This window comes from Pristiophorus japonicus, chromosome 4 (genome assembly GCF_044704955.1).
Source record: "Pristiophorus japonicus isolate sPriJap1 chromosome 4, sPriJap1.hap1, whole genome shotgun sequence".
In the NCBI taxonomy this organism is placed as follows: domain Eukaryota; kingdom Metazoa; phylum Chordata; class Chondrichthyes; family Pristiophoridae; genus Pristiophorus; species Pristiophorus japonicus.
In genome coordinates, this window is record NC_091980.1 from 273,967,561 (window position 1) to 274,111,739 (window position 144,179).

At 52.8% G+C, this 144,179-nt stretch overlaps 1 pseudogene; it reads right to left on the reverse strand.

The window, feature by feature from the left end:
- Positions 1-68,484: 68,484 nt before the first annotated feature.
- Positions 68,485-68,618, reverse strand: LOC139263620 (U2 spliceosomal RNA; annotated as a pseudogene).
- Positions 68,619-144,179: the final 75,561 nt, after the last annotated feature.

Below are 144,179 nucleotides of genomic sequence, written 5' to 3' on the forward strand. Positions count from 1 at the left end.
GCCCGGCCCGGCGGCTACGCATTCCTCCGCGGTCCCCACGCCCCCCACGACAGGCAGATCTTCCACTCCATCCCCAGGAGGCAGCGGCTGGGCAGCCTCGACTACCTCACCCTCCCCGGGGACAGACTCCTCCCGCCTACGGCGCTGCTTGGGGGCGCTGGTTGGGGACGCGGGACACGCGGCGGGCACCGACTCCTCCACGGAGGGATGTTGTTCCCCCTCCGTCTCATCGGAGCCGCGCCTCCTTTTGTTCCTGGGGGCGCGCGGAGGCAGGGAGACCCCCATGTCTGCCGAGGCCTCCCGCTCCGCCCCCCCCTTTTCCTTTCCTTTCCCGCGCCCGGGCCCCTCTGTGGTGTTATTCAAGGGCTCGGGCACGGGCTCGGGGCACCACGCGCTCGCCGGTGACGGGGTGGGCTGAGCGCGGTGGTCAAATTATCTGGCGCACCGAGGGGACCCGCCTCTAGATGTTTTGCCTTCTTCCGCGCCTTCTTTCCGGTCGGACGCTCTCCCTCCCCCCCGCCGGAGGCCCTGAAAACAAAGGCCTCCGACGATGCCCGCGCACCCATGGCTCCCGGCACGCGGACGCAACTAGGGGGAGGGGTGGCGGCGGCGCCAGCCTTGGCCGCCTTCGGTGGTTTGGCGGCCTTGGAGGCGGGGCAGTTCTTACGAACATGCCCCACCTCCCTGCAGGCATGGCACCGCACGCCGTCCGACGTCCAGAAGACGCGGTAGGCAGTCCCCTCGTGCACCACATTAAAATTCCCCTCCGTCGTGTCCTCCCGCGCCAGCCGGACAAAGAGCTGGCGGCGGAAGGAGAACACGTGGCGCAGGCTGTTCTCCCTGAGGCCGAGCGGTATGGGGTTGATCCCTGACCTTACCTCCCCCAGTTGTTGTAGGTGAGGGAGGAGGAGCTCAGCGGAAACAAAGGGCGGGACGTTTGAAATGATGACCCTCTGCGCGGTGGCCTCGAGAGGGTCCACCGGCAGGAACGTCCCGCCCACCGTGAGCCCCTTTTCAAGGGCCAGGGACACCGCCCGCTCCGACCCCAGGAAGAACACGGCCTTCCCAGACATCTTGGAGGCTGCGACAATGGCCGAGGGGCCGACTACCCCAGCCATCGCCCGCACGCACTCCTCGATGGTCATTGTGGGGTGAGTGTAGCTCTTGACCCCGTGTTTCCTGGTTATAAGTGTAAATGGTGGCAGGGCAGCGGGTGGCGCAGGAGGTGCCGTGGATGTGGACACCGCCTGCGCATACGTCCTTGCTGGCCCTGCCACCGGCGTGGATGGGGTCGCCATCACGGGGTCCCTTTAAGGGCCACACCCACCCCAAAGTCACAGGCCTTAATGGTCTTTAATGGCCTCGTATATTAACTGAGCAGAGGAGCCCTTAACGAGGCACCTCTCCCCTCGTTGACAATTGGGGAGAGGCCTTGCTCCCTCTGCTCAGTTGTCTTAATTGGGTTTTTTTTTTAAATTAGGAAGAGAAGGGGCCTCAGAGAGAGAGGGGAGAAACAGAGGGTAACGGAGAAAGAGAGAGGGGGGTGGGAAGGGGGGGGGGCTGCGAGGGCAGGTCTCCCCTCGCAGCTGTGGGTGGGTGCACTCCCCAGATGGCAAAACACAAAAGTCTTTGAGGTGGTCTTCAGGTGGGGGGAGACGATGTCTTCACCTGGGGTAGCTGGAGCCACCAGGCACTCCCAACGATCTTTAATTGGATGATTAAGAAAAACAACAATCCTCAGCCTGGTAGCTCCAGCTCTCCCAGGCTAGGCAAATGTGGGGGGGGTGGGGGGGCCTAGTTGTAAGCACGGCCCCCACGCACACTACCACACACACACACACCCCCCGCGATGTTCCGGCCATCAGTGGTCTTCTTTCCTCCCCCCACCGATACAACAAAGTCTGTTTGGGGAAATGCACCCACACCCACCTGTAGAATGTAGAGTCTCCCTCCTTCCACACTGGTTGTTGTTGGTCCTTTCCCCCTCTCTCCAACTCCTTGCAGAATGGTAATAAAGATGTTGTAATGATTTCTGTTCTCCTCCTCTCCCTCTGGGTAAAAGTTGAAGGTGAAGCCCCTTCCTTCCTTCTCTTCCTGGCTGTTCTCAGGGCTCTCCAGGCAGGAGCTCAAGTTGCTAGCAGCTCCACTCACTGCTCACAGCTCCAACCGAGCAGGACACGCCTCCACCGCTCCACGATTGGTTCCTTGTGCATGAAACTCTTTTGAGTTCACCTGTGAAAACATAAAAACAATAAACGGTGCCACCCGACCTGGGTGACACTCCAGACATTTTCAAGGCCCTTTTTTTCCCCCCTTTTTTTTTGTTTTTTTTTTGTGTTTTTCTTTTTTTTTTTGGTTTTTTTTTTTGGGCACTAAAATCACAATTTTCCCCAGTGCCCCCTATAAAAGGGAAGGGGGACACTAAAAGCACCGGCAATTAAAACAAATTAAACTTAAAAAACGTAAAATCAAATTAAAATTTGGTTGCCGGGCGTGATGATGCACTCCAGTCCCTCCGGTGCCCACCTCTCGCGGAAGGCCGCGAGCGTACCGGTGGACACCGCGTGCTCCATCTCCAAGGACACCCTGGACCGGATGTAAGAGCGGAAGAGAGGCAGGCAGTCAGGTTGAACGACCCCCTCGACCGCCCGCTGCCTGGACCGGCTGATGGCACCCTTGGCCGTGCCCAGGAGCAGTCCTACGAGGAGGCCCTCGGACCTACCCGCTCCCCTCCGCACAGGGTGCCCAAAGATCAGGAGAGTGGGACTGAAGTGCAGCCAGAATTTCAGGAGCAGCCCCTTCAAATAGTGGAACAGGGGCTGCAACCTCGTGCATTCAATAAAAACATGGAACACGGACTCCTCCAGACCGCAGAAATTGCAGGCGGCCTGGGAGTCCGTGAACCGGCTTAAAAATTTATTGCACGGCACTGCTCCATGCACCACCCTCCAGGCCAAGTCCCCGATGAATAGTGGGAGGACCCCTGCGTAGAGTGCCCTCCATCGGGGACCCCCGCCTCCTCCGGACGGCAAGATGGTACGCCATGGCGTGTCCGGACGGCCGGCGAGGATGGCAAAGTTGAGGGTGTGCAGGAGCAGCCCGTACAGGAAACCCCTCCGCGCGGAACTGAAAGGCACGGAGGGGATTTCCCCGAGGCGGCTCAAGTTGTGAGGCGCCGGCCCCCGAGGGAGGTTCCGGGGTTTGGCGCCGATGAGGAATTCCGTCCGGACGGGGGTCAGTTCGGACGGGATCTCCCCCCGTGCTTGAGCCTCCTCGATGCACCTAACGGAGTCAGGGCCCAGAGCTGTTTTTAGCGACTCGATGGCATCGGCCGCGTGGCGGACGTTGGCAGAATTTAGGCGCCGCGCCAGCGTGTCTGGCGCCATCCAGCCCGCTCCTCCGCCATCGAGCAGGTCCCTGACCCTGGTCACCTCACCAGCCACAGCCCTCTCTTCCGACCGCCACATAAAGCCTCGGCCGTGGAGGTACGGATTCCCGAGCAGCGGTTCCTGCAGGACGGCCGCCACTCCAGCCGGCGGAGAGCTGCGCTTGGTGGAGACTTTGTTCCAGACCCTGATGAGTTCCCTGTAAAAGACAGGCAGCTCCCGGAGGGCGGTCCTGGCACCCCCCAAGTTCACAAACAGGAGCTGCGTGTCATAATTGAGGTCGAGCTGCTGGCGGAAGAAATACCTCGCCAGAGCGCACCACCTAGGAGGGGGCTCGACGTAAAGGTATCTCTGCAGGGTCTGAAGACGGAAAGTCGCGAGCTGGGCGCTGACGCACACCAACGACTGACCGCCCTCCTCAAGCGGGAGACTCAAGACCGCGGCAGAGACCCAGTGCTTCCTGTTGTTCCAGAAGAAGTCCACCAGCTTCTTCTGTATCTTGGCGACAAACGCAGGGGGAGGGGTCAAAGTTACCAGCCGGTACCACAGCATTGCGGCCACCAGCTGGTTTATGACTAGCGCTCGACCCCTGTAGGACAGCACTCGGAGCAGTCCTGTCCAGCGCCCTAGGCGAGCGGCGACCTTGGCCTCCAGCTCCTGCCAGTTCGCCGGCCAGGCTCCCTCGTCGGGGCTAAGGTAGACTCCCAGATAGAGGAGATGGGTCGTGCTCCAGGCAAAAGGCCTGAGCTCCTCCGGCAGGGAGTCCACCCGCCACTGACCCACCAGGAGTCCGGAACATTTCTCCCAGTTGATCCTGGCGGAGGACGCGGCCGAGTAAATCTCCTGGCACTCACGCATCCTCCGCAGGTCAGCGGGATCCTCTACCGCGAGGAGCACGTCATCGGCGTAAGCCGAGAGGACGACCTCCACGCCCGGCCCTTGCAGAGCCAGTCCCGTCAACCTCGTCCGCAAGAGGCGCAGGAAAGGCTCCACGCAAACGGCGTATAACTGGCCGGACATGGGGCATCCCTGGCGCACCCCTCTCCTAAAGCGAAGGGGCGCCGTCAAGGACCCGTTAACCTTAATCAGACACTCCGCGGCGGCGTACAAAAGTCGGATCCGGGCGACGAAATGCGTCCCGAACCCGAAAGCGCGCAGAGTTCCGAGCAGATAGTCGTGATCCACCCTGTCGAACGCCTTCTCTTGGTCGAGGGATAGGAAGGCGACCGACAGACCAGCCTCCTGGGAGCAATGGATGAGGTCCCGGACCAGATGGATGTTGTCGTGGATTGTCCGGCCCGGGACCGTGTATGACTGGTCGGGGTGGATCATGTGGTCCAGCACGGCACCAAGGCGAGCAGACATCGCCCTGGCGAAGATTTTGTAGTCCGTGCTGAGGAGGGAGACCGGGCGCCAGTTCTTAAGGAGGCGGAGATCGCCCTTCTTAGGCAGCAGGACGATGACTGCCCTGCGCCAAGAGAGGGGCATCTCCCCGGTCGCCAGACTTTCCCCCAGGACCCGCGCGTAGTCGCCCCCCAGGACGTCCCAGAACGCCCTGTGGAACTCCACGGTCAGCCCGTCCAGCCCCGGGGATTTTCCCCTCGAGAGCCGGGCGAGGGCACCGGTCAGCTCCGCCAGGCTTAGCGGAGCTTCCAGATTTTCGGCGCCCTCCGGGCTGACCTTCGGCAGGTCCTCCCACAAAACTCTACGCGCTTCCTCGCTGGACAGATCCGGAGAGAACAGAGCCCCGTAATATTCACGGACCCTGTTGTTGACGCCCTCCGGATCCGAGACGAGAGAGCCGTCGTCGGCCAGCAGCGTCAAGAGCTGCTTACGGACACTCTGCCTTTTTTCCAGCGAGTAGAAGAAGGGGGAGCCGCGGTCCAGATCCCGCAGGAACCGGATCCGCGACCTCACGAACGCGCCTCGGGACCCGACGAGCTGCAGGTCCTTCAGCGCGGCCTTCTTCGCTTCGTACACCGTCCGCAGGGCCGGGTCCTGGACGACTTGACCGAGACGGGCTTCCAGGTCGAGCACCTCTTTTTCTAGGCGCCCGACTCTGGCCGCCCGCCTCTTGGTCGACCCCCTCGCGTACTCTTGACAGAAGACGCGGACGTGAGCCTTGCCCACGTCCCACCATAGCCTCAAGGAGGGGAAGCCCCCCTGCTTCCTTCTCCAGTCGGACCAGAATCGACGGAACGAGTCCTGGAACCGCACGTCCTCCAGCAGCCGGTTGTTAAAGTGCCAGTACGCGGACCCCGCCCTCGCGCGGAGCGAAGCGAGCTCCGCCCACACCAGGTGGTGGTCCGAACACGGCACCGGCCGCATGGAGGCCGCCGGGACGCAGGAAACGTACGCCCGAGACACGTAAAGGCGGTCGACTCTAGACCATCCAACTCCAGGCCTCACCCAAGTAAAGGCGCTGGAGTCGGGGTGGAGATTTCGCCAGACGTCCACCAAGTCGAAGGACCCGACCAGGTCCCTCAACTTCTCCATCGCCGTCATGCACTGCGGGGCACCGGAGCGGTCCCTCGCCTCGAGGGTGCAGTTAAAATCCCCCCCGAGGACAATGCAGTCGCCGACGTCGACGGAGCCAAGAAGAGCGGACACCTCTTCAAAGAAGCGCGTTTGCTGCGGGCCGGGATGAGGGGCGTACACGTTCACGAGATGGAGCGGCACGTCCCCCAGGCGAACCGTTACGTGCAGCAAGCGGCCTGGCACGGGCTCCTCGACCCCCAAGATCTCCGGCTGAAAATGCGGGCCCAGCAAGATGGCCACCCCACTAGAAATGGCGGTGAGGTGGCTCATGCGGACCTCTCCTTGCCATTCCAGGAGCCACGTGGCTTCGTCTCCCGGAACGGTGTGGGTTTCTTGCAGGAAGCACACCGCATATTTCCCCTCCCGCAGGAGCGAAAAATTGTCAAATCTACGGCGTGCCCCTCTGCCGCCGTTGATGTTGAGGCTGGCTATGGTTATCTTCATGGCAAAAGCATAGTGCAACCTCTACCTTAACCTATTGTGGGGGAGGGAGCGGAGTCTTTTGTTGAACTCCGCTCCCCCCGCAGCCCAGCGAGGAGTCCCTCGAGCTCGCGCAGCTCAAGGTGCTGCTCCTTTGTTAAGGGCCCGCCCGCGGCCAAGGTTTTGACGGCGGCGCGGACGGACCCCTTGATCAGTTCCGGCTCGGACCATTTTTCCAGGGCCAGTCGGGCTTGGTCGCGGCGACCCCGGCTCTGGGCCAAAAAGTCCCGGAGTTCCTTTGCAGGAACGAGGAGGGCCTCAGCGGCGGCCGCGAGCAGATCCACCGCCTCACTGGCGGTGGTCTCTAGGTCTTCACCCGCGTCCCCCACCGAGTCCCCGTCCTCCTCCGGGAGGTGGCCGCCAGCAGCCGGCCCATCGACCGCACAAGGTACGGCAAATGAACCGGCCGCTCCAACCGGCCCTGGCACTGCCCCGATCCCACCCCCAGGATCGTCGGCAGAGGAGTCCCCACTGGGCTCTTTTAAAAATGGTGCTGGGTCGGGAAATGACAGCGGAAGGGGTTCCCCCTCCGCCCCAGGAACCGGAGAACAAGGAGAGACCCGGCCATAGGAAATCCCCAGGCCCTCCAAGTGCTCCAGCTCCAAAGTAAGGGGCGAGGGTGGGTGTTCCTCCCCCTCCCCGCTGCCACCCCCCGGCCCAGCATCTACAGTTTCATTAAAATCAATATATTTTGTTTCTGCCGGGTCGAGCAACTCCCGGGGGAAGTTGGGTAATAGCTGGGCGGGCTCAGGTTCGGCCTTTTCGGCCTCGCCCGCCTCAGTCCCCGGGACGCCCGGCCCGGCGGCTACGCATTCCTCCGCGGTCCCCACGCCCCCCACGACAGGCAGATCTTCCACTCCATCCCCGGGAGGCAGAGGCTGGGCAGCCTCAACTGTCTCACCCTCCCCGGGGAAAGACTCCTCGCGCCTGCAGCGCAATTTGGGGGCGCTGGTGGGGGACGCGGGACACGCGGCGGGCACCGACTCCTCCGCGGAGGGATATTGTTCCCCCTCCGCGTCATTGGGGCGGTGCCTCTTTTTGTTCCTGGGGGCGCGCGGAGTCAGGGAGACCTCCATGTCTGCCGAGGCCTCCCGCTCCGCCCCCCCCTTTTCCTTTTCTTGCCCGCGCCCGGGCCCCTCTGTGGTGTTGTTCAAGGGCTCGGGCACGGGCTCGGGGCACCCCGCGCTCGCCGGTGACGGGGTTGGGCTGAGCGCGGTGGTCAAATTATCCGGCGCACCGAGGGGACCCGCCTCTTGATGTTTTGTCTTCTTCCGCGCCTTCTTTCCGGTCGGACGCTCTCCCTCCCCCCCGCCGGAGGCCCTGAAAACAAAGGCCTCCGACGATGCCCGCGCACCCATGGCTCCCGGCACGCGGACGCAACTAGGGGGAGGGGTGGCGGCAGCGCCAGCCTTGGCCGCCTTCGGTGGTTTGGCGGCCTTGGAGGCGGGGCAGTTCTTGCGAACATGCCCCACCTCCCTGCAGGCATGGCACCGCACGCCGTCCGACGTCCAGAAGACGCGGTAGGCAGTCCCCTCGTGCACCACATTAAAGTGCCCTTCTGTCATGTCCTCCCGCGCCAGCCGGACAAAGAGCTGGCGGCGGAAGGAGAACACGTGGCGCAGGCTGTTCTCCCTGAGGCCGAGCGGTATGGGGTTGATCCCTGACCTTACCTCCCCCAGTTGTTGTAGGTGAGGGAGGAGGAGCCCAGCGGGAACAAAGGGCGGGACGTTCGACACGATGACCCTCTGCGCGGTGGCTTCGAGAGGATCCACCGGCAGGAACGTCCCGCCCACCGTGAGCCCCTTTTCGAGGGCCAGGGACACCGCCCGCTCCGACCCCAGGAAGAAAACAGCCTTCCCAGACATCTTGGAGGCTGCGACAATGGCCGAGGGGCCGACTACCCCAGCCATCGCCCGCACGCACTCCTCGATGCTCATTGTGGGGTGAGTGTAGCTCTTGACCCCGTGTTTTTTTGTTATAAGTGTAAATGGTGGCAGGGCAGCGGGTGGCGCAGGAGGTGCTGTGGAAGCGGTTGCCACCTGCGCATACGTCCTTGCTGGCCCTGCCACCGGCGTGGATGGGGTCGCCATCACGGGGTCCCTTTAAGGGCTACACCCACCCCAAAGTCACAGGCCTTAATGGTCTTTAATGGCCTCGTGTATTTAACTGAGCAGAGGAGCCCTTAACGAGGCACCTCTCCCCTCGTTGACAATTGGGGAGAGGCCTTGCTCCCTCTGCTCAGTTGTCTTAATTGGTTTTTTTTTTTGCAAATTTGGAAGGAAGAGGCCTCAGAGAGAGAGGGGAGAAACAGAGTAGCAGAGAAAGAGAGAGGGGGGTGGGAAGGGGGGGGGGGACTGCGAGGGCAGGTCTCCCCTCGCAGCTGTGGGTGGGTGCACTCCCCAGATGGCAAAACACAAAAGTCTTTGGGGTGGTCTTCAGGTGGGGGGAGAAGATGTCTTCACCTGGGGTAGCTAGAGCCACCAGGCACTCCTAACGATCTTTAATGGGATGATTAATGACAATCTTCAGCCTGGTAGCTCCAGCTATCCCAGGCTAGGCAAATGTGGGGGGGTGGGGGGGGTTCCAATTGTGGGGGGGGCCTAGTTGTCAGCAAGGCCCCCACGCACACTACCACACACACACACACCCCCCGCGATGTTCCGGCCCTCAGTGGTCTTCTTTCCTCCCCCCACCGATACAACAAAGTCTGTTTGGGGAAATGCACCCACACCCACCTGTAGAGTAGTTGAGTCTCCCTCCTTCCACACTGGATGGTTGTTGTGGTTTTTCCCCCTCTCTCCAACTCTTTGCAGAAATGATAAAGTTGTTTAAAGTTTTCTGCTTTCTCCTCCTCTCCCTCTGGATAGAAGTTGTAGTGAAGCCCCTTCCTTCCTTCTCCTCCTGGGCTGGTCTCAGGGCTCTCCAGGCAGGAGCTCAAGTTGCTAGCAGCTTCCCTCACTGCTCACAGCTCCAACTGAGCAGGACACACCTCCACAGCTCCACGATTGGTCCTTGTGAAACTCTTTTAGAGTCTACCTGTGAAAACATAAAACAATAACGGTGCCACCCAACCTGGGTGACACTCCAGACATTTACAAGGCCCTTTTTTTTCCCCCCTTTTTTTTTTTGTTTTTTTTTTTTGTGTTTTTCTTTTTTGGTTTTTTTTGGGCACTAAATTCACAATTTTCCCCAGTGCCCCCTATAAAAGGGAAGGGGGACACTAAAAGCACCGGCAATTAAAACAAATTAAACTTTAAAACGTAAAATCAAATTAAAATTTGGTTGCCGGGCGTGATGATGCACTCCAGTCCCTCCGGTGCCCACCTCTCGCGGAAGGCCGCGAGCGTACCGGTGGACACCGCGTGCTCCATCTCCAAGGACACCCTGGATCGGATGTAAGAGCGGAAGAGAGGCAGGCAGTCAGGTTGAACGACCCCCTCGACCGCCCGCTGCCTGGACCGGCTGATGGCACCCTTGGCCGTGCCCAGGAGCAGTCCTACGAGGAGGCCCTCGGACCTACCCGCTCCCCTCCGCACAGGGTGCCCAAAGATCAGGAGAGTGGGACTGAAGTGCAGCCAGAATTTCAGGAGCAGCCCCTTCAAATAGTGGAACAGGGGCTGCAACCTTGTGCATTCAATAAAAACATGGAACACGGACTCCTCCAGACCGCAGAAATTGCAGGCGGCCTGGGAGTCCGTGAACCGGCTTAAAAATTTGTTGCACGGCACTGCTCCGTGCACCACCCTCCAGGCCAAGTCCCCGATGAATAGTGGGAGGACCCCTGCGTAGAGTGCCCTCCATCGGGGACCCCCGCCTCCTCCGGACGGCAAGATGGTACGCCATGGCGTGTCCGGACGGCCGGCGAGGATGGCAAAGTTGAGGGTGTGCAGGAGCAGCCCGTACAGGAAACCCCTCCGCGCGGAACTGAAAGGCACGGAGGGGATTTCCCCGAGGCGGCTCAAGTTGTGAGGCGCCGGCCCCCGAGGGAGGTTCCGGGGTTTGGCGCCGATGAGGAATTCCGTCCGGACGGGGGTCAGTTCGGACGGGATCTCCCCACGTGCTTGAGCCTCCTCGATACACCTAACGGAGTCAGGGCCCAGAGCTGTTTTTAGCGACTCGATGGCATCGGCCGCGCGGCGGACGTTGGCAGAATTTAGGCGCCGCGCCAGCGTGACTGGCGCCATCCAGCCCGCTCCTCCGCCATCGAGCAGGTCCCTGACCCTGGTCACCTCACCAGCCACAGCCCTCTCTTCCGACCGCCACATGAAGCCTCGGCCGTGGAGGTACGGATTCCCGAGCAGCGGTTCCTGCAGGACGGCCGCCACTCCAGCCGGCGGAGAGCTGCGCTTGGTGGAGACTTTGTTCCAGACCCTGATGAGTTCCCTATAAAAGACAGGCAGCTCCCGGAGGGCGGTCCTGGCACCCCCCAAGTTCACAAACAGGAGCTGCGTGTCATAATTGAGGTCGAGCTGCTGGCGGAAGAAATACCTCGCCAGAGCACACCACCTAGGAGGGGGCTCGACGTAAAGGTATCTCTGCAGGGTCTGAAGACGGAAAGTCGCGAGCTGGGCGCTGACGCACACCAACGACTGACCGCCCTCCTCAAGCGGGAGACTCAAGACCGCGACAGAGACCCAGTGCTTCCTGTTGTTCCAGAAGAAGTCCACCAGCTTCTTCTGTATCTTGGCGACAAACGCAGGGGGAGGGGTCAAAGTGACCAGCCGGTACCACAGCATTGCGGCCACCAGCTGGTTTATGACTAGCGCTCGACCCCTGTAGGACAGCACTCGGAGCAGTCCTGTCCAGCGCCCTAGGCGAGCGGCGACCTTGGCCTCCAGCTCCTGCCAGTTCGCCGGCCAGGCTCCCTCGTCGGGGCTAAGGTAGACTCCCAGATAGAGGAGATGGGTCGTGCTCCAGGCAAAAGGCCTGAGCTCCTCCGGCAGGGAGTCCACCCGCCACTGACCCACCAGGAGTCCGGAACATTTCTCCCAGTTGATCCTGGCGGAGGACGCGGCCGAGTAAATCTCCTGGCACTCACGCATCCTCCGCAGGTCAGCGGGATCCTCTACCGCGAGGAGCACGTCATCGGCGTAAGCCGAGAGGACGACCTCCACGCCCGGCCCTTGCAGAGCCAGTCCCGTCAACCTCGTCCGCAAGAGGCGCAGGAAAGGCTCCACGCAAACGGCGTATAACTGGCCGGACATGGGGCATCCCTGGCGCACCCCTCTCCTAAAGCGAAGGGGCGCCGTCAAGGACCCGTTAACCTTAATCAGACACTCCGCGGCGGCGTACAAAAGTCGGATCCGGGCGACGAAATGCGTCCCGAACCCGAAAGCGCGCAGAGTTCCGAGCAGATAGTCGTGATCCACCCTGTCGAACGCCTTCTCTTGGTCGAGGGATAGGAAGGCGACCGACAGACCAGCCTCCTGGGAGCAATGGATGAGGTCCCGGACCAGATGGATGTTGTCGTGGATTGTCCGGCCCGGGACCGTGTATGACTGGTCGGGGTGGATCATGTGGTCCAGCACGGCACCAAGGCGAGCAGACATCGCCCTGGCGAAGATTTTGTAGTCCGTGCTGAGGAGGGAGACCGGGCGCCAGTTCTTAAGGAGGCGGAGATCGCCCTTCTTAGGCAGCAGGACGATGACTGCCCTGCGCCAAGAGAGGGGCATCTCCCCGGTCGCCAGACTTTCCCCCAGGACCCGCGCGTAGTCGCCCCCCAGGACGTCCCAGAACGCCCTGTGGAACTCCACGGTCAGCCCGTCCAGCCCCGGGGATTTTCCCCTCGAGAGCCGGGCGAGGGCACCGGTCAGCTCCGCCAGGCTTAGCGGAGCTTCCAGATTTTCGGCGCCCTCCGGGCTGACCTTCGGCAGGTCCTCCCACAAAACTCTACGCGCTTCCTCGCTGGACAGATCCGGAGAGAACAGAGCCCCGTAATATTCACGGACCCTGTTGTTGACGCCCTCCGGATCCGAGACGAGAGAGCCGTCGTCGGCCAGCAGCGTCAAGAGCTGCTTACGGACACTCTGCCTTTTTTCCAGCGAGTAGAAGAAGGGGGAGCCGCGGTCCAGATCCCGCAGGAACCGGATCCGCGACCTCACGAACGCGCCTCGGGACCCGACGAGCTGCAGGTCCTTCAGCGCGGCCTTCTTCGCTTCGTACACCGTCCGCAGGGCCGGGTCCTGGACGACTTGACCGAGACGGGCTTCCAGGTCGAGCACCTCTTTTTCTAGGCGCCCGACTCTGGCCGCCCGCCTCTTGGTCGACCCCCTCGCGTACTCTTGACAGAAGACGCGGACGTGAGCCTTGCCCACGTCCCACCATAGCCTCAAGGAGGGGAAGCCCCCCTGCTTCCTTCTCCAGTCGGACCAGAATCGACGGAACGAGTCCTGGAACCGCACGTCCTCCAGCAGCCGGTTGTTAAAGTGCCAGTACGCGGACCCCGCCCTCGCGCGGAGCGAAGCGAGCTCCGCCCACACCAGGTGGTGGTCCGAACACGGCACCGGCCGCATGGAGGCCGCCGGGACGCAGGAAACGTACGCCCGAGACACGTAAAGGCGGTCGACTCTAGACCATCCAACTCCAGGCCTCACCCAAGTAAAGGCGCTGGAGTCGGGGTGGAGATTTCGCCAGACGTCCACCAAGTCGAAGGACCCGACCAGGTCCCTCAACTTCTCCATCGCCGTCATGCACTGCGGGGCACCGGAGCGGTCCCTCGCCTCGAAGGTGCAGTTAAAATCCCCCCCGAGGACAATGCAGTCGCCGACGTCGACGGAGCCAAGAAGAGCGGACACCTCTTCAAAGAAGCGCGTTTGCTGCGGGCCGGGATGAGGGGCGTACACGTTCACGAGATGGAGCGGCACGTCCCCCAGGCGAACCGTTACGTGCAGCAAGCGGCCTGGCACGGGCTCCTCGACCCCCAAGATCTCCGGCTGAAAATGCGGGCCCAGCAAGATGGCCACCCCACTAGAAATGGCGGTGAGGTGGCTCATGCGGACCTCTCCTTGCCATTCCAGGAGCCACGTGGCTTCGTCTCCCGGAACGGTGTGGGTTTCTTGCAGGAAGCACACCGCATATTTCCCCTCCCGCAGGAGCGAAAAATTGTCAAATCTACGGCGTGCCCCTCTGCCGCCGTTGATGTTGAGGCTGGCTATGGTTATCTTCATGGCAAAAGCATAGTGCAACCTCTACCTTAACCTATTGTGGGGGAGGGAGCGGAGTCTTTTGTTGAACTCCGCTCCCCCCGCAGCCCAGCGAGGAGTCCCTCGAGCTCGCGCAGCTCAAGGTGCTGCTCCTTTGTTAAGGGCCCGCCCGCGGCCAAGGTTTTGACGGCGGCGCGGACGGACCCCTTGATCAGTTCCGGCTCGGACCATTTTTCCAGGGCCAGTCGGGCTTGGTCGCGGCGACCCCGGCTCTGGGCCAAAAAGTCCCGGAGTTCCTTTGCAGGAACGAGGAGGGCCTCAGCGGCGGCCGCGAGCAGATCCACCGCCTCACTGGCGGTGGTCTCTAGGTCTTCACCCGCGTCCCCCACCGAGTCCCCGTCCTCCTCCGGGAGGTGGCCGCCAGCAGCCGGCCCATCGACCGCACAAGGTACGGCAAATGAACCGGCCGCTCCAACCGGCCCTGGCACTGCCCCGATCCCACCCCCAGGATCGTCGGCAGAGGAGTCCCCACTGGGCTCTTTTAAAAATGGTGCTGGGTCGGGAAATGACAGCGGAAGGGGTTCCCCCTCCGCCCCAGGAACCGGAGAACAAGGAGAGACCCGGCCATAGGAAATCCCCAGGCCCTCCAAGTGCTCCAGCTCCAAAGTAAGGGGCGAGGGTGGGTGTTCCTCCCCCTCCCCGCTGCCACCCCCCGGCCCAGCATCTACAGTTTCATTAAAATCAATATATTTTGTTTCTGCCGGGTCGAGCAACTCCCGGGGGAAGTTGGGTAATAGCTGGGCGGGCTCAGGTTCGGCCTTTTCGGCCTCGCCCGCCTCAGTCCCCGGGACGCCCGGCCCGGCGGCTACGCATTCCTCCGCGGTCCCCACGCCCCCCACGACAGGCAGATCTTCCACTCCATCCCCGGGAGGCAGAGGCTGGGCAGCCTCAACTGTCTCACCCTCCCCGGGGAAAGACTCCTCGCGCCTGCAGCGCAATTTGGGGGCGCTGGTGGGGGACGCGGGACACGCGGCGGGCACCGACTCCTCCGCGGAGGGATATTGTTCCCCCTCCGCGTCATTGGGGCGGTGCCTCTTTTTGTTCCTGGGGGCGCGCGGAGTCAGGGAGACCTCCATGTCTGCCGAGGCCTCCCGCTCCGCCCCCCCCTTTTCCTTTTCTTGCCCGCGCCCGGGCCCCTCTGTGGTGTTGTTCAAGGGCTCGGGCACGGGCTCGGGGCACCCCGCGCTCGCCGGTGACGGGGTTGGGCTGAGCGCGGTGGTCAAATTATCCGGCGCACCGAGGGGACCCGCCTCTTGATGTTTTGTCTTCTTCCGCGCCTTCTTTCCGGTCGGACGCTCTCCCTCCCCCCCGCCGGAGGCCCTGAAAACAAAGGCCTCCGACGATGCCCGCGCACCCATGGCTCCCGGCACGCGGACGCAACTAGGGGGAGGGGTGGCGGCAGCGCCAGCCTTGGCCGCCTTCGGTGGTTTGGCGGCCTTGGAGGCGGGGCAGTTCTTGCGAACATGCCCCACCTCCCTGCAGGCATGGCACCGCACGCCGTCCGACGTCCAGAAGACGCGGTAGGCAGTCCCCTCGTGCACCACATTAAAGTGCCCTTCTGTCATGTCCTCCCGCGCCAGCCGGACAAAGAGCTGGCGGCGGAAGGAGAACACGTGGCGCAGGCTGTTCTCCCTGAGGCCGAGCGGTATGGGGTTGATCCCTGACCTTACCTCCCCCAGTTGTTGTAGGTGAGGGAGGAGGAGCCCAGCGGGAACAAAGGGCGGGACGTTCGACACGATGACCCTCTGCGCGGTGGCCTCGAGAGGGTCCACCGGCAGGAACAACCTGCCCACCGTGAGCCCCTTTTCGAGGGCCAGGGACACCGCCCGCTCCGACCCCAGGAAGAAAACAGCCTTCCCAGACATCTTGGAGGCTGCGACAATGGCCGAGGGGCCGACTACCCCAGCCATCGCCCGCACGCACTCCTCGATGCTCATTGTGGGGTGAGTGTAGCTCTTGACCCCGTGTTTTTTTGTTATAAGTGTAAATGGTGGCAGGGCAGCGGGTGGCGCAGGAGGTGCTGTGGAAGCGGTTGCCACCTGCGCATACGTCCTTGCTGGCCCTGCCACCGGCGTGGATGGGGTCGCCATCACGGGGTCCCTTTAAGGGCTACACCCACCCCAAAGTCACAGGCCTTAATGGTCTTTAATGGCCTCGTGTATTTAACTGAGCAGAGGAGCCCTTAACGAGGCACCTCTCCCCTCGTTGACAATTGGGGAGAGGCCTTGCTCCCTCTGCTCAGTTGTCTTAATTGGTTTTTTTTTTTGCAAATTTGGAAGGAAGAGGCCTCAGAGAGAGAGGGGAGAAACAGAGTAGCAGAGAAAGAGAGAGGGGGGTGGGAAGGGGGGGGGGGACTGCGAGGGCAGGTCTCCCCTCGCAGCTGTGGGTGGGTGCACTCCCCAGATGGCAAAACACAAAAGTCTTTGGGGTGGTCTTCAGGTGGGGGGAGAAGATGTCTTCACCTGGGGTAGCTAGAGCCACCAGGCACTCCTAACGATCTTTAATGGGATGATTAATGACAATCTTCAGCCTGGTAGCTCCAGCTATCCCAGGCTAGGCAAATGTGGGGGGGTGGGGGGGGTTCCAATTGTGGGGGGGGCCTAGTTGTCAGCAAGGCCCCCACGCACACTACCACACACACACACACCCCCCGCGATGTTCCGGCCCTCAGTGGTCTTCTTTCCTCCCCCCACCGATACAACAAAGTCTGTTTGGGGAAATGCACCCACACCCACCTGTAGAGTAGTTGAGTCTCCCTCCTTCCACACTGGATGGTTGTTGTGGTTTTTCCCCCTCTCTCCAACTCTTTGCAGAAATGATAAAGTTGTTTAAAGTTTTCTGCTTTCTCCTCCTCTCCCTCTGGATAGAAGTTGTAGTGAAGCCCCTTCCTTCCTTCTCCTCCTGGGCTGGTCTCAGGGCTCTCCAGGCAGGAGCTCAAGTTGCTAGCAGCTTCCCTCACTGCTCACAGCTCCAACTGAGCAGGACACACCTCCACAGCTCCACGATTGGTCCTTGTGAAACTCTTTTAGAGTCTACCTGTGAAAACATAAAACAATAACGGTGCCACCCAACCTGGGTGACACTCCAGACATTTACAAGGCCCTTTTTTTTCCCCCCTTTTTTTTTTTGTTTTTTTTTTTTGTGTTTTTCTTTTTTGGTTTTTTTTGGGCACTAAATTCACAATTTTCCCCAGTGCCCCCTATAAAAGGGAAGGGGGACACTAAAAGCACCGGCAATTAAAACAAATTAAACTTTAAAACGTAAAATCAAATTAAAATTTGGTTGCCGGGCGTGATGATGCACTCCAGTCCCTCCGGTGCCCACCTCTCGCGGAAGGCCGCGAGCGTACCGGTGGACACCGCGTGCTCCATCTCCAAGGACACCCTGGATCGGATGTAAGAGCGGAAGAGAGGCAGGCAGTCAGGTTGAACGACCCCCTCGACCGCCCGCTGCCTGGACCGGCTGATGGCACCCTTGGCCGTGCCCAGGAGCAGTCCTACGAGGAGGCCCTCGGACCTACCCGCTCCCCTCCGCACAGGGTGCCCAAAGATCAGGAGAGTGGGACTGAAGTGCAGCCAGAATTTCAGGAGCAGCCCCTTCAAATAGTGGAACAGGGGCTGCAACCTTGTGCATTCAATAAAAACATGGAACACGGACTCCTCCAGACCGCAGAAATTGCAGGCGGCCTGGGAGTCCGTGAACCGGCTTAAAAATTTGTTGCACGGCACTGCTCCGTGCACCACCCTCCAGGCCAAGTCCCCGATGAATAGTGGGAGGACCCCTGCGTAGAGTGCCCTCCATCGGGGACCCCCGCCTCCTCCGGACGGCAAGATGGTACGCCATGGCGTGTCCGGACGGCCGGCGAGGATGGCAAAGTTGAGGGTGTGCAGGAGCAGCCCGTACAGGAAACCCCTCCGCGCGGAACTGAAAGGCACGGAGGGGATTTCCCCGAGGCGGCTCAAGTTGTGAGGCGCCGGCCCCCGAGGGAGGTTCCGGGGTTTGGCGCCGATGAGGAATTCCGTCCGGACGGGGGTCAGTTCGGACGGGATCTCCCCACGTGCTTGAGCCTCCTCGATACACCTAACGGAGTCAGGGCCCAGAGCTGTTTTTAGCGACTCGATGGCATCGGCCGCGCGGCGGACGTTGGCAGAATTTAGGCGCCGCGCCAGCGTGACTGGCGCCATCCAGCCCGCTCCTCCGCCATCGAGCAGGTCCCTGACCCTGGTCACCTCACCAGCCACAGCCCTCTCTTCCGACCGCCACATGAAGCCTCGGCCGTGGAGGTACGGATTCCCGAGCAGCGGTTCCTGCAGGACGGCCGCCACTCCAGCCGGCGGAGAGCTGCGCTTGGTGGAGACTTTGTTCCAGACCCTGATGAGTTCCCTATAAAAGACAGGCAGCTCCCGGAGGGCGGTCCTGGCACCCCCCAAGTTCACAAACAGGAGCTGCGTGTCATAATTGAGGTCGAGCTGCTGGCGGAAGAAATACCTCGCCAGAGCACACCACCTAGGAGGGGGCTCGACGTAAAGGTATCTCTGCAGGGTCTGAAGACGGAAAGTCGCGAGCTGGGCGCTGACGCACACCAACGACTGACCGCCCTCCTCAAGCGGGAGACTCAAGACCGCGACAGAGACCCAGTGCTTCCTGTTGTTCCAGAAGAAGTCCACCAGCTTCTTCTGTATCTTGGCGACAAACGCAGGGGGAGGGGTCAAAGTGACCAGCCGGTACCACAGCATTGCGGCCACCAGCTGGTTTATGACTAGCGCTCGACCCCTGTAGGACAGCACTCGGAGCAGTCCTGTCCAGCGCCCTAGGCGAGCGGCGACCTTGGCCTCCAGCTCCTGCCAGTTCGCCGGCCAGGCTTCCTCGTCGGGGCTAAGGTAGACTCCCAGATAGAGGAGATGGGTCGTGCTCCAGGCAAAAGGCCTGAGCTCCTCCGGCAGGGAGTCCACCCGCCACTGACCCACCAGGAGTCCGGAACATTTCTCCCAGTTGATCCTGGCGGAGGACGCGGCCGAGTAAATCTCCTGGCACTCACGCATCCTCCGCAGGTCAGCGGGATCCTCTACCGCGAGGAGTACGTCATCGGCGTAAGCCGAGAGGACGACCTCCACGCCCGGCCCTTGCAGAGCCAGTCCCGTCAACCTCGTCCGCAAGAGGCGCAGGAAAGGCTCCACGCAAACGGCGTATAACTGGCCGGACATGGGGCATCCCTGGCGCACCCCTCTCCTAAAGCGAAGGGGCGCCGTCAAGGACCCGTTAACCTTAATCAGACACTCCGCGGCGGCGTACAAAAGTCGGATCCGGGCGACGAAATGCGTCCCGAACCCGAAAGCGCGCAGAGTTCCGAGCAGATAGTCGTGATCCACCCTGTCGAACGCCTTCTCTTGGTCGAGGGATAGGAAGGCGACCGACAGACCAGCCTCCTGGGAGCAATGGATGAGGTCCCGGACCAGATGGATGTTGTCGTGGATTGTCCGGCCCGGGACCGTGTATGACTGGTCGGGGTGGATCATGTGGTCCAGCACGGCACCAAGGCGAGCAGACATCGCCCTGGCGAAGATTTTGTAGTCCGTGCTGAGGAGGGAGACCGGGCGCCAGTTCTTAAGGAGGCGGAGATCGCCCTTCTTAGGCAGCAGGACGATGACTGCCCTGCGCCAAGAGAGGGGCGTCTCCCCGGTCGCCAGACTTTCCCCCAGGACCCGCGCGTAGTCGCTCCCCAGGACGTCCCAGAACGCCCTGTGGAACTCCACGGTCAGCCCGTCCAGCCCCGGGGATTTTCCCCTCGAGAGCCGGGCGAGGGCACCGGTCAGCTCCGCCAGGCTTAGCGGAGCTTCCAGATTTTCGGCGCCCTCCGGGCCGACCTTCGGCAGGTCCTCCCACAAAACTCTACGCGCTTCCTCGCTGGACGGATCCGGAGAGAACAGAGCCCCGTAATATTCACGGACCCTGTTGTTGACGCCCTCCGGATCCGAGACGAGAGAGCCGTCGTCGGCCAGCAGCGTCAAGAGCTGCTTACGGACACTCTGCCTTTTTTCCAGCGAGTAGAAGAAGGGGGAGCCGCGGTCCAGATCCCGCAGGAACCGGATCCGCGACCTCACGAACGCGCCTCGGGACCCGACGAGCTGCAGGTCCTTCAGCGCGGCCTTCTTCGCTTCGTACACCGTCCGCAGGGCCGGGTCCTGGACGACTTGACCGAGACGGGCTTCCAGGTCGAGCACCTCTTTTTCTAGGCGCCCGACTCTGGCCGCCCGCCTCTTGGTCGACCCCCTCGCGTACTCTTGACAGAAGACGCGGACGTGAGCCTTGCCCACGTCCCACCATAGCCTCAAGGAGGGGAAGCCCCCCTGCTTCCTTCTCCAGTCGGACCAGAATCGACGGAACGAGTCCTGGAACCGCACGTCCTCCAGCAGCCGGTTGTTAAAGTGCCAGTACGCGGACCCCGTCCTCGCGCGGAGCGAAGCGAGCTCCGCCCACACCAGGTGGTGGTCCGAACACGGCACCGGCCGCATGGAGGCCGCCGGGACGCAGGAAACGTACGCCCGAGACACGTAAAGGCGGTCGACTCTAGACCATCCAACTCCAGGCCTCACCCAAGTAAAGGCGCTGGAGTCGGGGTGGAGATTTCGCCAGACGTCCACCAAGTCGAAGGACCCGACCAGGTCCCTCAACTTCTCCATCGCCGTCATGCACTGCGGGGCACCGGAGCGGTCCCTCGCCTCGAGGGTGCAGTTAAAATCCCCCCCGAGGACAATGCAGTCGCCGACGTCGACGGAGCCAAGAAGAGCGGACACCTCTTCAAAGAAGCGCGTTTGCTGCGGGCCGGGATGAGGGGCGTACACGTTCACGAGATGGAGCGGCACGTCCCCCAGGCGAACCGTTACGTGCAGCAAGCGGCCTGGCACGGGCTCCTCGACCCCCAAGATCTCCGGCTGAAAATGCGGGCCCAGCAAGATGGCCACCCCACTAGAAATGGCGGTGAGGTGGCTCATGCGGACCTCTCCTTGCCATTCCAGGAGCCACGTGGCTTCGTCTCCCGGAACGGTGTGGGTTTCTTGCAGGAAGCACACCGCATATTTCCCCTCCCGCAGGAGCGAAAAATTGTCAAATCTACGGCGTGCCCCTCTGCCGCCGTTGATGTTGAGGCTGGCTATGGTTATCTTCATGGCAAAAGCATAGTGCAACCTCTACCTTAACCTATTGTGGGGGGGGGAGCGGAGTCTTTTGTTGAACTCCGCTCCCTCCGCAGCCCAGCGAGGAGTCCCTCGAGCTCGCGCAGCTCAAGGTGCTGCTCCTTTGTCAAGGGCCCGCCCGCGGCCAAGGTTTTAACGGCGGCGCGGACGGACCCCTTGATCAGCTCCGGCTCGGACCATTTTTCCAGGGCCAGTCGGGCTTGGTCGCGGCGACCCCGGCTCTGGGCCAAAAAGTCCCGGAGTTCCTTTGCAGGAACGAGGAGGGCCTCAGCGGCGGCCGCGAGCAGATCCACCGCCTCACTGGCGGTGGTCTCTAGGTCTTCACCCGCGTCCCCCACCGAGTCCCCGTCCTCCTCCGGGAGGTGGCCGCCAGCAGCCGGCCCATCGACCGCACAAGGTACGGCAAATGAACCGGCCGCTCCAACCGGCCCTGGCACTGCCCCGATCCCACCCCCAGGATCGTCGGCAGAGGAGTCCCCACTGGGCTCTTTTAAAAATGGTGCTGGGTCGGGAAATGACAGCGGAAGGGGTTCCCCCTCCGCCCCAGGAACCGGAGAACAAGGAGAGACCCGGCCATAGGAAATCCCCAGGCCCTCCAAGTGCTCCAGCTCCAAAGTAAGGGGCGAGGGTGGGTGTTCCTCCCCCTCCCCGCTGCCACCCCCCGGCCCAGCATCTACAGTGTCATAATTATTTGTTTCATTCTCTGCCGGGTCGAGCAACTCCCGGGGGAAGTTGGGTAATAGCTGGGCGGGCTCAGGTTCGGCCTTTTCGGCCTCGCCCGCCTCAGTCCCCGGGACGCCCGGCCCGGCGGCTACGCATTCCTCCGCGGTCCCCACGCCCCCCACGACAGGCAGATCTTCCACTCCATCCCCGGGAGGCAGAGGCTGGGCAGCCTCAACTGTCTCACCCTCCCCGGGGAAAGACTCCTCGCGCCTGCAGCGCAATTTGGGGGCGCTGGTGGGGGACGCGGGACACGCGGCGGGCACCGACTCCTCCGCGGAGGGATGTTGTTCCCCCTCCGCCTCATTGGGGCGGTGCCTCTTTTTGTTCCTGGGGGCGCGCGGAGTCAGGGAGACCTCCATGTCTGCCGAGGCCTCCCGCTCCGCCCCCCCCTTTTCCTTTTCTTGCCCGCGCCTGGGCCCCTCTGTGGTGGTATTCAAGGGCCCGGGCACGGGCTCGGGGCACCCCGCGCTCGCCGGTGACTGGGTTGGGCTGAGCGCGGTGGTCAGACTTTCCGGCGCACCGAGGGGACCCGCCTCTAGATGTTTCTCCTTCTTCCGCGCCTTCTTTCCGCTCGGACGCTCTCCCTCCCCCCCGCCGGAGGCCCTGAAAACAAAGGCCTCCGACGATGCCCGCGCACCCATGGCTCCCGGCACGCGGACGCAACTAGGGGGAGGGGTGGCGGCAGCGCCAGCCTTGGCCGCCTTCGGTGGTTTGGCGGCCTTGGAGGCGGGGCAGTTCTTACGAACATGCCCCACCTCCCTGCAGGCATGGCACCGCACGCCGTCTGACGTCCAGAAGACGCGGTAGGCAGTCCCCTCGTGCACCACATTAAAGTGCCCTTCTGTCACGTCCTCCCGCGCCAGCCGGACAAAGAGCTGGCGGCGGAAGGAGAACACGTGGCGCAGGCTGTTCTCCCTGAGGCCGAGCGGTATGGGGTTGATCCCTGACCTTACCTCCCCCAGTTGTTGTAGGTGAGGGAGGAGGAGCTCAGCGGGAACAAAGGGCGGGACGTTCGACACGATGACCCTCTGCGCGGTGGCCTCGAGAGGATCCACCGGCAGGAACGTCCCGCCCACCGTGAGCCCCTTTTCGAGGGCCAGGGACACCGCCCGCTCCGACCCCAGGAAGAAAACAGCCTTCCCAGACATCTTGGAGGCTGCGACAATGGCCGAGGGGCCGACTACCCCAGCCATCGCCCGCACGCACTCCTCAATGCTCATTGTGGGGTGAGTGTAGCTCTTGACCCCGTGTTTTCTAGTAATTAATCTAAATGGTGGCAGGGCAGCGGGTGGCGCAGGAGGTGCTGTGGAAGCGGTTGCCACCTGCGCATACGTCCTTGCTGGCCCTGCCACCGGCGTGGATGGGGTCGCCATCACGGGGTCCCTTTAAGGGCTACACCCACCCCAAAGTCACAGGCCTTAATGGTCTTTAATGGCCTCTTATGTTCACTGAGCAGAGGAGCCCTTAACGAGGCACCTCTCCCCTCGTTGACAATTGGGGAGAGGCCTTGCTCCCTCTGCTCAGTTGTCTTAATTGGTTTTTTTTTTTTTTTAAATTTGGAAGGAAAGGGTTCTCAGAGAGAGAGGGGAGAAACAGAGTAGCAGAGAAAAGAGAGAGGGGGGTGGGAAGGGGGGGGGGGCTGCGAGGGCAGGTCTCTCCTCGCAGCTGTGGGTGGGTGCACTCCCCAGATGGCAAAACACAAAAGTCTTTGAGGTGGTCTTCAGGTGGGGGGAGAAGATGTCTTCACCTGGGGTAGCTGGAGCTACCAGGCACTCCTAACGATCTTTAATTGGGTGATTAATAACAATCTTCAGCCTGGTAGCTCCAGCTATCCCAGGCTAGGCAAATGTGGGGGGGGTGGGGGGGGTTCCAATTGTGGGGGGGGGCCTAGTTGTAAGCACGGCCCCCACGCACACTACCACACACACACACACCCCCCGCGATGTTCCGGCCCTCAGTAGTCTTCTTTCCTCCCCCCACCGATATAACAAAGTCTTTTTTGGGAAATGCACCCACACCCACCTGTAGAAATGTAGAGTCTCCCTCCTTCCACACTGGTTTGTTGTTGGTTTTTCCCCCTCTCTCCAACTCCTTGCAGAATGGTAAAGTTGTTCAAAGTTTTCTGCTTTTTCCTCCTCTCCCTCTGGATAGAAGTTGTAGTGAAGCCCCTTCCTTCCTTCTGTTCCTGGGCTGGTCTCAGGGCTCTGCAGGCAGGAGCTCAAGTTGCTAGCAGCTTCCCTCACTGCTCACAGCTCCAACTGAGCAGGACACACCTCCACAGCTCCACGATTGGTCCTTGTGAAACTCTTTTGAGTTTATCTGTGAAAACATAAAAAACATTAAACGGTGCCACCCGACCTGGGTGACACTCCAGACATTTACAAGGCCCATTTTTTTTTTTTCCCCCTTTTTTGTGTTTTTTTTTTTTTTGGTCCTTGTGAAACTCTTTTGAGTTTATCTGTGAAAACATAAAACATTAAACGGTGCCACCCGACCTGGGTGACACTCCAGACATTTACAAGGCCCTTTTTTTTTCCCCCTTTTTTGTGTTTTTTTTTTTGTGTTTTTTCTTTTTTTTTTTTTTTTTTTTTTTTTTTTGGGCACTAAAATCACAATTTTTCCCCAGTGCCCCCTATAAAAGGGAAGGGGACACTAAAAGCACCGGCAATTAAAACAAATTAACTTTAAAACGTAAAATCAAATTAAAATTTGGTTGCCGGGCGTGATGATGCACTCCAGTCCCTCCGGTGCCCACCTCTCGCGGAAGGCCGCGAGCGTACCGGTGGACACCGCGTGCTCCATCTCCAAGGACACCCTGGACCGGATGTAAGAGCGGAAGAGAGGTAGGCAGTCAGGTTGAACGACCCCCTCGACCGCCCGCTGCCTGGACCGGCTGATGGCACCCTTGGCCGTGCCCAGGAGCAGTCCTACGAGGAGGCCTTCGGACCTACCCGCTCCCCTCCGCACAGGGTGCCCAAAGATCAGGAGAGTGGGACTGAAGTGCAGCCAGAATTTCAGGAGCAGCCCCTTCAAATAGTGGAACAGGGGCTGCAACCTCGTGCATTCAATAAAAACATGGAACACGGACTCCTCCAGACCGCAGAAATTGCAGGCGGCCTGGGAGTCCGTGAACCGGCTTAAAAATTTATTGCACGGCACTGCTCCGTGCACCACCCTCCAGGCCAAGTCCCCGATGAATAGTGGGAGGACCCCTGCGTAGAGTGCCCTCCATCGGGGACCCCCGCCTCCTCCGGACGGCAAGATGGTACGCCATGGCGTGTCCGGACGGCCGGCGAGGATGGCAAAGTTGAGGGTGTGCAGGAGCAGCCCGTACAGGAAACCCCTCCGCGCGGAACTGAAAGGCACGGAGGGGATTTCCCCGAGGCGGCTCAAGTTGTGAGGCGCCGGCCCCCGAGGGAGGTTCCGGGGTTTGGCGCCGATGAGGAATTCCGTCCGGACGGGGGTCAGTTCGGACGGGATCTCCCCACGTGCTTGAGCCTCCTCGATACACCTCACGGAGTCAGGGCCCAGAGCTGTTTTTAGCGACTCGATGGCATCGGCCGCGCGGCGGACGTTGGCAGAATTTAGGCGCCGCGCCAGCGTGACTGGCGCCATCCAGCCCGCTCCTCCGCCATCGAGCAGGTCCCTGACCCTGGTCACCTCACCAGCCACAGCCCTCTCTTCCGACCGCCACATAAAACCTCGGCCGTGGAGGTACGGATTCCCGAGCAGCGGCTCCTGCAGGACGGCCGCCACTCCAGCCGGTGGAGAGCTGCGCTTGGTGGAGACTTTGTTCCAGACCCTGATGAGTTCCCTGTAAAAGACAGGCAGCTCCCGGAGGGCGGTCCTGGCACCCCCCAAGTTCACAAACAGGAGCTGCGTGTCATAATTGAGGTCGAGCTGCTGGCGGAAGAAATACCTCGCCAGAGCACACCACCTAGGAGGGGGCTCGACGTAAAGGTATCTCTGCAGGGTCTGAAGACGGAAAGTCGCGAGCTGGGCGCTGACGCACACCAACGACTGACCGCCCTCCTCAAGCGGGAGACTCAAGACCGCGACAGAGACCCAGTGCTTCCTGTTGTTCCAGAAGAAGTCCACCAGCTTCTTCTGTATCTTGGCGACAAACGCAGGGGGAGGGGTCAAAGTGACCAGCCGGTACCACAGCATTGCGGCCACCAGCTGGTTTATGACTAGCGCTCGACCCCTGTAGGACAGCACTCGGAGCAGTCCTGTCCAGCGCCCTAGGCGAGCGGTGACCTTGGCCTCCAGCTCCTGCCAGTTCGCCGGCCAGGCTTCCTCGTCGGGGCTAAGGTAGACTCCCAGATAGAGGAGATGGGTCGTGCTCCAGGCAAAAGGCCTGAGCTCCTCCGGCAGGGAGTCCACCCGCCACTGACCCACCAGGAGTCCGGAACATTTCTCCCAGTTGATCCTGGCGGAGGACGCGGCCGAGTAAATCTCCTGGCACTCACGCATCCTCCGCAGGTCAGCGGGATCCTCTACCGCGAGGAGCACGTCATCGGCGTAAGCCGAGAGGACGACCTCCACGCCCGGCCCTTGCAGAGCCAGTCCCGTCAACCTCGTCCGCAAGAGGCGCAGGAAAGGCTCCACGCAAACGGCGTATAACTGGCCGGACATGGGGCATCCCTGGCGCACCCCTCTCCTAAAGCGAAGGGGCGCCGTCAAGGACCCGTTAACCTTAATCAGACACTCCGCGGCGGCGTACAAAAGTCGGATCCGGGCGACGAAATGCGTCCCGAACCCGAAAGCGCGCAGAGTTCCGAGCAGATAGTCGTGATCCACCCTGTCGAACGCCTTCTCTTGGTCGAGGGATAGGAAGGCGACCGACAGACCAGCCTCCTGGGAGCAATGGATGAGGTCCCGGACCAGATGGATGTTGTCGTGGATTGTCCGGCCCGGGACCGTGTAGGACTGGTCGGGGTGGATCATGTGGTCCAGCACGGCACCAAGGCGAGCAGACATCGCCCTGGCGAAGATTTTGTAGTCCGTGCTGAGGAGGGAGACCGGGCGCCAGTTCTTAAGGAGGCGGAGATCGCCCTTCTTAGGCAGCAGGACGATGACTGCCCTGCGCCAAGAGAGGGGCATCTCCCCGGTCGCCAGACTTTCCCCCAGGACCCGCGCGTAGTCGCTCCCCAGGACGTCCCAGAACGCCCTGTGGAACTCCACGGTCAGCCCGTCCAGCCCCGGGGATTTTCCCCTCGAGAGCCGGGCGAGGGCACCGGTCAGCTCCGCCAGGCTTAGCGGAGCTTCCAGATTTTCGGCGCCCTCCGGGCTGACCTTCGGCAGGTCCTCCCACAAAACTCTACGCGCTTCCTCGCTGGACGGATCCGGAGAGAACAGAGCCCCGTAATATTCACGGACCCTGTTGTTGACGCCCTCCGGATCCGAGACGAGAGAGCCGTCGTCGGCCAGCAGCGTCAAGAGCTGCTTACGGACACTCTGCCTTTTTTCCAGCGAGTAGAAGAAGGGGGAGCCGCGGTCCAGATCCCGCAGGAACCGGATCCGCGACCTCACGAACGCGCCTCGGGACCCGACGAGCTGCAGGTCCTTCAGCGCGGCCTTCTTCGCTTCGTACACCGTCCGCAGGGCCGGGTCCTGGACGACTTGACCGAGACGGGCTTCCAGGTCGAGCACCTCTTTTTCTAGGCGCCCGACTCTGGCCGCCCGCCTCTTGGTCGACCCCCTCGCGTACTCTTGACAGAAGACGCGGACGTGAGCCTTGCCCACGTCCCACCATAGCCTCAAGGAGGGGAAGCCCCCCTGCTTCCTTCTCCAGTCGGACCAGAATCGACGGAACGAGTCCTGGAACCGCACGTCCTCCAGCAGCCGGTTGTTAAAGTGCCAGTACGCGGACCCCGTCCTCGCGCGGAGCGAAGCGAGCTCCGCCCACACCAGGTGGTGGTCCGAACACGGCACCGGCCGCATGGAGGCCGCCGGGACGCAGGAAACGTACGCCCGAGACACGTAAAGGCGGTCGACTCTAGACCATCCAACTCCAGGCCTCACCCAAGTAAAGGCGCTGGAGTCGGGGTGGAGATTTCGCCAGACGTCCACCAAGTCGAAGGACCCGACCAGGTCCCTCAACTTCTCCATCGCCGTCATGCACTGCGGGGCACCGGAGCGGTCCCTCGCCTCGAGGGTGCAGTTAAAATCCCCCCCGAGGACAATGCAGTCGCCGACGTCGACGGAGCCAAGAAGAGCGGACACCTCTTCAAAGAAGCGCGTTTGCTGCGGGCCGGGATGAGGGGCGTACACGTTCACGAGATGGAGCGGCACGTCCCCCAGGCGAACCGTTACGTGCAGCAAGCGGCCCGGCACGGGCTCCTCGACCCCCAAGATCTCCGGCTGAAAATGCGGGCCCAGCAAGATGGCCACCCCACTAGAAATGGCGGTGAGGTGGCTCATGCGGACCTCTCCTTGCCATTCCAGGAGCCACGTGGCTTCGTCTCCCGGAACGGTGTGGGTTTCTTGCAGGAAGCACACCGCATATTTCCCCTCCCGCAGGAGCGAAAAATTGTCAAATCTACGGCGTGCCCCTCTGCCGCCGTTGATGTTGAGGCTGGCTATGGTTATCTTCATGGCAAAAGCATAGTGCAACCTCTACCTTAACCTATTGTGGGGGAGGGAGCGGAGTCTTTTGTTGAACTCCGCTCCCTCCGCAGCCCAGCGAGGAGTCCCTCGAGCTCGCGCAGCTCAAGGTGCTGCTCCTTTGTCAAGGGCCCGCCCGCGGCCAAGGTTTTAACGGCGGCGCGGACGGACCCCTTGATCAGCTCCGGCTCGGACCATTTTTCCAGGGCCAGTCGGGCTTGGTCGCGGCGACCCCGGCTCTGGGCCAAAAAGTCCCGGAGTTCCTTTGCAGGAACGAGGAGGGCCTCAGCGGCGGCCGCGAGCAGATCCACCGCCTCACTGGCGGTGGTCTCTAGGTCTTCACCCGCGTCCCCCACCGAGTCCCCGTCCTCCTCCGGGAGGTGGCCGCCAGCAGCCGGCCCATCGACCGCACAAGGTACGGCAAATGAACCGGCCGCTCCAACCGGCCCTGGCACTGCCCCGATCCCACCCCCAGGATCGTCGGCAGAGGAGTCCCCACTGGGCTCTTTTAAAAATGGTGCTGGGTCGGGAAATGACAGCGGAAGGGGTTCCCCCTCCGCCCCAGGAACCGGAGAACAAGGAGAGACCCGGCCATAGGAAATCCCCAGGCCCTCCAAGTGCTCCAGCTCCAAAGTAAGGGGCGAGGGTGGGTGTTCCTCCCCCTCCCCGCTGCCACCCCCCGGCCCAGCATCTACAGTGTCATAATTATTTGTTTCATTCTCTGCCGGGTCGAGCAACTCCCGGGGGAAGTTGGGTAATAGCTGGGCGGGCTCAGGTTCGGCCTTTTCGGCCTCGCCCGCCTCAGTCCCCGGGACGCCCGGCCCGGCGGCTACGCATTCCTCCGCGGTCCCCACGCCCCCCACGACAGGCAGATCTTCCACTCCATCCCCGGGAGGCAGAGGCTGGGCAGCCTCAACTGTCTCACCCTCCCCGGGGAAAGACTCCTCGCGCCTGCAGCGCAATTTGGGGGCGCTGGTGGGGGACGCGGGACACGCGGCGGGCACCGCCTCCTCCGCGGAGGGATGTTGTTCCCCCTCCGCCTCATTGGGGCGGTGCCTCTTTTTGTTCCTGGGGGCGCGCGGAGTCAGGGAGACCTCCATGTCTGCCGAGGCCTCCCGCTCCGCCCCCCCCTTTTCCTTTTCTTGCCCGCGCCTGGGCCCCTCTGTGGTGGTATTCAAGGGCCCGGGCACGGGCTCGGGGCACCCCGCGCTCGCCGGTGACTGGGTTGGGCTGAGCGCGGTGGTCAGACTTTCCGGCGCACCGAGGGGACCCGCCTCGAGATGTTTCGCCTTCTTCCGCGCCTTCTTTCCGGTCGAACGCTCTCCCTCCCCCCCGCCGGAGGCCCTGAAAACAAAGGCCTCCGACGATGCCCGCGCACCCATGGCTCCCGGCACGCGGACGCAACTAGGGGGAGGGGTGGCGGCGGTGCCAGCCTTGGCCGCCTTCGGTGGTTTGGCGGCCTTGGAGGCGGGGCAGTTCTTACGAACATGCCCCACCTCCCTACAGGCATGGCACCGCACGCCGTCCGACGTCCAGAAGACGCGGTAGGCAGTCCCCTCGTGCACCACATTAAAGTTCCCCTCCGTCGTCTCCTCCCGCGCCAGCCGGACAAAGAGCTGGCGGCGGAAGGAGAACACGTGGCGCAGGCTGTTCTCCCTGAGGCCGAGCGGTATGGGGTTGATCCCCGACCTTACCTCCCCCAGTTGGTGTAGGTGAGGGAGGAGGAGCTCAGCGGGAACAAAGGGCGGGACGTTTGAAATGATGACCCTCTGCGCGGTGGCCTCGAGAGGGTCCACCGGCAGGAACGTCCCGCCCACCGTGAGCCCCTTTTCAAGGGCCAGGGACACCGCCCGCTCCGACCCCAGGAAGAACACGGCCTTCCCAGACATCTTGGAGGCTGCGACAATGGCCGAGGGGCCGACTACCCCAGCCATCGCCCGCACGCACTCCTCGATGCTCATTGTGGGGTGAGTGTAGCTCTTGACCCCGTGTTTTTTTGTTATTAGTCTGAAAGGTGGCAGGGCAGCGGCTGGCGCAGGAGGTGCCGTGGATGTGGACACCGCCTGCGCATACGACCTTGCTGGCCCTGCCACCGGCGTGGATGGGGTCGCCATCACGGGGTCCCTTTAAGGGCTACACCCACCCCAAAGTCACAGGCCTTAATGGTCTTTATTAGGCCTCTTGTAGATTGACTGAGCAGAGGAGCCCTTAACGAGGCACCTCTCCCCTCGTTGACAATTGGGGAGAGGCCTTGCTCCCTCTGCTCAGTTGTCTTAATTGGGGTTTTTTTTTATTAATTTGGAAGGAAAGGGTTCTCAGAGAGAGAGGGGAGAAACAGAGGGTAACGGAGAAAGAGAGAGGGGGGTGGGAAGGGGAGGGGGCTGCGAGGGCAGGTCTCCCCTCGCAGCTGTGGGTGGGTGCACTCCCCAGATGGCAAAACACAAAAGTCTTTGGGGTGGTCTTCAGGTGGGGGGAGAAGATGTCTTCACCTGGGGTAGCTGGAGCCACCAGGCACTCCTAACGATCCTCAATAGGGTGATTAATGACTCTTCAGCCTGGTAGCTCCAGCTATCCCAGGCTAGGCAAATGTGGGGGGGGTGGGGGGGGTTCCAATTGTGGGGGGGGCCCAGTTGTAAGCACAGCCCCCACGCACACTACCACACACACACACACACCCCCCGCGATGTTCCGGCCCTCAGTGGTCTTCTTTCCTCCCCCCACCGATACAACAAAGTCTGTTTGGGGAAATGCACCCACACCCACCTGTAGAAATGTTGAGTCTCCCTCCTTCCACACTGGATGTTGTTTGTCTTTTCCCCCTCTCTCCAACTCCTTGCAGAAATGATAAAGATGTTTAAAAGTTTTCTGTTCTCCTCCTCTCCCTCTGGGTAAAGTTGGTGGTGAAACCCCTTCCTTCCTTCTGTTCCTGGGCTGGTCTCAGGGCTCCCCAGGCAGGAGCTCAAGTTGCTAGCAGCTTCCCTCACTGCTCACAGCTCCAACTGAGCAGGACACACCTCCACAGCTCCACGATTGGTCCTTGTGAAACTCTTTTGAGTTTATCTGTGAAAACATAAAAAACATTAAACGGTGCCACCCGACCTGGGTGACACTCCAGACATTTACAAGGCCCATTTTTTTTTTTTCCCCCTTTTTTGTGTTTTTTTTTTTTTTGGTCCTTGTGAAACTCTTTTAAGTTTACCTGCAAAACATAAAAACATTAAACGGTGCCACCCGACCTGGGTGACACTCCAGACATTTACAAGGCCCTTTTTTTTTTTTTTCCCCCCTTTTTTTTTGGTTTTTTTTTTTGTTTTTTTCTTTTTTTGGTTTTTTTTTTTGGGCACTAAAATCACAATTTTTCCCCAGTGCCCCCTATAAAAGGGAAGGGGACACTAAAAGCACCGGCAATTAAAACAAATTAACTTTAAAACGTAAAATCAAATTAAAATTTGGTTGCCGGGCGTGATGATGCACTCCAGTCCCTCCGGTGCCCACCTCTCGCGGAAGGCCGCGAGCGTACCGGTGGACACCGCGTGCTCCATCTCCAAGGACACCCTGGACCGGATGTAAGAGCGGAAGAGAGGCAGGCAGTCAGGTTGAACGACCCCCTCGACCGCCCGCTGCCTGGACCGGCTGATGGCACCCTTGGCCGTGCCCAGGAGCAGTCCTACGAGGAGGCCTTCGGACCTACCCGCTCCCCTCCGCACAGGGTGCCCAAAGATCAGGAGAGTGGGACTGAAGTGCAGCCAGAATTTCAGGAGCAGCCCCTTCAAATAATGGAACAGGGGCTGCAACCTTGTGCACTCAATAAAAACATGGAACACGGACTCCTCCAGACCGCAGAAAATGCAGGCGGCCTGGGAGTCCGTGAACCGGCTTAAAAATTTGTTGCACGGCACTGCTCCGTGCACCACCCTCCAGGCCAAGTCCCCGATGAATAGTGGGAGGACCCCTGCGTAGAGTGCCCTCCATCGGGGACCCCCGCCTCCTCCGGACGGCAAGATGGTGCGCCATGGCGTGTCCGGACGGCCGGCGAGGATGGCAAAGTTGAGGGTGTGCAGGAGCAGCCCGTACAGGAAACCCCTCCGCGCGGAACTGAAAGGCACGGAGGGGATTTCCCCGAGGCGGCTCAAGTTGTGAGGCGCCGGCCCCCGAGGGAGGTTCCGGGGTTTGGCGCCGATGAGGAATTCCGTCCGGACGGGGGTCAGTTCGGACGGGATCTCCCCACGTGCTTGAGCCTCCTCGATACACCTAACGGAGTCAGGGCCCAGAGCTGTTTTTAGCGACTCGATGGCATCGGCCGCGCGGCGGACGTTGGCAGAATTTAGGCGCCGCGCCAGCGTGACTGGCGCCATCCAGCCCGCTCCTCCGCCATCGAGCAGGTCCCTGACCCTGGTCACCTCACCAGCCACAGCCCTCTCTTCCGACCGCCACATGAAGCCTCGGCCGTGGAGGTACGGATTCCCGAGCAGCGGCTCCTGCAGGACGGCCGCCACTCCAGCCGGCGGAGAGCTGCGCTTGGTGGAGACTTTGTTCCAGACCCTGATGAGTTCCCTGTAAAAGACAGGCAGCTCCCGGAGGGCGGTCCTGGCACCCCCCAAGTTCACAAACAGGAGCTGCGTGTCATAATTGAGGTCGAGCTGCTGGCGGAAGAAATACCTCGCCAGAGCACACCACCTAGGAGGGGGCTCGACGTAAAGGTATCTCTGCAGGGTCTGAAGACGGAAAGTCGCGAGCTGGGCGCTGACGCACACCAACGACTGACCGCCCTCCTCAAGCGGGAGACTCAAGACCGCGACAGAGACCCAGTGCTTCCTGTTGTTCCAGAAGAAGTCCACCAGCTTCTTCTGTATCTTGGCGACAAACGCAGGGGGAGGGGTCAAAGTGACCAGCCGGTACCACAGCATTGCGGCCACCAGCTGGTTTATGACTAGCGCTCGACCCCTGTAGGACAGCACTCGGAGCAGTCCTGTCCAGCGCCCTAGGCGAGCGGCGACCTTGGCCTCCAGCTCCTGCCAGTTCGCCGGCCAGGCTTCCTCGTCGGGGCTAAGGTAGACTCCCAGATAGAGGAGATGGGTCGTGCTCCAGGCAAAAGGCCTGAGCTCCTCCGGCAGGGAGTCCACCCGCCACTGACCCACCAGGAGTCCGGAACATTTCTCCCAGTTGATCCTGGCGGAGGACGCGGCCGAGTAAATCTCCTGGCACTCACGCATCCTCCGCAGGTCAGCGGGATCCTCTACCGCGAGGAGCACGTCATCGGCGTAAGCCGAGAGGACGACCTCCACGCCCGGCCCTTGCAGAGCCAGTCCCGTCAACCTCGTCCGCAAGAGGCGCAGGAAAGGCTCCACGCAAACGGCGTATAACTGGCCGGACATGGGGCATCCCTGGCGCACCCCTCTCCTAAAGCGAAGGGGCGCCGTCAAGGACCCGTTAACCTTAATCAGACACTCCGCGGCGGCGTACAAAAGTCGGATCCGGGCGACGAAATGCGTCCCGAACCCGAAAGCGCGCAGAGTTCCGAGCAGATAGTCGTGATCCACCCTGTCGAACGCCTTCTCTTGGTCGAGGGATAGGAAGGCGACCGACAGACCAGCCTCCTGGGAACAATGGATGAGGTCCCGGACCAGATGGATGTTATCGTGGATTGTCCGGCCCGGGACCGTGTATGACTGGTCGGGGTGGATCATGTGGTCCAGCACGGCACCAAGGCGAGCAGACATCGCCCTGGCGAAGATTTTGTAGTCCGTGCTGAGGAGGGAGACCGGGCGCCAGTTCTTAAGGAGGCGGAGATCGCCCTTCTTAGGCAGCAGGACGATGACTGCCCTGCGCCAAGAGAGGGGCATCTCCCCGGTCGCCAGACTTTCCCCCAGGACCCGCGCGTAGTCGCTCCCCAGGACGTCCCAGAACGCCCTGTGGAACTCCACGGTCAGCCCGTCCAGCCCCGGGGATTTTCCCCTCGAGAGCCGGGCGAGGGCACCGGTCAGCTCCGCCAGGCTTAGCGGAGCTTCCAGATTTTCGGCGCCCTCCGGGCCGACCTTCGGCAGGTCCTCCCACAAAACTCTACGCGCTTCCTCGCTGGACGGATCCGGAGAGAACAGAGCCCCGTAATATTCACGGACCCTGTTGTTGACGCCCTCCGGATCCGAGACGAGAGAGCCGTCGTCGGCCAGCAGCGTCAAGAGCTGCTTACGGACACTCTGCCTTTTTTCCAGCGAGTAGAAGAAGGGGGAGCCGCGGTCCAGATCCCGCAGGAACCGGATCCGCGACCTCACGAACGCGCCTCGGGACCCGACGAGCTGCAGGTCCTTCAGCGCGGCCTTCTTCGCTTCGTACACCGTCCGCAGGGCCGGGTCCTGGACGACTTGACCGAGACGGGCTTCCAGGTCGAGCACCTCTTTTTCTAGGCGCCCGACTCTGGCCGCCCGCCTCTTGGTCGACCCCCTCGCGTACTCTTGACAGAAGACGCGGACGTGAGCCTTGCCCACGTCCCACCATAGCCTCAAGGAGGGGAAGCCCCCCTGCTTCCTTCTCCAGTCGGACCAGAATCGACGGAACGAGTCCTGGAACCGCACGTCCTCCAGCAGCCGGTTGTTAAAGTGCCAGTACGCGGACCCCGTCCTCGCGCGGAGCGAAGCGAGCTCCGCCCACACCAGGTGGTGGTCCGAACACGGCACCGGCCGCATGGAGGCCGCCGGGACGCAGGAAACGTACGCCCGAGACACGTAAAGGCGGTCGACTCTAGACCATCCAACTCCAGGCCTCACCCAAGTAAAGGCGCTGGAGTCGGGGTGGAGATTTCGCCAGACGTCCACCAAGTCGAAGGACCCGACCAGGTCCCTCAACTTCTCCATCGCCGTCATGCACTGCGGGGCACCGGAGCGGTCCCTCGCCTCGAGGGTGCAGTTAAAATCCCCCCCGAGGACAATGCAGTCGCCGACGTCGACGGAGCCAAGAAGAGCGGACACCTCTTCAAAGAAGCGCGTTTGCTGCGGGCCGGGATGAGGGGCGTACACGCTCACGAGATGGAGCGGCACGTCCCCCAGGCGAACCGTTACGTGCAGCAAGCGGCCTGGCACGGGCTCCTCGACCCCCAAGATCTCCGGCTGAAAATGCGGGCCCAGCAAGATGGCCACCCCACTAGAAATGGCGGTGAGGTGGCTCATGCGGACCTCTCCTTGCCATTCCAGGAGCCACGTGGCTTCGTCTCCCGGAACGGTGTGGGTTTCTTGCAGGAAGCACACCGCATATTTCCCCTCCCGCAGGAGCGAAAAATTGTCAAATCTACGGCGTGCCCCTCTGCCGCCGTTGATGTTGAGGCTGGCTATGGTTATCTTCATGACAAAAGCATAGTGCAACCTCTACCTTAACCTATTGTGGGGGAGGGAGCGGAGTCTTTTGTTGAACTCCGCTCCCTCCGCAGCCCAGCGAGGAGTCCCTCGAGCTCGCGCAGCTCAAGGTGCTGCTCCTTTGTCAAGGGCCCGCCCGCGGCCAAGGTTTTAACGGCGGCGCGGACGGACCCCTTGATCAGCTCCGGCTCGGACCATTTTTCCAGGGCCAGTCGGGCTTGGTCGCGGCGACCCCGGCTCTGGGCCAAAAAGTCCCGGAGTTCCTTTGCAGGAACGAGGAGGGCCTCAGCGGCGGCCGCGAGCAGATCCACCGCCTCCCTGGCGGTGGTCTCTAGGTCTTCACCCGCGTCCCCCACCGAGTCCCCGTCCTCCTCCGGGAGGTGGCCGCCAGCAGCCGGCCCATCGACCGCACAAGGTACGGCAAATGAACCGGCCGCTCCAACCGGCCCTGGCACTGCCCCGATCCCACCCCCAGGATCGTCGGCAGAGGAGTCCCCACTGGGCTCTTTTAAAAATGGTGCTGGGTCGGGAAATGACAGCGGAAGGGGTTCCCCCTCCGCCCCAGGAACCGGAGAACAAGGAGAGACCCGGCCATAGGAAATCCCCAGGCCCTCCAAGTGCTCCAGCTCCAAAGTAAGGGGCGAGGGTGGGTGTTCCTCCCCCTCCCCGCTGCCACCCCCCGGCCCAGCATCTACAGTGTCATAGTTATTTGTTTGTTTTTCCGCCGGGTCGAGCGACTCCCGGGGGAAGTTGGATAATAGCCGGGCGGGCTCAGGTTCGGCCTTTTCGGCCCCGCCCGCCTCGGTCCCCGGGACGCTCGACCCGGCGGCTACGCATTCTTCCACTGGCCCCACGCCCCCCACGACAGGCAGATCTTCCACGCCCTCCCCAGGAGGCAGCGGCTGGGCAGCCTCGACTGCCTCACCCTCCCCGGGGAAAGACTCCTCGCGCCTGCAGCGCAATTTGGGGGCGCTGGTGGGGGACGCGGGACACGCGGCGGGCACCGCCTCCTCCGCGGAGGGATGTTGTTCCCCCTCCGCCTCATTGGGGCGGTGCCTCTTTTTGTTCCTGGGGGCGCGCGGAGTCAGGGAGACCTCCATGTCTGCCGAGGCCTCCCGCTCCGCCCCCCCCTTTTCCTTTTCTTGCCCGCGCCTAGGCCCCTCTGTGGTATTATTCAAGGGCCCGGGCACGGGCTCGGGGCACCCCGCGCTCGCCGGTGACTGGGTTGGGCTGAGCGCGGTGGTCAAACTTTCCGGCGCACCGAGGGGACCCGCCTCTAGATGTTTCTCCTTCTTCCGCGCCTTCTTTCCGCTCGGACGCTCTCCCTCCCCCCCGCCGGAGGCCCTGAAAACAAAGGCCTCCGACGATGCCCGCGCACCCATGGCTCCCGGCACGCGGACGCAACTAGGGGGAGGGGTGGCGGCAGCGCCAGCCTTGGCCGCCTTCGGTGGTTTGGCGGCCTTGGAGGCGGGGCAGTTCTTACGAACATGCCCCACCTCCCTGCAGGCATGGCACCGCACGCCGTCCGACGTCCAGAAGACGCGGTAGGCAGTCCCCTCGTGCACCACATTAAAGTGCCCTTCTGTCACGTCCTCCCGCGCCAGCCGGACAAAGAGCTGGCGGCGGAAGGAGAACACGTGGCGCAGGCTGTTCTCCCTGAGGCCGAGCGGTATGGGGTTGATCCCTGACCTTACCTCCCCCAGTTGTTGTAGGTGAGGGAGGAGGAGCTCAGCGGGAACAAAGGGCGGGACGTTCGACACGATGACCCTCTGCGCGGTGGCCTCGAGAGGATCCACCGGCAGGAACGTCCCGCCCACCGTGAGCCCCTTTTCGAGGGCCAGGGACACCGCCCGCTCCGACCCCAGGAAGAACACGGCCCTCCCAGACATCTTGGAGGCTGCGACAATGGCCGAGGGGCCGACTACCCCAGCCATCGCCCGCACGCACTCCTCAATGCTCATTGTGGGGTGAGTGTAGCTCTTGACCCCGTGTTTTTTCGTAATTAACCTAAATGGTGGCAGGGCAGCGGGTGGCGCAGGAGGGGCCGTGGAAGCGGTTGCCACCTGCGCATACGTCCTTGCTGGCCCTGCCACCGGCGTGGATGGGGTCGCCATCACGGGGTCCCTTTAAGGGCTACACCCACCCCAAAGTCACAGGCCTTAATGGTCTTAATTGGCCTCGTAAATTAACTGAGCAGAGGAGCCCTTAACGAGGTACCTCTCCCCTAGTTGGCAATTGGGGAGAGGCCTTGCTCCCTCTGCTCAGTTGTCTTAATTGTTTTTTTTTTTTTGTAAATTTGGAAGGAAGAGGCCTCAGAGAGAGAGGGGAGAAACAGAGTAGCAGAGAAAGAGAGAGGGGGGTGGGAAGGGGGGGGGACTGCGAGGGCAGGTCTCCCCTCGCAGCTGTGGGTGGGTGCACTCCCCAGATGGCAAAACACAAAAGTCTTTGGGGTGGTCTTCAGGTGGGGGGAGAAGATGTCTTCACCTGGGGTAGCTGGAGCCACCAGGCACTCCCAACGATCTTTAATTGGGTGATTGATGACAATCTTCAGCCTGGTAGCTCCAGCTATCCCAGGCTAGGCAAATGTGGGGGGTGGGGGGGGTTCCAATTGTGGGGGGGGCCCAGTTGTAAGCACGGCCCCCACGCACACTACCACACACACACACACACACCCCCCGCGATGTTCCGGCCCTCAGTGGTCTTCTTTCCTCCCCCCACCGAAACAACAAAGTCTTTTTGGGGAAATGCACCCACACCCACCTGTAGAATGTTGAGTCTCCCTCCTTCCACACTGGATGGTTGTTGTGGTTTTTCCCCCTCTCTCCAACTCCTTGCAGAAATGATAAAGTTGTACAAAGTTTTCTGTTCTCCTCCTCTCCCTCTGGGTAAAGTTGGTGGTGAAACCCCTTCCTTCCTTCTGTTCCTGGGCTGGTCTCAGGGCTCCCCAGGCAGGAGCTCAAGTTGCTAGCAGCTTCCCTCACTGCTCACAGCTCCAACTGAGCAGGACACACCTCCACAGCTCCACGATTGGTCCTTGTGAAACTCTTTTGAGTTTATCTGTGAAAACATAAAAAACATTAAACGGTGCCACCCGACCTGGATGACACTCCAGACATTTACAAGGCCCATTTTTTTTTTTTCCCCCTTTTTTGTGTTTTTTTTTTTTTTGGTCCTTGTGAAAACTCTTTTAGAGTCTACCTGTGAAAACATAAAACAATAACGGTGCCACCCGACCTGGGTGACACTCCAGACATTTACAAGGCCCTTTTTTTCCCCCCCTTTTTTTGTTTTTTTTTGTGTTTTTCTTTTTTTGGTTTTTTTTTTGGGCACTAAAATCACAATTTTTCCCCAGTGCCCCCTATAAAAGGGAAGGGGACACTAAAAGCACCGGCAATTAAAACAAATTAACTTTAAAACGTAAAATCAAATTAAAATTTGGTTGCCGGGCGTGATGATGCACTCCAGTCCCTCCGGTGCCCACCTCTCGCGGAAGGCCGCGAGCGTACCGGTGGACACCGCGTGCTCCATCTCCAAGGACACCCTGGACCGGATGTAAGAGCGGAAGAGAGGCAGGCAGTCAGGTTGAACGACCCCCTCGACCGCCCGCTGCCTGGACCGGCTGATGGCACCCTTGGCCGTGCCCAGGAGCAGTCCTACGAGGAGGCCTTCGGACCTACCCGCTCCCCTCCGCACAGGGTGCCCAAAGATCAGGAGGGTGGGACTGAAGTGCAGCCAGAATTTCAGGAGCAGCCCCTTCAAATAATGGAACAGGGGCTGCAACCTCGTGCACTCCATAAAAACATGGAACACGGACTCCTCCAGACCGCAGAAATTGCAGGCGGCCTGGGAGTCCGTGAACCGGCTTAAAAATTTGTTGCACGGCACTGCTCCGTGCACCACCCTCCAGGCCAAGTCCCCGATGAATAGTGGGAGGACCCCTGCGTAGAGTGCCCTCCATCGGGGACCCCCGCCTCCTCCGGACGGCAAGATGGTACGCCATGGCGTGTCCGGACGGCCGGCGAGGATGGCAAAGTTGAGGGTGTGCAGGAGCAGCCCGTACAGGAAACCCCTCCGCGCGGAACTGAAAGGCACGGAGGGGATTTCCCCGAGGCGGCTCAAGTTGTGAGGCGCCGGCCCCCGAGGGAGGTTCCGGGGTTTGGCGCCGATGAGGAATTCCGTCCGGACGGGGGTCAGTTCGGACGGGATCTCCCCACGTGCTTGAGCCTCCTCGATACACCTAACGGAGTCAGGGCCCAGAGCTGTTTTTAGCGACTCGATGGCATCGGCCGCGCGGCGGACGTTGGCAGAATTTAGGCGCCGCGCCAGCGTGACTGGCGCCATCCAGCCCGCTCCTCCGCCATCGAGCAGGTCCCTGACCCTGGTCACCTCACCAGCCACAGCCCTCTCTTCCGACCGCCACATGAAGCCTCGGCCGTGGAGGTACGGATTCCCGAGCAGCGGCTCCTGCAGGACGGCCGCCACTCCAGCCGGCGGAGAGCTGCGCTTGGTGGAGACTTTGTTCCAGACCCTGATGAGTTCCCTGTAAAAGACAGGCAGCTCCCGGAGGGCGGTCCTGGCACCCCCCAAGTTCACAAACAGGAGCTGCGTGTCATAATTGAGGTCGAGCTGCTGGCGGAAGAAATACCTCGCCAGAGCACACCACCTAGGAGGGGGCTCGACGTAAAGGTATCTCTGCAGGGTCTGAAGACGGAAAGTCGCGAGCTGGGCGCTGACGCACACCAACGACTGACCGCCCTCCTCAAGCGGGAGACTCAAGACCGCGACAGAGACCCAGTGCTTCCTGTTGTTCCAGAAGAAGTCCACCAGCTTCTTCTGTATCTTGGCGACAAACGCAGGGGGAGGGGTCAAAGTGACCAGCCGGTACCACAGCATTGCGGCCACCAGCTGGTTTATGACTAGCGCTCGACCCCTGTAGGACAGCACTCGGAGCAGTCCTGTCCAGCGCCCTAGGCGAGCGGCGACCTTGGCCTCCAGCTCCTGCCAGTTCGCCGGCCAGGCTTCCTCGTCGGGGCTAAGGTAGACTCCCAGATAGAGGAGATGGGTCGTGCTCCAGGCAAAAGGCCTGAGCTCCTCCGGCAGGGAGTCCACCCGCCACTGACCCACCAGGAGTCCGGAACATTTCTCCCAGTTGATCCTGGCGGAGGACGCGGCCGAGTAAATCTCCTGGCACTCACGCATCCTCCGCAGGTCAGCGGGATCCTCTACCGCGAGGAGCACGTCATCGGCGTAAGCCGAGAGGACGACCTCCACGCCCGGCCCTTGCAGAGCCAGTCCCGTCAACCTCGTCCGCAAGAGGCGCAGGAAAGGCTCCACGCAAACGGCGTATAACTGGCCGGACATGGGGCATCCCTGGCGCACCCCTCTCCTAAAGCGAAGGGGCGCCGTCAAGGACCCGTTAACCTTAATCAGACACTCCGCGGCGGCGTACAAAAGTCGGATCCGGGCGACGAAATGCGTCCCGAACCCGAAAGCGCGCAGAGTTCCGAGCAGATAGTCGTGATCCACCCTGTCGAACGCCTTCTCTTGGTCGAGGGATAGGAAGGCGACCGACAGACCAGCCTCCTGGGAACAATGGATGAGGTCCCGGACCAGATGGATGTTATCGTGGATTGTCCGGCCCGGGACCGTGTATGACTGGTCGGGGTGGATCATGTGGTCCAGCACGGCACCAAGGCGAGCAGACATCGCCCTGGCGAAGATTTTGTAGTCCGTGCTGAGGAGGGAGACCGGGCGCCAGTTCTTAAGGAGGCGGAGATCGCCCTTCTTAGGCAGCAGGACGATGACTGCCCTGCGCCAAGAGAGGGGCATCTCCCCGGTCGCCAGACTTTCCCCCAGGACCCGCGCGTAGTCGCTCCCCAGGACGTCCCAGAACGCCCTGTGGAACTCCACGGTCAGCCCGTCCAGCCCCGGGGATTTTCCCCTCGAGAGCCGGGCGAGGGCACCGGTCAGCTCCGCCAGGCTTAGCGGAGCTTCCAGATTTTCGGCGCCCTCCGGGCCGACCTTCGGCAGGTCCTCCCACAAAACTCTACGCGCTTCCTCGCTGGACGGATCCGGAGAGAACAGAGCCCCGTAATATTCACGGACCCTGTTGTTGACGCCCTCCGGATCCGAGACGAGAGAGCCGTCGTCGGCCAGCAGCGTCAAGAGCTGCTTACGGACACTCTGCCTTTTTTCCAGCGAGTAGAAGAAGGGGGAGCCGCGGTCCAGATCCCGCAGGAACCGGATCCGCGACCTCACGAACGCGCCTCGGGACCCGACGAGCTGCAGGTCCTTCAGCGCGGCCTTCTTCGCTTCGTACACCGTCCGCAGGGCCGGGTCCTGGACGACTTGACCGAGACGGGCTTCCAGGTCGAGCACCTCTTTTTCTAGGCGCCCGACTCTGGCCGCCCGCCTCTTGGTCGACCCCCTCGCGTACTCTTGACAGAAGACGCGGACGTGAGCCTTGCCCACGTCCCACCATAGCCTCAAGGAGGGGAAGCCCCCCTGCTTCCTTCTCCAGTCGGACCAGAATCGACGGAACGAGTCCTGGAACCGCACGTCCTCCAGCAGCCGGTTGTTAAAGTGCCAGTACGCGGACCCCGTCCTCGCGCGGAGCGAAGCGAGCTCCGCCCACACCAGGTGGTGGTCCGAACACGGCACCGGCCGCATGGAGGCCGCCGGGACGCAGGAAACGTACGCCCGAGACACGTAAAGGCGGTCGACTCTAGACCATCCAACTCCAGGCCTCACCCAAGTAAAGGCGCTGGAGTCGGGGTGGAGATTTCGCCAGACGTCCACCAAGTCGAAGGACCCGACCAGGTCCCTCAACTTCTCCATCGCCGTCATGCACTGCGGGGCACCGGAGCGGTCCCTCGCCTCGAGGGTGCAGTTAAAATCCCCCCCGAGGACAATGCAGTCGCCGACGTCGACGGAGCCAAGAAGAGCGGACACCTCTTCAAAGAAGCGCGTTTGCTGCGGGCCGGGATGAGGGGCGTACACGCTCACGAGATGGAGCGGCACGTCCCCCAGGCGAACCGTTACGTGCAGCAAGCGGCCTGGCACGGGCTCCTCGACCCCCAAGATCTCCGGCTGAAAATGCGGGCCCAGCAAGATGGCCACCCCACTAGAAATGGCGGTGAGGTGGCTCATGCGGACCTCTCCTTGCCATTCCAGGAGCCACGTGGCTTCGTCTCCCGGAACGGTGTGGGTTTCTTGCAGGAAGCACACCGCATATTTCCCCTCCCGCAGGAGCGAAAAATTGTCAAATCTACGGCGTGCCCCTCTGCCGCCGTTGATGTTGAGGCTGGCTATGGTTATCTTCATGACAAAAGCATAGTGCAACCTCTACCTTAACCTATTGTGGGGGAGGGAGCGGAGTCTTTTGTTGAACTCCGCTCCCTCCGCAGCCCAGCGAGGAGTCCCTCGAGCTCGCGCAGCTCAAGGTGCTGCTCCTTTGTCAAGGGCCCGCCCGCGGCCAAGGTTTTAACGGCGGCGCGGACGGACCCCTTGATCAGCTCCGGCTCGGACCATTTTTCCAGGGCCAGTCGGGCTTGGTCGCGGCGACCCCGGCTCTGGGCCAAAAAGTCCCGGAGTTCCTTTGCAGGAACGAGGAGGGCCTCAGCGGCGGCCGCGAGCAGATCCACCGCCTCCCTGGCGGTGGTCTCTAGGTCTTCACCCGCGTCCCCCACCGAGTCCCCGTCCTCCTCCGGGAGGTGGCCGCCAGCAGCCGGCCCATCGACCGCACAAGGTACGGCAAATGAACCGGCCGCTCCAACCGGCCCTGGCACTGCCCCGATCCCACCCCCAGGATCGTCGGCAGAGGAGTCCCCACTGGGCTCTTTTAAAAATGGTGCTGGGTCGGGAAATGACAGCGGAAGGGGTTCCCCCTCCGCCCCAGGAACCGGAGAACAAGGAGAGACCCGGCCATAGGAAATCCCCAGGCCCTCCAAGTGCTCCAGCTCCAAAGTAAGGGGCGAGGGTGGGTGTTCCTCCCCCTCCCCGCTGCCACCCCCCGGCCCAGCATCTACAGTGTCATAGTTATTTGTTTGTTTTTCCGCCGGGTCGAGCGACTCCCGGGGGAAGTTGGATAATAGCCGGGCGGGCTCAGGTTCGGCCTTTTCGGCCCCGCCCGCCTCGGTCCCCGGGACGCTCGACCCGGCGGCTACGCATTCTTCCACTGGCCCCACGCCCCCCACGACAGGCAGATCTTCCACGCCCTCCCCAGGAGGCAGCGGCTGGGCAGCCTCGACTGCCTCACCCTCCCCGGGGAAAGACTCCTCGCGCCTGCAGCGCAATTTGGGGGCGCTGGTGGGGGACGCGGGACACGCGGCGGGCACCGCCTCCTCCGCGGAGGGATGTTGTTCCCCCTCCGCCTCATTGGGGCGGTGCCTCTTTTTGTTCCTGGGGGCGCGCGGAGTCAGGGAGACCTCCATGTCTGCCGAGGCCTCCCGCTCCGCCCCCCCCTTTTCCTTTTCTTGCCCGCGCCTAGGCCCCTCTGTGGTATTATTCAAGGGCCCGGGCACGGGCTCGGGGCACCCCGCGCTCGCCGGTGACTGGGTTGGGCTGAGCGCGGTGGTCAAACTTTCCGGCGCACCGAGGGGACCCGCCTCTAGATGTTTCTCCTTCTTCCGCGCCTTCTTTCCGCTCGGACGCTCTCCCTCCCCCCCGCCGGAGGCCCTGAAAACAAAGGCCTCCGACGATGCCCGCGCACCCATGGCTCCCGGCACGCGGACGCAACTAGGGGGAGGGGTGGCGGCAGCGCCAGCCTTGGCCGCCTTCGGTGGTTTGGCGGCCTTGGAGGCGGGGCAGTTCTTACGAACATGCCCCACCTCCCTGCAGGCATGGCACCGCACGCCGTCCGACGTCCAGAAGACGCGGTAGGCAGTCCCCTCGTGCACCACATTAAAGTGCCCTTCTGTCACGTCCTCCCGCGCCAGCCGGACAAAGAGCTGGCGGCGGAAGGAGAACACGTGGCGCAGGCTGTTCTCCCTGAGGCCGAGCGGTATGGGGTTGATCCCTGACCTTACCTCCCCCAGTTGTTGTAGGTGAGGGAGGAGGAGCTCAGCGGGAACAAAGGGCGGGACGTTCGACACGATGACCCTCTGCGCGGTGGCCTCGAGAGGATCCACCGGCAGGAACGTCCCGCCCACCGTGAGCCCCTTTTCGAGGGCCAGGGACACCGCCCGCTCCGACCCCAGGAAGAACACGGCCCTCCCAGACATCTTGGAGGCTGCGACAATGGCCGAGGGGCCGACTACCCCAGCCATCGCCCGCACGCACTCCTCAATGCTCATTGTGGGGTGAGTGTAGCTCTTGACCCCGTGTTTTTTCGTAATTAACCTAAATGGTGGCAGGGCAGCGGGTGGCGCAGGAGGGGCCGTGGAAGCGGTTGCCACCTGCGCATACGTCCTTGCTGGCCCTGCCACCGGCGTGGATGGGGTCGCCATCACGGGGTCCCTTTAAGGGCTACACCCACCCCAAAGTCACAGGCCTTAATGGTCTTAATTGGCCTCGTAAATTAACTGAGCAGAGGAGCCCTTAACGAGGTACCTCTCCCCTAGTTGGCAATTGGGGAGAGGCCTTGCTCCCTCTGCTCAGTTGTCTTAATTGTTTTTTTTTTTTTGTAAATTTGGAAGGAAGAGGCCTCAGAGAGAGAGGGGAGAAACAGAGTAGCAGAGAAAGAGAGAGGGGGGTGGGAAGGGGGGGGGACTGCGAGGGCAGGTCTCCCCTCGCAGCTGTGGGTGGGTGCACTCCCCAGATGGCAAAACACAAAAGTCTTTGGGGTGGTCTTCAGGTGGGGGGAGAAGATGTCTTCACCTGGGGTAGCTGGAGCCACCAGGCACTCCCAACGATCTTTAATTGGGTGATTGATGACAATCTTCAGCCTGGTAGCTCCAGCTATCCCAGGCTAGGCAAATGTGGGGGGTGGGGGGGGTTCCAATTGTGGGGGGGGCCCAGTTGTAAGCACGGCCCCCACGCACACTACCACACACACACACACACACCCCCCGCGATGTTCCGGCCCTCAGTGGTCTTCTTTCCTCCCCCCACCGAAACAACAAAGTCTTTTTGGGGAAATGCACCCACACCCACCTGTAGAATGTTGAGTCTCCCTCCTTCCACACTGGATGGTTGTTGTGGTTTTTCCCCCTCTCTCCAACTCCTTGCAGAAATGATAAAGTTGTACAAAGTTTTCTGTTCTCCTCCTCTCCCTCTGGGTAAAGTTGGTGGTGAAACCCCTTCCTTCCTTCTGTTCCTGGGCTGGTCTCAGGGCTCCCCAGGCAGGAGCTCAAGTTGCTAGCAGCTTCCCTCACTGCTCACAGCTCCAACTGAGCAGGACACACCTCCACAGCTCCACGATTGGTCCTTGTGAAACTCTTTTGAGTTTATCTGTGAAAACATAAAAAACATTAAACGGTGCCACCCGACCTGGATGACACTCCAGACATTTACAAGGCCCATTTTTTTTTTTTCCCCCTTTTTTGTGTTTTTTTTTTTTTTGGTCCTTGTGAATGACAGAAGGATAGTTTGCAGGTGAAGCAGGCAATCAGGAAGGCGAATGGAATGTTGGCCTTCATTGCGAGAGGGATGGAGTACAAAAGCAGGGAGGTCCTGCTGCAACTGTAAAGGGTATTGGTGAGGCCGCACCTGGACTACTGCGTGCAGATTTGGTCACCTTTCTTAAGGAAGGATATACTAGCTTTGGAGGGGGTACAGGGATGATTCACTAGGCTGATTCTGGAGATGAGGGGGTTACCTTATGATGATAAATTGAGTAGACTGGGTCTTTACTCATTGGAGTTCAGAAGGATGAGAGGTGATCTTATAGAAACATTCAAAATAATGAAAGGAATAAACAAGATAGAGGCAGAGTGGCTGTTTCCACTGGTCGGGGAGACTAGAACTAGGGGGCACAGCCTCAAAATACGGGAGAGCCAATTTAAAACTGAGTTGAGAAGGAATTTTTTCTCCCAGAGGGTTGTGAATCTTTGGAATTCTCTGCCCAAGGAAGCAGTTGAGGCTAGCTCATTGAATGTATTCAAATCATAGATAGATAGATTTTTAACCAATAAGGGAATTAACGGTTACGGGGAGCAGGCGGGTAAGTGGAGCTGAGTCCACGACCAGATCAGCCATGATCTTGTTGAATGGCGGAGCAGGCTCGAGGGGCTAGATGGCCTACTTCTGTTCCTAATTCTTATGTTCTTTTGTTCTATCAGCTACTGCGCTGCATGTGGGGCAGGTGCAGACTGACAAAACAATCATGACCTTGGAAGTTCTGATGAAAGCTCATCAACCTGAAACGTTAACTCTGGTTCTCTCTCCACAGAGGCTGCCTGACCTGCGGAGTGTTTCCTGCATGTTCAGTACTCTTTTTTTTATTCGTTCGTGGGATGCTGGTGTCGCGGGCAAGACCAGCATTTATTGACCATCCCCAATTGAGAAGATGGTGGTGAGCCACCTTCTTGAACTGCTGCAGTCCGTGTGGTGAAGGTCCTCCCACAGTGCTATCAGGGAGGGAGTTCCAGGATTTTAACCCAGCGACAATTAAGGAACAACGATATATTTCCCAATCAGAATGGTGTGTGACTTGTAGGGGAACTTGCAGGTGGTGGTGTTCCCATGTGCCTGTTGCCCTTGTCTTTCTAGGTGGTAGAGGTCATGGGTTTGGGAAGTGCTGCCAAAGAAGCCTTGGCGACTTGCTGCAGTGTGTCTTGTAGATGGTACACACTACAGCCACGGTATGTCGGTGGTGGAGGGGGTGAATGTTTAAGGTGGAGGATGAGGTGCCAATCAAGCGAGTTACTTTTACCTGGATGGTGTCGAGCTTCAGTGCTGCACTCATCCAGGCAAGTGGAGAATATTCCATTGCACTCCTGACTTGAGCCTTGTAGTTGGTGGAAAGGCTTTGGCGAGTCAGGAGGTGTGTCACTCACCACAGAATACCCAGCCTCTGACCTGCTCTTGTTGCCACAGTATTTACGTGGCTGGTCCAGTTAAGTTTTTGGTCAATGGTGACCCCCCCAGGATGTTGATGGTGGGTAATTCGGTGATGGTAATGCTGTTGAATATCAAAAGGGGGGTGGTTAGACTCTCATTTGTTGGAGATAGTCATTGCCTGGCAGTTGTGTGACATGAATGTTACTTGCCACTTATCAGCCCAAGCCTGAATGTCATCCAGGTCTTGCTGCATGCGGGCACGGTCTGCTTCATTATCTGAGGAGTTGCGAGTGGCACCGAACACTGTGCAGTCATCAGTGAACATCCCCACTTCTGACCTTATGATGGAGGGAAGGTCATTGATGAAGCAGCTGAAGATGGTTGGGCCTAGGACACTGCCCTGAGGAACTCCTGCAGCGATGTCCTGGGGCTGTGATGATTGACCTCTAACCACAACCATCTTCCTTTGTGTTAGGTATGACTTCAGCCAGTGGAGAGTTTTCCCCTTGATTTCCAATGACTTCAGTTTTACTAGGGCTCCTTGATGCCACACTCAGTCAAATGTTGCCTTGATGTCAAGGACAGTCACTCTCACCTCACCTCTGGAATTCAGCTCTTTTGTCCATGTTTGGACCAAGGCTGTAATGAGTTCTGGAGCCGAGTGGGCCTGGTAGAAGGCAAGCTGGGCATCAGTGAGCAGGCTATTGATGAGTAAGTGCCACTTGATAGCGCTGTCGACGACACCTTAAATCACCTTGCCAATGATTAAGAGTAGACTGATGGGACATTAATTGGACAGATTGGATTTGTACTGCTTTTTGTGGACAGGACATACCTGGGCAGTTTTCCACATTGTTGGATAGATGCCAGTGTTGTAGCTGTATTGGAACAGCTCGGTTAGAGGCGTGGCTAGTTCTGGAGCAGAAGTCTTCAGCATGACAACCGGGATGTTGTCGGGGCCCATAGACTTTGCTGTATCCACTGCGCTCAGCCGTTTCTTGATATCACTTGGAGTGAATCGAATTGGCTGAACACTGGCTTCTGTGATGGAGGCCGATATGGATCATCCTCTCAGCACTTCTGGCTGAAGCTGGTTGAAAATGCTTCAGCACTGTCTTTTGCACTCACATGCTGGGCTTCGCCATCATTGAGGATGGGGATATTCATGGTGTCTACTCCTCCCGTTAGTTGTTTAATGGTCTACCACCATTCACAACTGGATGTGGCAGGACTGCAGAGCTTTGATCTGATCTATTGATTGTGAGATTGTTTAGCTCTGTCTATAGCATGCTGCTTATGCTTTTTAGCATGCATGTAGTCCTGTGTTGCAGTTTCCCCAGGTTGGCATCGCATTTTTAGGTATGTCTGGTGCTGCTCCTGACATGCTTTTCTACACTTCTCATTGAAGCAGGTTTGGTCCCCTGGCTTGATGGTAATTGTAGAGTGAGGGATATGTCAGACCATGAGGTTACAGATTCGGGTGGAATACAATTCTGCTTCTGCTGATGGCTCACAGCACCGCATGGATGCCCACTTTTGTGCTGCTAGATCTGTTCTGAATCTTTCCCATTTAGCACGGTGGTAGTGCCACACCACATGATGGAGGGTGTCCTCAGTGTGAAGATGGGACTTCATCTCCACAATGGCTGTGCAGTGGTCACTGCTACCAATGCTGTCCTGGACAGATGCATCTGTGACATATAGATTGGTGAGAACAAGGTCAAGTAGGTTTTTCCCTCGTGTTGGCTCTCTCACCACCTACCGCAGGCCCAATCTGGTAGCTATGTCCTTCAGGACTCAGTCAGCTCGGTCAGTAGTAATGGGCTGGTGTGCTATTGTCGTATCAGTAGCCGGTGCCAAGGTCTGTGCCGGGTGGTCTGTCCAGTTTTATCCTTATTGCTTTTTGTTGCGGTTTTTTACAACTGAGTGGCTTGCTAGGCCATTTGAGAGGGCAGTTAAGAGTCAACCACATTGCTGTGGGTCTGGAGTCACATATAGGCTCAGTATCGCTCAGTAAGTGTTGGGTGACTTACATTTCTGGGAGAGAGTTCTACATACAGGCAGATATTCCACAATTCTAGATACGATCTAGATATGGTCTAAGCCCTGATGAACTCAGAATAATTTTATTGGTAGCAATTTCCTGCTTATGCCCGTTTCAGTGAGCTCTGTCATACAGACGAATCTTATACCCGATACTGCTGTCAAGCCACTAATGAAAGGCCACTTCAGCGGACACTCGCTTACTTGTTAGAAAATTGGGTACACTTAAGTGTAGTTAATCAAATTGTTTTGCTGATGTCTGCAAATGGACAAAAATCATCACCGGGTGGCAGGCAGCAAATTGTTGCCAAAAGGACCTTCATCTCCCTGAGGACCACTTCTGTCTAATCGGACTTCAGACAAAAAAAACTGCCTGACTGGAGTGTACGTATAATTCTCTCATCGGTACTGTGGTTCCACCAACTGGGATAAGAATCAACATATTACAGCCTTGCTGACATACTCTTGGCCATATATTTCCTGAATAAAATTCAACCACTACCTAGCCCCAGTAAAATATGCTGGAATATTTGGTTATTTCTATCATTTTTGTAGAATCTTAGCATTTAAATGGCACTTGTCTGACTGATTTGTGCAAACTCTGATTTGCCCAACGGCAAATTTTGGGGAGCAAGAACGGAGGCTGCACTACCAGCATGAGTAGCCTGATTTCAATAATTTAACAGCCAGTTGAAAGATGCTACACCAAATTTCATGTCTTTGGAGAAGCCTCCAGCCAGAGCAGAAAGATTGCCCATAAACCTAGGAGCGTGTTGAGTCCTGAGATCAGGCCTCTTTTAACATGGTTTATTGAAAGCATATAATGATATCTGTTACAGGCAAGATTTTGTCTTTCAGCACTATGCTTCATTATTTTTATTGTTGCTGACATTTAAATTGAATCATACAAAGAGGTGAGGATGGGTATGTGCTGCTTTACTGACATAAGGAAGTGGAGTTTGCAAGTGGCCAACAAACGCAGGCATAACACTGGCAGATTTAGTTTGGCCACAGATGGCACTATCCTGGTACATTAATTTATAGGCACCTCCCCATTTTCATGGGCATCAGAGGAGACTTGTTTTTGCCACCTATGTATCCCAAAGCCTTTCCACCATCTACAAGGCACAAGTCTGGAGTGTGATAGAATACTCTGCACATGCCTGGATGAGTGCAGCTCCAATAACACTCAAGAAGTTCGATACCATCCAAAACAAAGCAGCCCACTTGATTAGCACCCCATCCATCACCTTAAACATTGATCCCTCCATCACTGGCGCACAGTGGCTGCAGTGTGTACCATCTACATGATGTACTGCAGCAAATTGCCAAGGTTTCTTCGGCAGCACCTCCCAAACCCATGAACTTTACCAGCGAGAAGGACAAGAGCAGCAGGCACATGAGAACACCATCACCTACAAGTGCCCCTCCAAGTCACACTCCGTCCCCAACAGCACTGTGGACATACCTTCACCTGATGCACTGCAGCGGTTCAAGAAAATGGTTCATCACCACTTCTTCAAGAGTAATTGGGGATGGGCAATAAATGCTGGCCTTGCCAGTGACGCCCACATCCCAGGAACAAAGTAAAAATAAAATAGTGAAACTACCTGCTGCACAAGGACCTGCAGACAATATCTGGCTCAGGCGCAGCTCTTCCTGTAGAAACCATGGTTAGCACAGCTTAAAGCTATGATTCTACAGGATACTTCCAAGTCATCCTAGGAGATATCAGACAGTCTGCAGTGTACCTGTTGCCTACTAAATGACAAACATTATACTTGTCAGGAGTTACACCTTCATGACTTTTCCTGTGGACAAGATGTATAGCTTCCAACAGGTGTTAGAATTCCCTCAAGTACAAAGCATAGTACATAGTACCAATATAGCATCACCACTCCTCATATCAACCCCATGGCCATCATGAACAGAAAGTTTGCACTCAATCGCTGGTCAGGTGATATCTCCCCATAGAGACATCATTATGCAGGTCAGTGGTCATTATCCAGGAAGCAGCTATGATGCTTTTATTACAGGATTCGATTGTGCCTGCATTGTTTGAAACAGAAGAAATATTAGAAGACCGCCTCTTAGGCGAACCAAGTTCTCCTCTGCAACCATCTCTTCTAGATCCCACTGAGAAACAGCCAAGGTGCAGCTCCCTCTCGACACCTCAACATCTGTTTGTTGTTCCTTAGCTATCACCTCCAAGAAAAGTGTACCATGTAGTCCTGACACAATGAAAAAGACTGTGCAAATGAATAATGATTAGCTACAATGTTTAAAATGGGACCCCACAGAGAATGGGACAATTTTTAACACTGGTTTGTGCCAGCACTGATAAGCCTTGCCAGAAATGTGTGATAAAGCGAGGAGCAAACTTAGCCTGAATAGTGGTGGACATTTAAACAACTAACGGGAAGAGGGGGCGTCATAAACATTCCCATCCTCAATGATGGCGGAGCCCAGCATGCAAGTGGAAAAGATAAGGCTGATGCATTTGCAACCATCTTCAGCCAGAATTGCCGAGTGGATGATCCATATTGGCCTCCTCCCAAGTTTCCCACCATCACGGAAGCCTGCCTTCAGCCAATTCGATTCACTCCAAGTGCTGAGCGCATTGGATACAGCAAAGGCTACAGGCCCCGATAACATCCTGGCTGTCACGCTGAAGATTTGTGCTCCAGAACTAGCTACGCCTCTATCCAAGCTGTTCCAGTACAGCTACAACACTGGCATCTCCCCAACAAAGAGGAAAGTTGCCCAAGTATGTTCTGTCCACAAACAGCAGGAAAATTCAATCCGGCCAATTACCGCTCAATCAGTCTACTCTCAATCATCAGCAAAGTGATGGAAGTGTCGTCAACAGTGCTAAAATGTAGCACTCACTCACCAATAAGCTGCTCACTGATGCTCAGTTTGGGTTTTGCCAGGACCACTCAGCTCCAGACCACATTACAGCCTTGGTCCAAACATGGACAAAAGAGCTGAATTCCAGAGGTGAGGTGAGAGTGAAACATAGAAACATAGAAACATAGAAAATAGGTACAGGAAAATAGGCCATTCGGCCCTTCGAGCTTGCACCACCATTCTATAAGATCATGGCTGATCATTCACCTCAGTACCCCTTTCCTGCTTTCTCTCCATACCCCTTGATCCCCTTAGCCGTAAGAACTATATCTAACTCTTTCTTGAATATATCCAATGAACTGGCATCAACAACTCTCTGCGGCGGGGAATTCCACAGGTTAACAACTCTCTGAGTGAAGAAGTTTCTCCTCATCTCAGTCCTAAATGGTTTACCCCTTATCCTATGACTATGTCCCCTGGTTCTGGAGTTCCCTAATATCGGGAACATTCTTCCTGCATCTGTTAACCAAACTGGAAGCAATACGGTGGAGGAGGATTTCCTGGAGTGCATAAGGGATGGTTTTTTAGACCAATATGTCGAGGAACCAACTAGGGGGGAGGCCATCTTAGACTGGGTGTTGTGTAATGAGAGAGGATTAATTAGCAATCTCGTTGTGCGAGGCCCCTTGGGGAAGAGTGACCATAATATGGTGGAATTCTGCATTAGGATGGAGAATGAAACAGTTAATTCAGAGACCATGGTCCAGAACTTAAAGAAGGGTAACTTTGAAGGTATGAGGCGTGAATTGGCTAGGATAGATTGGCGAATGATACTGAAGGGGTTGACTGTGGATGGGCAATGGCAGACATTTAGAGACCGCATGGATGAACTACAACAATTGTACATTCCTGTCTGGCGTAAAAATAAAAAAGGGAAGGTGGCTCAACCGTAGCTATCAAGGGAAATCAGGGATAGCATTAAAGCCAAGGAAGTGGCATACAAATTGGCCAGAAATAGCAGCGAATCCGGGGACTGGGAGAAATTTAGAACTAAGCAGAGGAGGACAAAGGGTTTGATTAGGGCAGGGAAAATGGAGTACGAGAAGAAGCTTGCAGGGAACATTAAGACGGATTGCAAAAGTTTCTATAGATATGTAAAGAGAAAAAGGTTAGTAAAGACAAACGTAGGTCCCCTGCAGTCAGAATCAGGGGAAGTCATAACGGGGAACAAAGAAATGGCGGACCAATTGAACAAGTACTTTGGTTCGGTATTCACTGAGGAGGACACAAACAACCTTCCGGATATAAAAGGGGTCGGAGGGTCTAGTAAGGAAGAGGAACTGAGGGAAATCCTTATTAGTCGGGAAATTGTGTTGGGGAAATTGATGGGATTGAAGGCCGATAAATCCCCAGGGCCTGATGGACTGCATCCCAGAGTACTTAAGGAGGTGGCCTTGGAAATAGTGGATGCATTGACAGTCATTTTCCAACATTCCATTGACTCTGGATCAGTTCCTATGGAGTGGAGGGTAGCCAATGTAACCCCACTTTTTAAAAAAGGAGGGAGAGAGAAAACAGGGAATTATAGACCGGTCAGCCTGACATCGGTAGTGGGTAAAATGATGGAATCAATTGTTAAGGATGTCATAGCAGTGCATTTGGAAAGAGGTAATATGATAGGTCCAAGTTAGCATGGATTTGTGAAAGGGAAATCATGCTTGACAAATCTTCTGGAATTTTTTGAGGATGTTTCCAGTAGAGTGGACAAGGGAGAACCAGTTGATGTGGTATATTTGGACTTTCAGAAGGCTTTCGACAAGGTCCCACACAAGAGATTAATGTGCAAAGTTAAAGCACATGGGATTGGGGGTAGTGTGCTGACATGGATTGAGAACTGGTTGTCAGACAGGAAGCAAAGAGTAGGAGTAAATGGGGACTTTTCAGAATGGCAGGCAGTGACTAGTGGGGTACCGCAAGGTTCTGTGCTGGGGCCCCAGCTGTTTACACTGTACATTAATGATTTAGACGAGGGGATTAAATGTAGTATCTCCAAATTTGCGGATGACACTAAGTTGGGTGGCAGTGTGAGCTGCGAGGAGGATGCTATGAGGCTGCAGAGTGATAGGTTAGGTGAGTGGGCAAATGCATGGCAGATGAAGTATAATGTGGATAAATGTGAGGTTATCCACTTTGGTGGTAAAAACAGAGAGACAGACTATTATCTGAATGGTGACAGATTCGGAAAAGGGGAGGTGCAAAGAGACCTGGGTGTCATGGTACATCAGTCATTGAAGGTTGGCATGTAGGTACAGCAGGCGGTTAAGAAAGCAAATGGCATGTTGGCCTTCATAGCAAGGGGATTTGAGTACAGGGGCAGGGAGGTGTTGCTACAATTGTACAGGGCCTTGGTGAGGCCACACCTGGAGTATTGTGTACAGTTTTGGTCTCCTAACCTGAGGAAGGACATTCTTGCTATTGAGGGAGTGCAGCGAAGGTTCACCAGACTGATTCCCGGGATGGCGGGACTGACCTATCAAGAAAGACTGGATCAACTGGGCTTGTATTCACTGGAGTTCAGAAGAATGAGAGGGGACCTCATAGAAACGTTTAAAATTCTGACGGGGTTAGACAGGTTAGATGCAGGAAGAATGTTCCCAATGTTGGGGAAGTCCAGAACCAGGGGACACAGTCTAAGGATAAGGGGGAAGCCATTTAGGACCGAGATGAGGAGGAATTTCTTCACCCAGAGAGTGGTGAACCTGTGGAATTCTCTACCACAGAAAGTTGTTGAGGCCAATTCACTAAATATATTCAAAAAGGAATTAGATGAAGTCCTTACTACTAGGGGAATCAAGGGGTATGGTGAGAAAGCAGGAATGGGGTACTGAAGTTGCATGTTCAGCCATGAACTCATTGAATGGCGGTGCAGGCTCGAAGGGCCGAATGGCCTACTCCTGCACCTATTTTCTATGTTTCTATGTTTCTATTATCCCATCCAGTCACGTCAGAATTTTATATGTTTTTCTGAGATCCTCTCTCATCCTTCTAAACTCCAGTGAATACAGGCCCAGTCGATCCAGTCTCTCCTCATATGTCAGTCCTGCCATCCCAGGAATCAGTCTGGTGAACCTTCGCTGCATTCACTCAATAGCAAGAATGTCCTTCCTCAGATTAGGAGACCAAAACTGAACACAATATTCCAGGTGAGGCCTCACCAAGGCCCTGTACAACTGCAGTAAGACATCCCTGCTCCTATACTCAAATCCCCTAGCTTGAAGGCCAACATACCATTTGCCTTCTTCAACGTCTGCTGTACCTGCATGCCAACTTTCAATGACTGATGTACCATGACACCCAGGTCTCGTTGCACCTCCCCTGTTCCTAATCTGCCGCCATTCAGATAATATTCTGCCTTTGTGTTTTTGCCACCAAAGTGGATAACCTCACATTTATCCACAATATACTGCATCTGCCATGCATTTGCCCACTCACCTAACCTGTCCAAGTCACCCTGCAGCCTCTTAGTGTCCTCCTCACAGCTCACACCGCTGCCCAGCTTAGTGTCATCTGCAAACTTGGAGATATTACATTCAATTCCTTCATCTAAATCATTAATGTATATTGTAAATAGCTGGGGTCCCAGCACTTAGCCCTGAGGCACCCCACTAGTTAGTGCCTGCCATTCTGAAAAGGACCCGTTATCCTGACTCTCTGCTTCCTGTCTGCCAACCAGTTCTCTATCCATGTCAGTACATAACCCCCAATACCATGTGCTTTAATTTTGCACACTAATGTCTTGTGTGGGACCTTGTCAAAAGCCTTTTGAAAGTCCAAATACACCACATCCACTGGTTCTCCCTTGTCCACTCTACCAGTTACATCCTCAAAAAATTCTAGAAGATTTGTCAAGCATGATTTCCCTTTCATAAATCCATGCTGACTTGGACCGATCCTGTCACTGCTTTCCAAATGCGCTGCTATTTCATCTTTGATAATTGATTCCAACATTTTCTTCACTACTGATGTCAGGCTAACCAGTCTATAATTACCCGTTTTCTCTCTTCGTCCTTTCTTAAAAAGTGGTGTTACATTAGCTACCCTCCAGTCCATAGGAACTGATCCAGAGTCGATAGACTGTTGGAAAATGATCATCAATGCAGCCACTATTTCTAGGGCCACTTCCTTGAATACTCTGGGATGCAGACTATCAGGCCCTGGGGATTTATCGGCCTTCAATCCCATCAATTTCCCTAACACAATTTCCCGTCTAATAAAGATTTCCTTCAGTTCCTCCTTCTCACTAGACCCTCGGTCCCCTAGTATTTCCGGAAGGTTAATTGTGTCTTCCTTTGTGAAGACAGAACCAAAGTATTTGTTTAACTGGTCCGCAATTTCTTTGTTCCCCATTATAAATTCACCTGATTCTGACTGCAAGGGACCTACATTTGTCTTCACTAATCTTCTTCTCTTCACATATCTATAGAAGCTTTTGCAGTCAGTTTTTATATTCCCAGCAACATTCCTCTCATACTCTATTTTCCTCCCTCCTAATTAAACCGTTTGTCCTCCTCTGTTGAATTATAAAATTCTCAGGTTTGCTGATTTTTCTGGTCAATTTATATGCCTCTTCCTTGGATTTAACACTATCCTTAATTTCCCTTGCTAGCCACGGTTGAGCCACCTTCCCCGTTTTATTTTTACTCCAGACAGGGATGTACAATTGTTGAAGTTCATCCATGTGATTTTTAAATGTTTGCCATTGCCTATCCATCATCAACCCTTTAAGTGTCACTCGCCAGTCTATTCTAGCTAATTCACGTCTCATACCATCGAAGTTACCTTTCCTGAAGTTCAGGACCCTAGTCTCTGAATTAACTGTGTCACTCTCCATCTTAATAAAGAATTCTACCATATTATGGTCACTCTTCCCCAAGGGGCCTCGCACAACAAGATTGCTAATTAGTCCTTTCTCATTACACATCACCCAGTCTAGGATGACCAGCCCTCTAGTTGGTTCCTCGACATATTGGTCTAGAAAACCATCCCTAATACACTCCAGGAAATCTTCCTCCACTGCATTGCTACCAGTTTGGTTAGACCAATCAATATGTAGATTAAAGTCGCCCATGATAACTGCTGTATCTTTATTGCACGCATCCCTAATTTCTTGTTTGATGCTATCCCCAACCTCACTACTACTGTTTGGTGGTCTGTACACAACACCCACTAGCGTTTTCTGCCCTTTGGTATTCCGCAGCTCCACCCATACAGACTCCAAGCTAATGTCCTTCCTTACTATTGCGTTAATTTCCTCTTTAAGCAGCATCGTCACCCCATCTCTTTTTCCTTTCTGTCTATCCTTCCTGAATGTTGAATACCCCTGGATGTTGAGTTCCCAGCCTTGGTCACCCTGGAGCCATGTCTCCATGATGCCAATTACATCATATCCGTTAACAGCTATCTGTGCAGTTAATTCGTCCATCTTATTACGAATACTCCTTGCATTGAGGCACAGAGCCTTCAGGCTTGTCTTTTTAACACACTTTGCCGGTTTAGAATTTTGCTGTAATGTGTCCCTTTTTGCTTTTTGCCTTGGGTTTCTCTGCCCTCCACTTTTACTTTTCTTCTTTCTATCTTTTTCTTCTGCCCCCATTCTACTTCCCTCTGTCTCCCTGCATAGGTTCCCATCCCCCTGCCATATTTGTTTAACCCGTCCCCAACAGCACTAGCAAACACTCCCCCAAGGACATTGGTTCCGGTCCTGCCCAGGGGCAGACCGTCTGGTTTGTACTGGTCGCACCTCCCCCAGAACCGGTTCCAATGCCTCAGGAATTTGAATCCCTCCCTTCTGCACCACTCCTCAAGCCACGTATTCATCTGAGCTATCCTGCAATTCCTACTCTGACTAACACGTGGCACTGGTAGCAATCCTGAGATTACTACTTTTGAGATCCTACTTTTTAATTTAGCTCCTAGCTCCTTAAATTCGTCTTGTAGGACCTCATCCCATTTTTTACCTATATCGGTGGTACCTATATGCACCACGATAACTGGCTGTTCACCCTCCCCCTTCAAAATGTCCTGCAGCCTCTCTGAGACATCCTTGACCCTTGCACCAGGGAGGCAACATACCATCCTGGAGTCTCGATTGCGGCCGCAGAAATGTCTATCTATTCCCCTTACAATCGAATCCCTTACCACTATAGCTCTCCCACTCTTTTTCCTGCCCTCCTGTGCAGCAGAGCCACCCATGGTGCCATGAATTTGGCTGCTGCTGCTTTCCCCTGATGAGTCATCCCCCTCAACAGTAGCCAAAGCGGTGTATCTTTTTTGCAGGGGGATGACCGCAGGGGACCTCTGCACTACCTTCCTTCCACTGCTCTTCCTGTTGGTCATCCATTCGCTATCTGTCTGTGTAACCTTTACCTGCGGTAAGACTAACTCACTAAACGTGCTATTCATGACGTCCTCAGCATCGCGCATGCTCCAGAGTGAATCCACCCGCAACTCCAGTGCCGCAATGCAGTCTGTCCGGTGCTGCAGCCGGATACACTTCCCGCACAAGTCGTCGTCAGGGACACCGGAAGCGTCCCTGACTTCCCACATAGCACAGGAGGAGCATGACATGTGTCCGAGCTCTCCTGCCAGGGCTTAACCCTTAAATTAACTTAGTTTAGCAACAATGCTAAAGGTTACCTACTGACAAAGAAAAAGAAAAAGAAGAAAAACTACTCACCAATCGAGGCCACATTTGACCATGTGTGACATCAAGAAGCCCGAGTAAAATTGAAAGCAATGGGAATCAGGGGAAAACTCTCCACTGGCTAGAATCATACCTAGCACAAAGGAAGATGGTTGTGGTGGTTGGAGGTCAATCATCACAGCCCCAGGACATTGCTGCAGGAGTTCCTCAGGGGCAGTCTCCTAGGCCCAATCATCTTCAGCTGCATCATCAATGACGTTCCCTCCATTATAAGGTCACAAGTGGGGATGTACGCCGATGATTATACAGTCTTCAGTTCCATTCGCAACTCTTCAAATAATGAAGCAGTCCATGCCTGCATGCAGCAGGACCTGCACAACATTCAGGCTTGGGCTGATTTGTGGCAATGACCAGGCAAGGACCGTCTCCAACAGACCATCTCTAATCACTTTCCCTTGGACATTCACTGGCAATACCATTGTCAAATCCCGCTAGAATCAATATCTTGGGGGGGTCACCTTTGGCCAGAAATGTAACTGGACCAGTCACATAAATACTGTGGCTACAACAGCAGGTCAGAGGCTGGGTATTCTGTGGCAATTGACCACCTCCTGACTTCCCAAAGCTTTTCCACCATCTACAAGGCACAAGTCAGGAGTGTGATGGATTACTCTCCACTTGCCTGAGTGTTGTTGGAGTGTTCAGCTCCAACAACACTCAAAAAGCTCGACACCACCCAGGACAAAGCAACTCGTTTGATTGGCACCCCATCCACCACTTTAAACATTCACTCCCTCCACCACCGGCGTACCGTGGCTGCAGTGTGCACCATCTACTAGATGTACTGCAGAAATTCGGCAAGGCTTCTTCGACAGCACTTCCCAAACCCATGACCTCTACCACCTAAAAGGACAAGGACAGCATGCTCATGGGAATACCATCAATGTTCCCGTTAAGCTGCATGGCCTTGCAGCCGTCTGGAGCCAGCTCACCGGCTTTTAAATGGAAAATCCTTGCAGGCGCAGAAATTTGAATGGGCCGTATAGCCCATTAACAGGGCCATGCAGCCCATTAAAGGTGCCGCGCACCCAAAATAAATTTGAAAGCGCATGTGAACACCACCACCTCCAAGTTTCCCTCCAAGTTACACACCATCCTGACTTGCAAATATATTGTCATTCCTTCATCTTCACTGGGTCAAAATCCTGGAACTCACTCCCGAACAGCACTGTGGGAGTACCTTCATCACATGGAACTGCAGCGGTTCAAGAAGGTGGCTCATCACCACCTTCTCAAGGCAAACTAGGGATGGGCAAAAAATGCTGGCCTTGCCAGCGATGCCCACATCCCATGAGTGAATTTTAGAAAAACACATCACCTTGTGCCAGATGCCAGAAAACCTCTTGCCAGGTATGAAGTGCCAGGTGAGCACATTGACTTGGTTGACAACCTCCCTTCATGCAACTTATACCTGTACTTCTTCTGGATGGTGGCCTTCCTCCTTTGGTGCCCGTCTGGCAGAAGTGCTTCCAACTCTTCAACACCAAAGGGAACAGTCCTCCACCATGCCACTAGACATAGATGGTTCTTGAGTGATTATAATTCTGAGCAAGTATCATAAATATGCAGTGAAGTTATTGGAGAGCGAAGTGGAAGAGCTTACCTGTTTGTGCCCCAGCGTGTAGGCTGAACTGTCTTTTCAAGGGCTGCACAATTATTCCCAGGAAGTTCAGCTGATTATATCCATTTTACACCAGTTTTACACCAATGACAGAACCAATGCAAATGAGCAGACCCAGGAAAGCTGCTTTTCTTTTCATGGGGCAACGGTGTGTAACTGATTTTGTTAAAGTTCTAGGCCATGATGCTGTACTAATCAAAGCTTTGTGGAAAATTGGAAAGACCAATTGTGCACAGCAAACTTAACTAATCAGCGTGGCCAAAATGGTGTTATTTAATGTACCTTGCTCAAGGGCATAAACATTTAATAATACTATTGGAGGCATGCGAGCAAGGTTTAATTAGTTGCAGCATGCCTTTACTTGACCCATCCACCTCCACGGAGGTGTGTGGGGGACCTGACCCATCCACCTCCATGGCACGAACCTGGTATTGCAGTACTTCCAGGAACGGTGCAGTGGCTCTAGGCCTTTTGGCTAAGAGCATTGGCGCAGAGTGATCCTTGGCGTGTGCAAGGTGACCTCTGGCGTTTGTGATTTGACAAAGAATTGGAACGATTGGCTACGAATTTCAAAAAAAAAAAAAAAAAAATGCCTTTACATTCTATTGTTTTTCTTCACTGTCAATATTTCTTGGCCAAAATATACTAAGGATGGAAAATAAAGTTGCTGACAATTAGAAACAAAAGACAAAAAAGTTTACATTTAACCTTGGAACAAATAGTAACAAGTTTCATAGGATTTAAAAAATGTTTTCCATCAGCATTGCACTTCACTTCTCTTGCAATGTACTTTCAATAAAATTGTACAAGGCATTAGTTGCCCTGTTGCGTTAATTGTTTTTGTCAGCCAGCAGTCAGCAGAATAACAATATGAGTCAGCAGAGTGTAACCCAGATCGCTTTTTTTAAAAATCTAAATATGCTCAAAGCTGCAGAAGCTGTGAAATATATAGAATGTTGCAAACTGTTGACAAGATCATAGCTACAGAACATTTTAAATACGAGTTATATTATTGCGCAACTTGTCAAAGTTCCTGTCATAAGTTAATTGCTCTTTCGAGCAATATCATTCTTAGGTTTCAACTATATCAAATACAGAGGAACTTGCTGGAGAGTTTTGATCCTCCTTAGGTGCAAGATTGATCAAAATATTTACCTCCAATGTTAGCTCACTGTCCAAGAAACTCACAGAATCATAGAACGGTTACAGCTATTTGGCCCATTGAACCCATGTCGGCTCTCTGCAAGAGCACTTCAGCTAGTCCTACTCCCCCACCCTTTCCCTGTAGCCCTGCAATTTTTTTTTCATCGGGTACTTATCCCATTCCCTTTTGAAAACCACGATTGAATCTGCCTCCAACACCCTTTCAGGCAATGCATTCCAGATTCTAACCACTCACTGCGTTAAAAAGTATTTCCTCATGTCGCCTCTGGTTCTTCTGCCAATCACCTTAAATATATTTCATCTGGTTCTCGACCCTGCCACCAATGGGAACAGTTTCTCGCTAACTATTCTGTCCAGACCCCTCATGATTTTGAACACCTCTATCAAACCTCCTCTCAACTTTCTCTGCTCCAAGGAGAACAAACCCAGCTTCTCCAATCTATCCACATAACTGAAGTCCCTCATCCCTGTAACCATTCTTGTAAATCGTTTCTGCTCCCTCTCTAAGCCTTCACTTCCTTCCTAAAGTGCGGTGTCCAGAACTGGACACAATACTCAAGTTGAGGCCGAACCAGTGTTTTATAAAAGATTCATCATAACTTCCTTGCTTTTGTACTCTACACCTCTATTTATGAAGCCCAGGATCCCGTATGCTCTTTTAACCACTATCTCAACCTGCCCTGCCACCTTCAACGATTTGTGCACATATACCCCCAATTCCAAGGTCAAATATTAAAGGCAACTGCTATCCTAAATACCCCCAGTATTGTTGCAGTTACATAGCCTTCACTTAGATGTAAAGGAAGAAAAAGAGAGTGCTCTTCCCCTCCGATGGTTTTCTACACTATTCTGAAGGTACTTTACCAATGTGTTGAAAGGGTGAAATTTGCCTTGACGCTTGGGGCAGAAGCATGTCTGGGCAAATCAATTGATTTTTCTAGTGGTAGTCAAGCATGTCATTACTGCTTTTCTCAACAGTGCTGTTTAATGTTGGCACGTCCCAATTAAAACAGGATAATTGAGAGGCACAACTGGCAGATTTTCCTTTAATGCTCTTTCGCTGGACAGACACATCATAGATGCTTTGTGAATTGAAATGACAGCCAGCATAAGGCTTGTGTACAGATTTGTTTTTTCCTTAAACCTTTTCTATTTTCCCCTCCACGTCCTATTTATGCCACAATTTCTTTAGCTGAAATTGTTCAATGATCTTAATTTACATGTCACACACCTACAGGCTTTTTAAATTTCTGATTGAAAGAATCGATAGTAGGAGTTCACTTTTTGCAAATGTGCACACACATTCATTTTGAACTTAAAAATGCAAGTGTGGATGTGAGTCCCAGAACAGCAATATTAATTCCCTTATATAGGAATATTTTTTAAATCCCCCAATAAACACCGACACAGGAAACTACCAACTGTACCATTGAATTACAATGATGCACAGGCACTGGAACTGACAAAAAATTAATTAATTACAAACAATAAACCAGTTAGTACCATTAAGTAATGGCTGCTCATTAAAAATGTAAAATGTAAATAATTTTTAATGTCACTTTCATCGCTCTAAAGTCATATGTTTAATCCCAACCAAGCTTCTTGTACTTTCAATCCAAGTTAGGACATTATTCTCTGGTCTTTCCTACAGTGACTCAGATTCTGTGTGAAAAGTAAAGATTCATATCTAATTAGTCAGTAGATGTTCAATCATTTATTTCTCGAGGGATAGAATTGTAAAGTAGAGAAGTTATGCTAAACTTGTATCAAACCTTGGTTAGACCACACTTGGAGTAGTGAGCACAAATCTAGTTGGCATATTATAAAAAGGATACAGAGGCACTCGAGAGGGTGCAAAAAAGTTTTACAAGGATGATACCAGAAATGCAAGGTTATACATATCAGGAAAGGATGAACAGGCTAGGTCTCTTTTCTTTTGAAAACAGAAGGCTGAGGGGTGACCTTATATAATTATGAAAGGTTTTGATAGAGTAGACAGAGAGAGACAGTTTCTACTTGTGGGGAAGAGCAAAACTAGAGGCCATCAATATAAGATAGTCACCAAGAAATCAAATAGGGAATTCAGAAGAAACTTCTTTGCCCAGAGAGTGGTGAGAATGTGGAACTCGCTACCAGAGGGAATGGTTGAAGTGAATAGTATAGGCGCATTAAAGGGGAGGCTCGATAAGCATATGAGGGAGAAGGGAATAGAGGGTTATGCTGATAGAGTTAAATGAGGAAAGATGGGAGAAGGCTCAAGTGCAGCATAAACACCAGCATGGACTGGTTAGGTCAAATGGCTTGTTTCTGTCCTATGTATCCTGTATAATTCTATGTAATCCTCTGTCATTATTAAGTTTCATTACATTATCTGGGCTATCTCTAGTTTGGGATACAGGTCAGAATTGATTCTATCTACACACATCTTAAAACATCTGAGAGCCGAAATTGCCCATCACCCGAAACGAGCCGCACCTACCGCTCTTGAAGTGTCCCATGCATTGGGGCGGTCAAACTGGAGAAATTGAGCACTTCATGCTTTTTTTTGGATTGGGGCGGAAGTGGCCTCATCATCAGGGCAGTATGTGGGGGTCGAGCAGGGCGGAGTGGCCGTCACTAGTGGAAGTGGGGTGGCTTGGAGTAGCCGACGCTCGAAGGCAGCAATACCACGCCGTTGACATCATCGTCACAGCGTCTCTCCCCATCAGTTAAAGGGGAGGGCCGCTGCGAACTCTTCAGCCACTTTAGTGGCAAATACTGGGCCACCAGGGAGGGTTTCAGCCAGGTCAGCAGCCTAGCACCCAAGAGTGGGTGTCAGGCTGCCTGTTGGCGGCCTGGCCGAACCTGGGGGCATAATTGTCAGCCCGACCTAGCAGTCAGCCAACAAAAAAAGATAACATGGCATCACCGGCAGCGCCATCTCCCCTTTAAGGACGGCCGCAGCGCCAAGCCACACAAAGGATACTGACAACAAAAGCTGTTGGGGCACCAACCGGCGACAGCAGCGCTCCCGCAGGGCAATTCCGAGAAAGAGCCAATTTCCCACAGGGCAATTTCGGGAAGGGGTCGCCATCGGTCAGTAAGGGGTCGGCACGTGCACGCCACAGCGGGAAAACGGGTGGAGCGGTCCCCTACACCGCTCCAAAATTGAGGAAAGGCTATTTTTTAAATGGCGGCCCCTCCGCGGAGACTCGGCAGCCATTCCTCACCGACCCATCACCGCTACTTTCAGGCGGCCTTATAAAAATGGACAATTTCGGCCCCCTGAAGTCAAGAAACTGCTGCAGATATAGTTACCTATCAGATGCTAAATGACCTCCTTTGCATTTCTGTTTTTCTCTGGCTTTACCTTGAAGAGCACCCTCATTTCTGCCATGCAGATATTTTGCTGCCAAGAGTTTGGGTTTAGAAATAGTACAGAAAGGTTTACTTCAAAAGTGAAAGGTAACTTTGAATCAAGCTGTCCCAGTCCACCAGATCTAATTAGTGAAGTTACTGTTATGGAAATTAGACACAGTTAGAGGGAAAAATAAGAGATGGTACCTTAAATGATGTCCTAAATCTGACATCTAAAAAAATTAAAGTCATGACTAAGCTGAGACATATATTATCCAAATCATTAGAGTTTGACATTTAATTAGAAAGTCAACTCTAAGCACCTAGCTAATGTTTCAGCCTTATTAAGGGAAAATGAATTTTTGGTACGATGTTCAATTACATTTTCCTATTGAATGAATATGATATTTTCCTCCAGAATTTTTTTGCCACTGATAATTCGATGTGATTTTCAGCTCTTTAAGCTTTTATACCTGAATAATTTAAGTACCAGATGGTAATGGAAAGTTTTTCTGATTGCTATATGTATCAAAACAGTAAACGTTATTTTAATGCATTTATCGTGTTGCTATGCACAACAGTAAGAGCAATTCACTCCCTATGTAAAGATGAAATATGGGTAAAGCATGATAATAGGACAAGGAGCATAGTTCAAACTGGTGAAAGTGAATTTAAGCCTGATGTCAGGAAGACATCAGTCACACAAACAGTGATTTATACTGGAACAGACTTCTGGGTAAGGTATTGGAGGCAAATCCTTAAAGCCATTCAAAAGCTAATTGGATGGCATGAGGGTTTGATGGCATTCTTCATCTGTACATGAACATACCTTCTGATCGCATTGTTTGTACACTAAATATTGGCTTTGATCTAGATTTTCATTGGGCAATAATATTATGCAATAGATCTATCTGGTCTCCACCAGGTGTCTGTAACATATGCATCTGTGTGTATGGGTTCACAGTTTTGTAGAGCTGTTGCATTGTGAGTGGATTAGCCAGCCACGTAATGTTCACAAGACTCAATAAAACCCCAGTCAGCTGAGATTAGATCATCCACGCTGAGGAATGCAGTTGTGAGCTGAGTGGATGAACTGGTAATGTGTAGTGTGATTGTTAAACCTTTGTTAATAAACCAACTAGTTCTTAATAGCAATGTGTTGTTATGAATTCTTAAGCAAAGAACCCATAAAGCAAATACATTACTGTGTCCAGTTTCTTTTCACCAACCCCACTGGCATGAATAGCTCAGCAGTCATTTTGCTGGGTTTGGCAGATTTACTACCTGCTCCTGATTTGGGCTGTTTGTGATCATAGGCGAGATTTTCCACGTTTTTTGCATGCTTAACGCCCACTTAACGTCTATTTTACTCCTGAACTGACGTATAACGCTCATATATCACCCATTTAGCCACAAAATGGAAACTGACGGGCATTTTTAGGAAACTTATCGCCGAGCATTACTTTCCCATGTGCTTAATGCCAGGAAAAAATAATACTGCCCGCCCACTTTTTTTGGGCGGTATCAGAATGGGCAAAATAAATGGCCATAATATCGCCCAGCATAATTTTCCGCATGGAATTAATGCCGAGATTCAATAAAACCGCCCGCCCATTTTTTTTTTTGTGGTAAAGACCATATTTGGCGAAACTAACGCCCAGGAGATCGGCCACCGTCACTTTCACTACCTCGCACATATATCACTCACAATATCGCTCGCCCAAAAAAAGGTCCAGAAAAAGTGGAACTGTTCTACATAGAAACATAGAAACATAGAAACATAGAAACATAGAAAATAGGTACAGGAGTAGGCCATTCAGCCCTTCTAGCCTGCACCGCCATTCAATGAGTTCATGGCTGAACATGCACTTCAGTACCCCATTCCTGCTTTCTCGCCATACTCCTTGATCCCCCGAGTAGTAAGGACTTCATCTAACTCCCTTTTGACTAAAGCCAGCGGTGTGGCTGCCATTTTTTTAAATCGCAGTTCGCTTCATTCAAAAGGCTGCTTCAACTTCGGGGGAGTTGGCTTTATCTCACCTTTCTTCATCAGACGAGCTGCCGCCGCTGCTGTCTGTCGAGGTTTGTAGCCGCCTCTTCCCTGTCGTTTCCGCAGGGGCCCTTGCTCGCCTGTTGTCCTTACGCTTGCGGGCCTTTTTCTTGACGGTCTCCTATCCCGCTTCATTGTCTGCTGTCTCCTCGTTGCTGGACTCGTTGCGCTGGGGGAGAGTTTTGCTGCTGGCTGCTGGTGTCTCGCAGCTCGCCGTGGCAGGCTTCTCTTCCTCGCCGACTTGTTCCGTGTTCACGAGGGCGTTGGTCGGGGGGATGGTGTGGCTCTCCTCTGGAGCGTTGTGTTCCTCAGCTTCCTCCTCCTCTGGTGCAATGTTCTTTGCTGCCTGCGCATAGCTGAAGTTGCGTTTGGGGCAGTTTTTGTAAAGGTGCCCAGCCAGACCGCAGAGGTTGCAGTACTTGGTCTCCTTACAGTCCTTTGTCTGGTGGCCTTCGTTCTTGCAGTTTCGGCAGATGACAGTTTTGCAGCTTGCTGCCACATGGCCTGCTTTCCCGCAGGTGCGGCACACGTTGGGTTGGCCAGCGTACACCATGTAGCCCCGACTTCCTCCGATGGCAAAGCTGGAGGGGGGGTGCAGGATGGTTCCACTGGCGTCCACCTTCATGGTGACCTGGATCTGGCGCTCGCTGGTCCATATCCCGTGCAAGTCTTTCACATCGCTGCTGTTTCCTGCCCCATCGACATACCTGGCGAGGAAAGTCAGCACATCAGTGACCGGGATGTGGGGGTTGTACATCTGCACTGTGATAGTGTGTCTTCTCTGCGACGGGAGGGTGAAGAGTGGCTCCCAAGTTAGCACTGAGCACAGCGGTTCACTGGTCTCCTTCAAACCCTTGAGGAACTTCAGGCAGAGGGCGACGGTTCTGAAGGTCACATCGAAATAACCTCTCTTCGGGAGGTCCTGCAAGGCGAAGATGTCGGCGACTTTCATGCCACATGTTCCCAGCAGGATTTTCTTCACGAATAGGTCCTGGTTGATGGTTGTCTGTCCATCCACTTTCTTTACTGTCACTCGGATGGTGTTTCGGACGCCCTGGTTCGCCGCTCGGTTGGCCGCCATCCGGGTTACAGATTCCTCCTTTCGATGTGTATTTTGGCCGAAGCCCTCAATCTGTCGTTGCGCCAGTCCGGCGCTTGGGCGGGCACCCGGACCCGCCCCCTGACAGGCCTGCGGGCCCGCCGAATGGTCGGTCGACATGCAGATTTTCCTCTTCTCTCCAATTGGCACTTGGCTCAAGCCAAAGGTCAGAGCCAGCAAAACTGGAAAAAACGAATTTCTGCAATCAGTCAATTTGCATATGAATGCCCAATCAACAGATACTACACTCGATCTTAGCCAAAAGGCCGAGAAGCGAGAAAGCAATGCATGTAAAGAGATAGCACTTTCTTTCAGACAAAGCCTCAGGCAATAGCACTTTCTTTCAGGCAAAGCCTCAGGCTATCAGGAGGGGTCAAGAATTGCCAGAAGGGACTGATGCTCCACCTCAGGGGAGAGAGGAAGAGGATGATGAGGGGCTGGAGACTGACCTAGGGCCAGACAGTCAGGCTGGCTATGCAACCATGCCCATGGCCCCTTCCAAACCGCAAGAAAGGGCCCATGGTGGCTATATAGCTGCAATACTCTTACGTGAGGAGCTGATATCTGAACGATTTGCCTGAAAGAACGTTGCCGTGAGTGACAATGCTGACACACTGCCGTGTGTGTGCAGCTCAGACATCAATGGTGCCCATCACCTTGGGGTCAGTTAAAGTTTACGTTGATTGAAGTAAAGGTTTATTTAACCCTTTCTTGTTAAGGTATCACCAGTGTGTAACGGTCCAGCTATCTGAGACAATGCGCAACAAGGTTATGTTTAATAAAAAAAATGTTATACCAACATTGGTCTGAAATGATTAAGTATCACAGGTAAAAACACCCAACCCCTGCCCACATCCCACTTTTTCCACCATTGACATCAATCAAATGTTCAACATGTTCAGCAATACAGAATACAAAGGCAAAGCAGGAGGGTGGTCCCCTTCCCCCATACATTACAACAAATTTCATACACCAAGATGGAGATATAACACCGCCATCACCTGCGGTCATGCACCTCACTTTCCTTTCCCCCCTCCCCTTCTTCTCCCCACCTCTACCCCTTCCCCTCCTCGCTCCATGGCACCTGGCCGAGGAGCTCCTTAGGCGGTGCCTCATTGGGGTGGATGAAGGCAGATGCGGTGGTTGCATGGGTATGGGAACGGGGGATGCTGAGGGGGCAAGAATCGGAGCTCCTCAGCACCAGATGTAGGTTCATCCAGAGAGTCCAGCCCCGCACCCCCACCTTCTGGCCTCTGTGGTCTTGCCTGGGGCCGCGCTGCTGGCTAAGCTGAAAAACACAAATGAGGTTATTAGAGGAGAAGGGGGTGCTAAGGTCATAAGGTGAGTCCAGCGCAACACACAGCATATGCACGACAAAAGCACCACCGCTATCAAAATCATCACAGACATCACATTTCATGACCAGCAACAAATTTGCATTCCAATAATTTTCATTAGCTAGCATTATTTCTAGGACAATTTTAGAAATCATCGATGAAAGGTCAAAATTCCCCAGTATTCGCCTGTAAATTGCATTGCATTTCAAAGGGGGATGCACGTTAATGTTTAGCTGGTATAAATGCAGAGAAGGTTAACTCTCGGGATCAGGAATTTTGCTTACCTTGCCTGACACTCAAGTGTGTAGAGTGTCACAGGGGGGACTGAAAGGTCAAAATTCACGGGAACCCTCCTCCCCCCCAGTGTTTGGGCTCATTGGAAAGGAAATTTAATTTGGGCCTATCTACCGGAAAGTCTGAAATTCTAAAATGCTTATGGGAGAAACTACGAACTTTAATCGAATTGTGGACTTTTATAAGACAAATTCAAGTCTGTGGGCGGGCCTAAGGAACTAAAAGGAGTCAACTTGATTATTGGAACTGTCTGGGTGTTGGGACTAAGGTAAAATTGTCTAGAGAAATAGACATTCGAAAACCCTTCTCCACAAGAGGCATTAACTTTACAACAATAACTCAGAGATGGCCAGCCATCAAACTAAACTGAGAAAAGCCATCTTCAACATGAATAAGCACAAAGGGCAGCCTGTATGCAAAAAACAAGCACAAAAGGACATTGCAATTACCAAGCTAATATTTCCATCAGGAAACAGATTTAGAAGAGCAACCCACCCAAGACATATTAACTTTTAACGAGCCCACCAAAATATTACAAAGAAATGTCAAGCCCGCCAAAATTAAACAAAGAATTCTGGACTGATTTGGCGCAAAGATTAGGACAACTCAAACCATATAACTGCCCCCCTGTTTTAATGAAGGGTATTGCCATACTACACCAGAGGCCATACTGTGACTAGGCCATCAAGAAGGGAGAGAAACCAACGCAACAGTTGAAAACTAACTTCTCCAGCCTCGAAGTCCTGAAGTCCAAAAGGAAGGAAGAACATCACCATCGCGGCAGCGACCAACCAAAGCTAACGTGGTACCACAAAAAAATCACCACGATCGACCAATTTCGAAACGAAACTCCACAAGGTAGAAACCGAAGAATCGAAAAGTTTCCACTCTACAATCTAAGGCCTGACTACCAACAGGTGAAAACATTACCTAAAGAGACTTTGAACCTATTTCTAATGAAGGAAACCGGGTACTTACCCCATAGATCCAAAATGCACCTTACCGCATCAACGGACTCAACCCAACTGATGATTGCACAGTAAAAAGTCTTCTTCGACGTTCGGGGTATGGCAAGCAGAACCTACAGAATCCAACGAACCCGGAAATTGCGAACGACCGCTAACTGACCAGAAAAGATTGGTAAGCATAGTCCCTGCCTGCCCTGGAGTCTAACCTAGCTAGGATTAGGTATTGGGAGGTGGGAGGTGTAATTTTACTGTAACCCCCTTTGAATGTGTAATGTATTGTTCTTTATTAGAGTGATTATAAGTTTGACATTGTACTTTCTTGTCTGTAATAAAATCAAAGTTATTTTGCATCAAACCAGTTGTCCTTTGCACTTTATCACAACCCCCAAATAAATCCAAAGTCTAGAACCCAAGGGTGTGGGAGCGATTCGAACCGCTAAAGTATGTCAGAGGTGAACCTGACCTCCGGGACCATCCCCTTACAAAATGGCGATAGTGGCAGGACTCTGGTACAAGAGGTGTGATGCGGAGAGTGCTGGTTTGGGGTAAAGAACCATGATGGAAGAGACGATTTCCTTCTATGTGTATAAGAAGGTCAATGTCACTAAAGAATGGGTGCTTGGTCTATTGCGCGCTGAGCGTCCAGCTGACGCTGCAGCCCAGTGGACAGCAAGCAAGGATCACAAAGAAGCAGTAGAGAAGGCAATTTGATTGGTCTGTCTACAGCGACAGGTCCAAATCCTAGACAAAACCAATGGTTCACTACAGGCAGAACTATGGGAATGCGCAGAGGCTCACCAAGAAAGGGCTATGACAGAAGAGAGGTTATGGGGAGAACTCCATAAGCTAAAAGAGGAAAAAACCCAGCTAATGGAAAGGTTTAAAAACAGTCAGGACTATTTTCAATGTCAGGTTACCGAGGCCAAAAATGATGAAAAGTTGCTGTAGGAGGAAAGCACTCGCCTCACCCTACAAGTAAAAGAGCTCCAGGAAAAATTAAAAGATGTGCAGGCAGCGTATAAAGTAGCTAGCACTAATGGGTTTGAATCAAGAGACCACAGTCCCTGCCAGCAGCAAATCAAAAGTTTAAACATTGCTCTGTCCAAGGCAATGGGGCATGATATGCCTCATAGGCCCGGGTACGCCCCAGGTAAACCTGGAAAAGAAGGAAGAAACTGTTCGACCACCACCTGTGGTACCGGTTCAGCAGCAAGAGGGGTGAAAGAGTTGTGAGGCAGATAGGGATAGCGAACCATCACCCGCTGTGGCGCCGATCGGTCTGGCAGCAGGGAGGAGGGGTGTGCGAGCCAGAACAGGGAGAGCTAGAACCAGGGCCAATGTGCCCGGTCCGGCAACAGAAGTTTGGCCCGCCCACCAGTGGCGGGGGTCAAGGGCCCCTGGAAAGCTAGTTCGTGGTTCCCCACACTCCCCAACAGCTTAGAGCAATGATAAGCCACCTGAGAGAGCTAACTCCAAAGGGAGACCCCTTGGTTCACTTTATAGAGGTGGAACAGGCAGGGGATATTAATGGGTGTGATGATGCAGAAATGGCAAAGATGCTCCTCCTATCCCTGGACAGCAAGCTGTACCAGTCCCTCTCTACTGAGAGAAAAAAGGAGACGAGAACATTTGCTGCCATCCAGAAAGACATTTTAGAAGCCATGGGCTGCAATGACGGGAGTCACTTCTCCAGAGTAGAGAAAACGGTGCAGCTCACAGCGGAAACCCCACAGGCTTTCGCAGACTGACTATGGCCTGTGTACCAGAGCGCCTGTGGTGGGGACCTTAACCAAAATCTCTTCAGCCAGGACGAGTTAGCCCACTGGCTCTGAAGCCTAGTGGCTAACGGTTTACCCCAAATAAGAGCCAAGGCTGAGGCCTGGTTCAACCCAAGAGATCCCCAAACCATGGAACAGGGAGCGCTTAGGCAACTGACACTAGCTTACCGGAACGGCAGATAGACAGAAGAGCACCCACAAAAGGGAAGGGTCCATGAAATCAGACCTAGCCAGGATAAGAGGGAATGGCGCCACGAGGGGGGAAACCCCTCCGATACAAAACATACCTGCTTCGGGTGCGGAATAACATAAGAACATAAGAACATAAGAATTAGGAACAGAAGTAGGCCATCTAGCCCCTCGAGCCTGCTCCGCCATTCAACAAGATCATGGCTGATCTGGCCGTGGACTCAGCTCCACTTACCCGCCCGCTCCCCGTAACCCTTAATTCCCTTATTGGTTAAAAATCTATCTATCTGTGACTTGAATACATTCAATGAGCTAGCCTCAACTGCTTCCTTGGGCAGAGAATTCCACAGATTCACAACCCTCTGGGAGAAGAAATTCCTTCTCAACTCGGTTTTAAATTGGCTCCCCCTTATTTTGAGGCTGTGTCCCCTACTAGTCTCCCCGACCAGTGGAAACAACTTCTCTGCCTCTATCTTGTCTATCCCTTTCATTATTTTAAATGTTTCTATAAGATCACCCCTCATCCTTCTGAACTCCAATGAGTAAAGACCCAGTCTACTCAATCTATCATCATAAGGTAACCCCCTCATCTCCGGAATCAGCCTAGTGAATTGTCCCTGTACCCCCTCCAAAGCTAGTATATTCTTCCTTAAGTAAGGTGACCAAAACTGCACGCAGTACTCCAGGTGCGGCCTCACCAATACCCTATACAGTTGCAGCAGGATCTCCCTGCTTTTGTACTCCATCCCTCTCGCAATGAAGGCCAACATTCCATTCGCCTTCCTGATTACCTGCTGCACCTGCAAACTAACTTTTTGGGATTCATGCACAAGGACCCCCAGGTCCCTCTGCACCGCAGCATGTTGTAATTTCTCCCCATTCAAATAATATTCCCTTTTACTTTTTTTTTTCCCAAGGTGGATGACCTCACACTTTCTGACATTGTATTCCATCTGCCAAACCTTAGTCCATTCGCTTAACCTATCTAAATCTCTTTGCAGCCTTTCTGTGTCCTCTACACAACCCGCTTTCCCACTAATCTTTGTGTCATCTGCAAATTTTGTTACACTACACTCTGTCCCCTCTTCCAGGTCATCTATGTATATTGTAAACAGTTGTGGTCCCAGCACCGATCCCTGTGGCACACCACTAACCACCGATTTCCAACCCGAAACCGACCCATTTATCCCGACTCTCTGCTTTCTGTTAGCCAGCCAATTCTCGATCCATGCTAATACATTTCCTCTGACTCCGCGTACCTTTATCTTCTGCAGTAACCTTTTGTGTGGCACCTTATCGAATGCCTTTTGGAAATCTAAATACACCACATCCATCGGTACACCTCTATCCACCATGCTCGTTATATCCTCAAAAGTGGGCACTGGAGAAAGGATAGCAGAAATCCTTGGAAGAGAAGCACAAGAAAGAGTTCTCCAGCCCATCTGCCCTCTCCCAACCAAAACCGTGACTAGGACAGGCTCAGCCTGTCCACCTGTGTTCCCTCAAGTATAATGCATTGGGGAGACCAACCGTTCAGATGGAGGTGGAAAAGGTGAAAGGGACTTACCTGCTGGACACCGGTGCCTCAAGCACCCTTGTCTATGCAGCTAACCCCGCTGCCTCACCTCTGTCTAGCAGGATCCCCTCCAGCTTGGTGGGTTTCACAGGCACTGAACAGACTGGCTCATTCTCCGTTCCGCTCTCCATTCATTTAGGTACCCTCCACACTAAGTGGACTTGTGTCCTGATGAAGTGGGAACAGGAAGGGAGAGGGATCCTGGGGGCTAACTTCATCCTAGGCCATGGGATCCGAGTGAATTTAAGAAACCACTGTCTTTAAGGGTCAGTCTGTACGGGACAGGAGAGTGAGGTGATGGTTATCCCAGAAAAACAGGGTAAAGGGACAGTGTGCACCATGAAACCAAAGGAGGGTTACTACCTTGAATCACTGGTCGGTAACACTCCGATAGACGACCAAGAATATGCGAGGAAAAACCTTGCAGCTTTTGCAACTCACAAGCATGACTGTGGGAGAATAAACGGGGTTGAGGTTAGCATAGATGGAGACCCCATGACCCGATCACAGAAACAGTACAACTTCCCCAGGGAGGCGAAGGCAGACATGGAAACAGCCTTGGGTTCGCTGGTTAAACAGGGGGTATTGAGACCAATAGCTACCCATGTGAACTCTCCATTGTGGCCGGCTAATAAACCGGACAACTCCTGGAGAGCCACGGTGGACTATCAAGTACTCAACCATAACATCTCCGCCTGTGCACACACCGTTGTTGCTGTTGCCGACCTCATTGGAAGTATCCCAGCCTCCACGACCACCTTCACGGTGCTGGATATTTCTAACGGGTTCTGGTCCATACCTTTAAGAAGGGAAGATCAGTACAAGTTTGCTTTTACCTTTAAAGGACAGCAATACACTTGGAACTGTCTCCCTCAGAGCTTCCACAACAGCCCCAGTATTATCCATCATTGTATGGCCAACTGTTTAAAGAACTTCAGCAGACCCCAGCAGCTCGTACAGTATGTGGATGACCTGCTCCTGTTCACCGATGTGGGGGAGGAGCATGGCCCACTGCTGGCTGAACTGCTGGAGCTGCTGAAAGAAGAAGCGTTTAAAGTAAACCCCAAGAAGGCACAGATCGGCCTGAAGGAAGTAAAATTCCTGGGATTGGCTGTGCGCTTTGGGGAAAGGGCCATTGACAAAGCTAGAAGGGAAGCAGTGCAGAAGTTACCCGCCCCCAACACAGTAACAGGAGTAAGATCTTTTCTAGGGCTAACCGGGCACTATAGATATTTCATTGAGGATTATGCAGCCACCGCAGCCCCTCTGCTCCGACTCCTACACAAGGGAGTGGAGTGTGAATGGGACAAAGGTTGCGAGGCAGCATTTATCCAACTCAAGAAAGACCAGCAGACCACGCCAGCTCTAGGGGCTATCGATGGGGGTAAAGAGTTTTTCCTGGAGGTAGCAGCCAGTAGGGACAGCCTGAGTGCAGTACTGCTCCAAGAGCGGCACGGCCGACTGAGACCAGTGGTCTACTCCTCCAGGATACTCACGGATGTGGAAAAGGGATACTCCAACTGTGAGCGGTACCTCCTAGCCACTCACTGGGCTGTGAAAAGATCACTGATCTTCACAGGGGGGTCCCCTATACACTCCATACCCACCATACGCCCACCCAAATGCTCCTGGATGGGAGAATCAAGAACGGGACAGTGAGCAGCGCTCGCATTGCTCGCTGGACCCTGCTCCTCTCCCAAATGGACCTAAGGGTAAAGGGTCCCTGCGAGCCAAGACTCTCAGCCAACATGATTTATCCAGGGACAGCCCACCGGTGTTCCGTAGATGGGGTATGGGAAATTGACATAGGCTTTCGGGCTGGGTTACACCCCACAGGTGGAGAGATCTATGTGGATGGTTCAAGCACGGTATCTGCAGATGAACGACTCACAGGCTGCGGAGTTTATGACCCAGAGGCAGGCATTGCCCTGGCGATTAAACTCCCCAGCAGTATGAGCGGCGAGCACGCTGAACTGTCTGCGGTGGTGTACGTAGTCACACACCCCGAAGAATTCCCTATCTCATACACAGTTTGCTTGGACAGGATGTTCACATGCAATTCGTGTACGGAGTACCTGGCTATCTGGTCCCGCCACGGATACATATCCACAGACGGGAGACCCCTGGCAATTAATCCCTTACTGGAAAAGATCATGACAGCCGTAGGGGAGAAGGGAATATTCACATGCATAAAGTGAAGGTACATTCCACTTCAGAACCCCGTAGCGAGGAAAACCAGCAGACTGACATGTTGGCCAAGCAAGGTGCTCGCACGGGCAAGCCCTGGGACCCATACAACCCAGACCCCATTGCAGCAGTCAGGAGCAGGTTTGGGATAACAGGGAGGGCAGGGGCAGCTTTTCCCATGGACCTAAAAGCGGTTTAGACCCAAGCTCCCATCCTCAAAACTGTCCTGAACACGCTTGTTAAAGGGGAAAGGGTAGACGGCCCATAAGGCACCACAGCAATTGCCATTAAAGAAGGCATGCTGTTCAGGGGGAACAATGGGTAGTACCACAACAACACCGGAGAGAATTTCTCCAGCTGGCCCACGAGGGTCCAGGAGCAGGACACCCCGGACCTGAGACCACTTGGCAACGAGTGGAACAGGCAGGGTGGTGGCCAGGACTCAGGGAAGATGTCCGCGAGTTCAGTGCTAGCTGTCTGGTGTGCGCAGCCAACAACCCCGACCTCCAGAAAAGAAAGGTGTCCATGGGACATATCAGGAGGGTAGAGGGACCCTGGCAGTCGATCCAGATCGATTACATCGGGCCCCTACCCACTGCCCAGGGAGGCTACAAGTACTGCCTAGTATTTGTAGATATATTCACCAAATTGGAAGCCTTCCCATGCCGAACCTCCACTGCCCTGGGAACAGCCAGGATCCTGGTCAGAGAAGTGTTCTCCCGATGGGGACTGCCACAATATGTGGAGTCCGGCCAAGGTAGTCACTTCACCGGGCAGGTGATGCAGGAGACCCTTAGGTACTCAGCATCAAAGGGAAATGGCATGTCGCCCACAACCCGCAGTCATCCGGGCCTGATGGTGCATTTAAACCGTACCATCAAAGAAAGGCTGCGCAAAGAAACTGGGGACTCACCCAAAGGGTGGGTAGAGGTCCTACCACTGGTCCTCATGAGGATCCAGGCCAGCCAATCAAAGAGCACGGGGTACTCCCCATACGAGCTCATGACCGGCAGAGCCATGCGAACCCCCACCCATGTGTTAGCCCCGGTACTCACGGAAGATCAGCTTAGGGAAGTGAACCGGGACAGCTTTGTCAGGAATCTGTTTGAACACCTTAAACAGATTCACTGGCAGGCTGCTAACAACATGGGAAAACAGCATCGGAGCAACCGACTGCTGTTAGAACTCCGCAAGCACCACGAGTGGGAGATAGGGGAGCAGGTTATGGTGAGGAACTACGCTAGAGTAGGGGTCTTTGAGGCACTGTACATGGGACCGTACCACATTGTTGACAAGACAAGCCCCATGGTCTATGCCATAAAATTGCCCCGTCGAACAAAGTGGTTCCACATAAATCAGTGCAAACTTTTCAACCCAGTGACAGCAGCAAAACGTAAGGGACAGCCCAAAACTGTAAACCGTACTAAAGACAGGGACCCCCAGCCAACAGCCCCCGACTGTGGAAATCCCACAGGGGACGTGGCAGACCCACAGACTGTACCTAGAGGGGCGGTGAACTGTGTTACAGGAGGAGCTGTGCCCCCCAATCGTTTGGGACTCGGACTCACCCCCAGTAGCCGGAGCCTTTAGAAGGACTCCCCGCACACCACGGCCAAAGACACCGTGGTCACCAGCGCTCCAATTTAAATGGTTCAGCCCCAGGAGAGGGACCAGCCGCAAAAGGATACCTAAGGTCAGAGACCAGCCCACGAGCAGGGTCACCCAGCTGGTAGCCTCGGGCAATGAGGGATCTCCAGAAGAGATAGCGGTGGACCAGCCACCAAGTGGGAAACCCCAGCCTGCAGCCCTCGACCAGGCAGAACCCCTAGGAGATGAAACGCACTGGGCAGCCACCCCCAAAGGAGCGGTGTGCTGCAGAAAAGGAGGGAACATTTCCCCACTAGTGTGGGACTCGAACCCACCTCCGGTCAGGACACTCCGTCTTACTACCAGCCCCACTGGACATCCAGAGGCCAAAGAAGAAAGAAAGAAGGCAGGAATTAACCTGGCCACCCAGAGTCAGGTGGCAGATGTACATATATAGGACAATGTGAATTTAAGAATGTCTAGTGAGTAATTTAGAGTAGTGTAAGATCATCTATGTAATGATAGTGATATATGTATTAGTTACTGGGGTAAGGAAAAGAATCTACCTGTGCAGCTATTTAAAAAAAGAGGCACAGGCCGGGTAATACCCGGGAGTAAGAAGAATCTACCGGTATAACTATTAAGGGAAGCACCTGTGAGATAACAAGCAAAACGGCTGTGAGATAAAAGTTAGAAGCGGACATCAGTCCACAAGGAACTGAATAAGACAGACAGTCGATTAAAGACTGTATTGTGTGCCTGAGAAGAAATGAGCCCAAATTGGAACTCGGGCATTTTTGTCTAGCCAGAAAGCTTTCTCAGGGCTGGACAATCTGTTTTTGTGCCCCTACGGGGAAGAGAACAACATAAGAAGGGTCCTGTTCCTGCTCGCCTTGATAAGGATGAGCAGCGGTGGCCGAGGAGACGTGGAAGAATCCCTCATTTATGGATGCTCAGGAGAGGGAGCACCGATCGTGACTGCAGAGGGCGGCACACTGGGTGTGGAAGAACTCGCCGTTTACGCCCACGAGGGAAGATGGCCAGGGTGGCTGGGATCTAATTCCACCCACTACTCCAGCCAGGAAGGGTTTACCTACGGGGAGGCCTCAGCTCCATGCCCCTAGATATGGATTGTCGCTGCCCGAGTCAGTGTTACAGTGTTACATAATCATAAACGACGTTTTCACTGCCTACAATACAGGATCCTCTGTAATAAATAGGCTAGATGACATAGAACTGCAAACACAGGTAAACGGTTTAAAGAAGCAATTGAGGAAAATCCTGAAACAAGAGAACACCATAGTAGGCTCAGAACTATACGAGACTATGACTGTCCATTTAAAAGAAATAGTGGCTGAGCTGGAAAAACATGCACAGACAGTGAATGCACTCATACAGGAGGATAGAAATGCTTCTGACCAGGCTGCACAGAATGAGGTGTGCGTACTGTATGGGGCATGGTTGTTGGGCGAGGGCCGCAACAACCTGGAGGATTTAAAACAAGGTTTTAGTCCCCTCCTGGATCAGTAACAAACACCTCGCAGCCCTCCACCTGTATAGCAATTCACTAAGCCGGTGCCAGCTCCGCCTGGCCTCTGAAGCCTACCCTGTCCCAGTAGACTGTGGGAAATCTAACCACACCGTTATGGGAATCGTACTAAGGATGCCGGTCATGGGTGGGACAGCCTGACTCGCACCGGTATACCGGGTGGAGAACATTGGAGTTATTCAGGGAGGTGCACACATTCGTTTTGCAGCGATCCCACCCTATGTTATAAAGTGGGAGCACGCTGTAACAGGTACTGACCTCTTCGGGTGCCAGAACCGGGGTGCACACGTAATACTGTGTCCCCAGTACTTGAGTGCCCATTCAAAGTCACAGTGTGGGTTTAAAGCTGCTGGCGCACAGCCTATTAACTGCACCATGGAGGTGATGACACAAGACCATGCCCCTCCACAGGTAGCATACATAGGGGCTGGGACATATTGTGTCACCACCAGTGCACCCCACTACCACCATGGACACTTCTGGTGTCCGGTAAGTGACACCAGTTTTTGCTTCAAACCTGAGGCACCAGTTCAAGTGGCCCAAGAACGGATTGTCCCCATTCCTGAACCCTCCACTGTCCACCTCACTGTGAGAGAAAACATCACAAACCTGCAGGATTATGTTGTACATTTTGGTTATGCAATTCCCCCTCTACCCGAACATCTTACCGCTCTGCTAAAAGCTGTAATTATCTCACAAAAACACTTCTACACTCGAGAACAGAAAACAACTGAGATAGGGAGAAAGATTCTCGAGATCACAATTCCGCCTTGGTGGGACCTTTTCAGAAATATAGAAATCCCAGTCTGGATCCGAATCGCTTCCCACACTTTAGTTATCTGTCAACTCGCAACTATTCTTTACTTATGGTGTCTCACTTGCCGAGTGAAACGCAGAGGCCGTCATGTCAGGCACCAAAGGGTGCTGTACGCTCCTTGGCCGAACTTTGGAATCGCGCAGGGAGGGGTGACACCATACGACCATGTTTAATTTGTGTTTGATTTTAAATGCTGTAAAACGCAAATATCGAGTGTTGTAAGAGCGTTACTTAAATATCTGTTTAACGATGTACCTTTTATTTTTTTTACTGTACTTAAAGTTGTGTTTGACTCTATACCGTTATTTTACTGTGAAAACAGAGTAAAGGAGGGGCATCGGACCCCCTCTATGCTGTAACCGAATTGTAGTAATTGTATTCACCTGTAAATTGCATTGCATTTCAAAGGGGGATGCACGTTAATGTTTAGCTGGTATAAATGCGGGGAAAGTTGACACTCGGGATCAGGAATTTTGCTTACCATGCCTGACACTCAAGTGTGTAGAATGTCACAGGGGGGACTGAAAGGTCAAAATTCATGGGAACAACCCCCCCCCCCCCAGTGTTTGGGCTCATTGGATAGGACATTTAATTTCGGACTATCTACCGGAAAGTCTGAAATCCTAAAATGCTTATGGGAGAAACTACGAACTTTAATCGAATTGTGGACTTTTACAAGACAAATTCAAGTCTGTGGGCGGGCCTAAGGAACTAAAAGGAGCCAACTTGATTATTGGAACTGTCTGGGTGTTGGGACTAAGGTAAATTGTCTGGAGAAATGGATATTCGAAAACCCTTCTCCACAAGAGGCATTAACATTACTAACAATAACTCAGAGATGGCCAGCCATCAAACTAAACTGAGAAAAGCCATCTTCAACATGAATAAGAACGAAGGGTCCACTACAGCCTGTATGCAAAAACCAAGCACAAAAGGACATTGCGATTACCAAGCTAATATTTCCATTAGGAAACAGATTTAGAAGAGCAACCCACCCAAGACATATTAACTTTTAACGAGCCCGCCAAAATATTACAAAGAAATGTCAAGCCCGCCAAAATTAAACAAAGAATTCTGGACTGATTTGGCGCGAAGGTTAGGACAACTCAAACCGTATAACTGGCCCCCTGTTTTAATGAAGGGTATTGCCATACTACACCAGGGGCCATACTGCGACTAGGCCATCAAGAAGGGAGAGAAACCAACGCGACAGTTGAAAACTAACTTCTCCAGCTTCGAAGTCCTGAAATCCAAAAGGAAGGAAGAACATCACCATCGCGGCAGCAACCAACCAAAGCCAACGTGGTACCATCAAAAAATCACTGCGAACGACCAATTTCGAAACGAAACTCCACAAGGAAGAAACCGAAGAATCGAAAAGTTTCCACTCTACAATCTAAGTCCTGACTACCAACAGGTGAAAACATTACCTAAAGAGACTTTGAACCTATTTCTAATGAAGGAAAGCGGGTACTTACCCCATAGATCCAAAATGCGCCTTACTGCATCAGCGGACTCAACCCAACTGAAGATTGCGCAATAAGAAGTCTTCTCCAACATTCGGGGTATGGCGAGCAGAACCGACAGAATTCAACGAACCCCGAAATCGCAAACTACCGCTAACTAACCAGAAAGGATTGGTAAGCATAGTCCCTGCCTGCCCTGGAGTCTAACTTAGCTAGGATTAGGTATTGGGAGGTGGGAGGTGTCATTTTACTGTAACCCCCTTTGAATGTGTAATGTATTGTTCTTTATTTAGAGTGATTATAAGTTTGACATTGTACTTTCTTGTCTGAAATAAAGTCTAGAACCCAAGGGTGTGGGAGCGATTCGAACCGCTCAAGTAGGTCAGAGGTGAACCTGACCCCCGGGACCACCCCCGTACATCTATCATATATGATTGTTTGGATATGAGTGGGTTATGGCATCTATTGACTTTACATCACACAATGGTGTAAGCTTTACTCAAGTGGCATCACTTCAGGGTCTGCAGATGCTTCCGTGGCTGTCCGGGTGTGCTTCCGCACGACTGCGAGCACCCGCTCCTCCATGTCAGTGATGTCGCTGGGGATTGGTGGCCCCCCAACTGTTCGCCTCTGCACAGACCTCATCATCGATAGCTTCTTTTGTAAAAGGTGACAGGACGACATGGCATTAGATCATTGCGTGATATCATTGCTAGGTACTGTCACAGACACTGATACAACACATAACCGACAGATATAATCATGCTTATTGTGATAATTATCATTATTTACCTAAAGACGTGCAGTGTGACCGCAAACTTTGAGTAAAACATTCCCGGTAAAAGTGGAATACCTCACATCTGCTGATAGTCACTCATGACTCTTACAAATCAAATTATATAAATACATGAGTACATGTAAATAAATGTAATACTTACTCTTGCGGATCCCACGTTTGCGGCATTGGTTGCCCTCACGTACCTCATGGGTCGCTGACGAGACCACCTCTGTTATCTTGGTCCTTATCTTCTGGTAGGCCTTTGGGGTGGGCTTCCCACGCCCTCCCTGTGTCAAATCACCCAGTGTAACTCGACCTCCTGCAGGAGGGAGGCATTTGCCTCATCTGAGAACCTCCTCACTCTTTTGCGCCCTCCAATATGCTCCTCTCCCACCTCACTGCTCTCTCCAGCATCAGTCTCCACAGCGTGTTGTGATGCCTCCTCCTCTCCCTCCATTATAGGCCAAATTTGGACAAATATGTGGCTGGTAACAGCTAATTTTTGTTTCCCTATTTGCTGTAAAGCTCCAAAGTCTCCCTCCTTCCTTTCAAAGCAGCCACACGACACCCATGCACGCCTTCAGTCCCTCTCAGATCCCTTTCTCTCTGTCTCCTCTTCTGCGCATGTCATGATGACCCCTGACCTCCTGAATCGCGGGAATTGAGTTGCTAAGGACGGCGACACTTTACAGCAGAAGGTCAGTGAGAATTAATGCTACCGCCCATTTCCTATCGCTCGCGGTAACACCCAATTTCAAAAATGGAGACTAGATGCTTTGAGAATGGACAAGAAGCCGGCGATATGAAAACCCATTTTTACCGCCCATGTCGGAAATAATGCCCACTTTTGGGCGATAAGCGTAAAAATGTAAAATATAGCCCCATGTATTTTCCAGTTTCCCCTCCCACCACGCACCCTCCCCTATTATCATGAAACGGGGCCGAGGAGACATGTTTGATCCCATTGCGGGTCATGAATTCTTTAAATTCAGCACTGGTGAAACATGGTCCGTTGTCACTGACCAGTATGTCAGGCAGGCTGTGGGTGGCAAACATAGCCCACAGGCTTTCAATGGTGGCGGTGGTGGTGCTTCCCGACATTATTTCACATTCAATCCACTTTGAAAAAGCATCCACCACCACCAGGAACATTTTACTGAGAAACGGGTCCGCATAGTCGACGGATCCTCGACCATGGTCCGGAGGGCCAGAACCACAAACTTAGTGGTGCCTCTCTGGGAGCGTTGCTCAACTGAGCACATACACTGCATTGCCGTACACAGGACTCTAAGTCAGAGTCGACACCGGGCCACCACACGTGGGATCTGGCTATCGCTTTCATCATTACTATACCTGGGTGTGTGCCGTGGAGATCCGAGATGAACGTCTCCCTGCCCTTTTTGGGTAGCACTACGTGGTTACCCCACAACAGGCAGTCTGCCTGAATGGACAGCTCATCCTTTCGCCGCTGGAACGGCTTGATTAGCTGTTGCATTGCAACTGGAATGCTGGCCCAGCTCCCATGTAGTACACAGTTTTTTACTAGGGACAGCAGAGGATGTTGGCTGGTCCAAGTCCTAATCTGGCGGGCCATGACTGGTGATTTATCATTTTCAAACGCTTCCATGACCATCAACAAGTCTGCGGGCTGCGCCACCATCAACAAGTTTGCAGGCTGCGCCATTTCTACCCCCGTGGTGGGCAATGGTAGCCGACTGAGAGCATCCGCACAGTTCTCGGTGCCTGGCCTGTGGTGGATGGTATAGTTATAAGCTGATAGCGTGAGTGCCCACCTTTGTATGTGGGCTGAGGCATTAGTATTTATCCCCTTGTTTTCAGCGAACAGGGATATGAGGGGCTTGTGATCGGTTTTCAGCTCAACTTTGAGGCCAAACAGGTACTGATGCATTTTCTTTACCCCGAACAAACACGCTAATGCCTCTTTCTCAATCATGCTGTAGGCCCTCTCGGCCTTAGACAAGCTCCTGGAAGCATAGGCGACAGGTTGCAACTTCCCCGCAACATTAGCTTGTTGTAATACACACCCAACTCCGTACAACACGCATCACATGCTAGCACGAGTCTTTTACACGGGTTATACAATACAAGAAGCTTGTTGGAGCATAAAATGTTTCTGGCTTTCTCAAGGCAATTACTTGGTTTTTTCCCCATACCCAGTTCTCACTGTTACACAATAACACATGTAGGGGCTCTAAGAGGGTGCTTAACCCCGGTAGGAAGTTACCAAAATAGCTGAGGAGTCCCAGGAACGACTGCAGCTCCATGACGTTCTGTGGCCTGGGCGCGTTCCTGAAAGCCTCTGTCTTGGCGTCTGTGGGCCGAATGCCGTCCGACGCGATCTTTCTCCCCAAAAGCTCCACTTCTGTTGCCATGAAGATGCATTTCGACCTCTTCAGCTGCAGCCCTACGTGATCCAGTCGCTGGAGGGCCTCCTCCAGGTTTTGTAGGTGCTCGACGGTGTCCCAACTCATGACCAATATGTCGTCCTGAAAAACGACCGTGCGTGGTACCGACTTGAGTAGGCTCTCCATGTTTCTCTGGAAGATCGCTGCAGCTGACCGAATTCCAAACGGGCATCTATTGTAGATGAACAGCCCCTTGTGCGTGTTGATGCAGATGAGGCCCTTCAAAGACTCCTCCAGCTCTTGTGTCATGTAGGCCGAAGTCAGGTCGAGCTTGGTGAACGTCTTCCCTCCTGCCAGCACCGCAAATAGGTGGTCTGCCTTAGATAGCGGGTATTGGTCCTGTAGCGAGAAACGATTAATAGTTACTTTATAATCGCCGCAAATCCTGACCGTGCCTTCACTTTTGAGTACTGGAACAATCGGGCTGGCTCACTCGCTGAATTCCACTGGGGAGATGATACCCTCGCATTGCAGCCTGTTCAGCTCAAGTTCCACTCTCTCCCTCATCATGTGAGGTACCGCTCGCACCTGGCGGTGAATGGGTCATGCCTCTGGAACAAAGTGGATCCGCACCTTCGCCCAAAGTTTCCAAAGCCTGGCTCAAAAAGGGAAGGAAATTTGTTAAGAACCTGGGTACATGAGGCCTCATCGACATGTGATAGCGCTCGGATGTCATCCCAGTTACAGTGGATTTTGCCCAGCCAGCTACTTCCAAGCAGTGTGGGGCCATGGCTCGGGACAATCCAGAGTGGCAGTTCATGCACCGTGCCCTCGTCGGTGACCTTGACCAAGGCTCTGCCCAGGACAGTAATAAACTCTTTGGTGTACGTTCTCAGTTTCATGTGGATGGGGCTCAGGGCTGGTCTGAGTGCCTTGTTGCACCACAGTTTCTCAAACATCTTTTTACTCATGATGGATTGGCTAGCGCCAGTGTCCAGTTCCATGGCGAGGGATAAGCCATTCAATTTTACGTTTCGCATTATAGGTGGACATTTCGTCGAAAATGTGTGCACCCGGTGTATTTCAGCATCTGCCTCCTCTCTCTGAGGCATGAAATTGCTTTGATCCACCATGAACCGATCTTCCTCTGCCACGTGGTGGTTTGCAAGTTTTGCAGAGCTTGCAGCTCATCTGCAAGCTCGTTGGAGGTGCCCCATTTTTCCACAGCTCTTGCAAACATACTCTTTGAAGCGGCATGAATAGGCTGAATGGAAGCCTCCACAATGCCAACAAGGTGTGAATTGCCTTGCATTCATCCTTTGTGGTGGACGCTGAGTCACCTGCGTCACCTGAGGCCTGCTGGCAGTTGCAGACTCGTGGTTTCTGCCCTGTACATTTCTGCTCGCAAACACAGTTCCAGTTAATTTATGAACATTACTAGCACTTGTGTGCGGAGAGATTTGTTTGGTGTTATTACTGGGTGACATAAATGCCTGTGCTATCGCAATGGCCTTGCTGAGGGTCGGTGTTTCTACAGTCAAAAGTTTTCGTAGGATGGTCTCGTGGCTAATGCCCAGTACAAAAAAGTCTCTGAGCATTTGCTCCAGGTAGCCATCAAACTCACATTGTCCTGTAAGTCGCTTTAGCTCAGTGACGTAGCTCGTCACTTTCTGACCTTCGGATCGCTGGTACGTATAGAACCGATACCTCACCATCAGCACGCTGTCCCTCGGGTTAAGATGCTCCTGAACGAGTGTACACAGCTCCTCATATGACTTATCTGTGGGTTTCACGGGAGCCAGAAGATTTTTCATGAGGCTGTAGGTCAGTGCCCCGCAGACCGTGAGGAGGACCGCTCTCATTTTGGCAGCGCTTCCTTCTTTGTCCAGCTCGTTGGCTCCAAAGTACTGGTCTAACCGTTCGACATAGGCTTCTCAGTCCACACCCTCCGAGAACTTCTCCAGGATGCCCACAGTTTGCTGCATCTTTGCTTTGGATTCGTGTACTCGTCGCCAGTTGTTGTGTTCCGAACACAGGTGAGAGTTAAAGTAACAGTGACCTCAGTCTTTATTAAGACACTCCAGAGTAACAGGCCTTAGGGGCTGGCTTATATACAGTGCTCCCAAGGGATGTTGCAATCCCTTGGGACTTCAGAGGATGCGCTCCCTGGTGGTGGAACATGGGAGTGCATGCTTTACAGATACACAACAGTGGGACCACTACAAACCGGATGATCTGCACCTGGACAGGACCGGAACCAATGTCCTAGGGGGAGTGTTTGCTAGTGCTGTTGGGGAGGAGTTAAACTAACATGGCAGGGGGATGGGAACCTTTGCAGGGAGACAGAGGGAAATAAAATGGAGGCAAAAGCAAAGGATAGAAAGGAGAAAAGTAAAAGTGGAGGGCAGAGAAGCCCAAGGCAAAAAGCAAAAAGAGCCACATTACAGCAAAATTCTAAACCAGCAAAGTGTGTTAAAAAGACAAGCCTGCAGGCTCTGTGCCTCAATGCAAGGAGTATTCGGAATAAGGTGAACGAATTAACTGCGCAGATAGCAGTTAACGGATATGATGTAATTGACATCACAGAGACATGGCTCCAGGGTGACCAAGGCTGGAAACTCAACATCCAGAGGTATTCAACATTTTCGAAGGATAGACAGAGAGGAAATGGAGGCGGGGTGGCGTTGCTGGTTAAAGAGGAAATTAATACAATAGTAAGGAGGGACATTAGCCTGGATGATGTGGAATCAGTATGGGTGGTGCTGTGGGATACCAAAGGGCAGAAAATGCTAGTGGGAGTTGTGTACAGGCCACCAAACAATAGTAGTAAGGTTGGGGACAGCATCAAACAAGAAATTAGGGATGCATGCAATAAAGGTACAGCAGTTATCATGGGCGACTTTAATCTACATATTGATTGGACTAACCAAACTGGTAGCAAAGCGGTGGAGGAAGATCTCCTGGAGTGTATTAGGGATGGTTTTCGAGACCAATATGTCGAGGAACCAACTAAAGAGCTGGCCATCCTAGACTGGGTGATGTGTAATGAGAAAGGACTAATTAGCAATCTTGTTGTGCGAGGCCCCTTGGGGAAAAGTGACCATAATATGGTAGAATTCTTTATTAAGATGGAGAGTGACACAATTAATTTGGAAACTAGGGCCCTGAACTTCAGGAAAGGTAACTTCGATGGTATGAGGCGTGAATTGGCTAGAATAGACTGGCAAAGGATACTTAAAGGTTTGATGTGGATAAGCAATGGCAAACATTTAAAGATCACATGGATGAACTTCAGCAATTGTACATCCCTGTCTGGAGTAAAAATAAAACGGGGAAGGTGATTCAACCGTGGCTAACAAGGGAAATTAAGGATAGTATTAAAGCCAAGGAAGAGGCATATAATTTGGCTCGAAAAAGCAACAAACCTGAGGACTGGGAGAAATTTAGAATTCAACAGAGGAGGACTATGGGTTTAATTAAGAGGGGGAAAATAGAGTAAGAGAGAAAGTTTGCAGGGAACATAAAAACTGACTGCAAAAGTTTCTATAAATATATGAAGAAAAAAAGATTCATGAAGACAAACATAGGTCCCTTGCAGTTGGATTCAGGTGAATTTATAATGGGAAAAAAAGAAATGGCAGACCAATTGAACAAATACTTTGGTTCTGTCTTCACGAAGGAAGACACAAATAACCTTCCAGATGTACTCGGGGACAATGGGTCTAGTGAGGAGGAAGTGAAGGATATCCTTATTAGGTGGGAAATTGTGTTCGGGAAATTGATGGGATTGAAGGCTGATAAATCCCTGGGGCCTGATTGTCTGCATCCCAGAGTACTTAAGGAAGTGGCCCTAGAAATAGTGGAAGCATTGGTGATCATTTTCCAACAGTCTATCGACTCTGGATTAGTTCCTATGGACTGGAGAGTAGCTAATGTAACCCCACTTTTTAAAAAAGGAGGGAGAGAGAAAACGGGTAATTATAGGCCAGTTAGCCTGACATCAGTAGTGGGGAAAATGTTGGAATCAATTATTAAAGATGAAATAGCAGCACATTTGGAAAGCAGTGACAGGATCAGTCCAAGTCAGCATGGATTTATGAAAGGGAAATCATGCTTGACGAATCTTCTGGAATTTTTTGAGCATGTAACTAGCAGAGTGGACAGGGGAGAACCAGTGGATGTGGTGTATTTGGACTTTCAAAAGGCTTTTGACAAGGTCCCACACAAGAGATTGGTGTGCAAAATTAAAGCAGATGGTATTGGGGGTAATGTATTGACATGGAAAGAGAACTGGTTGGCAGACAGGAAGCAGAGAGTCGGGATAAACGGGTCCTTTTCAGAATAGCAGGCAGTGACTAGTGGGGTACCGCAGGGCTCAGTGCTGGGATCCCAGCTATTTACAATATACATTAACAATTTAGATGAAGCATTTGAGTGTAATATATCCAAGTTTGCAGATGACACTAAACTGGGTGGCAGTTTGAGCTGTGAGGAGGACGTTAAGAGGCTGCAGGGTGACTTGGACAGGATAGGTGAGTGGGCAAACGCATGGCATATGCAGTATAATGTGGATAAATGTGAGGTTATCCATTTTGGGGGCAAAAACACGAAGGCAGAATATTATCTGAATGGCGGTTGATTAGGAATAGGGGAGGTGCAACGAGACCTGGGTGTCATGGTTCATCAGTCATTGAAAGTTGGCATGCAGGTACAGCAGGTGATGAAGAAGGCAAATGGTATGTTGGCCTTCATAGCTAGGGGATTTGAGTATAGGAGCAGGGAGGTCTTACTGCAATTGTACAGGGCCTTGGTGAGGCCTCACCTGGAATATTGTGTTCAGTTTTGATCTCCTAATCTGAGGAAGCACGTTCTTGCTATCGAGGGAGTGCAGCGAAGGTTCACCAGACTGATTCCAGGGATGGCTGAACTGACATATGAGAGAGACTGAATCAACTAGACCTTTATTCACTGGAGTTTAGAAGGATGAGAGGGGATCTCATAGAAACGTATAAGATTCTGACGGGACGGGACAGGTTAGATGCGGGAAGAATGTTCCCGATGTTGAGGAAGTCCAGAACCAGGGGACATAGTCGTAGGATAAGGGTAGGCCATTTAGGACTGAGATGAGGAGAAACTTCTTCACTCAGAGAGTTGGTAACCTGTGGAATTCCCTGCCGCAGAGAGTTGTTGATGCCAGTTCATTGGATATTTTCAAGAGGGAGTTAGATATGACCCTTACGGCTAAAGAGATCAAGGGGTATGGAGAGAAAGCAGGGAAGGGGTACTGAGGGAATGATCAGCCATGATCTTATTGAATGGCAATGCAGGCTCGAAGGGCCGAATGGCCTACTCCTGCACCTATTTTCTATGTTTCTATGTTTCTATGATTTAATTGAGTGGCAGAACCAGCTCAAGGGGCTGTATGGCCTGGTCCTATGTTCCGAAAAAATAATCCACGGAAGTACTAATAAGAAAGATGACACTGCTGGTATAAAAGTTTAACATGGGCAGTGCATGCACACATTACCAGATAACTTACACAACAAAGTTTTTGATGCACTAACTTAAAATAACCATTTATACAATCAATACAATTCAGAATCACAAGGTGTAAGCATACCAAATTTATTCACCATTGTGAAACATTTTTTTAAATTACATAAATATTAGGGTAGAGTTTCCACTTTGGTTGCAATCGGCAATCTGGCCGTAAATTGTGCTCAAACTTACATTAGTTTCCTGAATTAATTTTATTCCATGGAGTATGTAGGTTTGCTTTGTCAGGTTCCCTGCCTGGAAGTTAGCTTTATTAATAGGCTTGGTTTCCAGCCGGATGGTGAGCACTCCAGTGAAGGCTTCAGGTAAGTTACCTGTGAGCATGGGGGTGGGGGGTTCCGATCCCTGACCCCGGGGGTGGGGGGGGGAGGAATCGACCCCGGGGCAGGGGGATCTGATACACGACCCGTGTGGGGGGTTTATGGGGGTGTCTGCTGAGGGGGAGGGAGCTTGGCAGGCTGGGGTGGGGGGCAGGGGGAAGCATTTACATTCTCCCCGAATCTGTCCTTGTCTCCCTTCAGCTGCCAGGTTTCCTGAGGCCTGGGAAAGCCGACCGGCCAGGATTAAACGGGTTAAATCAGAAGCTGCCAGCCTCATTAAAATATTGAATTGGCCAGCCCGTCTCCTGGGTGCAGGTTGGCCGCCTCCGTTATACCGGAAAGTGGGCAGGTTGGGGTCGGGTTTGAGATTTTGAAAGTTTTAATGTCTCACCCTGTTGTGTCTATAAGCATTCTAGTAATGTCTCCACGAAGTAAGGTATTGCACTTGAACTGTTGTGACCTTAGTCCTTTTTATTGCAGCTCCTGAATGAGGGTACAGCAAGGTGAGCTCCCTTTTATACTCGGTTACCTGCAGTGTGCAGGTGGCCTCCAGGTCTCCACCAGTTGCACCCTCTGGTGGTACAGGCATATTGTATACAGTGTGAAGATACAGTACAAAGATCTTATGTAACTGTACATTAAGTGTGCAGTGTATATACATACACAATATCACTCCCCCCTAAGTATTGTGCCACTGGCCTTTGCATTGTGTGCTCTGGCCCTCGACTTGAGTGCCCAAAGCCCTTGCACTTTGTCTGTGCTTGGGAATGGCTCTCTCCCTGTAGATCCCCAAGTCCTAATTGCCACGACATTGGGAAAAGGTCAGCGGTGGACGGTTGGAGGTTGTAGTGGGGGTTGTGTGGGTTCTGAGTGTGATCCATGTGTGTCCATGGCTACATACATCCATTTCTCCCCCCATACATAGACCATGTGTGTGGCTCGACATCTGCATTGGCGTACATGTACAGAGAATAAAGAATAGGATTAGTTATATGACTGGGTTCAGCAGTGGTGGAACAAGTACATATTACAGGTAAGGTACATAAATGGTGCTACAGTCTTACCCCTGGGGTATAGGTGCAGGTGAGTGAGGACTCTAGTTCCAGAGCAACCGGACTGTGTCCAGGTTGTCTGATGGCGGCGCTTCGCCCCCTGCCAGCTGGGTGGGCTCGGATCGCGCACCTGGCTGAGTCTCAGGGCCTTTGCCGTTGCCTAGTGGTGGGCAGAGCCATAAGAATGTGTAGGTCTCCCTGCTGCCCTTCAGCGGTGGTGGGAGCCTGGTCATCCTAGGTCCCATTGAGAGGGCTGGAGGTTGCTGGCCTCTTGCTCCCGGTGCTGACCCTGGTGGCCAGAGAGGTAGGGCCAATCTGGGGCAGGGTGCCAATAGTGGTGCCTGTGCCATCCGCTGGTTGCTGGCCCTGCAGTGGGTATGCTTCAACTGTGTGTGTCCAGACTCCCTGAGGCATCACATTGGTCCTGGAGGTGCAGGCTACATGATCGGGTAGCCCGCTGGACCTGGGTGCTTCCCACGACAGGTTGCCCTTGGTTTTGTTGGCGTACATGTTGAACCCAGCAAAGCACATTATTCTATCATTTACATGATTGCTACATTGGCTCCGATCGCAATCACCCGACTCGACATTGTTGGTTGTCTTTACAAAATCACATTTGTCAATTATGTCTTTCCCTCAGTTACATCTATTCCCTTTATGCTACTGGCATCACCGTACAATATTACATTTAGATAGTTATACCCATCAATTACATCTTTTCCATGTATCCTACCGGCATCGCTGTTCAAAGGGACATTTAGATATTTGCATTTGTCAATTACATCTCTTACATTAGTATCACCGGCTTCGCTGTTCAAGAGGTGGAACTGTCTCTTTAATTGTTCTGGGTTGCCAGTCTCCTTTAAGAGGGCCTTGCAATATTTACCCCAATCCGGTTTGCTGCTCGGCATCACGTGTTGCTCCCTCAACGCTGCCTCTCGTGCTCTGGTCGCAGCCATCTTGATTTCAGGTGCTTCACCTCGTGGTGCGGGTGCCATCTTCTCTCTCTCCACGAGATAGGCTGCGGTGATCCTTTTCTCCTCAGGTTCTGCCACGGAAGCCAGGAATTTACCTTCTGCATCGGTCATCTTCCTTCGGAGTCCTGCCGCTGGAGCCCAGAAGGTGAGGTTTGGTCGTTCGGGTTGGATCATCTCGCCGTTGGGTAGTGAGGTCTGTGTCATCGCCGTGCAGTCAAGTTGGACGGTAGGATCTTCAGGTGCTGCAATGGATCCAAATTTGGGGCTGCATAGGACGCGGATTGCTGGGGCCTGGAGGCTTTCCCAGCTCCAACAGATTTGCATTTGTTTCATCCATCTTCTTCCTAGTAGCATTGACCATCACAAGCAACGATCCACAAAGGTAGCTGGTGCATCGCGCCGCCGTAGATCACCTGGACATCCACGCTGCCAATGACTGGGATGCAGCGTGAGGAGGTGCGTCGCTGAAGCGTGAGTTCCGGGGTCGGCAAGAGGCCTATAAAGGCCCAACGCGGCGGCAGTCGGGAGCAGCGTGAGGAGGTGCATGGAGAGGCGAGCCAGTGCAGCTACAGGGAGAAGGCAAAAAAGAAGTAAAAAGAAACATAAAGGTGACGGCACAGCCAAGGGGGTAAGTGATTGGCTGGTGATTGGTGAGTAGTTTTTCTTTTTTCTCTTCTATATCAGTGAGTAAACTTTAGCATTGTTGTTGCTAATTTAAGTGTATCTAAGGGTTAAGTCATGGCAGGAGAGCTCGGTCACGTGATATGCTCCTCCTGTACCATGTGGGAACTCAGGGACACTTCCGGTGTCCCTGACGACTACGTGTGTGGGAAGTGTATCCGCCTCCAGCTCCTGACAGACCGCGTTGCGGAATTGGAGCTGAGGGTGGATTCACTCTGGAGCATCCACGATGCTGAGAATGATGTGAGTAGCACCTGTAGTGAGTTGGTCTTACCGCAGGTGAAGGGTACACAGTCAGCTAGGGAATGGAAGACCAGCAGGAAGAGCAGTGCAAGGAAGAGAGTGCAGGGGTCCCCTGCGGTCATCCCCCTGCAAAACAGTACACCGTTTTGAGTACTGTTGAGGGGGATGACTCATCAGGGGAGGGCAGCAGCAGTCAAGTTCATGTCACCGTGGCTGGCTCTGCTGCACAGGAGGGCAGGAAAAAGAGTGGGAGAGCGATAGTGATAGGGGATTTGATTGTAAGGGGAATAAATAGGCATTTCTGCGGCCGCAACCGAGACTCCAGGATGGTATGTTGCCTCCCTGGTGCAAGGGTCAAGGATGTCTCAGAGCGGGTGCAGGACATTCTGAAAAGGGAGGGCAAACAGCCAGTTGTCGTGGTGCACATTGGTACCAACGATATAGGTAAAAAAAGGGATGAGGTCCTACGAGAAGAATTTAGGGAGCTAGGAGCTAAATTAAAACGTAGGACCTCAAAAGTAATAATCTCAGGATTGCTACCAGTGCCACGTGCTAGTCAGAGTAGGAATCGCAGGATAGCGCAGATGAATACGTGGCTTGAGCAGTGGTGCAGCAGGGAGGGATTCAAATTCCTGGGGGCATTGGAACCGGTTCTGGGGAGGTGGGACCAGTACAAACCAGACGGTCTGCACCTAGGCAGGACCGGAACCAATGTCCTAGGGGGAATGTTTGCTAGTGCTGTTGGGGAGGAGTTAATATGGCAGGGGGTTGGGAACCAATTCAGGGAGACAGAGGGAAACAAAAAGGAGACAAAAGCAAAAGACAGAAAGGAGATGAGTAAAAGTGGAGGGCAGAGAAACCCAAGGCAAAAAACAAAAAGGGCCACTGAATATAAAGGGGCTGCAGGAGGGGTCAAAACTAAAAATCATGGTTTAAAAACTAGTATTAAAACACTCTACCTAAACGCACGCAGCATTCGAAACAAAGTAAATGAGTTGACGGCACAAATCATTACAAATGGGTATGATTTGGTGGCCATTACAGAAACGTGGTTGCAGGGTGGCCAAGACTGGGAATTAAACATACAGGGGTATCTGACGATTCGGAAAGATAGACAAGAAGGGAAAGGAGGTGGGGTAGCTCTGTTAATAAAGGATGATATCAGGGCAGTTGTCAGAGACGATATTGGCTCTAATGAACAAAATGTTGAATCATTGTGGATGGAGATTAGAGATAGTAAGGGGAAAAAGTCACTGCTGGGCGTAGTTTATAGGCCCCCAAATAATAACTTCACGGTGGGCCGGGCAATAATCAAGGGAATAATGGAGCCATGTGAAAAAGGAACAGCAGTAATCATGGGCTATTTTAACCTCCATATCGATTGGTCAAATCAAATCGCACGGGGTAGCCTGGAGGAGGAATTCCTAGAATGCATATGGGATTGTTTCTTAGAACAGTATGTTACAGAACCGACAAGGGAGCAAGCTATCTTAGATCTGGTCCTGTGTAATGAGACAGGAATAATAAACGATCTCCTAGTAAAAGATCCTCTTGAATACAGATTGAGGGTGAGGAAATAGTGTCTCAAACGAGCGTACTATGCTTAAACAAAGGGGACTACAGTGGGATGAGGGCAGAGTTGGCTAAAGTAGACTGGAAACACAGACTAAACGGTGGCACAATTGAGGATCAGTGGAGGACTTTTAAGGAGCTCTTTCAAAGTGCTCAACAAAAATATATTCCAGTGAAAAAGAAGGGTGGTAAGAGAAGGGATAACCAGCCGTGGATAACCAAGGAAATAAAGGAGAGTATCAAATTAAAAACGAATGCGTATAAGGTGGCCAAGGTTAGTGGGAAAATAGAAGATTGGGAAAATTTTAAATGACAGCAAAGAATGACTAAGAAAGCAATAAAGAAAGGAAAGATAGATTATGAAGGTAAACTTGCGCAAAACATAAAAGCGGATAGTAAAAGCTTTTACAGATATATAAAACGGAAAAGAGTGACTAAAGTAAATGTTGGTCCCTTAGAAGATGAGAAGGGGGATTTAATAATGGGAAATGTGGAAATGGCTGAGACCTTAAACAATTATTTTGCTTCGGTCTTGTAAGGGGTTCTCGGGGAGTGTTGTTGTGCCTTGGGTGTCTCTCTCTGGGCCTCTGCCCTCACAGCTTATGCCTGGTCTGTGAGGTACCCTGAGTGCTGCAAGAGCACCCCTGGAGAGACTGTGTCCACAGCTTATGAAGGGGGTTTTGAGACTCGTGCGTCCCCATAGCTTATGCCTAGCCTGTGAGGCACCTGTGAGTGTCAAACACTCCTAACCCCTTCTTCCCTAGCCTGTGACACACAGTTGAGCGTTTTCGAGGCGCTCCTAGCTTCCCTTACACTGTTCTGACATAAGACTCACGATCAGGAGATGTAATACAATAGAACTGAGACAAGGTGATTCCAAGAGGAACTTTAGGTTTCCAATTTATTTGACAAGGTGTATCTCAACAAACAGCAATACACCAACAAAACAATCCCCCTAAATCCCACTAAACGGACACAACGAAAATCTTTACACAAGTTTAGCAGTACAATGGCCAACCTCCCACCTTTCCTGGCCTAACTGAGTTGGGAGTTCCGGGGACCAGAGGTTATACTCACTTCTGTGCCTTCTGCAGTCTAGTGGTTTGTTTCTTCTATCTTCGGTGTCTTCGGACACTGGTTTTCCTTCAGTGTCGAGAGGCTTGCTGGTTGTTGGATCACGAAGGCAGGGAAGCACACACACTACGTCAGAAACCCCTTTTTATAGCCAGATTATCCAGTCCGCCTCTCCTGCTGAAATCGATTCTTCCCATTGGTGGGCTTTGTGATTTTGAAAAATGCAGCAGTTTTAGATTATTGCGGGTTTTTTCCACTGATGTTAACCTACACAAGGTTTGAGTAGGTGTTAATTGGGTTGGCCTCCTGTAGCCATTGTGTAGGTCCTTGGTTTGTTTTGGGTTCCCTAGTTTTCTGAAGATCTGCATAATTTCCTTCCATAATGTAAACATGGGGAAGACAATAGTCCGATAATGGCTGTGAGTCAGTCCCACAGTTTGAGCAAGTGCTCTCCCATTGGCTTGAAAGCCCCATGCTTCGGGCTGACTCTGTCTCACCATTGGCCCTCCGGTGTCCTCCCCCGTCCAATCATTGCTCTGTCAAGGTCAAACCGTCTCGGTTTCAATTCACAGCACAGACTGATCCCACAGCTCTTTTCGTTCTGGGTAAAATGAGGGGGTTTTCGTCCTCCCCTACATAATCCCCCATCTGACACAGTCAGACACCACTCGAGTGTGTCAAAGTTCAGGGTGGTGAGAAAATCCTAGGTCTCCCAAATTGCCCAACTTTCCCCAGTTTAACTCTAAACTGATCCCGTCGATATATATCGTAATTCCTTTTAACGCGGTACAAAACACAGAATCCAACAGGTTACAATATATGACAGCAATATACATATATGTACTTAAGGTTACAGCAGCAATTGTACATTGAGTCTCATTTCAGTCTTAACAGTAAAACAAAGAAACCTGCCCTGCAAACTCCCCAGGGGCCATGTATGAAAACGCAGTCATCCCTGGGAATAACAAAACCGCCTAAGTGTCGCGGTCAAGCTTTGTTTACACGCCTTGAGTGTTTAGCAATGGCTCTCCTGTCTATGTAGTAGCCTGAGGAACTGCTTTCTTTTTCTTTTTCTCCTGAGCTTACAGCTTGTAACTAGCAGATAAGCTACAATCAGGAGTTGGTTGATTACTAAGGCATGCGATCCCACCCAGATCCATGCAGGTATGTCTGCCCGTATCCCCAAATTCCACCATGCTGGAGGTTTAATCTGGGACAAATCCACTGCCTGGAAGAGGGCTGTAAGTTTCTCAGGTAGTGGGGCAATGGGATAGCCAAAATGGGCGACATATTGTTGTAGGTGGCTGAGGTTGTTTTGTACCGTGAGGTGAATCGTGGAAGGTTCAGGGATGGGTGTGATTCTGGTGTGTGCCACTTGAACCTCTGCCCTGGGTTTAAAGCAAAAGCTGCTGTACGGTATTGGACACCATCTTCCCGGTCCATGTTCATACCATTGGGCACTTGTGGTGACACAATATGTCCCATCGCCTACATATGCTACCTGTGGAGGCATGTGGTTAGGGGCCATTACCTCCATTGTGCAATTGATAGGCTCTACCCCAGCAGTGCTGAACCCGCATTGTGGCCTTGCAAAAGCGTTCAAGTGCTGGGGGCACAGGATTACCGTGCTCCCCTGCTCCGACAACCCTAGAGATCTGTATCTGTCACAGTGTGCTCCCACATTGTGACATAAGGTGGGACCTCTTGGAATCGAACATGCACCCCTCCACGAATGACTCTCACATTCTCCACTCGGTACAGGGATGCTGGTAGTGGGGACGCCCCCATCACGGACATCCTGACCACCACACCCATGATGGTATGATTTGACTTTCCACAGTCCACCGGTACCGGGTAGGCTTCCGACGCTACACGAAGTTGGCAAGGACTCAAAACATTATCATAAGGGTGCAGTGCTGCTAAGTGCTGGTTGCTGATCCAGGAGGGGACCTGTCCCTGTCTCAGATCCTCGAGGTTACTCCGTCCCTCTCCCAGCAACCAGGCCCCATAGAGCACGCACACCTCATTTTGGGCGGCTTGATCGGAGGCGTTTTTATCCTTCCGAATCAAGGCGTTTACAGCCCTGGCCTGTGCCTCCAATCGAGAGATAATCTCTTTTAAGTGAACTGTCATTGCCACCTCGTCGTGGAGCGCGGATCCCACTACGGTATTCTCGTCCCCCAGGATTTTGCGCAGCTGATTCTTTAACGCATTTATCTGGAGGGCCAACTGCATGTTATCCAAACTGTTTATGGCGGACGCCCCGGTGTTAAACCCCGTGAAAATGTCATTTAAAGTGTCACGCCTCTGCCTGCCCGGTTCGGCCCGATCCCACTGTTTATACAAGTCTGTCACTCTCATTCTGGAAGTGGCCACAGTGATCTCCGGGCAGGGGATGGAGGCCTCTCCGTAGGTAAAGCCCTCGTGGTTGGAGTACTTGGTGGAGTTCGATCCCAACCACCCAGGCCATCGCCCCTCGTGGGAGTAGGTGACCCGGCCATCCGCCGCCAGAGTCCCTTCTCCTGTGGTCACTGTCAGCGCTCTGCCCCCGGAGCATCCGAAAACCAGGGAGTCCTCGGTGTTCCCTCGGTGCCCGGTGCAGATCCTTACCGATACCAGCATCACTAACGTCCAGTAGGGAGGTGTTGACATCTGAAAGGCAAGAAGAACATGGCCTTGCCTTGAGAGACCTCTCCAGGCTCGGCCCGGGTAACATGTTCCAAACACAAAAATGCTGTACCCAACCGTCACTGCCTTACCTAAACACATATGCACACAACACAAAGTAACAAAACAGAAAGGGAAAATATATACACCGCCACCCGTCCCCGGGTGGCCAGGCTATATCCTGTCACTGTACAGGCGTTGTCGACCACTCGGCTGACCGTACCCTGGGGACCAGGATGCCCTCCGCTGAGGGGCTCGTATAGTCCCCCTTAATGAGTTTTGTGCTGCCCTCCAAGGCCCTCCTGAGCCCTGGATAATCGGTGGGAGACCCTTGCGAGCACAACAGAGCACCCTTCCTGTTGTCTTTCGCCTTCTCGGTCTGGGGCAGGGAGCTAAGTAAACAGGGGACCACGGCGCCCTGGGCTGTGGCACTCTGTTACTCCTCCTTACTGTCGGTGCAGAGTCCCACGTTATGGGCTGCAATGCTATCCCCTCCACCTCTTGGGCTAGCCCCAACTGATCCACCATGGGGGGTTCAGATTCCCCTTGGACCTGGCTAATGGGAGAGCCTTTCTCCCGACTTCTGTTAGTGGGCTGGGAACCTCTACCCAGTGGTGGAATAGCCTGACGGGAACAGTGAACCATCCCCGGCTGTAGAGCTTCGGGGCCCGCTGCCTCCTCCGGAGCCTCCAAATCCACCGGGGCATGTTCCTCCCCCAGTGCCTGATTCCCTTCCCTTGCTCGTCCCCTCTGTTTTTTTACCTCTTTTGGGGTCAAACTGATTAATGTGATACCACTTCACCCGGCGAGGCAATCGAACCGCATAGACCATAGAGCTAGCCTTGTCGACTATGCTGTATGGTCCCATTTACAGTGGTTCAAATACCCCGACCCGGGCGAAGCTTCTCACCATCACCTGGTCGCCCACCTCCCAATCATGGTGACTGCGGGGTTCCAGCAGCAGCCGATTGGCACGGTGCTGTTTACCCATGTTGTTGGCCGCCTGCCAGTAAATCTGTTGAAGCTGTTCAAACAGATTTCTGATGAAGCGATCCTGGTTCACCTCTCGAAGCTGCCCTTCGGTGAGAACCGGCGCCAACACATGCACTGGGGTTCTCATGATCCGGCCCGTCATCAGCTCATGGGGTGAGTACCCTGTGCTCTTTGACTGACTGGCCCGGATTCCCATGAGGACCAACGGTAAGACCTCCACCCAATTGTTCGGTGAGTCTCCCGTCTCCTTGCGCAGCCTTTCCTTTAGGGTCCGGTTCAGGCGTTCTACGGGGCCTGAGGACTGAGGGTTGTAGGCGACATGCCATTTGGCTCTTATCCCCAGCACCTTTAGGGTGGCCTGCATCACCTGGCCGGTGAAGTGGCTTCCCCGGTCGGACTCCACGATTTGAGGTAGACCCCACCGAGAGAACACCTCCCTCACCAGGATTTTTGCAGTCCCCACCGCGGTAGCTGTTCGGCAAGGGAAGGCTTCCACCCACTTGGAAAACACATCCACCAGGACGAGGCAGTATTTATAACCTCCCTGGGCGGCCGGTAGGGGTCCGATGTAGTCGATCTGGATCGACTGCCACGGTCCCTCTACCCGCCTGATGTGTCCCATAGACACCTTCCTTTTCTGAGGGTCTGGGTTGTTTGCAGCGCAAACCAGACAGCCTGCACAGAAGTCGCGGACGTCTTCCCGGAGGCCTGGCCACCACCCTGCCTTTTCTACCCGTTGCCAGGTAGATTCCGGTCCAGGGTGTCCCGCACCTGGGCTCTCATGGGCCAGCTGAAGGAATTCCCTCCGGTGTTGTGGTGGCACTACCCATTTGTCTCCTTTAAACAACATGCCTTCCCGCACAGCAATATCTGCAGCACTGTATGGGCCCTCCGCCTTTTCCCCCTTTTTGATAGCAGCCAAGGCAGCCTTCAGGACCGGATCCTGCATCTGGACTACTTTAAGGTCCGGGGCCGCAGCCGCCCCTACGCTCCCTTGTGTCCCTGGCTTGCTTCTTGCTGCTGCTATCCTGCCTGCCTCCTATGGGTCCCATGGACGACCTGTACGAGCACCTTCCCTTGCCAGCAGGTCTGCCTGTTGGTTACCTTCCCCCCGTGGCTCAGTTTTGGAGTGGGCATTTACCTTATGGATATATACATCCCCGGTTTCTCCCACGATCTTTTCTAGCAGGGGTTTGGTCACAAGGGGCTTCCCATCCGCAGAGGTGTACCCCCGGCGTGACCAAATCGCCAGATACTCTGTACACGAATTGCAAGTGAACATGCTGTCCGAGCAAATCGTGTATGGGGTAGGGAATTCCTCAGGGTGTGTGACCACATACATCACCGCCGAGAGTTCCGCCTGCTGGGTGCTCAGGGTGTATGGGAGTTTAAGAGCCAAGGCAATCCCTGCCTTGGGATCCCAAACTCCGCAGCCCGTGAGTCTTGTACCCGCGGACACTGAACTGGAGCCATCAACGTAGATCTCGCGGCCTGTGGGGTGTATCCCTGCCCGAAATCCAAAGTTGATGTCCCATACCTCCTCCACAGAGCATCTATGCGGCTGCCCTGGATAGATTAAATTTGCTGCGAGCCTGGGCTCGCAGAGGCCCTTGACCTTTAAAGTCATTTGGGAGAGGAGGAGGGTCCAGCGAGTGATTCTAGCACTGCTCACTGTCCCGTCCTTAATCCTCCCGTCCAACAGCATCTGCGTCGGGGTATGATGGGTGAGGAGTGTAATGGGGGATATTCCAGTAAAGATCTGAGTTCTCTTTACTGCCCAGTGGGTGGCAAGCAAGTGCCTCTCACAATTGGAGTATCCCTTTTCTACCTCCGTAAGGACCCTGGAGGAGTACACCACTGGTCTCAGCTGACCGTTTCGCCCCTGGAGCAACACTGCACTTAAGCTGTCGCCACTGGCTGCCACCTCCAGGAAGAATTCCTCCCCCCCATCAATTGCTCCTAGGGCTGGTGCTACCTGCAGGTCTCTCTTAAGACGGACAAATGCTGCCTCACAGCCCTCGTCCCATTCCCACTCGACCCCCTTATGTAGGAGTCTGAGCAGAGGGGCGGCAGTGGCTGCATAGTCCTCGATGAAGTCCCTACAGTAGCCAGTGATTCCCAGGAAAGACCTTACCCCCGACACATCCCTAGGGACAGGGAGTTCCTGCACTGCCTTTCTTCTAGCCTCATCAATGGCCCTTTCTCCTGCCCTTATCGTCAGGCCCAGGAATTTTACCTCTCCTAGACCTATCTGGGCTTTCTTGGGGTTAACTTTAAAACCCCCTTCCTTCAGTAAGACCAGCAGTTCGGCCAGCATGTTCCTCACTGCTGTCTGTGAACAACAACAGGTCATCCACATACTGGACCAGCTGGTGTGGTTGGCTGAAGCCTTTTAAGCAGTTTGCCATGCATTGGTGAAAGATGCTGGGACTATTATGAAAGCCCTGTGGGAGGCAGCTCCATGTATACTGATGTTCCCGGAAGGTGAAGGCAAACTTGTACTGGTCTTCCCTCCGTACAGGAATAGACCAGAACCCGTTGGATATGTCCAACACTGTGAACGTGGTTGCGGATGCAGGGATTTCCCCTATCAGATCCGCAACCGCCGCTACTGTGGGGGCACAAGCTGGGATGTTTTTATTGAGCACCCTATAATCCACCGTAGCCCTCCAAGAATTGTCCGGTTTCCTAACCGGCCAAAGCGGGGAGTTGACATGGGTGGCTATGGATCTCAAAACACCCTGCTCGACAAGCGAGCTTAAAGCTGTCTCCAAGTCTGCTTCTGCCTCTCAGGGAAAGCCATACTGCTTTTGCGGGCGGGACATAGGATCCCCATCTATTCTAACTTCCACTCCTGTGACTCTCCCACAATCGTGTTTATGGGTGGCAAATGCTGCAAGATTTGCTTGCACATAGGCCCGGTACTCGGCCGGGGTGTTACCGACCAGAACCTCCAGGTCGCAACCCACTTTTGGCTTCATTGTACACAGAGTCCCTTTTCCCTGTTTCTTATCAATAACCATGACTTCTCCCTCTGCTCCCGTGCCCACTGTGCCCCATAGACAGTGATTCCTCAAGTCTACTAGGATCTGGCGAGCGATGATGAAATCAGCCCCCAAGATCCCTTTTCCCACCTGCTCCCAGTTCATCAGGACGCACTTCCATTGTGTTTGGAGTGCTCCTAAACGAACTGCGAGCGGGACTGAGAAAAACCCAGCCTTCTCATTTCCTGTGAACCCAACTAGTTGATACGGCACCCCGTTTGATAGAGGTGAGGTTGCAGGGTCTTCTGAATGGACTATCGTGCTGGAAGCACCAGTGTCCAAGAGGTAAGTACCCAATACTTCCTCAACCTCCATCTTGATCCACGGTCGTCCCCAGGGGTCATATTCTAGTGGGCACAGGTATGCAGGCTGTGTCTGGGCTAGTCACGGCCTCTGTACTGGCAGGGTTGCTGGTGCTTCCCTGCCTGTTGCCGTGGCTACCTTCCCAGTCCCCTCCAGCGCTGTCCTCACTGCAGCTACTATCTCGTCAAGGGATGGTGAGGAGCTCGCTCCACTTCCCGCACTCTGGGAGGCTCCTGAAGAACTTCTCCCCCCGTATCTCTTTACTGGGCTCCTGCAATCCCTTTTAAAATGCCCAGCTTTCCCACACCCGTAGCACACTCCTTCCTTATCAATCGAGCGGCCACCCTCCTGGTGCCATTCCCTTTTGGGAATCGAGTTGGGTTTTACTTCATTTACCCGACCTTTGGAGGTTTTCTCCTCCTCCCCTTCTCCATTCTGTTGGACCAGTGCCAGTTGCCTGACCACTGCTTCCTCGGTGAGGTTGTGGTCCCGGGAATCGAACCACAGTTCTGCCCTGGCCTTGAGCCGGGGCAAGCAGTTTGCCACCAGCATCCTCAGCCAGCGGCCAGTCTGTACCGCGGAAAGATTCGCCCGGTCGAGGAGCTCCCCACAGGCTGCGTGGTATACCACCCACAGCCTGTCTGCAAACGCCTGCGGGGTTTCCCCTGCGAGCTGCCTTGTCCTTTCGACCCGTTCGAAAGGACTGCCATCATCGAAGCCCATAGCCTCAAGGACAGCCCTCTGGACCTCAGTAACTGTGCGCTGCCCCCTCCGGCATTCTGCCGGGAGGGCCTGGTACAATTTGCTGTCCAGAGAGAAGAGCAGCAGCTTGGCTGTCTCTTCCTCGTCGCACCCATTAATTTCCCCTGCCTGCATCACTTCCATGAAGTGGATAGACGGGTCCCCGCTGCGAGTGAGTTTGGCCAAATGGGCCACCATGGCCCTGAGTGATTGAACTCCATGGGGAATAATAAAGTCGCTCTCCAGCGCTCCCCATCCTTGGCCACCTGCCTGTGGAGGACCGTACTTGCGCTGCCTGACCGGGCACATCCGCCCTTGTTCAGGATCTTTCTGCGCTGGTCCCTCTACCACCGGCTGTCCCACCATACCTGGTGCAGCAGACAGTGCCTGATCGCCTGATCCAGCCCTTAACTAACCCTTGGCGGGAGCCTCACATCCCTGCTGCCGAGCGGGACACATTGGTCCTGCCCCCAGCCCTGGGTATGCTACTACCTGCGCACCCCGCTCCTCCTGGTACCCCACCGGACAAACCACCGGTGCCTCAGGAGGTGGTCGGGCATCTCTTGCCTTTGGATTCTCCTCTACCCCTCAATACTCTCCTTTGTCCCCTGTGGACCCTCCAGGTCCTATCAGGGCGACCATCCCCTTTGCCTGGGATAGAGCATGGGTGAGTGTTTTAATCCTCTCTTGGCAGGGACCGTGATCTGCAAACTCACTGCTTCTGGCCACTTTATAGGCTGCCTGTACGTCTTTTAATTTATTCTCAAGTTCCCAAATTTTCTGGGTATACCGAGAGTTCTGTTCCCGGAGGGACCCCTCACTACCCTTGGCCTCAGTGACCTGACACTGAAGATAGTCCCGGCTATTTCGGAAGGTCTCCTCCAACTGCCTCTTCCTTTGCTGCTCCTCAGCTAATTCAGCCAGCAGGTTATCCCCAACCGCAGCCCGGATAGCAGAGAGCTCCTCTGATTTCTGAAGACTCTGTTCCAAGTCCTTCACCCGCTGGTCGAGCTTTCGGGCTTGGCGGGTGAGGCAGATAAGCCAGATGGCCTTTTCCACACTGTGGTTGTGGTCCTTCCCTGCTGTCCACTGAGCAGCAGCATCCATTGGGCGCTCTGCCCGTGTGAGGGCTTGCACCCAAGGTTTGGTGAGGTTCACCTTGCCAAAAATGTATGAGGAAATTCTCTCCTCCATTTTAGTTTCCTCTCTTATCACCTCATCTGTTATATTAACATCTCCTGTTTGCTTATGTTCTGCCGCGGTCACCATGTTCTGTAAGGGGTTTCTCAGGGAGTGTTGTTGTGCCTTGGGTGTCTCTCTCTGGGCCTCTGCCCTCACAGCTTATGCCTGGCCTGTGAGGTACCCTGAGTGCTGCAAGAGCACCCCTGGAGAGACTGTGTCCACAGCTTATGAAGGGGATTTTGAGACTCGTGCGTCCCCATAGCTTATGCCTAGCCTGTGAGGCACCTGTGAGTGTCAAACACTCCTAACCCCTTCTTCCCTAGCCTGTGACACACAGTTGAGCGTTTTCGAGGCGCTCCTAGCTTCCCTTACACTGTTCTGACATAAGACTCACGATCAGGAGATGTAATACAATAGAACTGAGACAAGGTGATTCCAAGAGGAACTTTAGGCTTCCAATTTATTTGACAAGGTGTATCTCAACAAACAGCAATACACCAACAAAACAATCCCCCTAAATCCCACTAAACGGACACAACGAAAATCTTTACACAAGTTTAGCAGTACAATGGCCAACCTCCCACCTTTCCTGGCCTAACTGAGTTGAGAGTTCCGGGGACCAGAGGTTATACTCACTTCTGTGCCTTCTGCAGTCTAGTGGTTTGTTTCTTCTATCTTCGGTGTCTTCGGACACTGGTTTTCCTTCAGTGTCGAGAGGCTTGCTGGTTGTTGGATCACGAAGGCAGGGAACCACCCACACTACGTCAGAAACCCCTTTTTATAGCCAGATTATCCAGTCCGCCTCTCCTGCTGAAATCGATTCTTCCCATTGGTGGGCTTTGTGATTTTGAAAAATGCAGCAGTTTTAGATTATTGCGGGTTTTTTCCACTGATGTTAACCTACACAAGGTTTGAATGGGTGTTGATTGCGTTGGCCTCCTGTAGCCATTGTGTAGGCCCTTGGGTTATTTTGGGTTCCCTGGTTTCTAAAGGTCTGCATAATTTTCCTTCAATTCAGTTTTTCTAACCTACTCAAGGTTTGAGTAGGTGTTAATTGGGTTGGCCTCCTGTAGCCATTGTGCAGGTCCTTGGTTTGTTTTGGGTTCCCTAGTTTTCTGAAGATCTGCATAATTTCCTTCCATAATGTAAACATGGGGAAGACAATAGTCCGATAATGGCTGTGAGTCAGTCCCACAGTTTGAGCAAGTGCTCTCCCATTGGCTTGAAAGCCCCATGCTTCGGGCTGACTCTGTCTCACCATTGGCCCTCCGGTGTCCTCCCCCTTCCAATCACTGCTCTGCCAAGGTCAAACTGTATCGGTTTCAATTCACAGCACAGACTGATCCCACAGCCCTTTTTCTCTGGGTAAAATGAGGGGGTTTTCATCCTCCCCTACAGTCTTCACAGTGGATGACACAAAAACCATGCCAAAAATTGCTGGTCACAGGAATGTGGGAAGGGAGGACCTTGAGACAATCACTATCACTAGGGGGGTAGTGCTGGACAGGCTAATAGGACTCAAGGTAGACAAGTCCCCTGGTCCTGATGAAATACATCCCAGGGTATTAAAAGAGATGGCGGAAGTTATAGCAGATTCATTCATTATAATCTCCCAAAATTCTCTGGACTCTGGGGAGGTACCAGCGGATTGGAAAGCAGCTAATGTAACGCCTCTGTTTAAAAAAGGGGGCAGACAAAAGGCAGGTAACTATAGGCCAGTTAGTTTAACATCTGTAGTGGGGAAAATGCTTGAAACTATCATTGAGGAAGAAATAGTGGGACATCTAGATAGGAATAGTGCAATCAAGCAGACGCTTGAAAGGGAAATCATGTTTAACTAATCTACTGGTATTCTTTGAGGATATAACGAGCATGGTGGATAGAGGTGTACCGATGGATGTGGTGTATTTAGATTTCCAAAAAGCATTCGATAAGGTGCCACACAAAAGGTTACTGCAGAAGATAGAGGTACGCGGAGTCAGAGGAAATGTATTAGCATGGATAGAGAATTGGTTGGCGAAGAGAAAGCAGAGAGTCGGGATAAATGGGTCCTTTTCGGGTTGGAAATCGGTGGTTAGTGGTGTGCCACAGGGATCGATGCTGGGACCACAACTGTTTACAATATACATAGATGACCTGGAAGAGGGGACAGAGTGTAGTGCAACAAAATTTGCAGATGACACAAAGATTAGTGGGAAAGCGGGTTGTGTAGAGGACACAGAGAGGCTGCAAAGAGATTTAGATAGGTTAAGCGAATGGGCTAAGGTTTGGCAGATGGAATACAATGTCGGAAAGTGTGAGGTCATCCACCTTGGGAAAAATTCTTATGTTCTTATGTTCTTATGTTCTTATGGTGTCGTTTGTGTAAGTGAGCAGCTTCACCTGTATCGGTAGCATTTTAGGTTGTTCGGCGGGATTGTCCCAGAGTTTCTCGCAGGCCACCTGATTCATCAGCGATTGGCTCGGCCGTGTCGACCTCCATCGAGGCCGTTGATTTCGACTTCTATTTTCAATGGGGAACTCTCGGTGGAGCAGGTATACACTCCGTACACCTCTTCCTGGGGCTGAGCTGCCTCCTGAACTCTCTCTTCATCTTCATCAGCGCTGGAGCCCAGGTGATCGGCCAACTCTTCAGCGACTCGGTGAGTAAAATTTATTTTACACATTCGCTGGAGATGGCCTTTCGTGTTACAGCCTTTGCAAGTATAGTCTCTGTTTCGACACTGGTGGGCTCTGTGATTTCCTCCACAACACCAGCATGAGTCTGGCCGGTTGGACCCATGTGGCGGACTCAGGGTTGCGGGACTCAGGGTTGCAGCCTTGCCTTTAAAAGGCGCCAGTCGGTTCTTGCCAGGTTAGAGTCCTGGGGGTGAGTCATCATCCTTCTGGAATCGCAGGCCGAGGCCATGAATGCTTGGCTGATGTTAATTGCCTTCTGCAGGGTGACCGTGGTGTCCACAGAGAGCAACGTGTGGAGGAGGCCTTCGTGGATGATTCCAATAACAAAGGTGTCCCTCAGTGCTTCGGTAAGGTGGTCGCCAAAATCACACGGTGCAGCCAATCATCTCAGGTCTGCGGCATATTTTGCGATTTCTTGGCCTTCAGTCCTCCGGTGTGTGTAGAACCGGTGTCTGACTGTGAGGATGCTCTCTTTAGGCTTGAGCTGTTCCTGTATGATCATTACGAGCTCAGCAAATATTTTGGTTGTCATCTTGTCTGGGACTAGCAAGTCCCTGACAAGGCCATGAACGGTGGGCCCACAACTGCTGAGCAGGATAGCTCTGCGCTTATCAGATAGCGAGGTCGGTGGGTCTCCAGCCAGGCCATTCACAATGAAGTAGTGTTCTAGCCTTTCCACAAAAGCATCCCAATCTTCTCCATCAGCGAATTGTTAAAAGTTGCCAAGGTTAGCCATTTTACGCGTGGAAATTCGTATTCTCGTCGCCAATTGTTGTGTCTATAAGCACTCTAGTAATGACTCCACGAGGTAAGGTATTGCACTTGAACTGTTGTGACCTTAGTCCTTTTTATTGCAGCTCCTGAATGAGGTGAGCTCCCTTTTATACTTGGTTACCTGCAGTGTGCAGGTGAACCCGAGGTCTCCACCAGTTGCACCCTCTGGTGGTACAGGCATATTGTATAGAGTGTGAAGATGCATTCAATGATCTTATGTAACTGTATATTAAGTGTACAGGGTATATATATACACAACACACCCGACCCCAACGCACCTGTTTTTGGGGGTTAAGAATTAGCGCATAGAGTCTGCAGCACAGAAACAGGCCACTCGGCCCAACTGATCTATGCTGACGTTTATGCTCCACATGAGCTTCCTCCCACCCTATCAGCATAACCTTCTGTTCCTTTCTCCCTCAGGTGCTTATCTCGCGTCCCCTTAAATGCATCTATGCTATTCGCCTCAACTATTCTTTGTGGTAGTGAGTTCCACATTCTCACCACACTTTGAGTAAAGAAGTTTCTCCTAAATTCCCTTCTGTATTTATTAATGACAATCTTATGTTTATGACCTCTAGTTTTGGTCTAGACAATGGTCAACAGCAGCTATTTATAGAGCACAGCAAAATAAGAAATTGGGGGAGGAGCGAGGGACTAAACCCAAGATAAAAGAGATAAGTCCTTACATGACTTTAGAAAGCAGTAAGGGAAGTAGCCAGGCATGGTGGTTTTGGGAGAGAATTACAAAGAACAGATGCATAGTGACAATGGCTGGCCTCTGCCAATGGAGTGGAGTGAGTGCAAATCAAGTAAATCGGTGGAGGGGGTTGGCTGGGGTATATGACTAGAGAAGATCACTCAGATAGGGCAGGACAAGATCTTAGAGCAGTTATCCAAGATGACTTTACAACAATCCACAGGTCTACTGAAATCAAACTATTTCAAATGATAGCTTTATTCAATAATGTAAACACTTTTCTGTCCAATTTATTATCTTTATATCGTCTTACATGTAAATCTCTGAATTTTATGGTGGGGGGGAATTCATGCTGTGGATAAGTCTCGACTAACTGCACTCATTATAGTGCTTTACTGCCACAGTCAGGCTAGGGGGAACAGAAATGCTCTCACTGCCCTGCAAACCACTCAATCCGACCTTATTCAGAGTACAAACAGAAAGTAGCTTCATTGCTATGAAAAAGTGTTAGTACATCCGTGATGACAAATTAAAAGCACAGGTAGGATTCACATAGGACATACAATCTGGCCCTTCAGTTAGCAATTACCCCTAATGAGCCAGACTTTCATTTGTTCATAGTCAGTTGATAGAAATATAGCACTATATGGTATTTAGGCTTAAGATATATTTCTATGAAGTCAACTATGCCATGACTGAATGCACACAAGCCCAGCTTTAAATCTATATTGTGACTTGAACTGCATGTTGTAAATAATTAATACATCCGAATCAAATATATATATAGTGCAGCAGCACAGTCATCAGAATCCAGGCTGAGGTTCCTGTAGAATTCAGGGGGAAGCCTCTTGGGTGTTAAAAATCTAAAAAGTTAAAAGATGCAAATATTCATACATTGGGTCTTAGTAAGTTTCAGACAATTCACTAGAGACAGATGTTTATTATACACAAGCAATGAAATCATTTCATGATTAACAGCATTCTAAAGTTCTAAAGTTCTAAACCAGCCACAAGTCTGGTATTCTGAGAACATAGGGATGGGGGTAGGACATTCAGTCCCTCAAGCTTGTTTCACATTCAACTAGATCATGCCTGCATTGTATCTCAATTCCTTTGATTCATATCTCTTTATAGTCTTACCAAAAAACATCTATCCATCTCAGTCTTGAAAATTTCAATTGAGTCAGCATCCATAGCCTTTTGGGGCAGAGAATTCCAGATTTCCACTACTCTTTGTGTGAAAAAGTGCTTCTTGATCTCACTCCCAAATGGCCTAACTTTAATTTTAGCATTATGTCCTCTTGTTCTGGTTTCTGCAATTGTTCTAAGGTCAACATAAGAACGTAAGAAATAGGAACAGGAGTAGGCCATACGGCCCCTCAAGCCTCGATCATGGCTGATCTGATCATGGACTCAGCTCCACTTCCCCACCCACTCCCCATAACCCCTTATCCCCTTATCGTTTAGGAAACTATCTATTTCTGTCTTAAATTTATTCATTGTCCCAGCTTCCACAGCTCTCTGAGGCAGCGAATTCCACAGATTTACAACCCTCTGAGAGAAGAAATTTCTCCTCATCTCAGTTTTAAATGGGCAGCCGCTTATTCTAAGATCATGCCCTCTAGTTCTAGTCTCCCCCATCAGTGGAAACATCCTCTCTCCATCCACCTTGTCAAGCCCCCTCATAATCTTATAGTTTCGATAAGATCACCTCTCATTCTTCTGAACTCCAATGAGTAGAGGCCCAACCTTTCCTCATAAGTCAACCCCTCATCCCCGGAATCAAACTAATGAACCTTCTCTGAACTGCCTCCTGTTATGTCTCAAATAAAGCAATGTGACTAAGTACTGTAGACTTGAGTAAGTGTGACCTTAGTCTCTTTATTCTGACTCCAGAGAGCTGGCACAGCATGGAAGGCCTGCTTATATGCAGTGCTGCCAAGGGATGCTGGGATCCCATGGGATTCCAACAGGTGCGCACTCTGGTGGGGGTGGAATGCTGGTTACAAGGTGTTGCATATAATACATCACTCCCCCACAAAGTCAATAGTACATTTATTTACAGGGTTAGACGATCTGGGGCTTTCCGCTCCCTAGTCGATTGTCTTGGTACAAACACAGGTGCAAGTGAGTTGGTTGGGCCTTCGCTGGGCTGCTGCGCAGCTAGCCTTGTGGGCTGCTGGAGATGATGAGTTCAGCTTCGTGGTCAACCGTGATGTCGGTTGCCACTTGTGTGTGTGTCGGAGGGTCTAAGTTGGTGGTGTCCTCTTCAGCTTGCTCGTGGCTGTCTGTGAATCACACTTGTGTTTGGTCCAAATGCTTTCTGCAAGTTAGTCCATTTGCAAGTTTGACCTCAAACACCCTACTCCCTTCTTTAGGGTGCAGTGCCAGTGAGCCATTTGGGACCATGTCCATAGTTGAGTACAAATACAGGGTCATTGTCTTCGCGTGATATCTCGTGACAAATGTACGCGATCATGGTACATGCTTTGTTGATGCTGCCTGCCCTCGACATGATCATGGAGATCAGGGTGGACTAGAGATAGCCTTGTTTTGAGTGCCCTTAAATGAGCAGTTCGGCAGGGGGAACCCCGGTGAGCGAGTGGGGTCTTGTGCGGTAGCTGAGCAGGACTCGGGACAGGCGGGTCTGCAGGGAGCCTACCGACACGTGTTTCAAGCTTTGTTTGATAGTTTGGACTGCCCGTTCTGCCTGGCCATTAGATGTGGGCTTGAACGGGGCAGATGTGATGTGCTTGATCCCATTGCGGGTCATGAATTCCTTGAATTCAGCACTGGTGAAGCACGGCCCATTGTCGCTGACAAGGACATCAGGCAGGCAGTGCGTGGCAAACATGGCTCGTAGGCTTTCGATGGTGGCAGTGGACGTGCTTACAGACATTATTACACACTCAATCCATCTTGAATAAGCATCCACAACAACCAAAAACACTTTGCCGAGAAACGGGCCAGCAAAGTCAACGTGGATCCTAGACCACAAACTTAGCGGTGCCTCCCTGGGTGCATTGCTCAGTTGAGAGCAAGTGTTGCATTGGCGCATGCAAGACTCCAAATCTGAGTCGATGCCAGGCCATCACACATGGAATCTGGCTACAGCTTTCATCATTTCTATGCCTGGGTGGGTACTGTGTAGGTCGCGCATGAACATTTCTCTGCCCCTCTTAGGCAAAACCACGCGATTACCCCACAAAAGGCAGTCCGCCTGTTTGGACATTTCGTCTTTGCATACTGGAACAGCTTGATCTCTTCATGCATCTTGGCTGGGACGCTGGACCAGCTCCCATGGAGGAAACAGTTTTTTACAAGAGACAGTAAAAGATCCTGGCTGGTCCAGGTCCTGATCTGGCGGGCCGTAACAGGTGACTTTTCATTTTCAAATGCATCCATCACCAAGAGCAAGTCTGCAGGCTGTGCCCTTTCCACCCCAGTGGTGGGCAATGGTAGCCGACTGAGAGCATCAGCGCACTTCTCTGTGCCTGGCTTGTGGCAAATTACATAGTTATTTGCAGGCAGCATGAGCGCTCATCTTTGGATGCGAGCAGAGGCATTGATATTAATACCTTTGCTTTCTGAGAATAGCGATATGAGCGGCTTATGGTCAGTTTCTAACTCGAACTTCAGCCCAAACAGATACTGGTGCATTTTTTTTACCCAGTAAACGCATGCCAGAGCTTCTTTTTCAATCATGCTGTCGACCCTTTCAGCCTTGGACAAACTCCTGGATGCATAAGCGACCTGTTGCAATGTTCCCGATTCGTTTGCTTGTTGTAACACACACCCGACCCCATACGAAGATGCATCACAAGCGAGCACTAAACGTTTACATGGGTCATGCAGAACAAGCAATTTGTTGGAACATAACAGATTTCTGGCTTTCTCAAAAGCAGTCTCTTGTGATTTCCCCCATACCCAGTCATCTCCCTTGAGTAGCAACATATGTAGGGGTTCTAGCAAGGTGCTTAAAGGGGTAGGAAATTACCAAAATAATTGAGGAGTCCCAGGAACGACCGCAGCTCCGTCATGTTCTGTGGTCTCGGTGCATTCTTGATGGCTTCCGTCTTGGCGTCGGTGGGTCTGATGTCGTCTGCGGCGATTCTTCTCCCTAAGAGCTAGAACTCTGGCGCCAGGAAAACACTCTTCGAGCGTTTCAACCTGAGTCCCACGCGATCTAGCCAACATTGAACCTCTTCCATGTTCTGCAAGTGTTCGATGGTGTCCAGACCTGTGATCAATATGTCGTCCTGGAAAACCATGGTGCGCGCAACCGACTTTAGCAGACTTTCCACGTTCCTTTGAAAAATACCCGCTGCCAATCAAATCCCAAACCGGCATCTATTGTAGATGAACAGACCTTTGTGCGTGTTGATGCAGGTGAGGCCTTTCAAAGATTCCGCCAGCTCCTGCGTCATGTAGGCCGAGGTCAGGTCCAACTTGGTGAACGTTTTCCCTTCTGCCAGCGTCGCAAATAGGATAGCGGGTACTGGTTCTGCAGTGAAAAACAGTTAATCATTACTTTATAGTCCCCACAAATTCTAACCGTGCCATCGCCCTTGAGAACCGGAATAATCGGACTGGCCACTCGTTGAACTCAACCGGCACGGTGATGCCCTCTCATTGCAGCCTGTCCAGTTCAATCTCAACTTTCTCTCACATCATGTATGGCACCACATATGCCATGTGGTGGATGGGTCGTGTACTGGGAACTAAGTGGATCTGCACCTTCGCTCCAGAGAAATTTCCGATGTCTGGCTCAAACAAGGACAGGAATTTGCTCAAAACCTGGGCATGTGAGGTGTCGTCGACGGACAAAAGCGCTTGGATGTCGTCCCAGTTCCAGCGGATTTTTCCCAGCCAGCTTCTGCCGAATGTGGGGCCATCTCCTGGTATAATCCATAGTGGTAGTTCGTGCACCACGCCATCATAGGAGACTTTTACTGCTGCACTGCCAGTTACAGGGATCAGCTCTTTAGTGTAAGTTCTCAGCTTGGTATGAATAGAGCTCAGCTTGGGCCTTTGTGCCTTGTTGCACCACAGCCTCTCGAAGGCTTTTTTGCTTATGATAGACTGACTCGCACCCGTGTCCAAATCCATGAATACTGGAATTCCATTCAGTTCGACTCTTAACATTATCGGTGGACATTTCGTGGTGAAGGTGTGTACCCCGTACACTTCTGGCTCCTCGGTTCGAGTCTCTAGTTCAGGTTGATCCGCCATGGATCGGTCTTCCTCTGCAACGTGGTGGTTTGCAGGGTTTGCAGCTCATCTGCACATTCGCTGGAGGTGTCCCATTGTTACACAGCATTTGCACACAGTGTTTGAAGCGGTATTGATGGGCTTGATGATCACCTCCGCAGCGCCAACAAGGTGTTAATTGCCTCGCATTCACACTTGATGGCGGACTCTGAGTCATCAGAGGTCGTGCAGCTGCAGGCGTGTATGTTCTGCCATATGCATTCCTGCCTGAAAATGACGTTACTTTGTGATGCATCTTTATGCTGCAAAATTTGTATGGTGTTATCGCTGGTGGACATAAAGGCCTGGGCTATCGTTATGGCTTTGCTCAGGTTCGGTGTTCCAACAGTCAAGAGTTTGAGAAGGATAATCTCATGGCCAATGCCCAGCACAAAAAGGTTTCTTAGCATTTGCTCCAGGAATCCACCGAGTTCACAATGTCCTGCAAGGCACCTTAGGTCAGCGACGTAGCTCGCCACTTCCTGGCCTTCAGACCGTTGACGTGTATAAAATCGATACCTAACCATCAGAACACTCTCCTTCGGATTTAGGTGCTCCCGGATCAGCATACATAGTTCTTCATACGATTTGTGTGTTGATTTCACCGGAGCAAGAAGATTCTTTATGAGGCCATAGGTTGTTGCACCGCAGACGGTGAGGAAGATCACCCTTCATTTGGCAGCGTTCTCATTCCCTTCCAGCTCGTTGGCCATGAAGTATTGGTCGAGTCGCTCCACGAAGGCTTCCCAATCATCACTTCTGAGAATTTCTCCAGGTTACCAACAGTTCTCTGCATTTTCGCGCGATGGTTCGTTATCTATTACTCGTCGCCAGTTGTTATATCTCAAATAAAGCAATGTGACTAAGTACTGTAGACTCGAGTAAGTGTAACCCTAGTCTTTTTATTCTGACTCCAGAGTGCTGGCACAGCATGGGAGGCCTGCTTATATGCAGTGCTCCCAAGGGATGCTGGGATCCCTTGGGACTCCAACAGATGCACCCTCTGGTGGCGGTAGAATGCTGGTTACAATGTGTTGCATACATAACACCTCCAAAGCAAGTATATCCTTTTATAAATATGGAAACCAAAACTGCACGCAGTATTCCAGGTGTGGCCTCATCAATATCTTATATAGCTGTAGTAAGACTTCTCTGCTTTTATACTCGACCCCTTTGCAATAAAGGCCAAGATACCATTGGCCTTCCTGATCACTTGCTGTACCTGCATACTATTCTTTTGTGTTTCATGCACAAGCACCCCCAGGTCCCGCTGTACTGCAGCACTTTGCAATCTTTCTCCATTTAAATAATAACTTGCTCTTTGATTTTTTTCTGCCAAAGTGCATGACCTTACATTTTCCAACATTATGCTCCACCTGCCAAATTTTTGCCCACTCACTTAGCCTGTCTATGTCATTTTGCAGCTTTTTTGTGTCCTCCTCACACATTGCTTTTCCTCCCATCTTTGTATCGTCAGCAAACTTGGCTACGTTACACTCAATCCCTTCTTCCAAGTCATTAATATAGATTGTAAATAGTTGGGGTCCCAGCACTGATCCCTGCAGCACCCCACTAGTTACTGGTTGCCAACCAGAGAATGAACCATTTATCCCGACTCTCTGTTTTCTGTTAGTTAGCCAATCCTCTATTCATGCTAATATATTACCCCCAACCCCATGAACTTTTATCTTGTGCAGTAACCTTTTATGTGGCACCTTGTCAAATGCCTCTGGAAGTCCAAATACACCACATCCACTGGTTCCCCTTTATCCACCCTGTTCATTAAATTCTCAAAGAACTCCAGCAAATTTGTCAAGCATGACTTCCCCTTCATAAATCCATGCTGACTCTGCCTGACCGAATTTTGCTTTTCCAAATGTCCTGCTACTGCTTCTTTAATAATGGACTCCAGCATTTTCCCAACCACAGATGTTAGGCTAACTTCCTGAAGTTTGGTGCCTCAAGCTGAACACAGTACTCCAAATGGGATCTGAACAAGGCTCTGCACAACTGAAGCATTACTTGCTCACTTTTGCATTCCAACCCCCCGTGAGATAAAGACCAATATTCCATTAACCTTTTTGATTACTTTATTGTACCAGTGGACTAACTTTTAGTGGTTTGTCTACATGCACTTGCTATGCTGCCTAACTTAGTGTAATTTGCAAACTTGGATACACAACTCACTATTCTTTCAAACGTATCATTAATATAGATGGTGAAAAGCTGAGGCCCCAGTACAGGTCTCTTGGGAACACATTCCGCCAATCAGATATTGTTCCTGTTATATATGTAAACTTGTATTTACTCTGTACAGCCACCAGAGGGCTCATCCCCTGGAGTCTCAAGGGATCCCATAATCCCTTGGGAGTACAGGTACTTAAGGAGGCTTTACAGGTTGGAGAGGCACTCTGGAGACCTGCAATAAAAGTCTAAGATCACACTTTACTTTGAGCTCACAGTGTTCAGTCTGACTCTTTCTCCATACTCAACAACTGGCGATGAGACACAGATAGCAAACCCAAAGATGCAGAGAACAGTGAGCATCCTGTAGAAATTCTCGGAGGGAGATGATTGGGAAACATTTGTGGAGCAACTTGACCAATACTTCATGGTCAACGAGCTAGATGGGGAAGAGAGCGCTGCCAAACGAAGGGCGATCCTTCTCACCGTCTGTGGGGCAACGACGTATGGTCTCATGAAGAATCTACCCATTCCAGCGAAACCCACGGAGAAATCGAACAACGGTTTGTGCACACTGGTCCAAGAGCATTTGAACCCGAAGGAAAGCGTTCTGATGGCAAGGTACCGGTTCTACACCTACAAAAGGTCTGAAGGCCAGGAAGTGGTGAGTTATGTCGCCGAGCTAAGACGCCTTGCAGAACATTGGGAATTTGGAGGACATTTGGTGCACATGCTCAGAGACTTTTTCATACTTGGCATTGGCCACGAAACTATACTTCGCAAACTTTTGACTGTAGAGACCCCAACCTTGAGTAAGGCCATAGCGATAGCCTAGGCGTTCATTGCCACCAGTGACAATACAAAGCAAATCTCTCAGCACACAAGTGCTGCTACAATTATTGTGAACAAAGTGATGTTGTTTTCGAATCATACCGTACAGGGCAGGTCACACATACCTGCAGCTACACGTCCACAGATGTCTCAGAGTCCACCATCAACGGTGATGAATGCAAGGCCATTAACACCTTGTTGGCGCTGCAGGGGTGATCATCATTTCCATTCATGCTGATTCAAAGAGTACGTTTGCAAGGGCTGTAGAACAATGGGACACCTCCAATGAATGTGCAGGTGAGCTACAAAGCCTGTTAAACCTGCAAACCACCATGTTGCAGAGGAGGACAGATCCTCGGAGGATCACGACGAACCAGAGCCTCAGATCGAGGAGGCAGAGGTAAATGGGGTGCACATATTCATCACAATTGTCCCCCGATAATGCTGAATGTTGAACTAAATGGACTCTCAGTGACAATGGAGCTGGACATGGGCGCGAGCTAGTCCATCATGGGCAAAAAGACTTTCGAAAGGTTGTGGTGCAACAAGGCCTCAAGGCCAGTCTTAACACCAGATCACACGAAACTAAGAACTTACACAAAAGTACTGATTCCTGTAATCGGCAGTGCTACCGTAAAGGTCTCCTACGATGGAGTGGTGCACAAACTACCACTCTGGGTGGTACCAGACGATGGCCCACGCTGCTCAGCAGGAGCTGGCTGGGAAAGATACGCTGGAACTGGGACGACATCCGAGCGCTATCGTCCGCTGACGACACTTCGTGTGCCCAGGTCTTAAACAAATTTCCTTCGCTGTTCGAACCAGGCATCGGGAAATTCCAAGGAGCAAAAGTGCAGATCCACCTAATTCCGGGGGTGTGACCCATCCATCACAAGGCGAGAGCAGTACCGTACATGATGAGAGAAAGGGTAGAGATCGAGTTGTGCGGCTACAACAAGAGGGTATCATTTCACCGATCGAGTTCAACGAGTGGGCCAGCCCTATCGTTCCTGTCCTCAAGGGAGACGGCACCGTCAAAATCTGTGGCGATTACAAAGTAACTATCAATCGTTTCTCCCTGCAGGGCCAATACCCCCTACCAAAGCCCGACGACCTCTTTGCAATGCTGGTGGGAGGCAAGACATTCACGAAGCTGGATCTGACTTCAGCCTACATGACGCAGGAACTGGCGGAATCATCGAAGGCCCTCACCTGCATCAACACGCACAAAGGTCTTTTTGTTTATAACAGTTACCCGTTTGGAATCCGATCGGCGGCGACATTATTCCAAAGAATCATGGAAAGTTTACTTAAGTCGGTCCTGCACACCGTGGTCTTCCATTACGACATCTTTGTCACAGGTCGGAACACAGTCGAGCATCTGCAGAACCTCGAGGAGGTTCTTAGTCGACTCAACCGCATGGGGCTCAGGTTAAAATGCTTGAAGTGCATTTTCCTGGCATCTGAAGTGGAGTTCCTGGGAAGGAGGATTGCGGCAGACGGCATCAGGCCTACCAACGCGGAGACAGAAACAATCAAGAACGCACCGAGGCCACAGAACGTGACAGAGCTGCGTTCGTTTCTGGGACTCCTGAACTACTTACCGGGTCTCAGCACACGGTTAGAACCACTGCATGAATACTGCGAAAAGGGGACGAATGGGTTTGGGGCAAAAGCCAAGAAAATGCCTTTGTAAAAGTGAGAAAATTGTTATGCTCAAATTGCTTGTGTTGTATGATCCATGTAAGCGTTTGGTACTAGCATGTGATGCGTCGTCATATGGCGTCGGGTGTGTATTGCAACAAGCTCATGATTTTGGGAAACTGCAACCAGTTGCTTATGTATTCAGGAGTCTGTCTAAGGCTGAGAGAGTCGACAGCATCATTGAGAAAGAAGCATTAGCGTGTGTCTATGGGTGAAGAAAATGCATCAATACCTGTTTGGGCTAAAATTCGAAATGGAAACTGACCATAATCCACTTATATCCCTGTTCTCCGACAGTAAAGGGATAAATACCAAAGCATCAGCCCACATCCAGAGATGGGCACTCACGTTGTCCGCATACAACTACGCCATCCGCCACAGGCCAGACACAGAAAACTGCGCCGATGCTCTCAGTGGGCTGCCATTGCCCACCACGGGGGTGGAAATGGCGCAGCCCGCAGATCTAGCCATGGTTATGGAAGCATTTGAGAGTGAGCAATCACCCGTCACTGCCTGGCAGATCAAAACCTGGACAAGTCAGGACCCCTTATTATCTCTCGTCAAAAGCTGTGTGCTTTACGGGAGCTGGACCAGTATCCCAGTAGAAATGCAGGAAGAGATAAAGCCGTTCCAGTGGCGCAAAGATGAAATGTCTATACAGGCAGACTGCCTTCTGTGGGGCAATCGAGTAGTGGTCCCTAAGAAGGGCAGAGACACCTTTATCAATGACCTCCACAGTACCCACCCAGGCATCATAATGATGAATGCGATAGCCAGATCCCACATGTGGTGGCCCGTTATCGATGCAGACTTAGAGTAATACATGCTCGCAGTTAAGCAATTCACCCAGGGAGGCGCCGCTAAGTTTAGGGTCTTGGCCATCCAAACCGTGGTCTAGGCTACATGTTGACTATACAGGCCCATCCTTGGGTAAAATATTCCTTGTGGTTGTAGCCGCATACTCCAAGTGGATTGAATGTGAGATAATGTCGGCTAGCACGTCCACTGCCACTACTGAAAGCCTGCGGGCCATGTTTGCCACACACGGCCTACCCGATGTACTGGTGAGCGACAACGGGCCATGTTTTACCAGTGCTGAGTTCAAAGAATTCATGACCCATAACGGGATCAAACATGTCACATCGGTCCCGTTTAAACCAGCGTCCAATGGTCAGGCAGAGAGAGCAGTGCAAACCATCAAGCAAGGCTTGAAGAGGGTAACTGAAGGCTCACTGCAGACTCGCCTATCCCGAGTCCTGCTTAGCTACTGCACGAGACCACACTGGGTACCTAACTGCTGAACTGCTTATGAAAAGAGCACTTAAGACAAGGATCTCGTTAGTTCACCCTGATCTACATGAACAGGTAGAGAGCAGGCGGCTTCAACAAAGTGCATACCATGATAGCGCAAATGTGTCATGCGAGATTGAAATCAATGATCCTGTATTTGTATTGAATTATTTACAAGGTCCCAAGTGGCTTCCCAGCATTGTCGTGGCCAAAGAGGGGAGCAGGGTGTTTCGGGTCAATCTTTCAAATGGACTCATTCACCGGAAACACTTGGACCAAATCAAACTCAGATTCACAGACTATCCTGAACAACCCACCTTGGACCCTACCTTTTTTGATCCCCCAACATACACACCAGTGGCAACCGGCACCATGGTTGACCACGAAGCAGAACCCATCACCCACAGCAGCCCAGCAGGGCCCAACACACCAGGCAGCCCAGCAAGGCCAGCTGCACAGCAGCCCAGCGAGGGCCCAACAAATGATTCAACAACACCAGCTTTCACACCGAGACGATCAACCAGGGCAAGAATGGCCCCAGATCGACTCACATTGTTATATATGTAAACTTGTATTTACTCTGTACAGCCACCAGAGGGCTCAACCCCCTGGAGTCAGTACAGGTATTTAAGGAGGCTTCATAGGTTGGAGAGGCACTCTGGGGACCTGCAATAAAAGACTACGGTCACACTTTACAGTATTCAGTCTGACTCTTTCTCCATACTCAACAGGTCCCTTTATCCCTAATCTGTCTCCGACATCCCAACCAATTACCAGCCCATGTCATAAGGTTACCTCCAATTCCGTGCACTCTCATTTTTGCTAATAATCTCTTATGCGGAACCTTATCACAAGCATGAACTATCTGCGTTGGTTTTGATTAGTACATAATTGATGTGGTTAAAGGGGCATTGTCACCTCTATAAAATTCCGAGACAAAACCTTGGAGCTCAGTTTATAAATAGACATTGTGCTGATGTTGTTTGTGTTGCTTGACAGGATGTCATGCGAAGATGGAATGAAAATGATACTCTGCTGTTCTGAAAAGAATTTCATTTCGCTCTCCAATATGTAGAATTTACCAATATTTCGCAAAGATTCCTTGTACCTTTCCCCTGCAGAGGAGAAGAATCCCTTTTTGGACTTTTAAAATGAGTTTAAAGGGCAGACGAGGCCTGCAGGGGATAAAAGGGGATGCATTCATGGAGACACTCCCCCCCCCACCGCCCCACCTCCCCGGCCCCCCCCACCCACCCCCCCCCCCCCCCCCGCCCCCAGTGTTTGGACTCATAGTAAAGGGAATTTAATTTGGAACTCGATGAACATTTTGGTATCCTAGGAAAAACTCAGAGGAAGATACTTAAGAGCTTTAAAGTTTAAGATCTCTAAAGGAGCATGTTGGAATAGATTGTCAGAACAGAGGGTGGGACTTCACTCAGGAATTGGGTTTTGGAGCTAATTCAATTTGTCTGGGAGAATGAGTCAATCGATAACTAACAAGAACTGTGAGGCATAAAAATTCGCTCCCTAGGACATAACCGCATCAAGAGCTATCAGGCTAATCACCGGAGACCATTATTGGCATGCATGTGCAAATAGACCTATAGAAATCACAGGCCCAGCCAAACGGCCCAAGAGTTTAAACACTGCTTCAACACTTCCACATGACCACATCATAATCAAATTACTGCTAAACGAGCCCGCCAAATTCTGACAAAGAAGAGAACTCAAAACTAATGAGCAGCTCCCTTGAAACAAAGAGCTGGGCCAGATTTGGCGGGAGATAAGGAAACCTTTTTGGGGTATATCTATTCCCAGTTTTACAAGGGAAAATCAACAAGCAGCAGGAGGTGGGGAGTGAAGAAATGGAGTAGTGGAGAAAACTACAAGAAACCATCAAGGACCGACCGAGCATGCCAACAGCAAGAGGCTCGCGAAACGGAAGGTTGTCAGCAACCAAATTGACAACCCGGGCCACCACAACCAGCGAAACGACCAACCGAAACCAACTCAGCAAAAAACGAAGAATCGACATTTATTTCCACTCTACAATCTACTTCTGAATGACCAACGGCTGAGAAATTACCTAAAAGGACTAACTAAAACTATTCCTAACCAAAGAAAGTGGGTACTTACCCGATACATCCAAAACGCGACTTACCGCATCAGCGGACTCACCCCAACTGAAGACTAAGCAGTCCGAAATCCTCTTCTCTGTCCGGGGTATGGCTTGCCTAGAAGTCAAAGTGCAGCAAACGCCAAAACAGTGATTCACCGGCAACTGTCAAAAAGGGATTGGTGAGCATAACCCCCTGAACCCCCAGAGCTATAGTTAGGGGAATTGGTAGGAGGAGGCTGGGATAACTTGTGTAAATGTATCTGCATTCTCCTCTTTAACCCATTTAGAATTTAAGCTATATTCTTTTCCCAACAGGCTGCATTTTGACATTTTATTCAATGTGTTGTACCCCTCAGTGTGTATTGGTATCACTATTCTGTGTGTGTTATTAAAGATGTGCCTTTTACTTCTTTTTAAACACAATAAAGCCAGACCTGCTTCCTACCTTGAAATCGATTGTCTGTCCAAGTCTGTCTAGAACCAAGGGTGTTGGAAACCGCTCATATAAGGTCAGAAGGGAAAGCTGAACCCCTGAAAACTATCCCTTACAGGTAATGGCGACCACGAAGGGACTCTGGGGCAAGGGACGTAATAAGAGAGAGACTGGTTTCAGGAAAAGAAGCAAAATGGAAGAGGGGATTTCCTCGTATGTGTTTAAGAGGGTAAATGTGGCTAAGGAGTGGGTACTCGATCTATTGTATGCTGAGCGTCCAGAAGATGCTGCAGCTCAATGGATCGAGAGCAAGGACCATAAAAGGTCGATAGAGAAGGCTATTTGGCTAGTTTGCCTTCAGTGACAGATCCGGCTTCTAGATGAGGAGAATGAGAAATTAAAGGGAGTATTGAGGCAGGCAGAAGAGAGGTCCAGTGCAAGGGCCACAGTCGGGGAAAGGCTATGGACAGAGGTGGGACAGTTAAAGGAAAGTAGAGAGTTCACTAAAGAAAGGCACAAAACCCAACTGGACATTTTACAGTGTCAGATTATTGAAGCCAAGAATAACGAACTGGCATTGCGGGAAGAGAATTCCTGCCTCGCCAGGCAAGTTAAAGAGTACAGAGAGAGGGTGAGAGACATTCAGATAGCCTATAAGGTAGCCAGTACCAGGGAATTTGAGGCAGGAGACCACGGCCCCTGCCAGCAGCAGATCCAAAGCTTGAACCTTGCTCTATCCTGGGCTAAAGGCAAGGTGTGCCTGATAAACCCAGGTTTAGCCCAGGAACATCTGATAGAGCAAGGAGAAACCTCTCAGTCACCGCCTGCAGCTCCCAGGAACGGCCCGGAGCAGCAGGGGTGTCAGCCAGATTGCGGGGCAGGCAAGGATTGCGAACTACCAACACTGGCAGCCCCGAGTTTTAACGCGGCTTGGCAGCAGGGGAACCAGGCGAGCCAATACAAGAAGGGCCGGAACCAGGGCCAATGCACTCGGTCCTGCAGCAAAGGTTTGGCCCGCCTGGCGCTGATGGGGCAGCAGGATCCCTAGAAAGCAACTTCGTAGTCCCCCACAACACCCAAAAACTGAGGGCTATGATAGGCCACCTAAGTAAGCTCACCCAACAGAAGGATCACTCGGTACAGTTCCTGGAAGTGGAACACATAGGGGATATTAACAGGTGCGATGATTCGGAGCAGGCTAAGCTGTTGCTCTTCTCGCTAGACACCAAGCTGTGCCATTCCCTCTCTGCAGACAGCAGAAAGGGGCAAAACACGTACGCTACGGTTAAGGAGGAGGTTCTAGAGGCCATGGGTATGAACGACGGGAGTCCTTTCTTCTGAGTGGAGAAGACAGTGCAGCTCTATGGGGAGACTCCACAGCTTTCGCCGACAGGTTGTGGCCGGTTTACGAAAGGGCCTGTAGTGGGGTTCTTGACCGGGCCCACCTGGCCCCTAACAAGCTGGCTCACTGGCTCCGCAGCCTGGTGGCAAACAGCTTACCTGGAGTAAAGGCAAAGGCCAAGGTCTGGTTCGATCCAAGAGATCCCAGAATCACCGACGAGACAGTGGTTAGACAGTTGACCCTGGCTTACTGGAACAGTGGAGGGACAGAGGAGCCCTCCTCTAAAGGGAAGGTCCATGAGATTAAACCCAGCCAAGGCAAGAGAGGGTGGCATCAGGAAGGTGGGAACCCTCCCCACAAAGGGGGCGAGTGTTTTGGGTGTGGGAAAAGCAGGCACTGGAGGAAGGACTGTCGGAACCCCTGGAAAGAGACTAAGGGAAAGGCTCCTCCAGCCTCAGCCCGTAAGGCCGGGGCAGGAACATCCGACTCATACGAGACACTTGTAGCCGCCCTACAGACACTTAGAAACGGACAGGGAGCAGTAGCTATCACAACCGGTACAGTAGCCGGTACGGTAAAACCCTCTGCTCCAACCCACCCAGATGCATGACTAAAGCCAGCGCAGCCTGTGTACCTGTGTTCCCTAGAGTACGATGCCTGGAAGAGACCGTGCGTTACGATGGAGGTGGAGAAAGTGAAAGGGACCTACCTGCTAGATACTGGTGCTTCTAGAACCCTTGTATATTCAGATAACCCAGCTACTTCACCTCTATCGAATGGGATCCCATACAGTCTAGTGGGATTCACAGGCAATGAGCAAACTGGTTCATTTTGCATCCCGCTCACCATTCAGCTCGGGACACTCAAAACCAAATGGAAGTGTGACCTGATGAAATCGGAGCAGAAGGGAAAAGGGTTCCTGGGAGCTGATTTTATCTTTAGCCACCAGATCCTAGTGGATCTCAGGAACCACTGTCTATGGGGAGCCATAGGGACAGATAGGGAAAGTGAGGTGGCGGTGATCCCAGAAAAAGGAGCCAAGGGAACGTTGTGTACCTTGAAGCCAAAGGAGGGTTATGACTTGGAATTACTGGTCAGTAACACCCCAGTGGAGTACCAGCCGTATGTACGGGCACACCTTGCAGCATTTGCCACCCACAAACATGACTGTGGTAGGGTAACAGGGGTGGAAGTTAGTATAGAAGGGGACCCCATGACCCGACCACAAAAGCAATATAACTTCCCCAGGGAGGCAGAGGCAGACCTGACAATGGCTGGTAGAGCAAGGGGTGTTAAGACCGATAGCTACCCATGTGAACTCTCCACTGTGGCCGGTTAAGAAACCGGACAACTCATGGAGGGCCACTGTGGACTATCGGGTACTAAATAAGAATATCCCTGCCTGTGCACCCACTGTAGTAGTCGTAGCAGACCTCATAGGGAGTATTCCAGCATCCGCGACCACTTTCACGGTGCTGGACATTTCAAATGGGTTCTGGTCCATTCCTTTAAAACGGGAGGACTAGTACAAGTTCGCCTTTACCTTTAAGGGCCAACAATACACGTGGAACTGTCTTCCCCAAGGCTTCCACAATAGTACCAACATTTTTCACTAATGCATGGTGAACTGTTTAAAGGGCTTTAGCAGACCCCAGCAGTTGGTGCAGTATGTGGATGACCTGCTCCTGTTCACCGATCAGGGGGAGGAGCATGGCCCACTGCTGGCCGAGCTGCTGGAGCTGCTAAAAGAAGAAGGATTTAAAGTAAACCCCAAGAAGGCACAGATCGGCCAGAAGGAAGTCAAATTCCTGGGGCTGGCTGTGCGCGCTGGGGAAAGGGCCATAGACAAGGCTAGAAGGGAGGCAGTACAGGAGTTACCGGCCCCCAAAACAGTGACAGGGGTAAGATTCTTTCTAGGACTCACCGGGTCCTGCAGAGATTTTATTGAGGATTATGCAGCCACCGCAGCCCCTCTGCTCAGGCTCCTACACAAGGGTGTAGAGTGGGACTGGGATGAGGGTTGCGAGGCAGCATTTAATCAGCTCAAGAAGGACTTGCAGACCGCGCCAGCCTTAGGAGTGATAGATGAGGGAAAGGAGCTTTTCCTGGAGGTGGCAGCCAGCAGGGACAGTTTGAGCTCAGTGCTGCTTCAAGAGCGGCACAGCCAGCTGAGACCAGTGGTTTACTCCTCCAGGATCCTCACAGATGTGGAGAAGGGGTACTCCAACTGTGAGAGACACCTCCTAGCCACACATTGGGCAGTGATCATGGATCTTCACGGGAGGGCCTCCTCTAACACTCCTAACTCACCACACACCTACTCAGATGCTCCTAGATGGGAGGATTAAGGATGGGACGGTGAGCAGTGCCCGCATTGCTCGCTGGACCCTGCTCCTCTCCCAGATGGGCCTCAGAGTAGAAGGCCCCCGCGAGCCAAGGCTCACAGCCAACTTAGTCTACCCAGGGAAAGCACACAGGTGCTCCATAGAAGGGGTATGGGAGGTGAACATTGGCCTTCGGGCTGGGTTACTCCCGACAGGCTGGGACATCTACGTCGACGGGTCCAGCACAGTATCTGCTGATGAGAGACTCACTGGGTGCGGAGTCTATGACCCAAGGGCAGGTATTGCCCTAGCAATCAAACTCCCCAGCACCATGAGCGCCCAGCATGCTGAACTGTCCGCCGTAATGTAAATGGTGACCCACGCCGAGGAATTCCCTACCCCGTACACGATTTGCTCAGACAGTATGTTCACCTGCAATTCGTGTACGGAATACCTGGCTATCTGGTCCCGTCGCGGATACACGTCCGCTGACGGGAGACCCCTGGCAATCAAGCCCCTGCTGGAGAAAATCATGACAGCGGTGGGGGAAGAGGGAAAGGTCTACATACATAAGGTGAAGGCCCATTCAAAAACCAAACCCCGTGCAGAGGGAAACCAACAGGCTGACAAACTGGCCAAAGAAGGTGGCACGAGAAAGTTCTGGAACCCCTATGACACCGGCCACATAGCAGTGGTCAAGCATAAGAACAAGCAGCAGGAGGTGGGGAGTGAAGAAATGGAGTAGTGGAGAAGACTACAAGGAATCATCAAGGATTGACCGAGCACGCCGACAGCAAGAGGCTCACGAAACGGAAGGTTGTCAGCAACCAAATTGACAACCCGGGCTATCACAACCAACGAAACGACCAACCGAAACCAACTCAGCAAAAACCGAAGAATTGACATTTATTTCCACTCTACAATCTACTTCTGAATGACCAACGGGTGAGAAATTATCTAAAAGGACTAACTAAAACTATTCCTAACCAAAGAAGGTGGGTACTTACCCCATACATTCAAAACGCGACTTACCGCATCAGCGGACTCACCCCAACTGAAGACTACGCAGTCCGAAATCCTCTCCTCTGTCCGGGGTATGGCTTGCCTAGAAGGCAAAGTGCAGCAAACCCTGAAACCGTGATTCACCGGCAACTGTCAAAAGGAATTGCTGAGCATAACCTCCTGAACCCCCAGAGCTATAACTTAATTAGGGGAATTGGGAGGGGGAAGCTGGCATAACTTGTGTAAATGTATCTGCATTCGCTTCTTTACCCCCTTCAGAGTTTAAGCTATATTCTTTTCCCCCACAGGGTGTATTTTGACATTTTATTCAATGTGTTGTATCCCTCAGTGTGTATTGGTATCACTATTCTGTGTGTGTTATTAAAGATGTGCCTTTTACTTCTTTTTAAACACAATAAAGCCAGACCTGCTTCCTACCTTGAAATCGATTGTCTGTCCAAGTCTGTCACAGCCCCTTCATAATTCCAGAGTCTAGAACCAAGGGCGCGGGAACGATTCGAAACCGCTCATATAAGGTCAGAAGGGAAAGCTGACCCCCTGAAAACCACCCCTTACAAATATAGTGAAAATTTCCCTTTACAAAGCTCAAACCAAAGCTGGTAGAATAGCAATTCTAGCCAGTGTAGTGGCATATTATAGTTAGCAATGATCATAATCTTTAGTTCACAAACCTTACCCATGCCATGGATGCATAATGTGATACGATTCTGTGCAATGCCTATTGTTATGGAAGGTGGGAAATTGTTGGGACAATTAACGAGTAGTTGGTTAGATCAAGAAAAGCTAGGTCAAGCTCTAAAGAGAATGAGAAAAGGGGGTGGAGAATTAAAAGAATGTATATGAGTGGGAAAGAACAAGATTATAAAAATAATTTTAGACTGCTAAAAAGGAATTCAGGCATTAATAGAGTGGGGAGAGGGAGGAAAACACATCAGAGGTGATTTTCTACTGTAGGGCAAATTGCAGGCGATGAGCAGGGCGTCCACTGTACCAGTCCAATGCACCAGCGGGAGGTCTGAACCACTTTAGTGGTTGGGCCTCATCTGCACATTATCGGCAAGCTGCCATTGCTCAATGAGTGGATGGAGGGGGCAAAAAGCCAATGACTCCTTTGCTGAGCTGAGCCAGAAGTACCTGCTTCAATGGGGAGAGCCGATTGCGGGGGGGCATGGAGTCATGTTTGTAACTACAATGTAACACCACTGTATTACTGTATACACTCAACTCAGATGCACACCTTGACCACAGGGGGTGAACTTGTGGGAGACACTCCTTACCTGATCATACAGGTATATAAAGGGAGGTCCCACACAGGGTCATCACTTCTGGAGTCCTGTAATAAAGTGTTAAAGTCACAGAGTGGCCTTGTCCCTGGAATGTGCCTTGTGTGGTTTCATGCTGTAGAGTAAGGACTTTACATTGGCGACGAGAAACAGGAATTCACGACCCACGAGAATGGCCACCGGTAGAACAGAGGAACGGTACTGTGTTGGGAAAGACTGGGACGATTTTGTCGAGAGGCTTCAGCAAAGCTTCATTACTAAAGACTGGCTGGGGAATGCAGCGGCTGACAAGCGACGGGCTCATCTCCTGACCAGCTGCGGGCCAAAGACTTATGCGCTCATGAAGGAGTTACTGGCACCCAAAGAGCCGTCAGACAAAACCTTTGAAAAGCTTAGCAAATTAATCGGGAAGCACCTCAAACCGGTGAGCAGCATACACATGGCTCGACACAGATTCCACACCCACCGACATCGTGAAGGATAGAGCATACCGGACTTCGTAGCGGACCTCCGGCGTTTGGCCAGCCTCTGTAAGTTCACAGATGTCTACAGGGAGGAGATGCTAAGGGACTTCTTTATCGAGGGTATCGGTCATGTGGGAATTTTTCGCAAGTTAATTGAGTCCAAGGACTTGACCTTGGAAGCGGCAGCGTTGTTAGCTCAAACTTTCATGGTGGGGGAGGAAGAGATGAAAATGATTTACGCGCGCAATTCTGCCTCTAACGTGGCGATGGATCTGGGAGTCAACACCATCAATGCTACTCAGAACCCCACAGGCAGGCAGGGGCAGTCCGATGTTTACCAGGCAGCAATAGACCCCAGAGCAGGACCTTAACAGAGACAATAGCAGGCTGAACGGACGTTCACGCCATCACAGTGGACAATGCGGCCCGGGATGGAGCCATTGACACCCACTAATAGGGTACTTAAGAGCAGTCAAAGGGACAGTCAGCACGGAATTCCTGGCCATAGTCCCCAACAATGGAAACCTTAACTAATGCTGGAGGTGTGGGGAAAACACTCAGCCAGATCTTGCAGATTCCAACAGTTTGTCTGCAGAAACTGCAATTTCAGTGGCTATTTAGCTTGAATGTGCAGGAAGTCTGCAACCAGACTAATATATGAGGCAGATAGATGGACCAGAAGAGGGTTCTGTGAGGCAGGATGACTTTTGGGGCAAATCGGTGGACGCCGAGGTTCAGCGGGTCCATGCGGTGAATATTCACAGTTCATACCCCAAAACGCCACCAATGATGATGAGGGTTTTATTGAACGGTATCCCAGTACGCATGGAGCTGGACACTGGGGCCAGCCAGTCACTCATGGGCGTTCAGCAATTTGAGAAGCTATGGCCACTCAAAGCCAGTAGACCCAAATTAGAACGTATTGAGACACAATTATGGACTTACACCAAAGAAATCATTCCGGTCTAGGCAGTGCAATGATGGCTATCACACACAATGGGTTAGTGAACCGGCTGCCACTCTGTATTGTCCCGGGCAAGGTCCCGCACTGTTGGGGAGGAGCTGGTTAGCTGAGATGAACTGTAAATTGGGGGATGTTCACGCAATGTCCGCGGTGGAGCGAAGTTCGTGCTCACAAGTCCTACATCAATTCGAGTCACGATTCCAACCGGGCGTCAGGACTTTCAAAGGCACTAAAGTAGTGATGCACATCACCCCAGACACCAGGCCAGTGCACCACAAAGCCAGAGCGGTGCCGTATGTAATGCGGGAAAAAATCGAGAGCGAATTGGACCGGCTGTTGCGAGAGGGCATCATCTCGCCTGTTGAATTCGGCGATTGGGCGAGCCCCATCGTTCCCATTCTAAAAGTAGTAGGCTCTGTCAGGATCTGTGGCAACTACAAGGCCACCATCAATTGGGTGTCCCTACAAGATCAATACCCGCTCCCAAGAGCGGAGGACCTCTTCGCCACGCTGGCAGGCGGCAAGCTGTTTATTAAGTTGGACCTCACTTCAGCCTATATGACCCAGGAACTGGCTGACGAATCCAAATTACTGACCATCATCACCACACACAAGGGACTATTTGCGTATAACAGGTGTCCGTTTGGCATTCGATCAGCGGCCGCGATTTTTCAACGTAACATGGAAAGCCTGCTTAAATCCATTCCGGGAACGATCGTATTCCAGGACAACATCTTCATCATGGGTCGAGACACCGAGGAACACCTCCACAACCTGGAGGAGGTGCTACACCGACTGGACCAGATAGGCCTGCGACTCATGAAGTCTAAATGCATGTTCTTAGTTCCCGAAGTTGAGTTTCTGGGCAGGAGGGTTGCTGCAGATGGGATTCGGCACACCGAATCCAAAACAGGCGATTCGACGAGCACCCAGGCCCTGCAACACATCGAAGTTGCGTTCATTCCTGGGACTGTTGAACTATTTCGGGAACTTTCTGCTGAACTTGAGCACGTTGTTGGAGCTGCTACACGTGCTCCTGCATAAGGGTTGCAATTGGTTTTGGGGGGACTGTCAGGAACGGGCTTTTAATCGGGCGCGAAACCTACTTCGTTCAAACAAGTTGTTGACCCTGTACGACCCCTGTAAACGTTTAGTTCTGACATGTCATGCATTGTCCTATGGGGTTGGGTGCATGTTGCAGCAGGGTAATGCTGAGGGTCAGCTACAACCTGTGGCTTATGCCTCCAGATCGCTCTCTCAAGCAGAACGGGGATATAGGATGGTCGAGAAGGAAGCGCTTGCATGCGTCTATGGTGTAAAAAAATGCATCAGTACCTCTTCGGTAGGAAGTTTGAATTAGAGACGGACCACAAGCCACTCACATCCCTGATGTCAGACAGCAAGGCTGTCAATGCCAATGCATCAGCTCGCATATTGCGGTGGGCTTTCACGCTAGCTGCTTCGACTCCGGCCCGGCACTGAAAATTGTGCTGATGCGCTCAGCAGGATCCCATTGGCCACCACCGAGGGGACAGCTGAGCAAAGCACTGAGATGGTCATGGCTGTCGATGCCTTTGACAGTGCAGGCTCCCCCATCACAGCCCACCAGATCAAAATCTGGACAAACAAAGATGCCCTCCTATCCTTGATTAAGAAATGTGTCCTGACTGGGGATTGGGTGCCCACACACGGAGCATGCCCCGAGGAGGTCAGACCGTTTCACAGACTGATGGATGAACTCTCCATCCAAGCCGACTGCCTACTATGGGGCAGCCGGGTAGTCATGCCCCAGAAGGGCAGAGAGGCATTCATCAGGGAACTCCACAGCGAGCACCCAGGCATTGTGATGATGAAGGCCATTGCCCGGTCACACGTTTGGTGGCCTGGAATTCATTCAAACCTGGAACACTGTGTTCGCAGGTGCACAACGTGTGCCCAGCTGGGTAATGCCCCCAGGGAGGCCCCGCTCAGCCCGTGGCCTTGGTCCACCAAGCCATGGTCACGCATTCACGTTGACTACACGGGCCCGTTCATGGGGAAAATGTTCCTCATTGTAGAAGATGCGTACTCAAAATGGATCGCGGGCATCATCCTGATTTGATGCACGTCATCCACCACTGTGGAAAGCCTGCGTGCGATCTTTGCAATCCATGGCTTGTCAGACATCCTGGTTAGTGATAATGGCCCGTGTTTCAAGAGCTATGAATTCCAGAAGTTTATGTCGGGCAATGGCATCAACCACGTCAGGACTGCGCCGTTCAAACCAGCCTCCAATGTCCAGGCGGAACGGGCAGTCCAAATCATTAAGCAAGGTATGCTCAGGATTCAAGGACCCTCCCTACAATGCCGCCTATCGCGCCTCCTGCTGGCCTTTAGATCCCGCCTGCACTCGCTCACGGGGGTCCCACCCGCAGATCTACTCATGAAACGGACACTCAAAACTCGGTTGTCCCTCATCCGCCCAGTCCTGACCGACATAGTTGAGGGCAAGCGCAAGTCACAAAATGAGTACCGTGACCGTAATTCAAGGGGGAGAGGTATAGAAATAAATGATCCTGTATTCGTCCTCAATCACGCCATGGGGCCCAAATGGCTTGAGGGTACTGTAATTGGCAAAGAGGGGAATAGGGTCATCGTGGTAAAACTCAACAATGGCATCTGGACCAAGTATAAAAAAGGTTCAGCATGGACACGGAGGAACCTGAAGAAGACCATGAGATGGAGCTCACACTACCGCCAGCGAACGTGCAACAAGAGCAATCAGAAGAATGCACAGTCCCTGAGGTCAGCCCGGACAGGCCAGAATCACCACAGGTGACAGACACACACATCAGTGTCCAACAACCAGAGCCCCAACTGCGGCGCTCCACGGGGGAGCGTAGACCACCTGAAAGACTAAACCTATGATCCCAGTAAGACTTTGGTGGGGGGGGGGGAAGGTGATGTCATGTTTGCAACTACAATGTAACACCACTGTATTGCTGTATACACTCAACTCAGATGCACACCTTGACCACAGGGAGTGAACTTGTGGGAGACATTCCTTACCTGATCACACAGGTATATAAAGGGAGGTCCCATGCAGGGTCATCACTTCTGGAGTCCTGTAATAAAGAGTTAAGGTCACAGAGTGGCCTTGTCCCTGGAATGTGCCTCGTGTGGTTTCATGCTGTAGAGTAAGGACTTTACACATGGAAAGACCGGCAAGGGGCTGAAAGAGTTCTACAAAATACAATGCCAATGCTGGTTAGGCCACGCTACGTACAGTAGCAACGCGTGGAGTCTGCCTGGTACACGCTTTTTGCATTTGTTCCTGACAACTATGTTGACAACTATGTTGGGGATTCTACACCATATCATTTTAATAAGGCTTCCATGTGTTTTGGGAAGGAGCACTAACAATCTGTTCCGCAGCCCCCTGGAATATCCAGTCAGCAGGCCTGGGGCAATCACTGGGCAGGAGGTTAGAAATATAGAAACATAGAAATTTACAGCGTAGAAGGAGGCCATTTTGGCCCATCATGTCTGCGCCGGCCGACAAAGAGCCTCGCGGCCCTTGGTCAGCAGCCCTAAAGGTTACATACAAACCCATGAACAATGACGGAAAGGCAAAGAGCACCCAGCCCAACCAGTCTGCCCCACAACCTCTGCAACACCCTTATACTAAAAACATCTCCACTCTATCCCAACCGGAGCCATGTGATCTCCTTGGAGAGGCAAAAACCAGGTATAAATCCAAGCCAATTTAGGGAGAAAAAATCTGGGAAAATTCCTCTCCAACCCATCCAGGCAATCGAAACTAGTCCAGGAGATCGCCCTGGCCGTATTCTATTCCCTGCAGTACTTAACATTTATATCATTGCCAACCAACAAAAGGTCATCCAGTCTAATCCCAATTAACAGCTCTAGGTCTGTAACCCTGCAGGTTACGGCACTTTAAGTGCATATCCAACCATCTCTTAAAAGTGGTGAGGGTTTCTGCATCCACCACTCTTCCAGGTAGCGAGTTCCAGATCCCCACAACCCTCTGCGTAAAGAAGCCCCCCCTCAAATCCTCTCTAATCCTTCCACCAACCACCTTAAAACTATGCCCCCTCGTAATAGACCCCTCCATCAATGAAAATAGACCCTTACTATCCACTATGTCCAGGCCCCTCAATATTTTGTACACCTTGATGAGGTCTCCTCTCACACTACTCTTTTCCAATGAGAACAAACCCAGTCTATCCAATCTGTCCTCATAACTAAGATTCTCCATTCCAGGCAGGATCCTAATAAATCTCCTCTGCACTCTCTCTAGTGTAATCACATCCTTCCTATAATACCGCAACCAGAACTGCACACAGTACTCCAGCTGTGGCCTAACCAAAGTATTATACAATTTAAGCATAACCTCCCTGCTCTTATATTCTATGTCGAGGCCAATAAAGGCAAGCATTCTATATGCTTTCTTAACCACCTTATCGACCTAGCCTGCTACTGTCAGGGATCTGTGGACAAGTACTCCAAGGTCCCTTTGTTCATCTACACTATTAAGTGGCCTACTTAATGTGTATACCCTTTCCTTATTAGCCCTCCCAAAGTGCATCACCTCACACTTCTCTGAATTAAATTCCATTTGCCACTGCTCTGCCCACCTGACCAGTAGATTGATATCTGCCTGCAGTCCATGACTTTTCTCTTCGTTATCAACCACACAGCCAATTTTAGTGTTGTCTGCAAACTTCTTAATCATACTCCCTATATTCAAATCTAAATCGTTGATATAAAACACAAACAGCAAGGGACCCAGTACTGAGCCCTGCGGAACCCCACGGGAAACATCCTTCCAGTCACAAAAACATCCATCAATCATTACCCTTTACTTCCTACCTCCAAGCCAATTTTGGATCCAACTTGCCACTTTGCCCTGGATCCCATGGGCTTTAACCTTCATGATCAGTCTACCATGTGGGACCTTATCAAAAATCTTGCTAAAGTCCATATATACTACATCGTATGCACTACCCACATCAACCCTCTTGGTTACCTCCTCAAAAAATTCAATCAGATTAATCAAACACGATCTTCCCTTAACAAATCCATACTGACTGTTCCTAATTAATCCTTGCCTGTCCAAATGCAGATTTATCCTGTCTTGCAGAATATTTTCCAATAATTTTCCCACCACTGAGGTTAGGCTGATCGGCCTGTAATTACTCGGCCTATCCCTCTTTCCCTTCTTAAACAAGGGTACTACATTAGCAGTCGTCCAATCCCCCGGCACCAGGCCTATATCCAAAGAGGACTGGAAAATGATGGTCAAGGCCTCTGCTATTTCCTCTTTTACTTCGCTCAACAATCTGGGATGCATTTCATCCGGACCTGGGGACTTATCTACTTTCAAAGCTGCTAAACCCCTTAATACTTCCTCACTCACTATATTTATTTCATCCAGAATATCACACTCCTCCTCTATAGCAGTATCTGCATTGCCCCTTTCCTTTGTGAAAACAGATGCAAAGTATTCGTTAAGAACCCTACAAACATCTTCCGCCTCCACACAAAGATTACCCTCATGGTCTCTAATAGGCCCTAACCTTTCTTTAGTTACCCTCTTACTCTTAATATATTTATAGAACATCTTAGGGTTTCCCTTAATTTTACTGGCCAAGAATTTCTCGTGCTCTCTCTTAGCATTCCTAATATCCTTTTTAATTTTGCCTCTTAACTTTCTATATTCCTCTAAAGATTCTAAAGTAGTTAGCCGTTGATATGTGACGTAAGCATCCCTTTTTTTCTTAATCCTCCCCTGTAAGTCCCTGGACATCGAGGGGGCTCTATTTTTCCCAGACTTTTTCTTTAAGGGCACATGTTTGGCCTGAACCTTCCGGATCTCCTCCTTGAATGCCTCCCACTGTTCCGACACAGATTTACCCACAAGTAGCTGTTTCCAGTCCACTATGGTCAAATCACTCCTTAACTTAGCAAAATTAGCTTTTCCCCAATTCGTAACTTTTATTCCAGGCCTATTCTTGTCCTTATCCATAACCAACTTGAATCTGACTGAATTATGGTCACTGGCACCTAAGTGCTCTCCCACTAATACCCCTTCAACCTGCCCAGCTTCATTCCCCAAAACTAAATCCAAGACCGCCCCCTCTCATGTTGAACTTGCTACATACTGACTAAAAAGAATTCCACACCCTCTATACCCATCACACTAAATTTATCCCAATCAATATTTGGATAGTTAAAATCCCCTACTATTACTACCCTATAGTTTTTAACTTCACAGCAATTTGCCTACTTATTTGCTCCTCTATCTCCCTCCCACTCTTTGGGGGTCTATAATACACTCCCAGTAGTGTGATCGCCCCTTTTTTATTTTTCAATTCAACCCATATGGCCTCAGTTGATGATCCCTCGAACATATTATCCCTCCTCACCGCTGTAATAGTCTCTTTAATCAGTACCGCAACCCCCCCCCGCTCCCCCCCCCGCCCCGGCCACTTTTTACCCCCCTCTCTATCTTGTCTAAAAATCCAGCCAGGAATATTGATCTGCCAAACCAGCCCCTCTTTCAGCCATGTTTCTGTAATGGCTATAATGTCACACTCCCAAGTGTCTACCTGTGCTCTTAGCTCATCCGCCTTATTCGCTATACTCCTTGCATTAAAGTATATACTATTTAGCACAGGAAGACCTCCTTACTTATTACATACTAAGCCCTGTTTCCTCTGTCGCACAGATTCGCTTTCTAGCTTCTTGCGATCCAACCTCTGCTTTACTTCCTTCCCTTTTGAATTCGTTCTCAGGTTCCCATCCCCCTGCCAAGCTCGTTTAAACTCTCCCCAACAGCACTAGCAAAACACCCCGCGAGGATGCGAGGAAATTGGTCCCAGTGCTGTTGAGGTGTAACCCGTCCAGTTTGTACAGGTCCCATCTCCCCAGAAGCGGTTCCAATGCCTCAAGAATTTAAAGCCCTCCCTCCTACACCAACTTTCCAGTCACGTGTTCATCCTCTCTATCCTTGCATTCTTATACTCATTAGCACATGGCACCGGTAGTAACCCGGAGATTACTAATTTTGAGGTCCTACCCTTTAATTTTCTTCCTAGCTCCCTGAATTCTTCCTGTAGGACCTCATCCCTCATTTTACCTATGTTGTTGGTCCCGATATGGACCACGACCTATAGCTGTTTGCCATCCCCCCCAGGATGCCCTGCGTCCGCTCTGTGACATCCTTGACCCTGGCACCAGGGAGGCACAAAAACATTCGGCCGCAGAAACGCCTGTCTGTTCCCCGAACTATAGAATCCCCTATCACTAGGGCTCTTTTGTTCTTTGTCCCTCCCCCCTATGCAGCTGAGCCACCCGTGGTGCCTTGGAATGGGCTCTGGCTGCACTCCCCAGAGGCACCATTGTCCTTACCGATACTCAGAAGTGAATATTGGTTTGAAAGCGAGATGGACTCATGGGGGGGACTCCTGTGCTACCTGCCTAGCACACTTACGACATCTGGTGCTCACCCACTTCCCCTCCACCTGCACACCTTTAAGCTGTAGGGTAACCACCACCTTCTCAGCCTCGCGGGTGCACCTTATTGACTCCACCCGCTGCTCCAGCTCTGAAACGTGGAGCTCGAACAGTTGAAGCTGGATAAACCTCTTGCACACATGGTTGTCTTGGCTGCGCGAAGCATCCAGGACTTCCCACATGCCGCAGGATGTGCACTCCACGGGACTGAGCTGCACTGCCATCCGTCGAATTAGAAGTATCTAGTTTAAAATCTATTTAAAAAGTAATAGAGAAAACAGAGCTACTGACCAACTCACCTCACTGACCTCTGTGGCCTCCCAAACTCCCAGCCTCCGAACTCCCAACTCGCCGACCTCAGGACATACTTACTCACTGACCTCAGGACCTACTTACTCACTGACCTCAGGACCTACTTACTCACTGACCTCAGGACCTATCTACTCACCGACCTCAGGGCCTACCTACTTGCCGACCTCAGGGCCTACCTACTCGCCGACCTCACGGCCTATCTACTCACCGACCTCAGGACCTACCTACTCGCCGACCTCAGGGCCTACCTACTCACCGACCTCAGGACCTACCAATTCACCGACGTCAGGACCTACCTACTCAACAAACTCAGGACCTACGTACTCACCGACCTCAGGACCTACCTACTCAACGAACTCAAGACCTACCGACTCACCAACCTCAGGACCTACTGACTCACCGACCTCAGGGCCTACCGACTCACCGACCTCAGGGCCTACCGACTCACCGACCTCAGGACCTACCGACTCACCGACCTCAGGACCTACCTACTCACCGAACTCAGGACCTACCTACTCGCCGACCTCAGGGCCTACCTACTCACCGAACTCAGGACCTACCTACTCACCGACCTCAGGGCCTACCTACTCGCCGACCTTAGGGCCTACCTACTCACCGACCTCAGGGCCTATCTACTCACCGACCTCAAGACCTACCGACTCACCGACTTCAGGACCTACCGACTCACCGACCTCAGGGCCTACCTACTCACCGAACTCAGGGCCTATCTACTCGCTGATCTCAGGGCCGAGCTACTCACCGACCTCAGGGCCTATCTACTCGCCAACCTCAGGACCTACCTACTCGCCGACCTCAGGACCTACCTACTCGCCGACCTCAGGACCTATCGAATCACCGACCTCAAGACCGACCGACTCGCTGACCTCAGGGCCTATCTACTCGCTGACCTCAGGGCCTATCTACTCGCCGACCTCAGGACCTACCTACTCACCGACCTCAGGGCCTACCAACTCGCCGACCTCAGGGCCTACCGAATCACCGACCTCAGGGCCTATCTACTCACCGACCTCAGGGCCAACCAACTCGCCGACCTCAGGGCCTACCTACTCACCGACCTCAGGACCTACTGAATCACCGAACTCAGGACCTACTGAATCACCGACCTCAGGACCTACTGAATCACCGACCTCAGGACCTACTGAATCACCGACCTCAGGGCCTACTGAATCACCGACCTCAGGGCCTACTGAATCACCGACCTCAGGACCTACTGAATCACCGACCTCAGGACCTACTGAATCACCGACATCAGGACCTACTGAATCACCGACCTCAGGGCCTACTGAATCACCGACCTCAGGGCCTACTGAATCACCGACCTCAGGGCATACTGAATCACCGACCTCAGGACCTACTGAATCACCGACATCAGGGCCTACTGAATCACTGACCTCAGGGCCTACTGAATCACCGACCTCAGGGCCTACTGAATCACCGACCTCAGGGCCTACTGAATCACCGACCTCAGGGCCTACTGAATTACCGACCTCAGGGCCTACTGAATCACCGACCTCAGGGCCTACTGAATTACCGACCTCAGGGCCTACTGAATCACCGACCTCAGGGCCTACTGAATCACCGACCTCAGGGCCTACTGAATCACCGACCTCAGGGCCTACTGAATCACAGACCTCAGGGGCTACTGAATCACCGACCTCGGGCCTACAGAATCACCGACCTCAGGGCCTACTGAATCACTGACCTCAGGGCCGACTGAATCACCGACCTCAGGGCCTACTGAATCACCGACCTCAGGACCTACTGAATCACCGACCTCAGGACCTACCGACTCACCGACCTCAGGACCAACCGACTCACCGACCTCAGGGCCGACTGAATCACCGACCTCAGGACCTACAGAATCATCGACCTCAGGACCTACTGAATCACCGACCTCAGGACCTACTGAATCACCGACCTCAGGACCTACTAAATCACCGACCTCAGGACCTACTGAATCACCGACCTCAGGACCTACCGACTCACCGACCTCAGGACCTACCGACTCACCGACCTCAGGACCTAGCGACTCACCGACCTCAGGGCCTACCGACTCACCGACCTCAGGGCCTACCGACTCACCGACCTCAGGACCTACCGACTCACCGACCTCAGGACCTACCTACTCAATGAACTGAGGAGCTACCTACTCACCGACCTCAGGACCTACCTACTCACCGAACTCAGGACCTACATACTCGCCGACCTCAGGGCCTACCTACTCACTGAACTCAGGACCTACCTACTCACCGACCTCAGGACCTCAGGACCTACCTACTCACCAACCTCAGGGCCTACCTACTCACCGACCTCAGGGCCTAGCTACTCGCCGACCTCAGGGCCTATCTACTCACCGACCTCAGGGCCTACCTACTCGCTGACCTCAGGGCCTATCTACTCACCAACCTCAGGGCCTATCTACACACTGACCTCAGGTCCTATCTACTCACCGACCTCAGGACCTAGCTACTCGCCGACCTCAGGGCATATCTACTCACCGAACTCAGGGCCTAGCTACTCGCCGACCTCAGGGCCTATCTACTCACCGACCTCAGGACCGACCTACTCACCAACCTCAGGGCCTACCTACTCACCGACCTCAGGGCCTAGCTACTCGCCAACCTCAGGGCCTATCTACTCACCGACCTCAGGGCCTATCTACTCACCGACCTCAGGGCCTACCTACTCGCCGACCTCAGGGCCTATCTACTCACCGACCTCAGGGCCTATCTACTCACCGACCTCAGGGCCTATCTACTCACCGACCTCAGGGCCTAGCTACTCGCCGACCTCAGGGCCTTTCTACTCACCGACCTCAGGGCCTAGCTACTCGCCGACCTCAGGGCCTATCTACTCACCGACCTCAGGGCCTATCTACTCACCGACCTCAGGGCATATCTACTCGCTGACCTCAGGGCCTACCTACTCACCGACCTCAGGGCCTATCTACTCGCTGATCTCAGGACCTATCTACTCGCTGACCTCAGGGCATATCTACTCGGTGACCTCAGGGCCTACCTACTCACCGACCTCAGGACCTACCTACTCACCGACCTCAGGACCTACCTACTCACCGACCCCAGGGCCTATCTACTCGCCGACCTCAGGGCCTAGCTACTCACCGACCTCAGGGCCTATCTAGTCGCCAACCTCAGGACCTACCTACTCAGCGACCTCAAGACCTAACTACTCGCCGACCTCAGGACCTACCTACTCACCGACCTCAGGGCCTAGCTACTCGCCGACCTCAGGGCCTATCTACTCACCGAACTCAGGGCCAATCTACTCACCGACCTCAGGGCCTACCTACTCGCTGACCTCAGGGCCTATCTACTCACCAACCTCAGGGCCTATCTACACACTGACCTCAGGGCCTATCTACTCACCGACCTCAGGGCCTAGCTACTCGCCGACCTCAGGGCATATCTACTCACCGACCTCAGGGCCTAGCTACTCGCCGACCTCAGGGCCTATCTACTCACCGACCTCAGGACCGACCTACTCACCAACCTCAGGGCCTACCTACTCACAGACCTCAGGGCCTAGCTACTCGCCGACCTCAGGGCCTATCTACTCACCGACCTCAGGGCCTATCTACTCACCGACCTCAGGGCCTACCTACTCACCGACCTCAGGGCCTAGCTACTCGCCGACCTCAGGGCCTTTCTACTCACCGACCTCAGGGCCTAGCTACTCGCCGACCTCAGGGCCTATCTACTCACCGACCTCAGGGCCTATCTACTCACCGACCTCAGGGCATATCTACTCGCTGACCTCAGGGCCTACCTACTCACCGAACTCAGGACCTATCTACTCGCTGATCTCAGGACCTATCTACTCGCTGACCTCAGGGCATATCTACTCGCTGACCTCAGGGCCTACCTACTCACCGACCTCAGGACCTACCTACTCACCGACCTCAGGACCTACCTACTCACCGACCCCAGGGCCTATCTACTCGCCGACCTCAGGGCCTAGCTACTCACCGACCTCAGGGCCTATCTAGTCGCCTACCTCAGGACCTACCTACTCAGCGACCTCAGGACCTACCTACTCGCCGACCTCAGGACCTATCGAATCACCGACATCAAGACCTACCGACTCGCTGACCTCAGGGCCTACCTACTGGCTGACCTCAGGACCTACCGAATCAACGATCTCAAGACCTACTGACTCACTGACATCAGGGCCCACATACTCGCCGATCTCAGGACCTACCAACTCGCCGACCTCAGGGCCTACCTACTCGCCGACCTCAGGGCCTATCTACTCGCCAACCTCAGGACCTATCTACTCGCCGACCTCAGGGCCTATCTAATCGCTGACCTCAGGGCCTACCTACTCACTGACCTCAGGACCTACATACTCACCGACCTCAGGGACTACCAACTCGCCGACCTCAGGGCCTACCGAATCGCCGATCTCAGGACCTACTGAATCACAGACCTCAGGGCCGACTGAATCACCGACCTCAGGGCCTACTGAATCACCGACCTCAGGACCTACTGAATCACCGACCTCAGGACCTACTGAATCACCGACCTCAGGGCCTACTGAATCACCGACCTCAGGACCTACTGAATCACCGACCTCAGGACCTACTGAATCACAGACCTCAGGGCCTATTGAATCACCGACCTCAGGGCCTACTCAATCACCGACCTCAGGGCCTACTGAATCACCGACCTCAGGGCCTACTGAATCACCGACCTCAGGTCCCACTGAATCACCGACCTCAGGGCCTATTGAATCACCGACCTCAGGACCTACTGAATCACCGATCTCAAGACCTACTGAATCACCGACCTCAGGGCCTACTGAATCACCGACCTCAGGACCTACTGAATCACCGACCTCAAGACCTACTGAATGACCGACCTCAGGGCCTACTGAATCACCGACCTCAGGACCTACTGAATCACCGACTTCAAGACCTACTGAATCACCGACCTCAGGGCCTACTGAATCACCGACCTCAGGGCCTACTGAATCACCGACCTCAGGGTCTACTGAATCACCGACCTCAGGAACTACTGAATCACCGACCTCAGGGGCTATTGAATCACCGACCTCAGGGCCTACTGAATCACTGACCTCAGGACCTACTGAATCACCGACCTCAAGACCTACTGAATCACCGACCTCAAGGCCTACTGAATCACCGACCTCAGGACCTACTGAATCACCGACCTCAGGACCTACTGAATCACCGACCTCAGGGCCTACTGAATCACCGACCTCAGGACCTACTGAATCACCGACTTCAAGACCTACTGAATCACCGACCTCAGGGCCTACTGAATCACCGACCTCAGGGCCTACTGAAT